The 138,303-nt window shown below is 47.8% G+C and overlaps 4 protein-coding genes across 4 annotated transcripts in view; 1 reads left to right on the forward strand and 3 right to left on the reverse strand.

The window, feature by feature from the left end:
• The window catches only part of DGAT2 (diacylglycerol O-acyltransferase 2), a 19,935-nt gene extending 13,515 nt beyond the window's left edge, over nucleotides 1-6,420 (reverse strand). The window contains exons 1-2 of the mRNA XM_032195262.1: nucleotides 6,272-6,420; nucleotides 446-565 (exon numbers count right to left, since the gene is read on the reverse strand). Coding sequence (XP_032051153.1) covers nucleotides 446-565; nucleotides 6,272-6,311 — 160 coding nt within the window. The 5' untranslated portion in view covers nucleotides 6,312-6,420. The remainder of the gene's footprint in view (nucleotides 1-445; nucleotides 566-6,271) is intronic.
• A 16,827-nt stretch (nucleotides 6,421-23,247) lies between these two features.
• MOGAT2 (monoacylglycerol O-acyltransferase 2) lies at nucleotides 23,248-40,187 on the reverse strand. The gene is made up of 6 exons (XM_032207360.1): nucleotides 40,094-40,187; nucleotides 34,053-34,231; nucleotides 26,086-26,290; nucleotides 25,179-25,353; nucleotides 24,821-25,020; nucleotides 23,248-23,402 (listed from the first exon to the last, which is right to left on the reverse strand). The coding sequence occupies exons 1-6, from the start codon at nucleotides 40,185-40,187 to the stop codon at nucleotides 23,248-23,250; spliced, it is 1,008 nt and encodes a 335-aa protein (XP_032063251.1).
• A 10,673-nt stretch (nucleotides 40,188-50,860) lies between these two features.
• Nucleotides 50,861-86,254, forward strand: MAP6 (microtubule associated protein 6). Its single transcript, XM_032208296.1, has 4 exons — nucleotides 50,861-51,691; nucleotides 71,955-72,168; nucleotides 73,328-73,524; nucleotides 85,971-86,254. The coding sequence occupies exons 1-4, from the start codon at nucleotides 50,937-50,939 to the stop codon at nucleotides 86,038-86,040; spliced, it is 1,236 nt and encodes a 411-aa protein (XP_032064187.1). The 5' UTR covers nucleotides 50,861-50,936; the 3' UTR covers nucleotides 86,041-86,254.
• Nucleotides 86,255-123,714: 37,460 nt separating this feature from the next.
• KLHL35 (kelch like family member 35) lies at nucleotides 123,715-134,051 on the reverse strand. The gene is made up of 7 exons (XM_032207890.1): nucleotides 133,906-134,051; nucleotides 131,527-132,417; nucleotides 129,856-130,040; nucleotides 129,168-129,286; nucleotides 128,518-128,706; nucleotides 127,790-127,978; nucleotides 123,715-126,991 (listed from the first exon to the last, which is right to left on the reverse strand). The coding sequence occupies exons 2-7, from the start codon at nucleotides 132,414-132,416 to the stop codon at nucleotides 126,803-126,805; spliced, it is 1,761 nt and encodes a 586-aa protein (XP_032063781.1). The 5' UTR covers nucleotide 132,417; nucleotides 133,906-134,051; the 3' UTR covers nucleotides 123,715-126,802.
• Between the last annotated feature and the right edge of the window lie 4,252 nt (nucleotides 134,052-138,303).

The following is a 138,303-nucleotide window of genomic DNA, read 5'->3' on the forward strand; positions in this document are numbered from 1 at the left end:
GCAAGAGTAAAAACTCCACCAGCACCAAGATTTCTTCATGGCCATACACCACGGGCGTTTCTTCCTCACCTACACAAACCTGCTGCTTGTTACACCAGCTCTACACCAACCATCCCACCAGGTTCCCAGAGATCCCACCCACAAATATTGGGCTTTTATCACTAAGTGGGGAAGGAACAGCAAGACTTGCTTCATTGACTGCAGTTTTTGCCCTTGAATTCAGTCTTGCTTGTATGGAAGACACCACAGATATCCACAGATTCTGTGATCCTTCCAGGGCCAGGCAAATTCATCCTTGCCAAAATATCAACCCGAGTGTGCTCTGCGATAGCCACGTGCCCCAGGAGCTCTCCTCAGCCACTGAGGCTTATATATAAGTCAACGTTTTCTACATTAAAATTTAAAAGCCAGAAAGCTTTGCTTCAGGCCACGAGGTGCTACTCACCCATGATAAGGAACGTGAGGACCCATTGCAGCACGGAGATGATCTGCAGTTGTTTCTCTACTTTGGATTTGGATAGCCAGAACAAGTCCTGCAGAGCAGACAGAATGCTTGATCCAGTACCTACAGAAAAAATAAAAATAAAAAATGATCAAGTTATGTTTAAAAATCAGACTTTAAAAATCAGCATCCATGCCATTTGCTTTTGGAGCAAGGCTTGTCAAGGACTGACATTTCCCAGGGAGTTTAAGCACCTTGGAAGCTCTGCCATCTGAAAACATTCAGCTGTTTTGGGGATGTTGGCAGGGATTTAATGGGTAACGTCAGTTCCCACCTGAGCAAGCCTCCAAGCACTTTTCAACCATTCAAGCGGGGAGAAGCCTCATCAAAAACTGAAGTGAAAGACCTGATTTCTCTCTGAGGAACCTCCCACTGCGGGGTTTGCAGACAACCTCCAGGAAGAAGCACCTGCAAGTGGGTTTTCCTTCACTTCTCTCCATTACTTTGTTTTACGAGCACCCTAATTACAGGCTAAAATGCAAATCCAGCTGCTGGCCTATGAGCAAGTTGGGATGCGTGTTTACATATTTCCCTTTCTTCCCTGTTATTAGGAGGGCTGCAGTGCTGCTAAGCAGCTATTACCTTAAATGCATTCAAGTTTTGCTCTTGCTGCCACTGCTGGTGTTGGGGACCACAGCAAGTGCTCATGCAGCAAGAATCTGGTTGAGAAGAGCCTCTAGAGCTTTGGTAGCTTCTACAAAGAAAGCTTCACCAAGGCATGCTTTAAATATGCAAAACACCTCTACCATCTTTGCTTGCAGCTCCTTTTGCTGCTCCTCTTCAGTGCCACATGGTCCTGAGGGCTGAGAGCTGCCTTCCCGAGCATTTCTGCTACTAAAGGACACCAACAGGGAGCTGCAGCCTAAATTCAGAGCCAACTCTCCCCTGCTTAGGTGATATTTAATTTAATTTATTTTTATTAACCTGCATTTTCAACTGAACACAGTATCAGGCAAGCTGCATCTCTGCAGTTATACATCCCTATTGCACAGCTGGCAAGAAAGCTTTTTTCTTTTTTTCCTAGCAATAATTAAACCCATTTCCCAGGTGAAGTCAAGGATGCTGTCACCTGTACCTTTCTCTTTACAGCAGTTTCCCAGCTAGAAGGGAATGCCTCTGACGAGGTCTGGCCAGCCTGATTTTAGGAGCAAAGTTTTTAGGGATACGGCCAGTGACACCACTACATCCTCAAAATAAGCCCAGAGTCTTAGAGCTGGTTTGTGACCCATAATAAAAGCCCAGCTCCATGTAATTGATCCTTCCACCACCTGCAGTTACAGCACTGAAACATCTTTGGACTGAGGAACCCAACACTCCAGCCCTGGATTGCCTAAATCCCCTTCCCCGGAGCAAACAACTGTTTAACCCTCCAAATGCATTTGGGCTGCAGCATTTTCTAGATGCTTAACAAATTGTAGGCATCGCTAGCCCCACAAATAGACCAGATTGGGTAGCACAAGCCAACATCTCGGCTCATTTCTCGAACCACATCAAGCTTTTTGCTGCTCCTGCAGAGGGTCGACAGCTCTGAGCAGGCTGCTGAGCACCTGCCTTGGACAAGTGGTGCCCCAGGGGCAGCTGTTTGCTGAAAGCAAAAACATCCTTGGCAGCAGTCGAGCTTCCCAATGCCAGAAGAGCCAGTAGATACCGCGGGCATCCACGTTACATTAGCACTAAATTCCTGGTTAAGGATAAGGAGGCTTCACAGGTGGGGTTTGCAGCCCCCACCGCCCTTCTGCCAGCCTCAGCAGCCAGCAGGTGTGCTGGAGAAGATGCTCCAGACCTGGCGTGAAGCAAAAGAGCTTTGACAAATTATAGACATGGCTTTGGGACTAAACCCAGGGGAAAAATCCCACTCTGGTACCTGGGTACAGCTCTTGAAGAAAACCCTTTCTTTCCCAGGGCTCACCCAGCACTGCTCACAAATTAAAGACCCGAAGGGTAAATGAGTGAAGGAGTTGCAATTTCTCTAATCATCGGGGGGCTCATTAGCTTCATAACCAAGTTTAATGAGGCCTATTAGGCATACCCGTGATGAACCTTGAGGCAGAAGGACACCACACCCCCCAGCCTTTGGCATCCATCCGCATCAGTCCTTTCCCCAGGGAAGATGTTTAATCCTGGGGCGACGCAGCCCCCCCATCTTCCTCTGCTGCCAGCCCCAGCACCTTTACCAGCTGTCCTGGTGGATGGTTGCCCATTCCAGAACGGGACAGCCGCCTGTTTTGGGCTCACACCCCTGGCAACCCGTTCCCATGCAGCGGAGATCCCAACGCCACCATCCCTGGCCTGGGGGGTGATGCTGAGCTCCCTCGGTGGCAGCTCGGGAGGATGCTCCATGGCGAGATGGCCAAAAAAAGTGATTTCTCCAGGGGAGATCTTGCTGCTGGTGAGTGGTAGCAGTGATCTGGAGCCATCCAAGGAAGCTCGGGGCTGTTAGGCAGCCGTGTCCCAGCTGGTGATGGGATGAGTTCATTTATTTAATTCCAGCAGCGCTCAGGAGATGCTACCAAGGGGCTCATGGAGGCAGCGAAGGTTTTGGCCAAGGAGGGACACCCCAGCAAGGACCCAGCCAGAGGCAGCACCTGGAGTGCTTCCACCCCAGCTAATTGCAAATCGAGCACTGCCATTTATCCAGGCACCGAGGCAGACCCAAAGGCTCCAGGAGAGGAAATCAACACGACTCGACGCTTGGGCACCCGAAAACCCAGCCCACAGCACTCGGGCTGAGCTAGATGAGAGGAAGCAGAAATGTCACAGATACGGCCTGGCTTTTAACAAGCTCTCGGGGTATTTTTAACCACGACGTTTACAAGACACTGAGCCCGTTAACTCTCGGCCAGGAGTTACGCTGCATCGCCCGGCTTGTTTGGATGAAAACCGGGGCTGAGGATAAGGTGTGAGTGGACGCTGGGAGCTACAACTTCAGCAACAAAGCTGGCAAAGCTAAGCTAAACAAACCAGTACTAGGACGCTTGAGAGGAGCCAGTCTCCTGTCCAAGAGCAGGATCCTGCATGGCAGGCTGCCACGTCGAATATGATGTCTATAAAAACCCCCTCGAGCAATAAAAGCTGCTCCAGGGCTGGGCTGATTCAGCTGCCTGCTGCAGGACACGAGATTTTTGCTCTTCCAGCCTTGTGGGTTCCCCGGCTACCACCACGAACCTTTGCTACGTGGGGTGCAGTTATCCTGTCCTGCTTTCTATGTGCACCTGAATAATCCTGTATTAGCTGCAGTAAATAACACCTCTGGAGGTCAGCGACAGAGCTAGCGGGGACGTACGACAGCACAATTTGTGTCAGCAACACCTGAAGGGAGCTGGGATCCTGCAGGGGGAATAAAAGAGTTTGCTGTGACACTCATCCAGCAGTGGATCCAGATCTTCTGGTGGCCCTGAGCTTGGCTTTGAGTCTCTTTTGGGGTTGAAGGGAGGAAACGAGGAGAGGAGACACAGAGCAAGGAGCAGTTTGAGGTGGGGGTTAATCCAGCAGGGCTTGGCCAGGACAGAGGATGGGAACACGCTACTACATCACATCAGTGTGCCCAGGAAGGAGGTGAAATGAGATAAGAACAGACACTTAAGGACAACCTCGAGTGCTCTGACCACGCTAGCATCCCTCCTGAGAGCCAGCACCTCCTCACTGCCCTGCCAGGGAAGTAGGGCAGCCTCTGCCCGAAGTGGGTCAGGGCAGGAGAAGGGGACAACCCCCTCCTACCCAAAAGTGCCACCAACCCCCGGGCACTGCTCCTTGCCACCCCCAACCCGGGGCTGGTGCCTGAGTGAGGTCCCCTGCAGGGATGGATGGGCAGGCAGATGCCAGCACCCAGGTTGTTATTACCATTTTTTAAAGGCAGATGCCATCAGCTAAGTTTTTTATTTTAATTTTTTAAGGAAGGGTCACTGATGGTCACACTTTGCCAAACCATCGGGATGAGGACAGATTGGGGACGATGCCCCGTGCTGGGGCACTGGGACAGCGACAGATGCCGGAGCATAAAGGCTGGAGAGCAGAGGGCAGGACTCAGAGGCCAGGGGGCCTTTGAACAGGCAAGGGACTTAGAAAGGACGGCCAGGGAGGTGGTGAGAAGCCTGGTATGTTCCTTCTAACTCCTCAGGGTGGTGGAAGAGGTTAAAACCCACGACCGAGCAGCGCCAGAGGTCCTGAGCACAAACCACAGCACCGCACTGCCTCTGCCCACCTGAGAGCTGCGGGATCCCACAGCACACACAGAAACAAGGCAGAAAGCACAAATATCACCGCAGGACCCCCGCAAGGCACCTCGAAGGAACTGACCCGAGGAGAGCTAAGGCAGCTTTCCACCACTAAGCGGGATTAGCTAGAGATGAGGCCAATCGCTGTCCCTAAACCACGCTCCGTTTTGCATTATGCACGTGTCCCAGATCCATCCTTAACGCATAGCGGGGCGGCCGCTGAGGGCTCAGGTCAGCCCTACATATTTTATAGGTCTCCTGAATGATTTATCCTCTGCGCTTGGCCTGTAGTTAGGTCTCAGTTTAACTGTTGGCTTGCTGTTAATTCGGGCGACCTGCCTCATCCTGCCCATTACACAAACGAGCTAAATTGCTTTAGGAACTGGAAGCGTGTACGGGAAAGGCACACAGATCTTTTCCCAATCAGTCCATGGCTGATCCTACAGCCAGACCTGACAGCACCCCTAACATCCCCAGGTGCCACATCTTTGGCACAGCTTTGCACCCACAGCTCTACACGCAGGGCTGGGGAGCACACGGGGTAAAAACAAGAGCAGAGGGCTTAATTCCCCAAGGTTTGGGTCCTCCCAGCCCTGTGAAGGATTTTGCTCAGTCAACAAGCCTCGCACAGGTCTCTGCAGCCCAGGAGGAATTACCGGTTTGCTCTTTTGCAGCACAAGGGTTGCTCGGGGAGCTCCTGCAAAAACCCTCCTGCAAAAACCTTGCAAGCCCTGATGCTCCTCCGGAAAAGACGAGGCAGGCTACGAGCCCTTGACGAGCAAACCCTATAAAGCCTGGTTGAGTTTCCTCCTGCAAGATCTCTAGGGCTGCCCCGTGCTTTCGTCTCCAGCCGGCAGCAGGAAGCGTTGGGTGTCTGCAGAGTGTCGCCACCGCCACCCAGCTCGACTCAGGAAGTCACCGAGGGTGCAAAAGCAAAAAAAATTAAAAAAAAAAAAAACCTTTCTGCTGCGCTTTGCAACCCAAACCCTCTCTTTCCCACGGAGCGTTGCGCCCCTCGTTGCAAAGCACTAACAAACAGCGACGCTTTTTTTTTTTTTTTTTTTTTTTTAATTATTATTGCTGTTATTTTGATTTAAACCTGTTGATGGGAGCGCCGGCGTTACAAAACCGGGCTGAATTCATTGCTGCACACCCTGCTCTGCCGGCAGCGCTGATAAAGCCGCACTTCCCTTCCCACCACCACCAGCAAAAAAATAAAGAAAGAAAGAAAATAAAAGAGGAAAAGGCCTGTTTTGAAGCAAGTGCCACACGTTTGCAGGGTGCAGCCTCCCTTAAATAAAGCAGCCCCGGTTTTTGCAGCAGTTTCAGGGGAGCAGCCCGGCTCCCTAAGATCCCTTAAAAGCAAAACTGTGTGGGGAGCTGCCGTAGGAAGCCCCCCCCCCGGCCTTGCACAGCGCTTTTTCCCGTCCCCCTTCTTAACAAAGCAACCCTTCAGGAAGGTAAAAGACGGAGCGCGTCCCTAAAATCACCGCCGAGCCCCGCACCCCGCAGCATCCCCCCGGCCCCGACCCCTTTTTTCGCCACCCCCGGGTACCTCGCAGCACCCCCGAGTAGGCGGCGATGATGGTCTTCATCGCGGAGCCGGGCTCAGGTGCTGGCCGAGCCCATGGGATGGAAGCAGAAGGGGCTGGAGGGGATTTTTTGGGGAGCCCGGTACCGCCGGGGCGTAGGGAAGGCGCCGGGAGCGCATCCCTATATAGCCCCGGCAGGAGGAGGAGGAGGAGGAGGAGGAGGAAGAGGGCGGGGAGGGGCGGAGCAGCCCTGGCACCTTTGGGCTATTGGGGGGGAGCACCCTGACCCCAAGGTTTTTCTCCTTTCTGCTTCATTCCCCCAGCCACCAGCCCCATATCGGGGGGGGGAAATCCCCCAAGCCCCCCGTTAGCAGGGTGCACGTTGGGGTTTTGGGGTCCCTTTCTTGTTCCCGTGCTCTCCCCACCCTGCTCTGTGCCTATTTTAGGGTCTCCAGCGGGACTGGGGAGATCTGGGTTCCTGGAAGGTTCAGGAAATTAAGAGAAAATCCTAGAAATGTGCTTATCGGCAGCCCTCGGGTTTCATCACATGGGAGGGAGCTTGCAGGTATGCAGAAGTCACCCAAAAAGCCTTGTTTTGTTCTCCTAACAGGGAATTTTAAGTAATTTTAAGTATCTACTGCTGAACTATAAATCCATAGCCATCCAGGTGTTATTTAGGAATTAAGGTACTAATTTATGTTGCCTGCTGTGCCATTTCTATGTATTTTTACAGATTGGGCCAGGTCAGTCTATCCCAGATCCCACAAAATAAAACCAGATTCCCTATAACGGGGTCATGTCTGGCTCTGTTGTTAAAGGGGTTTTGCTACGCTTCTGGGACAGCCTTATGCCCTTCCTCAACCCCATTTCATCTTTTGTAATGTGGAGGAAATAAAACCAACCTACATCTGAGAAGCGCTTTGGGATCCTACAAGGAAAACCCCATTGAAAGCAATGAGCATTTGTGGGCTCCCTATACGTGGGAGACAGATAATAATCACTTAAACACCCCCAAAAATGCTTCAACTTTTGCCTGCCTTTGTCGGGTTTGTGCCCTGCTGAGGCAGCACTTTGTCCTGTGGCTCCCGGTGTTGCCGCTGCAAAACCACCACTTTTTGGCCCAAAGAGACAAGTCCACCAAGCGTTTCGTAAAAATTCACATTTCCAGCCAACTCTCAGCTGTGGAGAGCTTAAATTGCGGATTCAGAGGTGAAAAAAAGTTTTTTTTGTTTTTCGTTTGTTTGCTTTTCTCAATCCCCTCTTTCGGAGTTGAGCTGGCCCAGGACTTGTTTGCTCCCCATTTGGCCAAGGAACGTCTTCCAAGGGTTGTAATGGCCTGTCGAAATCGGTACAAAAATGGAAAATTACGAGAGCCTGTCTGTAGAAAGGGTCTTGCCCAAGAGCTCTTGGATAAGAGCTCCAAAGGGGAGCCCAGAATAGAAAGAAATCACCGACAAAAATACTGCCGAGTGAAAGGGGAATGATCTCCTGCACGTCTTTGTTGGCTTAGGGTTACCCACGAGCAAAGCAAGGACCATGGTAGCTTTTTTTTTACCATAACCAGGATAAATCCTGCAAAAAATCACGTTGCCAGGTGATGAGAGCATGAGGCAGGTGGACAGGTCAGTGTTAGTTTGCTGTTAGTGGGCTGAGACCTCCGGAGGGTTAAGAGTTGTCCATCGCCCTTCTCTTGATGGATACCCACCTCATTGTACAATCTGGGGGCAAATTTTCTCAATCCTGATCGTTTCCCTGCTCTGTACGCCACAGTAAGGTCCCAGCCTGGGAGAATAGCTCATTACATGGGAGTAAACCTCATAAATACATATTAATAAATAAATAAATAAATACAAATAAAAGCCTCATCGTTTAATGGAGCAGAGGGTTGTGCAAGAGCACCAAGGCTACCATCAGGCTGAGCAGCAGCTCAGACACATGACTTGGAGGCACAAACGATGACACCATATTTCTTGGGAAGAGGGAAAAATCAATCCTAGACCTGTGGAAGCACGGCCGAGCCCTGGGACAGCGTCTGCCTTCACGCGACCGGGCAGGGAACTGGCGGCCACCCAGGCCTTGTCCCTCTCCTTTCACCAGTGTTCCCCTCGTGACATTTTTTCCTCTCCCGTTCAGCTCAGGGAAAATCAGAAAGCGGCCCCGAATGACAGATTAGAGACACCCTGGCTCTGTTCCCCACACAGATATTGTTTCCCACCAGGAAGACATGCACGGCGGTGCTCTTTCTGAAGATGTTTTTGCAAGTGCCCGCGGTTTGTTTTCCTCGGTGCTTACATTCTTCCCTTGGCTCAGCAGCTGTACGACCCTGTCTATTATTAACCCGCATGTGCGGCGAGATTATTCCCCAACAATAACATCCTTTCAAATACCCTGCTATTACTTCACCTGCGCCTGAAAAACACGGGCTGTGCACCGAGTAACACGGGCTGGAGGCAGCCTTCCAGCTCCGGGCACCCAAAACAATTCACAAAAGTTTTAGGCTCCTTTTTTTCTTTCTTTATTTTTTTTTTTTTATTTTTTTTTTAAATTTTTTCTTTCTTTCTTTTTTTTTTTCTTTTTTTTTTCTTTTTTTCCTGGATTTTAGCAGCAGCCGAACCTGGCGGCAAAGCAGCAACACACCCTCATGCAGTCACATTTTTATTTAATGCACGTTTCCTTAGGGCAATGCCTATTAAAGCTTCTGAGAATGTTATATACATATTTTTTTTTCTCTTACTTCTCCCATTCAGGGATTTGAGAATCATAGGTAGGTTGTGGGATGGGACTGCAGGACTCAGAGCCAGCAGCTGGTGCACGGAGCAGTAGCGTGTTCCTATAGGGTTATTTAGCAGCAGAAACTGCCCTATTTTTAAAGCCTGGCAGGGATCAGAGTTCAGTCCTCATCCACGGGCCAGGTGTTTGGGTGGATGCATGACACTGCCTGTGTTTGGCCTGTGCTCAAGCTGAGCTTATCTATGTAATTCTTCTGCCCTGGCTTGAAAACCCAGAGACATTTCCCTGCCTGTGGTTAACCCTCTGGTTATGAGTTTTTAAGCCTTCTGTTTCCAGCCAGTGTTGTTTTGAGTAGATTTTCATTTCCAGGGCAGACACAACCCATGGAGGGTTTGGGCCCTTGATCTGCCTCCACCTCCCCCTAGAAAGCACTTTAAAAGGGTCTTTCCCTCTGTGTCCTTTTCCTTAGACCAGCCTATTTCTTCTGATGCCCACAGCAGGAGGAATTTGGGCTGGAAATAAGGATCCTCCCCAGCTCTCATAGCCAAGAGAGGAGCACCCTATGGGAAGCCTTGCGTTGAGTAGGACCCTGCTGGCACACACCATGGCCAAGCCATGCCCCACCAAGGAGCTCCCTCTGGACCTTCAGGTGATGAGCTATTCTCATCGTGCATCTTTCCCTGAGCCTTACTCATCCCCTTGCCCAGAGGGAGAAAAGTCCTATCACAAGAGATGTAGGTGACAGACGAGGTGATAAGAGCTGGGGTTTCATGAGGAGTTTGAACCCGAGTTGGCCAGGCCGTGAGATTTACTTTGACAACTCGCCAAACTTTCAAAACAGCAAGGAGACCCTTTCCAAATCCTGCTGGGGTTATTTTTCCACCTGCCATGCCCATGCCGTGGGCCGAGCCTACTCTGTGCAGCAGGATGACCCCTCCAAAGCTCTGTGTCCTCTTCCCTCACCAGTAGATGTAGGCATCAGAGGTCAGGAAATTCTCACTTGATCCCAAAATTTAACCTGAGCCCCAGGGTGAGAGGGCTCCTCTTTGCCTCCATCCTTCATCCTTCTTCATCCTCCTCCTGCCTCGATGGCAACAGTTAGCCGTCCAGAGATTACTTATGGAAGTGTGGGGTTGGCTCAGACATCACCCAAGGGATGGACATGAGCTTGGAGCCATAGGAGACACCCAGGTTGGGGAGAAGATGTGCATCCCCACGTCCCTGAATGTCACCTCCAGAGCTCCAGGTGAACCCCAAGGCTTTGCAGGACCTAGGCATGGAGATGTAAACTGAGAAACCATCTGGCTGGGGAACCGAGCTACCAAATCCCCTTGGAGAAGCACTGGGGATTCGTGTGGCTGTAGGAATTTCCTGCTCCACGTCCTTCACCCCTTTCCTTAGTCTTGAATTCTTCAGCTTCAAAGCTTGCCTCGGTCCCTCCAGCTTCCTGGCTGTGACTTTTGGCATGATCCTGTAGATCCTCTTTGTTAGGGTGTGTTGGGGATCATTTTATCACCCTGGGAGCATGGCAGTGCCTGTGTTAGATATGAGTTGGTTGTTATGATTTTAGGAGCCCGGACTGCTCCTTCCCAATCCCAGGGAAACCTTTTCCCCTCAAGCAGAAGCCAGCCATGGTTCAGCCACATTACAGGTGGCAACCAGGGTATTTCGGAGCTCTCCTGGCCCATCCCTCCCTGCACAGCCGATGACCCCGGATCACACACTTCTCAATAGGGCACAACAGGACAAAAACCTCCAGACACTCTGACCAAGGCCATCTGCACGGTCCAGCGATCCCAGCCTGTATTTTGGCAGGGTCTGGCATTGCACTGATTGACCTTTGGAGTGGAATCCACCCAAGTGGCCAAGCCCCCACCCCGAGGCTTCATTTTCGCCTGGAGCTGTGCTTTCCACCCTGCCCCCAGCCCTTCATGTCACACACACCCCACTGGTATTATCTAGCAGGTATTTATCAGCTTTGTCCTTTGGGGAATTTGCTTAGGAAGGGGATGTTTGCTCGGTGGTGCTGCAGAGCCTCTTCCCCGGAGTGATTTCTGCGCCTCAGGCACGCATCAACATATCTCTGGGACGTTTTCATCCCAAGGCAGAGAAAAAGAACAAGCACTGGCAAAGCTTGCATCCATCCACACCACGCTGAAAAGCCAGCGGGATTGTAGGGCAGCCCTTTGGGGCAGAGAAAGGAAGGGGAAGATCTCAGAGCATCCCAAGCGTGCCCACCTGGAGGACACTGGCTCGGATGGCTGAGCACCTTGCAGGGGCAGCGACACCCACCCTACAGCCCCACATCCCACGGGAATACGGCCACAGCCACTATTTCTGGTGCTTGGAGGACAAAGAGCACGTCCTGCGCAACTCTTGGGTTAATGGCATAACCCGAGCACAAAGCGGGATCAGCTCTTTTCGGAGCACCCGTGGTGGTTTTTTTTTTTTTCTTTTTTTTTTTTTTTGTTCACAAAGTTAAAAGTTACTTAACGTTACGGGGGTTTGGAAACTCAACCATTGCTTCTGCTTTGAAGCTGCACGTACACCTCTTTTTTCACAAGCAGAAGCAAAGTTCAGGCCGAAGCTCCGAGAGATACTTCACAGCGAGCTTTCTGCTGGAGGGCATTATAAAAAAAAAAAAAAAAAATCACAAAAAATATATAAAAATAATAATAAAAAAATAGCCGCACCCTCACTTATCCCCCTGAGACAGATAGGAAGATTTATGCAAGTGGCTGAGCAAAGCCAGATTTTGGCTGTTGGCAGCAAGTCAGGGTAGAGCTGCCTAGCTACAGTCTAAAATTAGAGCACCTAAAAATTAACTGTACGGCTAAAGAACTTTGGTCCCCGTGCTGAAAGAGTGCTGGAGGATTAGTAATAGACAGTTAACCAGCTCTGCTTCTAGTGCAGCTGGAAGGCTTTTTCCAGACAAGGCTTGGCTCAAAAAAATAGGTGGTTTTAGTGTTTTTTCTCAGTTATGCTTGTTTATTTCATTAAGAAGGGCGTGAAGGGAGAAGGCATGGCAAACTGGTTAAATATTTTGGGGAAAAAGATAGAGTTTCCCAAAGTGGGTCAACTCCATGTTTGCTTAGGAAGCGTGGTGCTGGACTCTTATTTCTCAAAAAAAGGAGAATTTTCAGCTCTCCCCAGTGATGAAGGCTGTGTTTTCCTACAGACTTCGCTGTGAACTCCTCGCACCTTTGTGTTTGCAACCAGACTGCCCCCGGCCATCGTTCCTGCACAGGATCTGTCAGTCCCAAGTCGATGAGGAAAAATGGATGAAAAAAAAAAAAAAAAAAAAGAGAGAGAGAGAGAGAGAAATTGACCCTACAACACAGCCTGAATTTGTGAGGATGGTGCCAAGAGTTGTCCCATAGGATTTCCCTGTTTCTTTCCATCCTCAAAGCACCTTGCCAGCCATAGCAAGCTTTCCTGAGCTATTTGGGGAGCATCACCCATGTTCTCCCTGCACAGAGAAAATTGGTTTCAGGACAGGATTGGACTTTTTCCCCCCAAAGAAGAGTGTTGTGTGGTTGAAAATGCCTCGCTCTGATGAATGAAGAAGGATATTGAAATAGAAATTCATCTTCGTCCCTTGGGAAGTCCACTGAGCACCCTGCAAGTTGTATGGCAGAAGGGGTTTGGGGACATCCCACAGGACGTTGCCTTTTGGTAGCTCCTGCCAACCTGAGCAATAACCTGAGATTCCCCACAGTGCTAGAACATCTTGCAGGTTATATGCTATGAAAAAATAAAAACAAAAACAAAAACAAACAAACAAACAAACAAACAAAAACACACATAATTTCTGCAGTGTTTTTGACAGTGCTGAACTTTTGGGGCTCTTTGTGGAGGTTGCATGGACCCCAATGGACTCCAGGACTGAATTCTCACCAGAGGAGCCTCAGGCCCCCATGGTGTTAAATGCTGGGGATGTATCACGGCCAAATGTAGAACAAGTCAGAATTAAAACAGCCTGCAGGGAAAAGGTACCAGTCTGCTTTCACAACCCCACGGGTCCCAGTGGGGTGACTCTGTGACTCAGTCCCACATCCCTTCATCATCTGGGGATGATAAAGTCCCACAGACTGCTTCTGGAAATGAGCCCCGTGCACCCCAGGGTTGCATGATCAGGCCAGGAAAGTCAGTGAAGGGTGGTAATCCTGGGCTGAAAACTGGCATCTGCAAGCTGAAGGGCTAGATGTGACCTGCACACCCTCACGTTTCTCCCTGCAGCCTCTAAATGGCTTTTCATCTCATCCCACAATACCAGGGCATCTAAAGCACTTCTGTTAGTAGAATAGAATAGAGAACTGAAGTTGGAAGGGATCTCCATAAATCACTGATTCCAGCTGTCAGACCACCTCAGGGCTGACCCAAGCAGGGGGCTGAGTATAGAAACATGGGGAGAAGGAGAACGAAGAAATCAGCCTAGAAAGAAGCCAAGAAAGTTGAAAATACTGATTATTTTAAAGCAAGCAAGCAGAATTGCTAAATTCTTACTTAAGAAATAGAAATAAATAGCTGATGTCAGGTTTAAACAATATTTACATGGACAGAGCAAGAGCCCTCTCCGCATTAGCCACGTGGCTCAGTGCTCCCCACAGCATCACCTCCTCTTTTGGTGGCCATCTCCGGCAGCCTTTACATCCCCTTTTGCCCCTTTTTAACCTGCCAGGCCAGCTGGCACCATCTCCCCTGTAAAAAAACACTTGCAGCCCTGTTGTATCAGAGCTGGGATGTCCACATCCTCTGGCTAAAGACCGAGACGGGAGGGATTTCACGTCGCGCTCGGAGCATCTGTGCAGCGCAGAGGTCGGTGCTGCCCTGGCACGTGATGTGGATGATGCCAGGACGTGCTGTCGGTTCTCCCTTGCCAAAGGTGAGTCAAAAAATGCTCTCCGTCATGATAACCCGGAAAGGACACCTTCTCCAGCCTGATTCAGGGCTTTCCACTGCTTTCCATTGGCTCCTGGCAGGTGGCTCAACCACTATCCAGCTATAGGATGAACCACTTGGGCCAGTCCCCATTCTCCTGGCATTCCCAAACCTTTCTGGAAGGTCTTCAGAGAATAAAACACATTATAAACTTAAATACAAGGGCAACTAATTGAAAGGTGAAAGCCTGTGAGATATGGAAGATCAGGAAGCCCACAGGTTTCCTAGACACCTTCTTTCCCCTTTGCTCTGCTGTGGGCATTTCAAATTTTTCCTACTTCTCTTCCATTGCTCAATATCAGGGTAGGATCTCAGGCTACCAATTTGAGATTAAGTATATAAAAAGAGGCTGATCACTCTTGCACAAATGACTAGAAACTGAGAATTGAATCTCGTACAGTTCTACTGGGATGGCACCTTCAGTACCCCCATCCTGTGGGATAGTTGTGATGCTAAATCATCTCTATTTGACTTCATCTGCTGCTCCTGTGAATGGGATTAAGCTACTTTTCATAAAACCTACCAAAGCATGGATATTTCTTTGATCACATATTCCTGCCCAAGCAGCCACGTGGTGATGGGATCTGGAAGGAGCTGGTGTGTGTGCTTGGGTGCTTCTGAGGATGCTGGAGCTAAACAAGAGCTTGGTGAGCCTGGTGGTCCTTCAGCATGTCTTGTCTCCATGTATTGCCAACTCTGGGTGCCTCTGGAACACTGCTGCAGTTTTCTCTCCCAGCAGCACAAGGGATTTCAGGTGTTATATTTAGGAATCCTGGTGTATTTGTAATCAATGAGATTTTCTTGTTCTGTTTGAATCTGCATGCTTTTGGGCTCTCCAGCTTTTGGTGACAGTGTGCTCTGAAAAAAGAAAAAAAAAGAAAACAAAGCAAAGCTTCTTTAGGCTTGTCCCAAAACTGCCCAAAGATTTCTGTGGATGCTTTCAATTTCCTGAGCTCTAAGAAACGTGTCCCTCATCACTTTCTCTTCTCCATTGAGAGCTTCACAGCCTGCTGCTGCCATCCCATCTATCATTTCTTCCCCAGGTTGAGGACTCCTTCTGTGTTCTCCCCCTCATGGAGGAGGTTTGTACATCTCATTTTCTTTCTGTCCTCCTCAGATGAGAACTGCACTGTTTGAAAGTTAACTCAGACATCATGAATTTAGTCAGTGGTACATAGATGTGTTCTTTTTCGTTCTTTGTTCCTTTCCTGATAATTCATAGAACCTTATTTGCCTTTGTAATTATTTCATTTATTTATTTATTTATTCATTTTGAACTCTAGTGCTAGGCATTTTCAGAGAAGTATCCACAAGGATTTCAAGATCTCTTTCTCATATTGTGAAACAAAGTAAAGTCCAAGTGTGCGGATTAGTATAACTTGGAAATAATATGAAAATAGATGAAAGGCTTGGAAAAAAAAAAAAAAAAAAAAAAAAAAAAAGATGTTCTAAGGAAACTGGGTAAAAACTTTCATGGGATTTACTGTCCTATGGGTCCCTAAAACAGACTCAAACCAGAGAGAAAGAGCTGGAGGAATGGAGCCAGCAGGAAGTCCTCAAAGCCAGCTGCCTTCACCACCCACACCAAGAGCCTCAATCCATAAATAATCTGTAAATCCTCGCTGAAAGCTTTGTTTTGGTAAGATTTTTGCTGTCATCGCCACCGTTTCTTATGCACTAACCAGAGCAAAGCAGCAAAACCCAGTGATGGGCAGAAACATTGGACACTGGTGTCAGTAAGAAGGAAGAGGTGTTGATCCCTTCCTATCAGGTCATGCTAAACCTGGGACTGTGGACATGAAGAAAAGTTTATTATCTTCTACGTAACTGTCTTCTATTACTACTTCTCTTCTTAATTCACACTTATCCAGACTATATTGCATGAATTTGTTCAGCTGGATCCAGCAAAGCACCCACAATCATCTCTACTAATGCTAGTGTGCCTGTGTACATGCAGGTATGTGCAGGTGTGTCTGTGTTTTGGTTATAACCTCAGCTTCTGGAGCTGGAGAGCATGAGGTTAATGGGGCTGACATGCATCTGAAGGTGCTTCCAATATAAAAGAGCTGCTGGGAGTTGGCCTCTGGTAGGAACATGTCCAACTTTTCACTTACACCCCAAAGCCGTTGGTCTGTTCATTGGCATTCCCAAAAGACTGGTCCGTTTCCTTCCAAGACTTCTCCCATGTGGCCTGAGTCTCATTGGGAAGAGCAAAAACCATAAATTAACTTCCACCCTGGCTGCTTTGGTGTGACTGAGACTCCCATTTAGTCAATAATATGTCATGTGCATCCCCTCTGTTTTCTTGCAGCACGTTCTCTGTCCTTGGAGGGTTTGTGGTGCAATGGCCACTTGCCTCAAGGCCAATGCCAGGAGCATCCTGTGGATTTGACAGTAGATGAAGGCGATGAGCAACCCAAACTTTCCAGGGCTAAAAAGTGCTGGGTGCAGACAACACATTGCCATATTTTCTTGGAAGAGGCTCATTGTGCTCCGAAGATGTGATTTCTTGATGTCTTGGGGCTGGATGATCATTCATCCCCATGCCTGGAGCCCTGTAGCTAAGACCAGAAGCAGGACTCAAGCTGAGATGGGAACACAAACCAGGAGCAAACCAACATCAGTGACAAAAGGAAGCAGAACAAATAAATAAATAAAAATAAAATAATAACAAAAAAAAAGAGCCAGGAGGTGTCTCCAAGCCCTGAAGGACCATCAGAGAGGACATCACTCCCCCCATGCTGCCCACCAGACTGGGGTGAAGCTCCCTGCAGATGCCCTGCCTCTATGGGCATGTCCTCAGGGGGGTCAAATACGGCTTGGCCAGAACAGCCGTCCCCACGTGAGGAGCAAGGATGTCCTCTGGGGACACCGCTGTTCCTATGGGAGAAGGGAATTTGCTGAGACTGCTCCAGCCAGCTTTACACCTGGGGACGTGCCTTTTTTATAGGACTTACATAAACACCTCGAGGATACTTTGCTCCATAGGATTATTTGGTAAGCAAACATCTCTCTGCACAGAATGAGCAAACAAAGCCCAGTTTCAAGATACTGCCTGGATCTCTTTTCCATCTTTAACCCCGCTTTGTGTCCTGTAGAGCCACAGAATGTCTCAGAGTGACTTAAGAAGACCTCAGTCTTTTGCTGGTTTCACATAAAAAATATTCTGGGTTCGTTCTGGGTTTGTCTTGCTGATATGGTGGTGATGCAGATTGCCTTCTTCAAACCTAAAGGCAAATGCAGGTGCTGGGTTGGCTCCTCTGATTCAAACAGCTCCCATTATCATCAGGGGTTACTCATTGCTTCTCATCAATAGACAAATCCATGGGATATTCCTGGCATTGCCACAGGTGATTAATAGCTGTGAGGATCTGGTGGTCCCAGCGTGGCTGGTGCTGGGACACATCATCATTTATTTGCATGCTCAGAAGAGAAAACATCTCTGTTTTCCCTTCCCTTCCCTTCCCTTCCCTTCCCTTCCCTTCCCTTCCCTTCCCTTCCCTTCCCTTCCCTTCCCTTCCCTTGAAGGAGGAAGGATCCAGAGCCCCAGAGGACTTAGAAAATGTTCGTTCCACCTCTCTGTTTTTTATTTTATTTTTATTTTATTTTATTTTTATTTTTTTATTTTATTTTTTATTTTTATTTTATTTTTTATTTGCAGTTTAGTGACCCCAGAACCTCGCACATCCTTTGGCACTGAAGGGAGCCAAGCTGCCTGGCCAGGATGAGACCCTAAAGCAGCGGTCAGACACGGGGTGTCTCCTGCAGGAGCATCATAGGGTGGGAAACGTTTCAAAAGATGCATTTGGCAGCCAAAGTGGGCTAGGCAGCTGCCCCCAATCTTAGGGGCTTAGCCATAAGGAGGGCAGTGCTGCGGTTAAGACCCCAGGACACAGGATGGGGGATTCAGGTCTCGGCTTTGCCACAGACTTCCTGTGACCTACAGGGGGTCAGCTGGGTGGAGATGCCAGGGATTTGGGCCACGGGGGCCTGCTTATTGCTCTCCGGTGCTGGGATGCTCCTGGGCTCAGCTTCACAGCAGCCTGGCACCAGCAGAAGGGTTTCAGGACCTCCTGCTCCCCCCTCTGAGGATTAGGGCCCCTATTTACGTGTAAAGTCCTCGTCTGTTCCTGGAAACAAGGAGCTCGGTGGGATTTGGAGGTGATATCACTGGCCTGATAGAAAATACCAGCATGGAAAAAGCCTTAACCCAGCTCATTATTTCACCTCAGGGGCACGGAGTGACTCGAGAGCACGTGAGAGAGACACCGGGGGAAGATTTGGGGTTGCTGTCGAGTAAAACGAGGGGCTCGGTGTCGCCAGGAGATCCCGCTTAAAGGATCTCCGCTCCAGGAGGCAGAGGCTAAGCGCCTTGTAAACACTTCTGAGAATCCCGACCTCGCAGTGTCTCCTCCGTGGAAGGATCCTATAGCTGTGTTTACGTGCTCTTGGCAGAGCTCAAAGTACTCCGTGATGTGGAGGTGAATTCCTCCGGCACCCACATGCACCCTTGGCCATGAACCGTTTGTTTGCCGTCAGCTGCCACGCTCTGTTCTCGCAAATACCTCGACGGTGGTGAAGATAAAAGCCCTGCTTGCTTGCATGTGTTCTTCTTGAACTGTAGGTGATCAAAACAGTAACCCAGAACACTCTGTTCCCCAAAAATCAGGCATGATTTTTTTCTGTGCATGCATTTTTGTTTCTGTGCACGATTTTATTTCTGTGCATGTATTTTGTTTCTGTGCATGATTTTGTTTCTGTACATGCATTTGCTTCTGTGCATTTTATTTTTTGTGCATGTATTTTGTTTCTGTGCATGATTTTGTTTCTGTGCATGCATTTTTTTTTTCTGTGCATGCATTTATTTCTGTGCAAGCGTTGTTTTTTTTCCTGCCCAAGCACACTTTTCTGCAGATGCATCGCCTGCAACCATTTCATAAATCCAAGTAATTTCAAATAATTTCCCCTGTGCTTTCCCAATGTAACTCGAGCTCACACAGAACTTGAGCTGCTCATCAAAAATACGTTCAGGCTGCTTTTTGTCAGCTGTACCAGCCTCACCCAGGCTAACAAACCATGAATCCAATTAGCTCACAGGCATTACTTTGTGCCCCACGCCCAAAGAACTGGCCAGTGGCAACCTGATTTTACAGACTTTTTCCCCTGCTGGCAAACACACACTTCCTTTTGAAGGTCTCGCGCTGTCCAAAGCACGTGAGACCCCCCTGTGCCCCAGAGATGTGGTGGTTTAGCAGGTTGCTAGCACAGACTTAGGTGGCTTAGTGCCTCCAAGCCATTCCGTGCCAGCTGGAGATGTGGGCAGCAGTAGGCACGGACTTGAAAAATGAATCAGATGTATTCACGTTGGTCACCGCAGGTTATTTCTGTGCTCGTGATTTTTTTATAACCTGAACGGGGTGGTCTGCCAAAGTCCTGTACCAAAAGGCTGGGTCAGGAGGTGGGTTCAGGGGATGGGAGAGGTGGAAAAGCAGCTGCCTGGGTTCAAATCAGAAAGAACGAATAGATTAAAAGGGGGAAAAAAAAAAAAGAAAAGAAAAAAAAAAAAAGAAGAAAAAAAAGAAAGGAAAAAAAAGGTCAAAGTGTCCAAAATCCTTAGGGAGAACTGTATTTCTGGTTGCCTTTTTTTTTTTTTTTAATTTTTTTTCTTTTCGAAATGCTTTAATTGATTTTGAAACCAAAGTGATGGGTTTCAAATGCTTTTGCAATTTGATTTCTCGTCTTAGCGCAGGCCAAGCAGTGGGAGGGAAGGATGTTTAACATACCACACTCGGGGACTTTATTGAATTAAAAGCAGGAAATCCTTCAGCAAGCAGAAAACCAAAAGTTGCTCTTGTTTGCTGCAACACCAGGCAACCTTTTAACCCCACTCCCAGGGCAGCAGAGCAGTTTGCGGGTCGAGCAGAAGAGCTGCAGAAGGGCAAAGCGTGTTTTGCTTGGCTTTCCTCCTCCCAGGGAATTAGCCCATGTTTTGTATTCATCGGTTGTCAGAGGTTTTCTTCTGAGCCTCATGATCTGAACCCGCTAAGTAAGGCAAAGCCAGATTAGAGCCTCTGGGAACCGAAATCCCGAGGAGATGATAAGGGAATTGGGTGGAGGAAGAGACAGGCAGGTGAGGAATACCTGATTGGTATTATTTTTACTCTTATTTTTTAGCTTATTTTCCCATTTGGAGTTTCTGTTGAACCCCAAAAGGCTGAAATTTGTTAGACCAACCTTATCCATCCTGGACGAGGGGCACTGAATTTATCATTTCTCTTTGGGCTCATGTCTCAGACCAAAACCAAGAGCAGGAATAGTGCATGGAAATGCTGGAAGGAAACATGCTGCGTGGTTTTAGCTTTAAATAATTCTTATTTGGGGGTGAGAGCTTGGATGATCAGTGGCTTGTTCCTCAAACTGAGCACATCCTGAGCTGCAGAGTCCGAACCCAAACACAGAAACAGCCTGGGAGGGGTCTGGCTGACCCAGACCCTTCCCTTTACTTGATGTTTGTCTTCTCTTGGGTTGCATCGGAGGGGTTTTAACCCTCCAAGCAGCTCTGTGTGGTGCCAAAAAGGCCAAAGACTTCTCATCTTACGGCGTTTCACTCACAGGCAGCTCTGGTCCTTTGAGAAGACGAGAGTTTGCATTGCTCTGAGCTCCCCCTGGAGCAGCTATGAATTATTATCCCTAATGTTATATTTAACATGAGCCCAGGCACTGACCTCTTCTGGGTTATATAGGTCCCTGAGGAATCAAGGACACGTTCCAGCCTGCGAGATAAAACTGACCTCAGACGAAGCCAACTATATATATATAGCCAATGCCCTTCTCTCACCCTGCTCCTCCAGCACCGTGGTCCTCTCCGTGGGGTCTCGCATGTCCCCAGCTGCCCCACCAGCCTGCAGACAGTTCCCATGTCCTGCTCCCTATTACTCCTTGGGATTTTTATCCTGATCACCTGTTTTCTGTCTTTTCTATCTCCCAGGATAGCATCCCAGGCCAGGAGCATCCCAGGCCAGGACCACCCCACGTAGGTGCCTCTCCAGCATCACCCCGTTGGCTCCACAAAGGGAATCCCAAGATCTCCACTGGGGATCGCATCCTTTTTGTCTCTTCCCCATCAGGCTGGGGCAGGGTCACATCAACCCTGCAGATCCAATCCTTCGTGTTTGTACCAGTGCCTTGCCCATGCCAGGGACCGGACCTCACGCCCTGCTTCCTCCCCTGTCCCTCCATCTCCTCAATATCACCACATCCAACCCAAATCCTTTCCCCCAGGTACAGGTGATTTCCACCCCAGCAGCAGCACTTTGCTTCTTTTCCCATCTCATCAAGGTTTCAGCTCCTTGTCCTCACCCCTGGGGACCTCTCACATCCCCACACACCCCACGGTGTCCTTGGGGACATCCCCATCACTCCCCACCAGCACTGATCCCCATGAGGGATCCCTTGGGAAGCCCAGAAGGTCACAGCAGTGTTGCTGGGATCTGCTGGGATCCTGGCATGACCAGGAGCAAGGAAAGCAGAGGAAAACATAGGGAAAAAAAAATAAAAAAAAAATAATCTGGAGTTAGCATAAATCTTGGGTGGTGATGAGCAGCAGAAGAAAAGGGTGGGAGATAATTGCTTCTCTTTTCCAGGTGCATAAATCTGTTTTGGCACCCCTGCCTTTCATTAAGGACAAAAAAAAGTCTTTTAATAGCAAACAAGCAAGAAATCGTAGCAGGTGACCTGCTTTAGTTGACAGGATTATAATGGGATTAAAGGAGTGGTTTGAGATGTCAGTAAGGGCTCCATCCAATTTTTCCCTGTTACTGCTTGTTTTCTGGGAATAGGGCGGATTTGCAACCAGACATTCAGACAAAGAATCCCGTGGAGTGACTTTATCAGTGCTGAGCCGGGAGGAAAGGGAAAAGAATAAACCCCACACAGAGAGATATGGCCTTAGACATAATAACATCACCAGTTTAGGGGTGTCTTTTCCTTGTTATGTGCAATTTTTGCAGCTGCAGTACCAAAAGCCCTGGGTGCAGTGCATGTGTGTGTGCTTTGCAGGATGCTCCTCGTGGATGGGGAGGAGAGAGGGAGGTGAGGGGAGAAGGGGAACAAGGCAATGGTGGAAGCTATAGGACGATGTCAAGCTGATCCGAGCAGATGGCTTCCTGTCACCTCGAACTTCCACGCTGCAAAATCCCATTAAGTGCAGAGTTTAAGGAAGTTCTGGATATCAAGAAGCAGTGGCTATTTAAAGCCCTGATCACCTGCCAAACGGGGCTTTATGAGCCATGTTTCCTGTCCCAAATCACTTCTCCCATCTCCTGCCGGTGCTCTCTCCTTAGGAAATGGCCCAGTTTGTGCCACGACAAGCTCGGTGATGGGACAACATGCTCCCACGGTGTCTGAGGCATTCCCATCGCGAGGTATCTGGGATTAAATTAATTACATTATAGCAGGATTCCTGGAGCCAGGACCCACAACTGGAAGCAGGGCAACCCCCCTGGAAAAGATTTGCCCTTTATAAAGGTTTTATTTCTTTCATGTCATAGGGGACAGGCTCATTTTGTTACAGAGAGTGCCTAGCACGGTGCTGGGAGCATGAGCTTTTTGTGAACTGTGGTGCAGGAGGTGAATAAAGAGCCCAGAGCAGCTGGACACAAGAGCACCAGGCAGAGAGCAATCATTTGTTCATCAAAACAAACAATATTAAAAAATAAATTAAAAAATAAGCTAAGCAGAAATTACGACTCATCTTCCCATTTTTGCAGCCTCTCCCTGACCAAGGCATTAAGAGAGATTCCCATCTGTTATTTGAAGCAATGCTGAAAATTTTCCCTGAAGCCAGAAAACTGAAAAAAAAAAAAAAGTTTTGTTTTATAATAAAGCTCTTTATATCCTTTTAAATATCCTTGAGGAACAGACTTTTTCCAGCATGATGTTTTTCTTAGCTAGGCTGTGAATATGAAACTTGAACTAAACACAAAGGAAACAATAATTTATTTCTGCCGGGAAATATCTTCAAAAACTGGCCTGCAAAACAGGCTGGAAGTGTGACTTTTCTGCTGGGGGGTTTCAGTAGTGCTGGTTTCAATAGTGCTGGTTCAATAGTGATGGGATTTTGTTCTCTTGTTATCTTGTGTGTGTCCTTCAGGGAGAAGAAATGAAAACTCTGCTTCTGACCCACACAAATGCTGGGAAAACCAAGTCCTTCTCCCCACGCTGCATGGCCCATGTGTTACCTGTGACTAAAGGGAGGATGTGAGGTAGTCCCAGAGACAGGGGAAAACTTGGAGCCTGGCCTCCACGACTCCACCTCCAGTGAGGAGCTCTATATAAATTCGAGGTGACTGTCTTCTGGGACGTTGTATTTAGCTTTATGCTCCTCAAAGAGCTTGCACAGCTCTTCCAGGTATTTCTGGTGGACTCGATCAACTTCTTCCTCGGACGGCTTGTACTTCTTCTGCACTGGGATTGGTTTCCCAACTGGAAAGGGAGCACAAAGATTCGGTCAGGTCCCTCTGGATGCTTAGCATGCCTTATCCCAGAGGTGGGTGCCACTTTTCCAAGGACACGGTGGGCAGATCGATAGGACTGGTCGTGTCTCCTCTGGGAGACAGCACAGCCAAGGGGGTGGGAGGTGGAGGTTCAGCTCCTGCCTCTCCTGGGTCTCATCTCTCTTTGCCTCAGTTTCCCCACCTGCAGAGTTGGTTGATACCCTCTGCAAAGCTCTTTGAAGTGAAAAAAGATGCATCCCCATGCACTCCCTACAGCTACTCCTAACATCTCAATTACTTTTTTTCCAGGGCTAAACTAAATAATTTGATCGCCAGCACTGGAAAAAACCCTTCCCATCTCCCACAGTCACCAGCAGCAGGGGACAGGGAAGGCCCTGAGCTACCTCTCTTGCTCTGTGCTCTTCCCCTAATTGTGTTTGCCAAGCGGCAGAGGGCTCCGTCATCGGGTAAGAGTGCTCCTCATCAGCCTAATGAAGATCCTTTGTGATACTGCTGTAAAACCATTGAGACAATCCAACCGGGTTGTAAAACAATTAGGAGTAATTGCTGGCTGTCAAACCTGATCAGTGGGGTGAGCTCTGGCCTCTTCAAACAGCCTCTGTAATTAGGCTGATTCGCAGACCATCAACAGCGTTGAGGATCCAAGCTTGGAGTTGTTGAAAGCGGATGGAATTTCACCAAAACCAACGATTTTCTTGAGGCTTGGTATGGTCTCTGGTCAAACCAGCCCTGCTTGTTCATGGGGTTTGTTATTGGGGGTAGGTTGGGGTTTGTGGCTGCACCTGCACTCGGTGCTGAGCAAACCTGCAAACCACGTTGGTGTTGTCCTACTTGTGCTTCTGGAATCGGCTTGGAGGAAGTTCAACCCAAATCTACCACAGGGGTTCGCACCCAGGAGGTGTGCTGGGGCTGGGGTTGGCAAAATGTTTGCTCTGAGACTTTCTCATTGCAGTTCAGATGGGCTGGGTTGTGCGGCAAGACCAAGCCTGGGTCCCAGAGCAGTGTATGTAGGGACCCACGTGTTATTCTTTCTCTGGGCTATCTCATTTGCTCTGAAGATGCTCCAACACCACGTTCAGCTGAACTCATCATGTCACAGCCTCCAGAGCTGCCCACAGGCTCAGGCACTCTCCCCCAATTACATTTTTAAGATTTTCTTTGCATCTTTTGCTGGGGAATTTTGCTATCTTAGGGAAACCTTGTCCCAAAACCAGGAGCTTTTTATAAAAAGCTATGTCAAGTCTGGAAAGCCAAGATGGGTGAGCAGTTGGAGATGCTCAACAGTTTGCTAGCCCATGGCATCTTGTGCTCTCTGGCATGGTGTCCCAGCCCAAAATAAATCCCTGATCCCCTCTTTGGCCAACCTTGTGCTGGGGAGGGACTTACCAACGGTGTAGATGGGCCGGCGGTAGGGGATCAGCCCAAAGCTGTACTGGAAGATGCCTCTTGCATGGAAGAGGGGAAGGGAGACGCCCATCACCTGCTGGAGCCGGTGCTGGAGCCGCCGCAGCCAGGAGCCCTTGGGGTTTCTCACTTGCTCAAAGAGGTCGTTCTCCCCGAATGAAAAAGTGGGGACCAGCGGGGTGCTGTGGGGAGACAAACCCAACATGTGGCCATGAAGATTAACAAAACCCATCCCCAGACTCCTTCACCACCCGCTCAACTCACCAGGAACATCCCAGTGACCACCCACAGCCCAGAGCATCCCTCCTCAAGCACCCCCTGACCCCATCCCTTGCATCACCCTTGCTCGATGGCCACACGGACAAATCCCTTCCTATTCTTCAGCAGCAAGGTGTAGGATCCCGGGCGGGCATCCAGAGCCTCCTGAGCCCCACCAACGATGATGGTCAGCAGGTTCCCCCCACCTGGCCTCTGAAGCACGTGGGATGCACTCTCCTTGTCAGAGGACACAAGGCCTGGGAGGTAGAAAGGAAGAAAAAAATAACAACCTGGCTAACTGTGTTTTCCTCCCATTTTTCCCCATTATCCAGCTCTGGAGAGGTGCTCAGTGTTTATTTGCACAGTTTTCCTACGCTCTGGTAAATCTCAGCCCAGCTCTCCAGAGCGCTGCTGGATTCATGCATGGCTCTGCCCTGTTAATACATTTTTTATTTGATTTTTTTTGCTGTCTGGCCTACAAGCGAGAAACAGGGAAAAAAACATAGGAAAAAAAGTAAACTGAAAACTAGCTGCAGGGAAAATCTGTTTCAGCTTGTTGTCAGATTAAACCATGTCCCACCCTGAATCCTTCCAGAGTCAGTGAAATGTTGGCTTAAAACACAGGAATTTCAGTGCCTGTTGTTATTTAAAAGTGACATTTGGTGCAGTTTTGCCCCCCCTGATGTTATGTGCTTACAAAAATTAGAAATCTGTAATTCAGAACCAGCAAAACAATGTTGTTTTGGTTAAACAGAAAACTTAAAAAACATAAAACATACTTTTCTGTTTGGTAAACAGAAAACTAGCTATTTAACTTCAGAGAGACTTTGGGTGCCACCTCCAGTGCCCAAGTCCATGGATGGGATCAGGTTGGCCACAGATGGAGACAAACGCTCCCCTTGATCATCTCAAGCCTCCCTGGTGCTTTCACCCTTCTTTCCCTCAAAATCACCCAATTCACCCACTTTTCCCTCTGCTGTTGTGCTTACCTCCAGCCATCAGGTAGTCCCTGAGGAAGGGGACACGAAACCACATGGAGAGCATCATCAGGTGCGGGGTGATGCCCGGGAAGAGCGTGGAAAACCCTGAGGCCTCCGTGCAGAAATTGAGAAAGGCTCCCACGGCCAGCACCCCGTGGGGGTGGAATCCCATCAGGTAGTTCTGCCTGGGGTCCAGCTCCGCCGTCTTCACCAGCTGGGCACAGGGATGGGCCATGAGTTAGTGCCATCACCTTGGGGATGGAGCATTGGCTATGGCAGCGGGGCTCTCGGGGTGGGGGCCCTGGCACCCCCCATGCCTTCTGCTGGGAAAGGTCAACTGAAAAACTCCGATTTTTTTTCCCTACGATGTATTTTGTTGCCTGTTATTGTATTGTCCCCCATCCTGTGGCCCAAAATGACTGTTCCAGTGGCACAGTTCTTTAATCGTAGACTCATAAATTGGGGTTGGAAGGGGCCTTCAATGATCACCTAGCCCAACTTGATGATCTACACCTCCTACCTGATCTGGGTGCCCAAAGCCCATGCTGCTTTCATCTGGCCTCAATGCTGTTGGGAACCTCTTTTCTTTAAAACCTCCTCCTGTCCATTTTCCAATAAGGAAAAGAAATGTGCTCGGTGTGCTTCTCCCCGCCAACCCTTCAAGTGCCCCACTCCTGTCCGTAGGCAGGTTGCAGCTAATGGTGCGTGCACTTTCGTGGAAGAGAATGGGTGAGAGTCACGAGGGTCTGTTTTTAACCTTGTCACATCACGGCCAATTTCCCACCTGTCCTACAGCACTGTTGACTGTCCGTCTGTGCCTGCTGCTAATGAGGGGAGCGAGCAAACAACGGTGCCTGGGTGTAGAGGTGGGCAGAGGGGGGCTGTGGTGATGAGCCCCTGCCATGATGTGCTCATTTTTTGAGTGATTTCAGCTCGTTTCCCTCATTGTTGGCCTCCTGCCTTTTGTCCCTGAGTGAGAGAAGAGAAGAGAAGAGAAGAGAAGAGAAGAGAAGAGAAGAGAAGAGAAGAGAAGAGAAGAGAAGAGAAGAGAAGAGAAGAGAAGAGAAGAGAAGAGAAGAGAAGAGAAGAGAAGAGAAGAGAAGAGAAGAGAAGAGAAGAGAAGAGAAGAGAAGAGAAGAGAAGAGAAGAGAAGAGAAGAGAAGAGAAGAGGGAGGCTCTGTCCTAGGATTGCAGCCATGCTCCAATTTATGGGGGTGACAGCACTGTAGCTTTCAAAACCATTTTTCAAACCAGCAGCCAAGTGAGGCTTACAGGAGGAATTGCTTTGGCTACACGTAACCAAGCAATTCCTTCCCAGCTCTGTTTCTGAGTGCTCATGTTTCCTCTTGATGCTTTCCACTGAGATCACCCTGTGATGTATTTTACCTGTGGTAGTGCATACCTATTTTCAGCTGCCAGATTTTTCATATTTCTCTGCATTACCACATTATTATTATTTTTTATTTTTTATTTTTTTTAGGCTATTTATGGCCACAAACAAAGCTAAAAGCAATGCCAGTTGTTTTAGCAATGCTCCTGGATAACAGATCTGCTTCTGATACGTGAATCTTTGCATCCCTAGTGGCCTCAATGACACTAAATCTGTATCCCCACCAACCATAGCTTTGGGCCTTTAGAATCACCTATGATTTATGGGGCTTGAACCTAATCCACGTATCCAGCTCCTGGCTCTAAGCCATGAGCAATAAGAGGGTAGGAGCCTGGTTGCTCAAGGGTTGATGGATCTAGTCGATGTATCTGCAGCAGCACTGCCCACACCTGAGTGGCTTTGGTGATTTAATTGCCTCTTCCAGCTTTGTAATCCAGAGGGGAGGGAAGGTCCCCGTCCTTGTCACAGTGTCTGCTCCTGGTTTGGGCCAGAGCTTACTGAGAAACGAAGGAGCTTGAACAAGGTCAGAAAGGAAACCTGTCGCAGACAAGAGACCTGGGCAACGTCTCTTAAGCCATAGGTCGGTCCCCTGAACGCCAAACCACCCTTCTGGAAACTCTTTAATGCAGTAATTCAATCCTCCCACTTGTTTTATCCCTCTGTTTGTTCACTCCTTCCTCCTCCTGCCAGAGGTCACACACAATGGGCTGCTCCCTGTCCTCCAGGAAAGTTAATACCTGATGCCACACAGCCCACATTTTGTCTGTTCTGGCCCCAAAATGCTTAACCGGTCTGCCTGGGGGCTGCGGGGCTGGGGTTGAGGTGCAGAGGGGTGGCACTCTCCTCCTCCTCCTGGCTCCTGCCACTTCTGCACCTGCCGGATAGTGCCTGCTGCCCCGGGCTTTCTGGGTGAGTTGAGCTTTTAATCATTGCCAAAGGACTCGAGGGTGCAGCCAAGCTGGTTTGTGTGCAAACATCTAAGGGAGACAAGATCTTGGCACGGAGATTTCTTAGTAGGGCGAGACCAGTTCCTGATCCCGGTGCTGTCTGCTGGGTGCCAAGCTAATGCCTATGACCCGTGGCCCCAAGGCAAAGAGCTGCTGTTGGCTTTTAGTGGTGGGTTTGGGAGGCTTGGGTGCAGGGCAGAAAGCCTTCTCCATCCCAGATCTGCGGTTATCACGGCCCTCCCTACTCAAACTTTAATTTGGATTTGAAGGATGGGGTCTGCTTTACCCTTCCCCATGGATAAATGCTTTGATAGCTGCAATTGTTCAGTGACTTCTCGGTAGCAAACCCTCCCCTTACCCTGTCTACACAAACATGGGTCCAAGAGGTGGGTGAAACCCTGCCCCAGATCCCCCGGCTCCTACCGAGGACTGCTGAGATTTGCCCCACGTGCCATCCTCAGCCACGTTAGGGGACTGCACGCGCAGAACTGCAGCTCTGATAAGAGACCACGTAGCGGTGAGGATCTCAGGCATACTTAATTTTAAACTGGATTAGTTAAACCGTATTAACATCCCCAGTAGATGCTCTTAGCTGGAATTAAAGTGGCCTTCGTTTGGTATTTGTTTTGGATTTTTAATTCATTTTGGAGGGGAATTAAGCTAATTGGAATTAGGGCTTCTGAGTGACTGTATCAGCACAGGAGTTCAGCGCTGGTCTAACGAGGAGGTTTTAATTCACCCCTCGAGACGTGGCTGGGGGTTTTTGGGTGTCACCTGGACTGTTTTACTCCAAATGCAACAAAGTAGGAAGCTGGTGTGAAAATAAATCCCTCTCTGAGCCCAGAGGTTTACACCAGCGTGTCCTGGGGACAGAGCGATTCCCAGCCCCAAAGCCAGCCTTGTCTGTAGGGCTGGAGGGAGCCAGAAGTGGTTAAGCGGGGAATTAGAAGGAGCCAGGCTGTGATGAGCATGGGTGCTTGCAGATATTGCAGCGCTGCTATTGTATTTCTATCCCACCCTGACCCCAAACTCCACTTTCAATGATGCTATACCCATTCATCTGCTTTTAAGCAGGGTAAACTTCTGTTCAATTTTACTCTAAGCAAAGACCCAGGTGCCTTGCTGTCCACCAGGCACCTCCAAAGAGCATCTCCCATGGGAGGAGGCATGCAGCCAGTGTCTCTGCAGGATGAAACCACTGGAGGAACAAAGAAGGAGGAATTTAACCAAGAAGGGAGGTGGGCAGGTCACTTGGCTGTGCGCTGTGTTTGCCTTCTTCTCTCCTCAACCAACAGAAGGAAGCCAAATGAATAGCCAAGAGTACTCGAAATCAGAAATTATATTTAACGTCATGGGCCACGACACAAGATCCCCAGTTACACATAGTACCCTGCTCCCAGGAAAAGACAGAGAACGTTCCTGGCAAGCCCTGGTTCACGAGGGCTTGGACCTCTCCCACCCTGCAACGCCTCCTACGTACCCCAACACACAATAACCCCAGTCATGGTTTATGCAATTGTGAGAATGAATGAGCTAAGGGATGGAACCATCCCAAAGCAGAGCTCCTAGGGGTCCGCAATGTCTCCAGTGATGCGTTTTATTTCTGCAAACAGCAACGAAAAGAAAGCCAACGAGTGGCCAAGCACAACAGCAGAAGTGGAGGCTCTGCCAGGTGCTGTGGATAACCAGGTCCAGCTGGCACTTAGATAACCCCACAGCCGGTCAGAAATCTCCTGTGGCTCCTCAAGAGGGGGAAACAGCACCATGAAGACCACAGGGACCTTCTCCACACAGTAGGAACCTCTCAGGTTGCCCCAAATAAAGCCGCTGGGAGCCTGCTGGGGTTGCTGTGAATGATGACAGAACATGAAGACAAGATTTGTCTCTCTAAGTCCTCCCCTTTTTCACATTCCTGGTGCTTCTCAGAGGTTAACAATGACCTGGAGGCAGGCTGGTGACAGCAGCCTTATGCTGGCTGGAGGGGTTGGGGCTGGGGAGAAGAAGCAGTGAAGGTGTGCGATTTCTTGGCCACATGATGAAGGAATTTGTTCTTATTTTAGCACTGGGTGTATTCTTCATGATAAAGGGGTCACAATGATAACAGATGATCCTTCTGGTGGAGAAGGAGAGGTGTGAATGGAGATGAGGGTTTGGGCAGAGACCTGGCAGTGGCAGGCACATTACTGCCTGTTTATTGAGCACAGCATAGGTAGGGCCAGCCACGGTATCCAAAATCTCTATGGAGGAACCATCAACCCCCAGCAGGCATCACCGATACCTGCTCAACCACGGACTGCCCGGAGAGATTCATTTTGGGATATTTCCCCCCCTTCTAAGACTCAGCTGAGCCCAACATGTACTGCAGTCATATCGTGTGGTTATGGAAAGGAAAGGGAAGGGAAGGGAAGGGAAGGGAAAAGGGAAGGGAAGAGAAGGGAAGGGAAGAGAAGAGAAGAGAAGAGAAGAGAAGTTGAAATACAGGGGGATGAAGCAGAAATAATCTTTCTGGGCAAGGTCTTGGGCACTCCCCTGGATTTTCCACGCTTTATTTCTCACCTGCCTTTTAAAATCACCCCAAATCATTCGGATCCTGCCTGACCCTATTATCGCCAATCCCCTAACTAAAATAGGCTGAGCTCCAAGGAGCAAAACCGAGCAGCAAAGCGTTTTTGTTTTTTGTTTTGTGTTTTTTTTTTTTTTTTTTTCTTCTGCACGGGTAGGATCGGCAGAGGGTGCTCCTCGCCCGCGCTCGCAGCCTGCAGGCTCCTGCGTGGCAGACGCTTGCTGCAGCAAAGTGCGACTTCTCTCTGCCTTAATCCCCAGAAAACAGATGCTCGTCCCAACCTCTCTTCCCTTCCGCAGCCGTCAACATGCCCCGAGATCCTGTAAAAGCAGCGTTTAAATCCCCTCCTTGAAATACCAGAGGGCAGAGCGGCGCAGGCAGCTCTTGCTGCCTCCCCACCTCCAAACCCTGACACTTGACCAGGGATTGGGGAGGATTAGGAGCCACGTTTAATCTTCCCAGAATACCTAATCCTCATGGGGCTGAACGAACTCAATCTACGCACAAACACAGCCCACGGTGCTGGGTGCCCCCCAAATCCCGCTCCCAATTTATTCCCATTCTTGCTGTTTTTTTTTGGGCAGGGTGGAGCGTGAGGCTGGGTGTGCTCAAACTAAACTCAGGTCCTTGTGAAAGTGGTGTATGGGATGGGAAAAAAAAAAAAAAAAATCTTTACAGTGCTTAATTTCCACGCTGCTAGGAGCAAATCAGCCCATGCTTGGAGGTATGAAATGAAATGTCAGTCACACAAGGAAAAAAGCAAATTTGGGGAAAAAAAAAAAAGCTAGGAGGTGGGGTATGAAACAAGGCAAGTTTTCCACCGTGCTTTTTTGGACCCTCTGTGACTTCTATACCAGCAAGGACAAAGGCTCCTCCAACCATCCCTGGGGGTGTTCAAGGAGAGGTTGGACGTGGTGCTTGGGGACAGGGTTTGGTGGTGACATTGGTGGTAGGGGGGTGGTTGGACCAGATGATCTTGGAGGGCTTTTCCAACCCTAATGATTCCGTGATCCTATGAAACCCTGCCTGACTGCACCCAGAACCAGAGAGCTGCAGCCAAAACCAGTAGCCATGCTCCCTCTGCTGGTCTTTCCTCCTGGCTGTGCCACCCAGGGAGGGAAGGACAGACGGACAGCCCCAGGAGGGGCTGTACACGGCCAGAAGAGGTGTCTCTGGGCTCAGGTAGCAGCTATGTGTTGGCAGAGAGGTTGGTCTGACACTGCTCAAACTGAGGCTTAATGGCCAGAAACAAACGACAGAATATATATTAAATATAGCCATGTGGATAGCTCACAGCAATTCTAACCTTAAAATAATTACTCAGGAACCCATTTGGGGTTTCCTATTAAATGCTGCAATGCACTATGTGTCCCTTATGGTAAAACCCATCAGGAGCTCTCCTAGCTTGGGTTCCCATCCCTCCCCAGGAGACTCTGATGTACTTTTGGGGGGCTGGCCTTGCGGCTTAACCAAAAACCCTTAAATCACTGCAAAAGCTCCCAATAAGGGCCCTGGAAAAGGGCCTGGACAAGCCTGGCTAGCATTTGCCAGCTTCCAGCACAAAATTAAATCATCTCCAGCAGTGAGGACAGAGGTGATGGTCCAGTTAAGCCCAGCACATCTATTTCTACCAGTTGTACCCCGATCTGGTGAGAGGCGATCCCTGTTTGCACACTTCCACTAACTGGACACAGTCACAGCCTTTTGCTTCTTCACCTGCACCACCCCAAGAGTCATACCAGGATGGGATGAAAATTAAAATGAGGGGTGGTGGAACAAAGGAGAAATCAAAAAGCTCTGCTTTTCCTGGCGCAACATTTGATTTTGGAGTATTCTGGAGGTGCTTCCTCCAGAACAGAGTGGTGTTTCCACTCTGATGACAAGGAGCAATGTTTGCTGGGACACGCCGTCTGTGTAACAGGGTGACAAAGCCCACATTTTGCCTGCAGCACTGGGATCAGTATGCTACTGAACTGTGACTGGCAAAAAGGGGTGACATGACATCAAAAGACACACCTTAGGCACCATCATTTTGGTGGCAGATATGCCCAAGTGAGTTGCTATAATACAAGCATGCATTGGATCCATTCAGAAATGGTAAGAGAGATCCAGACAGACCCCATCTATTTGTTGTTGTTGTTGTTGTTGTTGTTGTTGTTGTTGTTGTTGTTCAGCCCTTATTTCTGCCCTGAATTAACCTCCTTACTTTCAGGGCTTGCTTTATCATGTGTCTTTCAAGAAAGGGCAGTGGCAGCAGCAGTCCAGTCCAAGCATTATAGAGGATGTGCACTAAAAGATGCCTTCCAGAGAAAAAATCCCTGTATGGCAAGTCACAAGCTGCAAGGGAGATGTGGACATTGGACAGTGCTGACTTTGGCACTCGGCTGCAATGTTTCCTCTAGGGAATTATCTTTTAAATTCCCAGAGTAAAGCGTGGCTTGATTTACCCTGAAAACACTCTCCCTTGCATAGCCCATGCTGGTGCCTTGCTCAGCTACGCACAGACCTGTGATGGCTCAGAGGAAGGACTTCATCATGGTCCATGCATTTGTGTCATGCCAGGGGGAAACTAAATAAAGACTGAGGGTAAAAGCCTGCCACATGCACTAAAGTAAGTCAGGAAATATGAAAATCCCTTTCAGAGAAATGGCATCTCTGTGATACTGCCCAGGACAACTCTGCTTTGACCATCCAGCCTCTTCTCCAGTAGAGAAGGCTGATCTTGCAGGCTTTGGTCAAAATATGTCTCTACGTCCACTGGGTAAGTGCTGGGCACAGAAGAGCAGATGAATTGCAATATATCATGGGAAATGGGCCGGGGGAGATGTCCCCATCTGCTGGAACGCAGCAAGGTTAAATGGGTGCGTAAAAGGTGATTAAAGGATGTGATTGGGATGATATTGGGTCATGAAGTCATTCGGAGAGCTGGGAGGACAATTTTGGCCTCCTGCCTTCATCGCTGACCTCCAAACACCTCCTCCCCATGCCACCTCCAAGCACAAAGGAGGTCCTGAGGCTGGCCCTTAGAGGTTGGTCCCCAAAATCGCTAAAAGCCAAAGGGATCGGCAGCACTCACCGTGACGGGGAAATAGTCCCTCATGTATCTCCAGACGATGCTGTTCCGTAAGAGCTGGCTCCGTCTCCCTCCTCTGCTGGGTGCTTCCCTGTCCGTGAGCCACCACGCGGCGTAGAGGGCACTGAGCAGCCAAAAACGTGTGAACAGGAGGCCGATGAAGAGAGCTACGCAGCACTGTGCTGGGAGGAGAGAGGGAAAAGCAGCGGTGAGTTGGGGGGATGAGTTAGGTGGGAACGGTTAGGAATGGTTCTCCTGAAGGGACTCAGTCTGTTTGGCCCTCACATGGAGCCCAAGCTTGAGCTGAGCTCAGTTCTGGATTATTTTATCATTGTAAGGCACCTTTGATACAAAGAGATGTTGTTTTATTTTTCCTATCTGCCCCAGGAACTGCAGAGCAGCTTAACCCCAGTCCTCGCAGAGCCATCTATTTCTCCAAATTTCTCCATCTCTTTCCCCCTCTTCCCTCCAGACTGATGGACTTCTGTCTGCAGAAGGTCTTGCAGACCCCATCTCCATTCCTTTGCTCCAACCTCTGCCGTATTAATGTCTGTGTTTTATCCCAATGCTCCTGTTAACATCCCCAGATGGTACCTGGCATTTTGGGATGGCAGCAAACCAGGGCACCGTGTTCTGTCTGCACAACCCTGACCACTTTGTCCTGAGCCACAGTTTCCTCATTTTGAATTACTGTCCACGATTATTTCATTTTTATCTTCCCATGTATGAGAGTTTACTTTTTATTGATTTTTTCTTTCTTATTGATTCTGGACCTTTTCCTCCACTTCTTGGGCTCACTTTAAGCCCCAATCTTGGCCTGCAGAGGATTTTCAGTCCTTTCAGCTTGGTGTCATCACAGATTTTATAAGCATGCTCTACTTCATTCCCCAACTCATTAATGACTTGGGACTTTCCCAAGTCATTAAAGACCTTCCTGCGTTGCTTCCAGTCAGTGCTCAGCGTTGTCCTCTACCTCCTGCCTCCCTCTCACCCTGCGTTTTGGCAGGAAAACAAGAGAAGAAAAGTCTGTGTGCCAACAAGCATCGTTTGGCATATCAAATCCCACCCGAGCCCAGCACTGGGTGTCTGCACAGAAACTGGGAAGCACTGGTGACCACTGGGTAAAGCAGATACCCTGCAAAGTGCCTGGGAAATAGCAGAGCTGTGTCCTCTCCACGTGTCCCCCTGGAAGCCTTGGTGGCCCTGTCCATTAGGGTGCTGTCTGAGAAGGGAAAGACTGAGCAAAAATAATGTATTTGCCTTCCCCAGCTCATGGATTACACCATGGGTGGTGTGTTCTGTGTTTTGTTCTACCAGAAAATAGGTATATGACGCTATATATTGAGGTCTCCTTTTAATTCCTTGTTGCTTTTACTATGAAGGGACCAAGGGACGAGCCTCAATGCAGTTTTCTCTAAAAAAAAAATGTGTTTTTCTATGATGCTGTCCCTGATGCCTGACCTCTTTCAGGTTTTGGGAGCATTTCACGTGTTCTCGGTGGAAGAGAATATCTTGATAAGGATAAGTAGATTTGGTCTGCAGTCTATTTTTGTCGTAAGTCGCCCTGATCCCAGAGCTTTGTGTGTTCGAACAAATAAACGCCACTTTTTTTAAAGTGCTGGCATGATGGTACTGATAATTCCTACTGGGAAAAAAAATAATAATAATAAAAAAAAAGGAATAATCTAACAGGATCCTAAACCTTCTTAAAGCTGAAATGGGATTTCATGTCCTCATGCAGGCAGGAGCACTGCAGGGAGCAGTGTTTGAATGGGAAGGCAAAAGCAAGCACCTGGGTGCAGAGCACGGGGAAGCACTGCAGAGCTCTGCACAGTTCCTCAAAGCTCCAGGTCGGGACAAACTGCTGCTGCTGGTGCCACTCCTTTGAAAAGTCACAACCACAATCTTGATAACTCTCAAGGAAAACAGCATCCAACATAAAAGGAAGCTCCAAGGTCCAGACGACGCACAAGCGCTGCTCGGGGAGGTCGCAGGCTGTGCTGCACCTACCAGCCAGGTCATCACATCTGCTGCAAAGCTGTGCAATGCCTGATTCTCCTTTTATCACGCCGTGCAAAGCTCAAGGTATGCCCTGCACGGTGGAGGAGTGGCTGCGGTCCAGCTCCAGGCACTTATCGTCCAAGTTCAGCTTTATCTTGCAGCATATAGTAATTAATTTCTCCCTCGGTTCATCTGTGATGCAACGTTTTTTGGCAGGGCGGGATTTGCACGCGGTGACCTTCACTCAATATTAAGTGCTTGTAAAATCTGATGGCGTTCTGCTTGCTGCAAGAGAAGCACCCATTCCTGCGCCAGCACGGACCCGACTTGCTAACAGACACTCGTGTGTCCTCTCCTCAAACTCTTCAACAGGAGCAGAGCATCCCCGATCCACAAGGCACTGAAAAATAACATCCCATGGGAGAAAGGGCCAAATCCTGCAACCATTTGAGTTAAGGGCTAGAGATAAGGATCGTGCTGCAGGACCGAGATTTGTTTAGGTTTCTACAGATCCCCAGGCTTTCCTGACTCAAGGAAGATGAGGAAATCCACGGGTTTCTTGCCTGCCCTTCCCTCAACCAGCAGCCACTTCAGAGCTGCGCAGATGACAGCCGTATTTTCCTTGGCATCTGCTTTCCTACAAACAACTGTCATTTTCTGGGCTCCCTGCCAGGCGTACACTTTAAAGGATATAACGAACATGGCATTAGGCCCTCGGCCAGGGAATCTCAGCAGATATCTCCCTTCTGGGGCCAAACTGCAGCCGACATACCACCCGCCGTGCCCACGCAGCAGTCCAAAAAGGGCCATCAGGTCTCAGGAAAGCTTCTGGAAGCGATGGCAGCCTGCATGGTGATGGGGATGGGGAGAAACCTGCAAGTCCCCAGTTCACTGGAAACCAGTCTTTGAGCCCCAACAGGTGCCAGGGATCCCAAGGATGGGGACTGCAGGTGCATGAGGCACACACGTGGCACTGGGATGTGGTTATAACATTGCCTTTATATTATTTTTTAAGGGAAAGGGAGGGGAATATTATTTCCAGTATTCGGCCATAGCATCCCTACAATACCCACCTCTCTGCCCCATAGTCCCCTTGTTTCCCAGCCCCAAGCTCCAACCTTTCAGGCCGCCTGGCTTATGTCTTTATGAGACTTTCGAGGAAGGCATCGTCACGGGTCTGAGGGCACCGTGTCCTTGCAATCACATCAGTTTGGTTATCTGGAAATGGCCAGATAATCCTAGGCTGGGCCGAGACTGTCTACAGCCCTATCTGCACTGCCATGGAAAGCGAGGAGACACCCCTTCAACCTAAAACCAAAGGGCCCTTGGCAAGGAGAGCGCCATACAGACCCTAAACCTCACATTTTCTGTTCAGGCCAGGCGCCAGGAGGTTTCTCTGCCCTTGTCCATGGTGAGGTGTGTGGATATTTTGTTCTCCAGGACCTGGCACCTCACATCTCCATGGCCAGAGGGGAGGCAGCAAAGAGAAGGCACATCCACATGGACCTGATGGCCTTCTTGGCTCCCCTTGCAGGCCGGGCACTTTACTGAGAAGGTTTCCCTCAAAGAAAGGGGCCTCCTGAAGGAAAAATTAAGTTTTTGGTGGTGGGCATCCTGGGTTAAGTAGATTTAATGTGAGCTGCAAGTCCCTCTCCAAAGGGAACCAAAAACCAGAGGAGGATGCTCTGCAGGGTTTATCTGCTGAGCAGAGGGGTGCAGAGGTTTCAGGATGCATCTCCAAAGGGAGATGAGATGCTACAGAGGTGGAAAAGAACTGGATGGAAAAGGTCTGGGCATGCACTGCTGCTGGCTTGGCAGAGAGGTGAACCCTGCTGCACCAAAACCATGGGTATGCCACATATAACACACATATGTGCCATGGGCTCCACGTGAGCCCTGAGCTATAAGCACATGGAAGACTTTTTTGGCCAAGTCGACACAGGAACCACCTCCCATTAAAGAGCTGTTGGGCCCGACACTGCTGCTCACCCAGAATTTGCTCATTCAGCCTCAAATAAGGGGAACAGCTGCCTTCAGAAAGAGATTTTGGGCATCGCAGCAGCCCCAGAGCAGGTCAGACTCATGCTGCAGCTGCCAGGAGGATTTGCAAGATGCTCGTTGTGGTCCTCAGTGCCAGCCCAGAGCTCTCAGCACAGACGAGCCGAGGCTGTGGGCTACTCTCAGCCACCAAGGGGCTGACACACGCTGGCACTGCATGCCCTTTGAGCCAGCTTCACCGACTGGAAGGGTTCAAAGGCTGGCTGTGCTGTGCTGGCTCTGGAAAGACAGCGGGCACAGGACTCCTGCCCCTGCCAGGGGCTGGTTAGAGTGATGGCGTTAGCTGGATAGCGTGATGGGTTAGCGTTACCCATCCTTGCACCATGAAATCCCCTTCCAGCAACCATCAGCATCCAAAATAGACGCGGAGAAGGAGAAACGAGCCCCTCGTGGGGATGCATTTGCACAGCCATGGCAACTGCAGCCCACGGCGGTGCAGCCGAAGGGTGATCTCCAGCCAAAGGGCTGCAGAAATGTCTGGCAGCAGGCGGCTGTGTGTTTTCGAGAGCCCTTTTCTGGCTGCAGAAGGAAGCATGGCTCTGTCTCAGTGAGGGAGGAGCAGATGGTGGTCCTGCCCTGCTCAAGGAGGAGCTGATCTCTGTGCCTGGGGGTTAAAAAACCTCCAAGATCATCAGGTCCAACCATCCCCCTACCAAAGTCACCCGCTAAACCATGCCCTAAGCACCACATCTTCACCTGGAGCAAGCCATGTTTTCCTGCAGGAGGTAGAATCTGTTTCGAGCAGATCCATGCTACCCTCTGACCACAAAGGGTTTCTCCTTTCTGCCCATCTTTTGGCTTTCAGCTGGCTCCAGCAGTCATCTCCATCACTGAAAAGCCAAGTGCCAGCCTGCTCCTGGTACCAAGGAGGGGCAAACCTACCGTGCAAGTTGTTTTGCTGGAAAATAATCATTAATACTCCTTAAGCCCTGGCTGCATCCATGCTGGAACAAAGGGACATGTTTCTGCATCCCTTAACATCACGGCCACATCTCCACTGCCTCCTATCCCTGCCAGGCACCATGGAAGGAAACCTGGGGACAGGGGTAGGGAAAGAGCCAAAATGCACCCCAAAATGTCCCCAGTCTGGTTGATCACATCCAGGGCTTCATGTTCCTTTCCAGATCTTTCCCAACATCCACATCTCCTTCTGCAGAGTGGTTTCCAGTGTAGAATCTCGTAGAGTGTTGCTCAGCAGGGGCCAAGCCTTTGCCACAAAGCAGGCAAGCAGCCACACCACCTGGACCAGTATGGTCGGACCAGGAGGTCTTGGAGGTCTTTTCCAACCTTACTGATTCTCTGATTGCCTGGTCCATCCTATCCATAACTGCACATCTCTCATTTCCAACAGCAACCGATGCCCTCCACAAAGCAGCGAGTTTGTCAGGGGCCCATGTTGCTGCTGTGTTTCCTCTCCAATCTGCCTGGATTTTCCCCCAAACCTGCCCTTTTGGGGTAGGCAGCAGGGTCTGCACAAAGTGGGGTTTCAGTTCCCAGGGTTGCAAAGTGGAGTCCCCGTGTTCTTCCCATCACACCACCCCTCGGGCAGAGGAATGTCATTTCTCATGACTAATGTCATTTCTCATGACTAATGCTGAGTGGGGAAGCACTTTAGACCAGGAAAACATGAAACCCAAGGAGCAGGAGAAGCTGAAACCCCCACAAGGCTGCATAAGACCTGAAGATATACCCAAGCACAGACACACAGCCTGGGGCCACCCTGCTGTGATCGGTGGTGGGGAGAGACAAAAATGGTGAGGAGAAAGGAGAAGCTTTGGTGAGACGGAGCCACCCATGCTGAAAGACAGAAGCATGTGTGTAGCATCTCCTGCTAGCCACTGGCCCTAACATGGCTTGCGAATCACTGCAGGCTCCCTAAATGCCCCTCTAATGCCTCTCTCCTTCAATCCCAGACCCTCAGTCTTCTTGGGTTGGGGAAAAACCTGCTCTGGTTCCTCAGAGAGGGAAAAGTAGCTGCCTCTTACCTAGACCCAGGAAGCTGAAGACCCACTGGACCACCGACGCGGTCTGAAGCCTTCTCTGCAGCGGCAGAGAGAGCGGAGCGAACTCGATCTTCATCTTGGCTCTGCGTGTGCACCTCAGAAGGAGAAGGAAGCTCGGCAAGTGGCGAATGCAAAGTGCAAAGTCACCCGTCAATATTTACCCAGTCTTACAGTATAGGGGGTTGTGCAACGTGCAATGGCACGGGGAGGAGAGGGACGGTGCTGGGAGGTGTCACCAGCTTTGTGCCAATGTGAAAGTCACCACGTGGTTAGACGGTGAGGGTTTCAAGCTTTCCCCACCCCAATCTAGGAGTTAAACTCCTGTCAGGACCAAATTCTGCCTTCATGTGGCTGTCACCTTCAAATTTCACCATATTTAGGTGCTTCCAGGGATCATCGGACACTTGTGCATGTGAGCCAGGCACGACCACAAGTGCTTTATTGCCCCCTTGCCTATAAGCCCCCCGTGCATGGCAGGTGGGGACAAGAAGAAGGGCCAAGCAAGGGCAGGACACTTGTATTTGCTGATGATACGGAGCTGAAGGGACCATGTGCAAGTCTCCTCCAGCACTACAGCTTTGGAAAAGGAAAATCCAACCACCCTTCTTGCTGAAGCAACTGCAAGAGAGAGCAAGAGAGAGATGTAAGGAAGGAGGCTACAGGAGCAGTATTGACTGAGGAGGGAGGAAAAATGCTTTTCTGAGGAGTGGCTTTATGATTCAAAATGTGTAGTGTGTAGATAAAGCTCAAGGCTGTGCCTGCTGGGCGTGCAAAGGGCTGGGTGGGTTTCAGTGTGAGCCATGGAGGCATGCAAACAGTGCACGGGTGTTTCACTGGGGTGCACGAGCAGGCTCACACCTCTGCCAGAGGATGGATGGAGGATGGGGATGGATGGAAGGGGGGATGGATGGATGGATGGAAGGGGGGATGGATGGATGGATGGATGGATGGATGGATGGATGGATGGATGGATGGATGGATGGATGGATGGACGGACGGACGGATGGACGGACAGATGAAGGGGTGAAGGGATGGATGGAGGGATGGAGGGATGGATGGAGTGGAGGGTGGGATGATAAAGGGGTGGGTGGATGAATGAGTGGGTGATTGGGTGGGTGAAAGGGTGGATGGATGTGTGGGTAGGTGGATGGATGAGGCAGACAAGTGTCCATATGCATCCTTGCATAGCCTTACATGGCTGTATGAGAAAGGAAACACAGCCTCCTTTTTGCATTTCTGCCTCCAAGCAGGTACACACGCTGCACCTTTGACAAGACATGTGCATCAAACTCCGCCCTACAATTTTTTGCGTGGAAAAAAATCAGAAATTTGGGGAAAAAAAAAAAAAAGAAAAAAAGAGTCCTTATAGAACTGACAAGCTGCTCAGGTAAACAAAGAAATCATCTCATGGGAGGACCAAGAAAACCAAGGGTCTTGTTGTAACCAGGATACAGAGTAATACAGCTAATAGACTGAATTAAACAATAAGCTGATCTGCTACGAAAGCACCGGCGTACATACAAAGGCGTTGCCTGCTTGTCTAAGGGGCACTTCAAATCCCCAAGCTCACCGTGCCCAGGAATTACGGAACAAAAGTAAAAACAACCCTTGGCAAAAGCAAATCAGAGGTGCTAGCTGACAAATAATCCTCCCTTTTGTCAGGCCCTAGGAACACACCAAGCTATATGGAATTTACAGCTTTTAGACTCCATTTTCCCGAGTTGCTACAAACCACACAGCTCTGGTAAAACCCCAAGGGCTCCTTTCCAAAAAACACCGGTTGCTTTCATTGAGCTAAATCTGGCCCAGGTGCCGTTCGCATCCCTCCCCTTCCCCATCCTTTGTCTCCAGGGCCTGTCTGCTTTGGAAAGCAAAGGAGGCTTTTAACCCGTTTGGCTCTGTTGCTTGGAGACGGGATGTTTCCTGGTGAGAAACCACCAGCGATTCCCAAAACGCCCTGCAGAGAGCTGCAGGTCCAGGGCTTTTGGTCCTCCTCCACTGTGTGTGCCCCATCGTGACGGGGGAGGTTCATGGGGGGACCAAGGAGGGGACAATCCTCGCAGTCCTGCTAGTGGGAAGGGTCCCACTCGGGCCCCAAGGGACACCCAAACAGCTGGGAAGGGTTTTCTGCTCCCAGATGTTTCGGGCTAAACCCCAAAGCTGTTGTGTCCCTGATTCCCTAAGCAGCCCTTTGCTTGTGGCTTATTATTACAAGAAAAAAAAAAAAAAAAAAACAAAAACGTTTTGGATTTATTGATGTACAAGGCGGCTCCTTGGAAAAGCTGACCAAAGAGTGAAGCAAGGCTCAGCTGGGTAATAAATATTTATGTCCTGCTCTGCCTTGGGCATGCCATTTGCTTTTGGTATCTCTGTTTCCTTAAATCAGGAGAGAAAAATACTTATGAAGGCCTTCAAAATATTCGGCTTAAATTAGAAAGGGCTCGGAGATTCCCAGACAGCCAGGAGGAGGCAAGAGAGATGCAGCTTTTTGCTGTGCTCAGGCTACATCCAGGCCTATGAAGGGTCTATTTTGGCCCATGTTAGCACCCCAAGCAACATCCAGGCCTATGAAGGGCTTATTTTCTCCCACGTTAGCACCTCAGGCTACATCCAGGCCTATAAAAAGGCTATTTTGGCCCACGTTAGCACCCCAGGCAACATCCAGGCCTATAAAAAGGCTATTTTGGCCCATGTTAGCACCTCAGGCTACACCCAGGCCTATGAAAGGCCTATTTTGGATTGCATTAGCAGCTCAGGCTGCATCTAGCCCTATGAAAAGCCTATTTTGGCCCACATTAGTACCTCAGGCTACAATAAAGCCTGTGAAAGGCCTATTTTGGTCCATGTTAACACTTCAGGCTACATCCAGGCCCAAGACTCTCCTCTCTCTGCAGGGAGACACCTCTGAAATTCTCATCCTGCTTTTTATCAGTCCCCTTGTCCTGCTCTGCCCCTCTCCTCTTGCTCTCCCTTCCTGTTGCTGTATTATTTCTGACAGGAGAATGGAAGATGGGGGCGACAAATGAAAAAGGCACTTCTACCAGCTCTGCACTGCTTTATGGAGAGGTCCTGGTCCCATCGTGGCTCCCCCATCCTGGCTAAAGGGTCTTGCTGCCACTGGAGTCCCCTTCACAACTTAGTAGCCACGGGATCATCTCTGAGGAAAAAAAAAGATATAGCAACAACAACAAAAAAATAAGACTTTGTGATGAAGCTGGGCTGGTGTGAAACCCCTCAGAAAGGAGCCATGCTTAATACAGAGCATGTATTAAGAGCAACCTTACCTCAGGTCTGCCCCTGCAGTGCCACAATCCTCTTGTCCCTGCTCAGTGGGAAGAGACGATAGGGGAGGAGAAGGGTAATCTTTTATTTGGCAATGAGAAGATGCAGATTTACTCCCTGGATTTCTGTGTAACTTCCAGCAACTTTCCCTTCCTACACTTGGGTGATGATTTGCTGTTCAAGAGCAATGATAATGGTGGGAAAACTTCACTGGCCCTCAGACGAATCTCCAGCCTCTCCAGTACCACCCACAAGTAATCCCCACAAGTCCCATGGTAGCATCTCCTGGGGAATTTTGCTGCTGTTTAATTTACACTTATTAGAAGTCCCAGGGCTTTTAAACCTCAATTTTCTCAGTTTTTAAAAGTTTCTCACCACTTCTCCTTATTTCCTGACATACTCAGGTACTTGCACTCGTGCTCTATGATATACCTTCAACCACATTCTCCTTGGCCCTTTCCTGCTCAGGTATTTATAGCCATTTATCCGATCTCCTATGGCTTATGTTTCATCTGAGAACATAGATTCCTTTAATTCCCTCAATAGGTCGTCCTCTGTAATCCCTTTATCAGCGGCCCTTGCGATTTCAGTTGATCAATGTCCACCTCCGAGTACGAGAAGGAACCCGTAAAGCCCTGAGTCACTGCGCTGCGGGCTTTGCAAGTCACCGAGCTTTGCAGATCAGCACAGCAGGGCGTCCCCACGAGATTGCATGGCCAGAAGAGAGCAGGTTCCACGTGGAGACCTGGCTGTGCTCCAGGATCAGGGCTGAGGAGGACTTGCAGGGGTGTGTGCAAGGAGCAGGGCAGTGGCACATATGGGAGGCTCCGCTGTCCTGCTCTGCTCTGCTAATAGGAGCTGGGTACAACCCCTGTTTGAGCCTCTTCTGGAAACTCCAGCACATGTAGGCCCCTCAGTCACACAGGAGGAGCTAGAAGCTCTCTACAGATCACTTTCCTTCTCTTCTAGCCATAGGCAACCCTCTTTTTCTTCTCCGAAGACCCTCAGTCATCCATACAGACTCCTAGGTCCTCCCACCAGCCTAATTTCCCCTCCAGTGGGAGGCCAAGACATCAGGAGGAAGCTGAGGACGACCTTTTAGCAACTATCCAGCGGTTCCTCTGAGTCCCATCCCTTCTTGGCCCATCACTCTACCAGCAGTAAATGCATCTTCCTTGTGAGGCCCTCCTTGCTGGGGAGCCCCCCACTCGCCAAGCTCATGGGACATCATTGCATTGAGCTTGTTCTTTGTCTATCCCCAGCTCTGGGTGGGACAGAACCCCACTTCTCCCTGATGCTATTTATTTAATGCAGATCCTATCAATAAACAGTCTTTCAGACATTACACCCTCCTCTACCTGGTGCAAAATCTCCATCAAAACATCAAAATATGGAATTATTCTCTTTATGCAGCTCTCTGATATGGATTTCCTTCAGCTGCCATCCCCATTCGGCCTTGAAGCACCCTCCCAACATATAGGAATCATAAACAAAGTTGACAAGGAGAACAAGAACTCCCCCGGCAGATCCTCATTCACAGCAGTTGTGTGTGATTAGAAAATGATTTAAGAAGTGAGACGCCACCAAAAAGTCCTCTGTAAGTGGCCACCTGCTGTGCTGTCATATTCCCTTGTCCCTGCTGGCACTTGCTGGGGAGAGGAGCAATTCAGAAGTGTCACTGCTGCAGAGACAGAACCTGCAAAGCTGTTTGGGTGCCTAGGACAGCCCTGCTGTGGCAGGGACACAGAGGCAGCAGAGCCATAGGGCACAAATAGGGGTAAAGGGAGCTTGCTGCATCTCGCTAGGGCAGTGTGGAGCTGAATGCTCTTCTCCGGGGGGGTCGAGGTGTGGTCCAGGTCTAACCTCAGAGCTGGGGTCTCACCAGCTTCAGCCAGCAAAGCTGATGTCTGGGGTCCCTCTGTAAGAGCAAAGAAAGACTCCTAAGGAAGTCTTTTTACAGCCCTGCCTTGTTCTGGTGTTTAATTATTTATTTATTTTCCCATTTTCACTTCATGACACCTCTTATTGTAGATCTCCCGTGAGCAATGGGCTGAGCTGCCATCTCCTTCCTGGAGATGCTGCTGGGGAGGTCGGTGATCCCCAGGTGCCTCCTTTTGAGACGGCTACTGCTGCTTTTTCCTTTTATTTTATTTTATTTTATTTTATTTTATTTTATTTTATTTTATTTTATTTTATTTTATTTTATTTTATTTTATTTTATTTTATTTTATTTTATTTTATTTTATTTTATTTTAAATAAAACTATCTTCCCCTTGTATAAGGTCTTGCACTGAGCTTTGTTGCCCTGCTCCTACAATGCCATATCATTACTTCTTGGAATTATTGGGGGATATGCGTGTGCATGGGGAGGAAACATGCACAGACAGCACGTGATGAGATGTCAGCCAGTGATCTGAGACAAGAAGCCGAGCCCTCTTCACTGCCATCTCCAACAGGGAAAAAATGGAAATCTGGGTGAGTTTTCACAGTGGCAGCAGAAGCAGCTTCAGACCTGCCCCAGGCTGGACACCAGTAGCTGGAATTCGACTGAAAGTCATCCTGGCTTCATCTGAGGAGAGGATTCACCAAGTCCCCCAATAATCAGCTCCCAAACCGTGCCCATCAGCATTACACAGGGGTGTCTGGAGCTGTTCCCTACCTCTGCACCAGGGGATGCCAGCAGCACAGACAGGACCCAGGACCACTGCCTGATTTTGGGTGCTACAAAATTTGGGGTTCTCTCCATTTTGCACCCCTCCATGGTACTCTTAGTGTCATGCACACTTTGCTACAGCCTGATGCAGAGCGATGGCCGTGCCCTTGGCCATCCCCAAGCTCTACGTCCCGCCACGCAGCAGCACATTTGGCTGTGGCTGTTTCCCAGAAGAGGCTGGGGACGGGGAAAGCTGTCCCTGCTCTCTGCCATGGTGGCTGTGATTTAAACGCAGAGACATTTTTATTTATTTTACTTCCATGCTCTCTGAGAGAGGTTTGTAGCCAGCAACTCAATCGGGCTGATTAGAGCTAATGGATTTTACTTGACGTAAGCGATTAAATTATTTCCATGGCTGATTCCTGAAAGTGAATGAGTAGCCATGCTCCGGGATTTATATATAACTGTATAGTTCACTTCAGGAGACACCAAGCATTTTTTTTTTCGTTCTGCAGTTCCTTGCTTCATGCAGGTCTGCCTGGTATCTGCAGAGCCTCCTGACGCTGCAAAACCTCTCAGAGCAGCTCTGCCCATGTCTCAGCTTACGAAAAGAAGGAGATGGGTGGTGCATGACTGAGCATTTTCATGTGAGGCGAGCCCAGAAAGAGGTTCAAAATCACCCCAGATGCTGTGCACATGCAAATCCCCAGGTCCCAAAGGGATGCGAGGCGTTGTGCAGAACCCCAGTGAGCAGGCGTGCTGGATGCAGGGCTGGGAACACTGCAGCTGCAAAACAGGAGTTCGTGTGGGCTTGCAGCCACCAGAAGCACACTAATGCATCACCTTGGGCACGGAGCTGCTGCCACATTGGTGCAACTCCTCGAGCTGAGCCAGGCTGGGTTCAGTGCTGCAAATACAGGCATAGACCTGCCTGAAGGCAGACACTGCCCCCAGAGCTGGCAGGGTGAGACTGGGGTGGGAACGGGTCTTAAAAATATTTCTTCCTGCTCCATGATACACTAAAGGCCATTAAGTACACTGATAACCCGTAGTGCAACAAACCCAGCACAGCAGCGTGGATGGAGTTCAGGATGCTTTCCGCAGAGTGTGTTCGCTGCGGGTATCAGATCTCAGCCCAAGATGCATTTTACACCCTAATAAATCACCACGGCAGGCTTCAGGTAAATGGAATTAAAGAGAACATTTAAAAATAAGCACATCTTTGAGGTTCAGCAGCCGACAAGCTCGATCCCTTTGCAATCTTGACGACCTTGGGTGGGTTTTCCCATCATAGGGCGATGCTTTTCCGCTTTGCCTTGCTGCTGTTCCAATCTATTTCTTTAAAACTACAGTGCATCAGCTGCAAAAAGCCTTTTGGCATCATCCCCTGCAGAAAGCAGTAGGTAAAAAAAGAGAAAAAAGGCAGGACTTGGGCCAGGCAGTCCAATGCCAGCAGTTTCAGGATAAATCTCCCATCACTGCTGCATGGCCTGGACGAGCCGATGGCTTCATCTTGTGCAAAAGGAAAATGCAGCATAGGGAAAGCTCTTGCAAAGGTGTCATGGCTCCCTCCTGGGCTTGCCTTTATCATAGTGGGTTTAAGAGGAAAAATCAGACTAAACTGTGATTAGCATTTCTGTTGTGGGTACAAAGGAGCACATACCACGCTTATTATAAATGCAATACACGGAGCATTAAAAAAAAAAAAAGTGATTCCCACCCGAATGCTGAAGAGCTGCCTAAATCTTTAATGATGATCACCTCTTCTAATTGCACCGGTTGCAAAAGCAAGGACGATATAACCCTGGTGGCTAAAGCAATGCTTGTGCATAGACAACTCTATCTGTAAATAATACTGCATTTTTTTTTCAAGGGCAGCTCCTCCATTCAGCCAGCCCTAACAGCGAGGGTTCCGATGCCATCTGTAAAGCAGGTGATCTCTATTTACCTACAGGCAAGAATGAAATTAAGCAAATCACAGCAAAGATGGGAAAATAATAATAATACTAAAAACAAACCCTCAGGGCCTGAATCAGTAAGGGTTTGCAAAGCGTTGAAGTAAAGAAACAATCCCAGCATGAGTAATCCTGCTTTTCACTGCGCTCCCAGCAGCTGCAGGTGCTGTCTGGTGGGGATCAGCTTTCTGACTGCAATGCACTATTCAGATGTGAGGGTCTCAGAGGGGTACGGGGTGGGATTTGGGGTTTTGAGTCCATGCCAGGAATTTGGAGGAGCCATTGGTTGGCCTTGCAGCAAACGTGGTTTTGGAAGGGGTGTTTTGCTTTGGTTTTGCAGCTGTAACACTGCAATGAAACGTGGAAAAGTTATCAGGCAAAATAAAATAATTGTGTGTGTGTGTGCATCCGTGTGTCTCTGCGTGCATGTGCATGTCTGCATGCATGTGCGTGTGTGTGTGTTCAGCTTTATCCAGAAAAAGCTGACAGGGAAGGGAAATTGGTTCAGCAGCCTAGCAATGTTAAAAAATGTTAAAGATTTGTGCACTTGTGTGCATCTGTATGCACTTGTTTGCACACATGACAGCATGTGTTTTTGAGCACACGTGTATGTGCACATCTGTGTTAAGTACCTCCATGTATGAGTGTGTGTATTTATGTAGGCATGAATGCGCATGTAAGGCGTGTGTGCATGCCTGCACACGTGTGTGCATGCAAGTATCTGTGTGTGTGTGCATGCGTGTGTCCATCTATGTGCAAGTACGTGTGTGCATGTGTCTGTATGTGAGCATGTGTGTATGTCTGAGTCCAAATCTGTGTGCAAGCATGCGTGCATGCATCTGTGCATGCATGCACATGTGTCTCTGTATGTATGTCTGTGTTGCATATGTGTGTATCTGTGCCAGTGTGTATGTGACTATGTGTGAATGTGTGTGCATATGCTCCTGTTTTTCCTGTGTGAGTGCATGAGTGTGCACCTGTGCCTGTATGTGTGCATATATTCACAGAATCACACAGAATCACAGAATTTCTAGGTTGGAAGAGACCTCAAGAACATCGAGTCCAACCTCTGACCTAACGCTAGCAGTCCCCACTAGCCTGACTGTGCCTGACTGTGCATGTCAGTGCATATGTGTGACTGTATGCGTGTGCAAATGTGTTCATGTTTGCATCCCTGTGTATGTGGGTGCACATGATTGTGCACTTGAATGAACGTCTTGCATGTGTATGTGTGCACATATATCCAAATAAAAGTGTGCATGCATGTGCATGTGTGTATGTAGGTTTGTTTGATTGTGTGCACATTTGTTTGTATACATGTGTTTGCACAAGTATACGTGTAAACTTTATCTGTGTACATGTGCATATGCATATGTGTGTGCATGTGTATGCTTCCATATGCAAGTCTGTGTGCATCTGTGTGCACATATGTGCATGCATGTGAGTGCACAGGTGTACGAACACATGTGTAAGTGTGCACAGGTGTGTCTATGCATGTGTGTACAGATATGAGCGCTGCTGTATGTGCATATAGACAGACGTGCAGGTGTGTGTGCATGGGTATATGTGTGCATACGTTTGTAAACACGTGTATGTGAATGTGTGCATGCATCTGTGTACATGCATGTGCTTGCACATGTGCACTTGTGTACATACGCATTTGTTTGCATCCATCTTGCACATGCATGTCTGCATGTGAATATATATGCAAGATTTTGCATATTCCTATCTGTGCATGTGTGTGTGTGACTGCCCATATGTGCAAATATGAGCGTGTGTGTGCATGAACACAAGAGAGTGCGGGTGTGTGCATGTATGTTTGTGCAATAAGCCTGTGTGTGTGGATGTCTTCCACATATGTATGTCTTTCATGTATGTGTGCAAGTGTGTGTGCCTGCATGTGTGTGTATATGCATGTGGGTATGCATTCATGCACGTGCACATATGGTTGTGCAAATGTGCACACAGGTGTAAGAAGCATACGTGTGCACATTGCATTTGTTTGCATTTTTTGTGTGTGCACATGTTTGCACGTGTATGGGTGCAGGTGTGTGTGTGTGCATGTATGTGAGTGTGCATGTGCAAATATACGCATGCACGTCTGTCTGGTCACACATCTTGTTCACGCGTGTGCCTCTTTGTTGCCTATATGTGTGCATGCATGTGCACAGGAATGAATGCTCACTTGTATGTGCACATGAGCATAGCCATGTGCAGGTATCTGTGCATGTGTGAGTGTGCATATGTGTGTAAGGATGTGTATGCACACATGTGTGCATGTGTGTATGTGTCCTCGTGTGTGTATGTGTTCATGTGTGTGAAAGGGTGTGTGAAAGTGTGTGAATGTGTGCGTGTATGTTATGTGTGCACGTGTGTGCATGTGTGTGCACATGTGTGCAAGGGTTCACATGTGTTCATGTGCATGAATGTGTTGCATGTCTTGCTTGTGTGATCGTGTGTGTTCGCGTGTGCATGTGTGCACGTTTGTTTATGTGTGCCCGTGTTTGTGCATGCGTTGCATGTGTGTGCACGTGTTCATGCGTGTGCACGTGTGTTCACGCGTGCACACGCGTGTTCCCGTGCACGCACACGTGCATTTCCATGCACACACACCCGCCCATCTCCCTGCACACCCTTACACCCCTCTCCCCCCCACGCTCTCCATTTCTCCCCCCCTCCTTGCACACCCGGCCGTGCACGCGCCCCCTCCAGGTGCACGCGCGCAGGTACACCCCTCCCCCTCCCCCAAACCCCTCCCCCTCCCCAAACAGACCCCTCCCTCCCCCCCTTTCCCCCCCCCCTCCCCGCGGGCGGGGCGCGTTGCGCTGCGCTGCGCTGCGCGGTGCCTGCGCTGCGCTGCGCCTCCCCGGGCGCGTCCCCCCTTTTCCTCGTCCCCTCTCCCGGTCCCTTGTCCCCGTCCCCTCCTGCGGCCACCATGGCGTGGCCCTGCATCACCCGCGCCTGCTGCATCGCCCGTTTCTGGAACCAGCTGGACAAGGCGGACATCGCCGTGCCCTTGGTCTTCACCAAATACTCGGAGGCCACCGAGCAGCAGCAGCATCCTCAGCATCCCCAGCACTCCCAGCAGCAGCAGCAGCAGCCCCAGCCCGTGGTCCCCGCTCCCCCCCAGCGCCCCTCGGTCCCCATCGCCACCCAACCCGGTGCTGATGCTGCTGCTGCTGCGGGAGGAGGTGGGGAAGCGGCTCCCGGCTCGGCACGGCCCGGCCCGGCCCCGCACGCTTCTCCCCCCGCCGATTCGGTGATGCGGCACGACTACAAACCCTGGAAGGTGCAGCGGCCGGAGCCCAGCTGCAAGCCCAAGAGCGAGTATCAGCCTTCGGATGCTCCCTTCGAGAAGGAGACGCAGTACCAGAAGGATTTCCGCGCTTGGCCCATCCCCAAAAGAGGGGATCACCCCTGGATCCCCAAAGCCGGACCCTCGCCGGTCCTCGGTCCGGAGCGAGCATCCCCGGAGAAACCGGCTCTGGAGAAGAGGAGGAAGAAGGAGGAAGACCCCGAAGCCGAGGAAGAGCATCCCAAAGCCGGGGCCGGGAGGGAGAAGGGCCGGCAGAAGGGCGAGGAGCCCGGGGGGCAGCAGGCGGAGGCGGGCAGGGGCAGGGCGGCTGCCGATGCCCTCAACAGGCAGATCAAGGAGGAGGTGGTGGCGGCGGGGGTCAGCTCGTCCTACAGGTGAGACCCCCCCCCGGCCATCCCTGCCCACCCGGTGGGATGGGGGAATGACGCCACGAAGCTTTGCGGGGCCGGATTTTGAGGGTGCCGATGGGGTACGGGTGGGTGCTGTGCAGGGCGGGGGAATGTGCGGGGTCTTTGGGGAGGGGGGGTTCACAGCTCCGGGTGGGGTTGCAGCCCCAAACTGCCCACCCTGAAATTCTTAATTCCCGAAATTCCCATTCCTGAAATTCCCATCCCAAATTTCCCACTCCTGAAATTCCCACCCCAAAATTCCCACCCCAAAAAATTCCCACCCACAAAATTCCCACCCCCAAACTCGCCCCCTGCCACCAGCTCATCTATCACAGGGATCTTTGGGCCTTTTCACCCCAGCACCCAAATCTCTGCTCGTCCTTCCCCGTGCCCAGAAACCTGCTGTGACCCCACCAGCACCGATCCCACTCCCGATGGGACCGGTGGCATCCCCGAGACAAAGCATCCCGGGGACGCAGCGGGATGCGGGTGACGCGCGTCCTTGGGTGGGGCAGCCTTCGGATGCTGCCATATTTAACGTGCCGTGGGGTGGCACAGCCCCTTATCCCCCCTTTAATCCCCTCCCCGGGTCTGGGTGCCCCGATTTCACCCAAGGAAGGGACCTCCTTTTGGGATCCGCGGTGCCAAACCCCTCGCCGCTTGCGTTTCTGGATGCGTCGGGAATGCAAAACAAAAAGTGGCGGGGCGGCTGCTGCCCTGCCACGGATCTTTGCAAGGGCGTTTTGTGTTTTCCAGAGCTTTCTTTGGCAGAGCCCACCGCCGCCGAGAGTGGGGTGGCGATGGCAGAGAGCGGGGCTGAGGGGGCTGGCTGGGAGCGAAGCCTCACCGCGGTCCTGTCGCTTCTCCCCGCGCCTACGTGCGTGCCGTGGTGGGGATGGTGTTAGGAGAAAGCTCGCTTTTCTTCCCTGGGGAGGGTTAGGGAGCAGGCTGTGCATCAAACAGGTAGTAAATCCATGCGGATTTCAAACTCCCTGTCCAGGAAATGGCTCAAATATTGAGATTTGGATTATTCTGGGGGCTGTAGGCTGGGGCCAGGCCTGGCTCTCCCCAGGGATACGGTGGGCGCAGGTGCATCCAGCTGCTGGCGGTCCTCTGAGACACCAGGGATTTTGGGGTTCTCTGTTTTTGCTAAGGCTAAACCCTTTTGTGGGGAAAAGGGTTTTCCAAGCGCGACACGCAGTCCTTTAACCCTGTGATGTTCAACTTGGGGCGTTTTTGTCTGCTCGTCTTACAGGGTGTAGGTTTTTCGGTTCTGGAAGCTATCCAGGAGCTGGAGAGCTGCTGTACCACTCTCTTCCACTGGTGCAAAGGGTAATTAGGGTTATTTCCCCTAAATCTTTGGATGCTCAGCATCCTTCCCCTCCATGCAGCCACTGTTGCAGCAGGGCAGGCTGGGCTGCATGTACCCTCCCTAAAAAAAAAGGCTCAGGGCACTGCAGGTGTTGGACCCAAGGGAAACCCGAAGGCTTCAGCCTTCCCTTTGTTGCTCCTCAGCTTTCAGGACACCCCCAGGGCTTCTCCTTCCCCCCAGCTTCCCCTTTTTTTTCCTTCCTTGCAGCTCATTGCAGGAGGAGTTGTTTGCTCTGCCACTCAGCTCTGGGCCGTAAGCGCCTCTTCATCAATGCATTAGCGATGTTGTGGCTAATTGGTCTCATTTTCTGCTCAATTTAGGCATCTTTTAAGTGTTGCTTATTGTCTGGGTTCTCCTTAAAAGCCCAATTCCCCAAATCCTTGTTACTATTGAGAGCCTTGCTGCTCCCAGGAGCCCCTATGGGGTGAGCCTTGAACCTCTCCAAGGATGGAGACTCCCCAAACCTATTTGGGCAACCTTTTGGGCCACCTGGCAGCCAAAACCATCCCCTAATGACCAGGAAGCAGCAAGGATGGCTAACATGGGGCTTGTCCTCTGTGCCCTTTGCCGTGCTCGTGCGATCACCAGCACGGGGAGCAGGGGGAGATTTCCTTACAGCCCTTTGCCACCGCTGCAGATCAGCATCACGGGATGCTGAGAAGCAGCTCAGGGGTGGTGAAGCCAAGGAGTGTTTTTCTGATAGTTTTAAAACCACGTCGAAAACACAAATTCCCCATGTTTTTTAGTGTGTGAGCCCAGGTGATTTCAGCAAGGCTGGAGCTGCTGTGGTAGGGCTGCACGCATCTGCAGGAGCCTCCGCGTGCCCCAGGGATCCTACAGAACAGCAAGGGAAATGCTGGGAGGATGGGCTCAATCCTAAAAGTTTCCATGTGTGGAGTGAATCCTGGGGCAACGTATGGGCTGGAGCCCTTGGGATCAAGGTTTGGAGGTGGTCGAGTTGTGCACGATGGCATCTGCTGGCCAGTTGGTGCCTTATGGCTGCTCCTCTTCTGCAGTGCCCCTGTTTGGTGTCCTGTTTTGTTCCTGAGGTGCTGGAAGCCACCGCTGTGGCCAGTTGTGCCTTGGTGTGATGTGGGTTCCAGCACCGAGGTGCTTCTTTCCCCCAGTTTCCGTCCCCAAAACATTGGCCACCCAAGCAATGCTACGGGGACAGTTTGCGTCTCCCTTCACCACCCTCTTCTCTGCTCCTTGTGGTGGCCTGTGGACCTTGAGGGACCACGTAAGGACCAGGGCATCCTTCAGCAGCTGGGACAACTAGGGTTAGGTGGCTGATAGGATTTTTAGGTGGACAGATGGGAGCCAGGACCTGGCCTGAGGACAACTCCTGGAAAGGGGCCCATCCTTGCTGCTGGATCAAGCCCTTTCTTGTTCAGCTGTCTGGTGTCTAGGAGGATCTGGTGGCATAATGATGGGGTTTCATCTGCATTGGGTATAAAGTGGCCCTGGTGACTGCAGTGCTTGAGCTTGGGAGTGGGCTTTGTCCTCTGAGCTCTTCTGGGTGGAGCAAAGCAGGGATGGAGGTGTTGGGGATGGAGACGATGGGGATGGAGACAATGGGGTTGGAGATGATGAGGATGAAGACGATGGGGATGGAGACGATGGGGATGGAGACGATGAGGATGGAGACGATGGGGATGGAGGTGACGGGGAAGAAGACGATGGGAATGAAGACGATTGGGATGGAAATGATGGGGATGGAGATGATGGGGATGAAGATGATGGATATGGAGATGATTGGGATGAAGACGATGGGGATGGAGGTGATGGGGATGAAGACAATGGGAATGAAGACGATTGGGATGGAGACAATTGGGATGGAGATGATTGGGATGGAGACAATGGGGATGGAGACGATGGGGATGGAGGTGATGGGGATGAAGGTGATGGAGATGAATGAACTCCCAGGCTGGAGCTGGCCCTGGGGGTCTGGGAGCGGGGCCAGGAGGTGACCAGATGTGCAGACAGTGGTGTTTGCTGGGGAGAGTGCAACGCTTTGAGGTGTGTTTGGCAAAAAAAAAAAGCACAAAGGAATGAAAAAAAAAAAAGCACAAAGGAATGAAGGCTTCCCATTTTTGTTTGCAAAATGATGGAAAAATGTTAAAGTTAGATGTATTCTGTTTTGTTTTGTTTTCCTCCATCTTGCTTTCTTCTCTTAACTTCTTATTTTCATGAAAAAAAAAAAAAAAAGAAAAGAAAAAGATATAATAGGTAAAGGGAAAATATCACCCCTTTTGCAGAAATGAGAAATATTGCTCCCTTTGTGTTGAAACGAGTAATAAGGCAATGAATTTTCCCCAGAGAAGTGATATTGAGAAACCTCGTTTTCAAGTTCTTCACCAGAAAGATCTCTTTTTTTTTTTTTTTTGACCAAAGCAATTATTATTTTTTTTTTCCTCCAATTTCTTTTCCTATCAGAGGAAATAAAACAAGAGAGGCTTCAACGGCCAAATTGGAACTGCCTCTGGTATTAATGAATTGCCTGTTGCTAATGTGCTGCCATTCATCTCAAGCCCTGGAGGTGCTAAGGATGTGGAGCAAAGGGGAGATTGCAGAAGCTGTGGAGATGAATGACTCAGTCCTGGGCACCTGCTGGGTCTTTTTTTTGAGAAAGAGGAGATAATTTGGGGAGGGATGGCCACACGGGAGGGCTGGAGCAGGCTGTGTGGGGATGGGGAATCCATTAAGGTAGTAGAAATGTGGAAGGACCTCCCAAGACCATGTTGTCCAAATCCCAGTCCTGAGGAAGGAGATGATGTTTCTAGACCACGCCAGGCTGATTTTTATCCCATCTTTTCTTGAAAATCTCCCTTGGAGAACATGCCCTACCATGGTGAGCTGCTCAGCAATGCTGCTCACACAAGTTTGGTTGGAAATTCACCTTTGTCTTCTGAGATTTCTGATCAGATCCATGGGCTATGTCTACATTAATAAATTAAACAGTGCCAAGACATGTTCCTGGACACAGGGACGTGATCACCCTTCTCCCGTGTGTGTTTCCTAGGCTTAGTGTGGGATGGGGTACGAGCCAAAAACTGCTTCCAACACACAGCTTGGGTGCAACCACCTTGTTTTGGGGGGTTAAAAAGTTTAATCATGTAAAGGCTGTCCCAGTTTTTCCCATTTTTCTGAGCAGTATTTCCCCTGTTTCTGCTCTGTTACATCACCTCTGCAGGGACCTCTCGGCACGTAGGACTGGTTGGGATGCTCTGGACCAGTAAATCAAATCATATGCATGATGTTCGGTCTTTTTCAGTAACACAGGGTGCCACTCTCAGAAATTAGGGGTTTTTACTTGCACGACTCCAGCTTGAACATTGTGCCAAGACCTGGTGGTTCGCAGGCATCATCTCATTTCCAGTCTGAGGATGGTGATGGCCATGGTTATGGTTTGTTTTTCTGTTAGCACTGGGTTATTTAGTGCTTTTCTTCTCCCTGGGGGTCCCTGCCCAGTGTCCCTTAGTCCATCAGATTGCTTGGCTCTGCAGCTAGCAAGCCAAAGCTTTTTAGATTCTGCTATATTCCCTGAATCAGCCCTTCCCCTCAAACTCTTTCTGAATTAAACCAGCATTTTTAGGTGCAGATGCAGGGTGTTGTTCATGGGTTTGGAGAGGAGATCCCCATCTCCACCTCACGTTTGTGCTATCAGTCACCACAAGAGAAGCACCTCTTATCACCAGGACATCCACATCGTTCTCTTAGGCAGCCCCAGCCACGGAGCTGCCATCCCATAGCAAGAAATCCTGGTGTTTGGTACTATTACTACCTCTTCACCCCATTTCAAACACGGCAGTCAAGGTCAATCCCTTTCTTCCTCCGTGATATCCCCATCCTCCTCCACGTTGGCACTGCCTACAGCGTTGTGTCATCAGGAGGTCTCATCACTATTGCCCTACTTTTTTTTTTTTTTTTTTTTTTTTTTTTTTTTTTTTTTTTTTTTGTGCTGAAGTCAACCTTAAAAATGTTAAACACTGCTAACCTCCTTCCAGGCTGCAGCTCAGCCTCCCAGCACTTCGCATTTCCCTCTCCCACTTTCCCTTTCTTGCTGATGTTCACGTTCATGGGCTTAATTAAGAATTTCCCACGTGGCCCAGGATCGAAGCCTTCGGATAGATTTCCACATTCCCTTTGTCTGCTAGGTCGGTTCTTGCAGCAGAGGATGTGCCAGGCACCCCTGCTGCCCTCCCAGCCGTGGCTGTGTCTGATCAGACCACCAGCCTCTCCCGCAGATGCTGCAGGGCAGACCCCAATTTCACTCGGCAGCCTCAAGCTGCTGCTGTGAAATAAACAATAAATAAAGCTAAGAGGAGAGGGATCATCTAATTCAGACAGCAGGACTATCCCCGTCCTTCGTTTGCCAGATAAATCACAGAGAGCTGCTGTAAATTTGTCTTCTCTCACATTTAGAGCACGACCTCTGCTTTTCCTGTCTCCTAAAACCTTCGCTTTCTGAGTGCTCCTGCACTCCATCCTACATCAATCTTGCTTTTCTTTGCCCTTAGCTGAATGCATTCGTGGCTCTCCCTGGTGCTGATAGCTCCAGGTGAGCCTTGTGCGGTGCTGGGCTGAGTTCGGATGGGTTCGGGAAACCCTCAGAGGCTGGAAGTTGGATTTCTGTTGATTTATAACTCAGCGTCCTGAATATCCTTCAGATGTCCTCTCTCTCTGGATGTATTTATACACACACACGTGTACAGGAGTGTTCAGCAAGGTGCTGCTTTCACCTCTACCTGCTCTCCCCTCCCCGCGTCCAACACTGCAGGTGCTGGGTAGCAAACACGTTTTGCTTTTAATGAATAGCTCCTTTTTTTAATTAATAGCATCCTTTTGGATGCAGCCCACCTCCTGCACAGCACCATCCCTCCCCGTGTCCATCAGCACTCGCAGATTTTTCCCCCCCGGCCCCACCAGGTGATATTTGGGGAGCAGACGGAGGTTTCAGGCTGAGATGCTCCCCGAGGTCACTGGCACCACGCTGAAGTTGGGCTGCTTTGCTTTTCTGGCTCTTTAATAGGGCTGTACAGGTGCTTTTCTGCTTATCTTGCTCAAAAGGTTAAAGAAATGAAGGTGTTTAAGGAAGACAGTGGCATTTTGGTGAAGAGCTATATATTAATTGCAAACAGCAGGGCTTCTGCTCCTAGAAATCAATAGGGCTCTTCCCCTGACCACCAGGGTTGCTGCTGGGTCTTAGCTCAGCCCAAAGCCCGGATCAGGCCCCCTTGCTCTCCCCAGAGCCCTGCAGGACCAGCGTGTCCTCTTGCAGATCCCCTCTGCCTGCAGGTTTGGCAGGGAATTCAATCCTCGTGCCCTTGAATTGATGGCTCAGATTTCCTTCTCCACCCTCATCCCAGCCCTGCTGCATTTACAAATGATATTCTTCTTGTGGGGGTGCTTTGTGCAAAGGGCTAGCTGTCGATTAAATGATGTTCATATGCAATTAGTCATTAGATAGGCTTTTTCTTCCACTTTGTCTTTTTTCTCCTAATTCCTTCTCATTAATCCAGCTAGGGGGGTACTGTAGCTGCACAAATGGAGGGGAAGATGGGCTGAGAGCTCATTTCCCAAATAAAGGGATCGAGCATATTTCTCCTAAGATGAGCAGACACCTTAAGAAGCATGCATTTATGGGAGACAGAACAGTTTGGGTTTAGGCAGAAATCCAGTTAAACCATCTAAAACTTGGCCTTGAAAAGATTGGAGCTGGCCAGGCCAGGATGTTGCAGTGAAAAAATGTCAAATTTAGGGTTATTCCGATATGGGGTGAGGAAGCCCTTTAGGACCAGCCCTGATTGATGAACCTCAGGCTTTTCTTTTGCCTTTTATCATGAAAGTGGCCATGTTTCTGCTCTGGGACAAGCAGCTGTGCCTAAAAAAAATCTGTGCATCATGTTCAGGTGGGCTGGAAACACAGGCAGGGCCCCAAATCCCGACTTGTCCCATTCCCAGATTTGGGAAGCGGTGGGACCCAAGGTTGGTTCATTGCAGAGGCGTTGAAGGAGAAGCTGCAGGTGCCAATTCCCAGCAAAGCGGGGGTCCTTTCCCCAGCCCACGTCCCCTGGTGGGCTGTGGAGCTCCAGCAAGCCAGAGCCTTGGGTGGGAGGTTGCAAAGATGCTCAGTGCCTTGCAGGCTTTTTTTTGCAGCTTGAGCAATGCTTTGCTGCCAGTGCAACAGAGCAAGCTCTGTATTGGTGGAGTTATTTCATCTAAGGGGGTGATTAGATGCAAAAGTCTGATTTTTTATTTATTTTTTTTCCCATTTCTTGCTGTGTTTGTGGATTTTTGAGCTCTTCCCCAGACCTGTTTGCCGTGATTCTCCTTCATGTTTGTCCTGGGTTTGCTAACTAACCTGCTGATGCTTGTCAATGGAGGAAAAACAGATTTCTCATCTCTGGCCAGCTGTGATTTGCCTCTCCCTGATCACTGCAAGGGCTGGAAACCCACAGAAACCACAGGCACCTCTGGTCTTCCAGTGTCTTTTCAGACACACCTAGCAGCCTTTCAGGGGTGCCATACACATCACCGTCTTGTTCACAGCCTGCTGGGGATGTTGTTCCCATGCAGGATCTGGAAATCAGGCTTTTGGCTATGTCACACTGATGTTTGAAGGTTGGGAAGTCAAACGGGATGATCAGTGAAACCCTAAGGGAGTGATGATGTGGTGCTTCTGCACAGTGCTTCTGGCATGATGCAAAATAGGAGAAAACATCTGGTTTATATTGTTTTTATGCCATGGAAAGGGCTAGCATGTCTAGAAGTGGTCTGCTTCTGCACAGGTTGCTTTCATATCCTCTTTGCTTCAGGCACTGAAATGCATAGAGGATGCATTTTATTTTAAGTGCTCAGCGTGCAGGCAAACAGTTCTGGTTGTTTTAACTTGATCCTGGATTTGGATTTCAGCAGAAGGTGAAACGAGGGGAATCACTCTGGCCTTGGTTGTTATGTTCTTCCTCCCTATGGTGTGTTTGGAGACATGGAGACACCCCTCGGGAGGGTGGAGAGGTGCTGCAGGTGTGCCCAGAGCTCATGCAGGAGCAAATGAGCACCCTATGTGGCAAAATCATGCTCAGAAAATGTGAAAGAATGGGAAAATAGTGCATAATTCTCAGCGTAAGACCACATGGAAAGGGAAGATATTTATTTACATCACTGATGTGCAGCACATAGGGTAAGGGACACCCGCCACTGAGTCCTTATTTCGCCTCTTGTTTTCCCCTGGCTGGCAACAGCAAACTCATTTTTGGACAGATCTTTGATATTGTTTAGATGATAACAGTTGCTGTGTGTGGGCCTTTGCTATAGTCTGTCGTTCCCAGTGGGCTAACAGAAAAAAGGCTGGCATATGTAATGTGCTGCAACCCTGATGCTCTCCTCCTGCTGCAGGAGCGCAGACCTTCTGGGTCGGCTCGCGGCATGGTGAAGGGAAGGGGCTGCTTCATCCCTTCTGAATGGGGTGTAACCAGCCTTAAATAACCCCCAAGCAGCTTAAATTTGCAGTACTGCCTCCCTCCTGCCTTTGTAACTGATTCCTTCTTGCAATCAGGAGATTCATCCATGTGCTCTTGAGCTGAGGCCATCGCTTGTGCTTGGTGACATCATTTTGTGTGCTGGAATCTGATTTCAAAGAGGTCTTGGTGTACTGGAGACAGAGCCTGAAATCAATAGGAGAGGAGAGGGTATGACATAAAGGCAGAAACCAGCAGTAATACTGGTACAGGTGGGAGGAGCTGGTGCCGGAGCAATCCTGCAGGGAATCACAAATTAGATGTCAGTAATGTTATCGCATTGAAAAATAGCACACGTAGAAAAATAGTAGTAATGATAAAAAAGACTCTTCTTGCAAATAATGTACTGGGCTGTGGGTAGAGGAACGTGACGTGTAAGATATAATATCTCCATGTGGGGAAAGTCTTACACAGATTTCAGCTCTGTATTTTGGCAGAGGACACCCATCATATTGGTCAGGAGGGCAGAAAGCATGGAGACTGCAGAAAGCAGGAAAGTCCTGAATTATTTTGGGTAGAAAGCAGAGCACCAGAGCAGCAGGTTACTGCCTTTGAGTATACAAAATACAGCCATCTGTTGGGGTGCTTGGACCTGCTGTAATCAGCATCCAGAGGAGCAGGGCTTAAATGCTGAATGCTAAAAACATACTAAGAGATTTGCTGGAGCAAGCCCAAGGTCTGAGAGGTGTTGCACATCTCTGGAGAAGCCAGCAGGACATCTCCACAGTCCATCTCTTGACTCCAGGAAAAAAAAAAAAAAGTCATTACCATTCATTCGCTGCATTGATTTTCTGTCTGCAGTGACCTTGGTGCTGCTTGCTTTTTTTTTATGCTCCCCAGGGCACGGGTTGGATCGAGCAATTATAGTTTTAATAAAAGGTGCCTGGGTGTACACATGATGATATTTGATTCGTATTATCTTGAGGGCTTCTGCTGCTCCTCCACCACTTCCCCACTACCCTCTGTCCTCCCTTGCTCCTTTACCCCAGGCTGGGGTACAGCTCTTGGAGTCTTGTCCCATGCTGGACCTTGTGTTTCCACAACTAAATAGCCAATAACCCATTAGTGGGCTTGAAGCGTGTTGGGTTACATAGCTGGGGATCTGAAGTGAAAAACATTATTGTTCAATGGCAGGGGTTAATACGGGACCATTGTCTCTGGCTGAAAACCGCTGCATGGGGAGAGCCTGCATGGAAAACCACACAATTTCTGCACATGAGAGCATGCCCATGCTAAGCTCCTGGAAATCAATGGAAAAAGCCTTGTTGTTGGGGCAGGATCAGGGTTTGGTCCAACAGAGCAGAAGGAGAATCAATTGTAGGCAGGAATTGGCCTTTTTAACCCAACGTGACAGCTTCAGGGCAGTCATTTTTCCCCACCCTCCTTCAGGCTGATTTTTCTCCTGGCTGGAACGTAAGTTATATGCAATATTTAATTATTAGTTAATATAAACATTTTATGAACTGTTACAAACGGTGAATTATTTATGGGAGGGGAAGGAGTGCTTTTCCCGAGCCTTTCTGCTCTGTCGGATGCAATAAATATCAATCTAGGAGTGTGTTTAAAACGTGCATGCCCTGCCTGCGAGACAAGAGCGGTGCCTTTGTCTCATCTCTCAATTAAGTACCTGCTTAATACGCTTGTCCCTAGCATGTTTTATTTCTCGATTAAGCTTGGAACATCTCCAAAAGAAGAAGTATTTGCAGATCATCTCATTTCCAAACGGGTGTTATTTACCCAATGGATACAAATGGCTCCGAGAGGCTGTAAACATTTGCTGTGTGCACCAGAGTGCTTAGTAATAACCAGTCCCCCTTCCAGTTCTTTGCAGATGAGCTGTAAAACTTGGGCTTTTAATTTATGTTATTCCCCAAATTTACTGCCTGGGAGGGTTTTATTTTTGTATTTGCTTTAGGAGGGGAATTACAGTGCCCGCATCCATGTGCTAGCAGCCAGGTGTCTGGCAGGTAGGGCTGGGATTGCTGATGCTTGCAGAGAGCATCTCGTGGGCATGCATGTTTATTCAGTTCCACATTCACAACATCCTTTTTGGCAAGCAGATTTACAGAGGTATTTTTAAGGCTATTCTAGTGGAGCAGGCATAAGGCTGAGCTGCTCTGGGAGCTCTGGACACACAAGCATCAGCCCAGCACCGTGTCAAAGCCCCATTTGCAACCTCCACCAAATGCTCCAGGGAGGTACCAAGAGACCCCAAGACATCAGCACCTTGGGTGATAACATCCCATGGTCTTCCAAAACCATGTCAACACAAAATGCTCATGAAATTGAGAACAGAATCTAAGTCTTCCATTTTTTGGGGGCGTTTCTTTCCAGCCTGTGCATCTCATGGGGCTTTGTTTTCAGTGCACAGCAATCCTAAATGCCCTCCTCTGGCACACGCAGCCGTGTCGTGTTTCATGGTGGAGACGCACACGCCCTGGGATTTTCTTTCATCTCTTCTTGGTTTTAGCTCCCTGCTGTGTGTTGCATCTGGAGATTGAAATTCACGTTTGTGCTTGGCTTTCTCCTCCAAAGGGAGTAAATCCCACACCTCGCCTGCTGCTCCTTGCTGCATGCCGTGCCTCCAGCATGCAGACACTCTGATTTTGTTGGTCTGTGATGGCAGAGGTGCATTTCCACCACAATTTTAGCATTTACAACCCCAAGGGCAGTGCTGGCAGTGATGCTTTTCATCAGTCACTGCATGCAAGTGCCTTCGAAGGGAAGACACGACCCATTTTTGTCTATGCTTTGTCTTCACATCTTTCCACTCCTTGTGCTGCAAGCACTGGAGAAAGCCTTGAAAGCAAGCAATTAATTATAAAATAACCTTTTTCCAGAGCCTGCTTCCTCATCTGAAGCTTTCCCAGCCCTCCTTACACTCTTTTATTTCATGACAGCTTTTGCCGTACCAGCAGTGACCAGTAATTACTTCGTGCACTTACATCGGTCCGTGTTTTAGTTAATTAGGAGGAGATTTTGCAAGGCAGCCATCTGCTCCTCTGCCCTGTGCTGTCTCTTTTCCAGACTCCCCCGAGATGGCTGTGATGGTCCCAGCACTTATGGGTTTGGTGCCACGGGACTCGTGCAGTTGTTTGGGCGCCCGAGCCGTCCCTGCTCCATCATTAGTGACGCCCAAGTGATGCTGATGGTTTCCCAGGCTTGCGGAGGGTTGGTGGGGAAGCAGAGAGCATTTTCTATGCTCATTTTCTACAATTCACCTACTTTTGTGCCACCTGCAAGCAGGGCTAGCTTCTAAGGAAAGATGGGTTGACTTTAAGCAGAGTGGACTGAGTACTGCAAAGTTAAATGTGATGTGCTTTAATGGTACGATATCTCCAGAAGTAGGCACCTAATTCTGGTCTCCGTTACACCTGTGCAGCCCCAGGGACTTGTGATGCTGGTTTTGTCATTTTCTACATGGGAATATTGAGCCTTGTCCTCTTCTACTCTTTCCAAAGAAACCCACAGCGTCCTAAACCCAGACTAGTCTTTCCATGGTGCTCTTAAAGTCTCTTTTAATTCCCTCATGTACAATCTGGAGTGGGAGCTCTGTACCTTACCATCCAGAGCGTGAAGCACATATACATCAACATTTTGCAGCCCCTGAAGTGAGACTGTATTAAGGGTCAAGATGGAGGGAAATCTGACTCAGCCCTTAACTGTCTTTTTTTTAATCAGCTTAATAATGTTAAAGTCAAGATCCTTTATCAAGACTCAGCTCTCTTCTTTCATCCGTGCCCTTTGCACTCATCTCTATTATGCTTCTGCCAAAATAATAGATTTAATTTTAACTAAAGTAGCACTCAAAGCGTGCATTGCACGGGAAGGCATAAAATAGAAAGCAGAATTCAGCCCTCTCTGTCAAAGCCAGCAACTCTCAGGTCACTATGCATGCCAAAAAAAAAAAAAAAATCTTGTAAAGAAATATCACAAACTCAAATACGTGAACATTTTCACAGCAAAAATGAGTGATCGGACCCAATGTAGGTTAATCTTGCATTCGTCTGCTCCATGTGTTGCATTGGTGGTAGCTGTGTAGTTGTCACCCAGCACATCACATACAACGTGCTCCCCATGCCTGGCTTTGCCTGCTGGTGTTGTGTGCTTGGGACATGGTGGAAATGCAGCTTATTGAGCTGCAGAATCATTGAGCCTGACACAAACATCATGTTGTACCTCTTTGAGTACAAACATGCCTGCTGGATGGAGGAGGTATGGTGTGTCATGGGTTTGAATTCCCTTTCATGTTCTGAGAATATGGTATCATGCATCAAAGCCTATAAACGTATTTGGTTTATTTATTATTTCTTGTATTTTACTTTCTAGACTAAATTAGGATAAAATCAGTTGATTTTGGAGCCCAAGCATGCGTGTGTGCTTTACTCTTGCAGATGATATTTTGGCTTGGAGGATCTGAGCTGTGGCAGTAGATCACTTAGGAGGTACCTGGTTGTTCCTACACCCAGGTTTCAGTGCTCTAACAAAAAACAAGAGGCCGTTCACATTGTAGCTTGGCCTCTAAGTTGGGCTGCAGACTCCTCTGTCTGTTCAGCATCGAGGAGACAGATCCGTCGGTGTGAGTGGCAATTTGGGCTGTGACTTTCCATCAGGATCTCCATCTGCTCTGCTGGAGTATCAGAGGTAGAGGGGATGCTGCCAGGAGATGCTGGGGTTAGCCTGTGCCCTCAGCTGCCATGGGCAGCAAGGAAGAAACGCATAATATTCAAGATTTTAGAGTTTCTTTGCTTTGGACTTTTGGCAGCATGCTACTGCTCTAGCACAGTGCAAGGAAAAACTTCGATGCTGCTTGTTCTTGGCTCGAAATTTGCCATGGAGTTCGGTTCATGGCTCTTCTACTTCTCTAGGGATGTTCAAGGAGACCCTGACCTGAGCTCCTCTTTCCTGGCATGGCCACCCCACAGCTGATTTTGCCCCGTTGCCTCTTAAACATTTTGAAACCAGATGGCTATGTCTTATATGAAAGCCTACACCAGCACTTATAATAACTGACTAACTAGTTCCATAATTTTTCATGTTTTTTTCATCAAGTCCTAGAACACCTGGTGCCCAAACGGCATGTGAAGGGTGTGCAGATAGAGCCGTGTAGTGGCTGCTGCAGCGAGGAGCGCAGAGCAATGCCCCAGCTCAGCAGTGCCGTGGCCAAACAATAGCTGCTATTAAAGCTTCCCCCTGTTCCTCCTTTACCCCCTTCGCCACTGGATTTATTCCTGCTCCCATGTCAGGATGAGCAATTACCCTGTCACGCAGGCTAGAAACGAAATCAGAAAGCAACGCTAATTTAGAGCTGCATTAGAAACGCAGAAAGAAGGGAAGTAATGATTCCCTAAAGGGAGGAGAAGCACAGCCAGATGAATAACATCACCGCAGCAGAAAGCTGGTGCTTCTATTTCATGTCAAACAGCCATTTCCTGACCTTCCTTTGGAGAAACCCATCCTTCCGCATCTGTGGTTCGGATGATAATTTGATAAAAAATCAGACAAAACCTTACCTGTCATCCCCGGCACCACCCGTCTCCATCTTTTGCCTCAAGGGCAAGCCCTGCAGTTCCAATGCAGCTGAACTGCAGCATCGCTAACGCATCCCCAGGCTGGAGAAGGGCCAGGATCTCGGGAATGGGAGCTGGCAAGGAGCTCAAGTAGCTTCACACCAGAGTTTCCAGGAAAAGTCAGGACAAGGGGGCATTTTCCCCATCAGTTGGGGGACCACACGTGGAAAAGGTCTTTGTGAAAACACCCTCAGAGAACGGGGCTGCTTCAGCAACGTGTATAGAGCACCTGGGAGCAGAGCTGGTGTCAGCAATGTTGATGGGTGATCTCCCCTTTGCCTTGTTCCTATAAGTCCCCGGCCCCTCGGTGATGCCTTTGTATTCCTGCTGCTGGGTTGGGCTGGTTGTGCTACGAGTCTGTGAAATACAATTGCTTCACTTGACCTAAAAAGCTTGGTTTTCCTCAACCTTAGCACATCTTGCTGTGCCAGATTCCCCTCTTAAAAATCATGTCGTTGATTCACTTACAGCTTTTGCAATGTGGTCTGCCAGGCTCTGATTCAGGAAGTCATTTATGCCCGTATTTGCGTGTAAGGAGCAGCTAAGAGCCATTGTGCATATATTGGAGGGTTTTGCTGAACTGAACCATTTTTAATTCATCCAATTTGTCTTCAGACACTTGAAGTAAGGTGCTGAAAACATCTCTGCACAAGGAGTCTCATTGATACACGTGTCCATGCCTTGGTGGTAGCTGGGACCTTGTGCACATTGTCTTGCGAGGGAGGCACTGCTCTGTTTCTTGCAGCCCCTTCACATCTCCCTGTGGCAGCACTTTTCCCAAACCCCATCTTGCTACAGTCTTGTGTCAAAGCATCCCTGCCACGAGCCGGTTGGTTTGTTTGACCTTGTGGCAAGTTGTACAGTCAGCTGCCCATGTGGAGGGATGAGACACTGCACGAAGGAAGACAACAAAGCCGTATTTTAGACCCTTGGCAAAGTCACTTGTAGCCAGGTGAATGCTGGAGTTATGCTGAGTTTGGTTACAAACCAGCTTATTAGAAACCCGGTATCATTTTCATATTTTCCTCCTTTTTTTTTTTCCATCCTCAGCAGGGTGCATGAACTTGTATAACATCAAGAGAAATTTAGAGAGGCACAAACTGGCAAATCCCCCTAGGGATGCGATTCGCACCAGGAGGGTTCAGGTCTCACTGCTGCTGGGTTTTGCCTCTCTCCAGACCTCTAGGTGGACCTTTCCCTGTTTTTCTTGGCATTTCAGCAGTGGGATGGCCCGTTGTTACCTTCCCTGGAGTCTCCACTCTTTGTTTTGGTGAGCATTTACCCACCAGGAGGTAGAGCTGTAGCTGATGCTGATGGATGTCCTCTAGCTGGCTCGGACTCTGCATTTTCCATGGCTGCCTTACAACATGGATTTGGGGGAATGCTGCATGCCTACAACTGGAGTGAAAGTGGGAGTTCACCCATTTTTAGCATACCCAGACCTCTCCACACTGCTCTGTGTCCCAGGTGCTGACCGTTCTTCTCATATCTCTATCCCAAGGCACGAGAATCCTCTGGGCTGTTAGCACTGGGGCTGGTCTTCAAAATATCTGCTGTTCTCTGAGCTCCTTGGCTCTCTGCAATGTTCGCTGTCACCTTCAGCCATATATCTATGAGGTTTCAAACATGAGCAATAATCCTGCATCCTTGGAAGGCCGAGCTGCGTGGCCCTTGGGCAATGCAATACCCATGATTTGTAGGCTGCTGATTCAAGCAGCTTTCATAAATGGATTGCAGCACGCTTCTGTTCTGCCAAAAGACTTGACTTCATCCCTTTCGGTACATTAATCATCTCTTGCTTGTAGCCTGCTTCAGTCCGTGCTGAAGTTGCCCTGTTGAAGGCTCAGCACTTTCCTCCTACACCAGGCCTAAACAGGGATGTCCACGGACAACGGTCCCTCCCCAGCCTGCTCACACTCACTCCATTGTGCATTGTCAAAGCTTCAAATTCGTATGTTAATATATTGCATTGTTTTAGCCTTTGTGCACAGCTCATTAGCTACTGGTTTGTCCAGACTGGTTTGCTCTGTGTGTGTATATGAGCGTGTGCGTGCATGCATGCATTAGAGGTTGATTATTATTGTTTGAGGAAAAAATAATCTCGGGCACCAGGAGTTTCGTTACACCATTCACAGTCTCAGCGCAGCCTTACAGTAAATTATTGTGTACAAAATAATAGCACGGGCATTAGAGGATAAAGCTGTCTTTAAGAATCCACAGAAGAGTTGAAGACAGGGCACTCCATGCAGCATGCAAGGAGCGGGTGTTTCTTGCACTTGCGATGGCAAATTTTGTACGTCGGCAAGAGCATTGGGATAGGAGTTGGCTGGAACTGGCCTCATCACCAAAGGTGGGTGGGATGGGAGGTGGGGTGAAGTGGCCGAGGTCAGTGTCTTGGGGTGCAGGGGACACGCAACATGTCAGAAAGTCAGGAGCAGCAAGAAGTCATCCAGGTCCAGGAATTCGGATTTATTTCTCTAGGAGGCATGAACGTGTTGTGCAGTTTGCTATTGCACCCAGGATCTCAGCACAGAGCAGTAGTCCTTTATTCCTGAAAATGTCTTAGGAGTTGGTCATGTTTTGGCTCTTGCAACCACTGAACAGACTTATCAGTAAATTGTGGTCGTAGGAGGATACTCAGCCTGGTTATATTGAGTCTGAATGGAATTTTTCCATTCACGTTAAAAAAGTGAACAGCTTTAGGGTCAAAACATGCATGTACTCTTCATACGAGCAATTCTTTGTGAGCAGAATAGGGAAGTCCAATATTTTCTGGCTGATCATGGCCAGAACCAAACAACTGGAGGGAGGCAGGATGTTCCTGCAGTGTGGAATACCTCCTACCTTAGCCCATGGGTTGTAGAAACAGCTAAGTGCTGAAGAGTGGTGGTAGCTATTATCTCAAAAATGTGTTGCTGAAATTTCCATTGGTAAGACTAAATATTCTCATTGTCCATCTAAACAGACACAACTTAATTAAATCTCATTATATGCTGCACTCCAGTGGCTGGCAGTGAGTTGCAGACCCTGACCAGGCATTCCCATTGATTTTAGGTTTCCCATTCTTTCATTCCACTTAATATCTCTTTCTCTATGTTAGGAGAAAGAATGGAGATGGAAAATATTTAGGAGTGAATAACACATTATCAAAAACTGCAGTTCCAGAAAGGCAAATTTATTTGAAAATCCCAGAAAAATTCACTACTTAGTTTGGCCAAAATGCATATCTATATTTCCATTTAGTGGAATATTAATGAGGAATGTGATTTTCTGAAATATTCCTTCTGAAGCAGTTTCAGTTTGCCATTTTGCTTCATAATGGTAGTCAGAGTCATTTCATGTTGTCCTGGACAGAATACGAAAAAAAAAAAAAATTAATCAAAAGTTAACTTTTGATTTTGGAATGAATGAAACACTGAGACCAATCATAGTGTAAAGGATTTTTTTTTTTTTCCAGTGAAAAATCTGTGGCTATTTTTTTGGTTTATTTTTTCTGGGGGGTGTTAAACCACAGTTTTCCAGATGAAACTACAAATGTCCCCTCTGCAGAGAATTCCGTCATGAAGTTCCCAGCCTCCCTTTTCTGTGCCCTTCATTATTTCACACATGCACATCAGGGTGAGGGAATCAGGCTGGGTCCGGTACCGGTAAAACTGCTCTCAGCAGAACCCATTTAGCATCCTGTGCTGGTTCTGAACAAACATAACAAACTCCCCTAGGAGTCCTTTAAAAAGCTTTGATATGGTTAAACCTGGCCCCATCTCCTCCTCCATCCTCCCTTTGGCTCTGCTCTGGCTGCAGGAGATGCATGCAATGAGTTCCTACATGGCTTTTGGTGAGCATCTCCAGAGAGCTTGGAGCTCACATCAACCTCATGGTTTGCTGCCTATTAATTTGCAAGACTTCCCATCCCATGCATCTTCTGGTCATGTCTGTGGGGTTAAACTCCCATTATCTTCCCTGGGAGTTTTTCCTGCTGAGCTGGGCTTGGAAAGGTCATCTAATGTCTCACAAAGTCTTTTTTGTTGTTGTTGAGTTTCATTTCGATTTCCATTTGAGGTCAACACTGAGTTCCCGATTGATTCTGGTTATAATTTTTAAGGCTGGGACCAGAGCTGGGCAGAAAATCAGGAGACTTGTAGTCTCTGTTTCAGCTCAGCCCCTCCATGTCATGCCCAGAGAGCAGGTCTTAAAATCTTCCTCAGTGAAATGAAGAGCCCTGAAAATCTTAAGCGTGGTCACAGCTGGTCCAGGATGGCTCTGGTGGGACTCTACAGGAACATGGCCCAAGGGATCTGAGTGACAGATAGACGTGGACAAAGAGAATTATTGTACAATGTTGTACCCTTTAGAAAGCAGTTGAAAATGTACTTATGGGACAATAGTGGATCCTAGGAAGAAGCTTCCTATCTTCTGTGGAGTTTGGGATGGAAATTATCAGTGAGGTTTTCACATCTTTAATCCAGTTCTGTAAAGATGTTTCCTTTTGTCAAGCCTTCCTATGGGAAAGGTATTCCAACAGTGGGCTGCAGAGGGCTGTCTGTGGAGGAATGGGTGACGTGGTGAACAGCAGCCAAGGGAATATTTGTGTATTTCCTTCAGTGCACTGCAGTTTTGTAAAGAACAGCATCCTTCAGACAGGCAGTATCCGTGCAAGTATCCAACAAGAGCTTTATTCCCCAAGGAAAAATCACCCCTTTGCAGAGGGCTCCTGTCACCACTTTTAGGATACCTCCTGGAGCTTGTCTTGGAGTCTTAAGGATCTGAACACACTGCCTGGGACCATGTCTGAGCACAAAGTTAGCAACACATGGGGGGTTTTCCATCTCCATTCTTGGATGAATGGCAGTTTTTAGAAAGAAAATGAAATGGGTTGCTTAAAAATCAGAGACGTGTTGGTGCTGTGTTGGGACAACTAAGAAACATGTTGATGCTATGTTGGGAAGAATTAAAAATGCAAGAGAAGGATGGGAACCAGAGTGTGATCCCAGCAGATGCTAAAAATCTTTGAAACATGTTGTTGTTGTTGTTTCAAGCAGTTGCAGCTCTGTCCAAAATAAATGAAGGACTTACTTTTTTTAGTAACTCTGGAATTTGTCTTCATCTCATACAGAAGAAACCACAGCCCACAACATCTGATAACCAGTCCATTTCCTCATTTGCTAGGATTTGCATCTGAGACAGCTTTATTTTTTATTGCTCTTTTATAGAATTAACAAAAGCTGTTGAGCATAATTTTGGTGAAATGTAGATGAAATGGTGTAAATGTGAAGCAATTCAGTACTTACACTCATGAGGGGTGGCTGTAGGAAGTTTTGTCTCCCTACACTTGTACCTTGCCTAGGGGGAAGCTTGGTGAGAAGTGTGTCCAGGGTTGAGTTACCAACATGCAGCAGAATATGAATTTTGAGGTTGTTTTCTCAATATTTACTTCCACCCTAATGACAAGAATAAGGAACTGTTTACAGGTAGCTTCAGGGCAGAGGTGATGCCAGAAAAGAATCGATGGTTTCACCCACAGAAGTAGCTATGGGTTGTCCAGTGCCTGCGACTGGCTGACTTTAACAGATCAGATAGATCAAATTTAATTTGAAGTTTTCCTGATGTATTAATGTGTATAGGATGAGGTTGAAAATGAGCTGTGAGATCCTTTTTTTTTTTTTTTTGTAAACCTGACTGGATGAGGGCAGAAGCCCTCCCAGTTAGAGCAGTGGGGAGGTTGTTCTCACATCACCACTATTTTACTTGTTTTAATTCCTGAACCTTTTTCTTTTTTTAATCTTCAGAAATGAGTTCAGACCATGGATAGACGTCAAGCCTGTGAAAGCTATAAAAGCTAAGGCCCAGTACAAGCCGCCGGAGGAGAAAATGACCCACGAAACCAGTTACAGCGCTCAATTCAAGGGGGAAACCAGTAAGCCTGCTCCAGCCGATAACAAATTCCTGGAGCGCAGAAGGATACGCACTCTCTACAGCGAACCTTACAAAGAACCTCCAAAGGTGAGAAACACAGTGGAAGGGTCCCAGGACCATCAATGCTCCTGGTGGGACATGGTCAACGCAGTAAGGCTTGGGCTGAACCTGCCTGTGCTCATTCCCCTTGCGTGGCATCTTCATTTCAGACGAGCGGGTACATTTAGGGTTCCACCTCGCAGTTGGGGTTTAGTGGAAGTTGATGCACTTTGGAGTCAAAATTTCCCTGTGTCAAGCTCTAAAGATGTGAGAGTAGGGCCCAAATGAAGTAGTTTTGCTTTGTCATTTCCCAGGTCTTTAATCTGGTTGGCTTTCTCTTTTCCCCTCTAAAGCTATAGACACACCACATTACAGGAACAACCTGGTAAGATCCAGATCTAGATCTGCAATTAATTCAGAGAGCTCCTCAGGTTTTGACAGCCAGCACTGTTGGCTTTGGTTAGATGGAGGATGTGTCAAGAAGGGCTTGGGCTGAAGTCTCGTCCAGCCTTTGTGTTCTAGCAGCAACTGAGGATTTGCATATAAATGGAGTCAGTCCATGCAGTATTAAACCTAGGACCATTTGTCATTTTCAGAGCTTGTAACTGCTTAGATTTGTGAGGTGTCAGAGGAATAGCATGGAGGAGCTGAAGGCTTCTGTTCCTCCTTAATTTTGAAGCTGTTCTCCTTACTTTTGGGGCTGTAGAAACGGAGGGGTGCAAGACACTGGTGTAGGGTTTGCTCAGATGCCACTAAGTGCCCTGCACTGAGATGGAGGAATGAAAGAAAGAAAGGCAAAGATTTGTACCTCTCTTCATTCTGAGCATCTTTTCTTGCCTTTGAATCCAGAGAGATAATCCCTCCTAGGCTTGCAAAGCCCCTCCTGAACTCAGAGACAGATGGAGAAATTGCTAAAATGTCTGGTAGCATTCACCCCACTCTTTACCCTACTATGCCCCAATTCGGATGCAATGGGCACGGTTCTGCTGGCTTCAGGGACACTGTGACTTGGGGACATCAACACCACGAAAGGAGCTGGCCATTTGCAACTCAGCATGCGCCCAGCTCCTTCGTGGCAGGGCATAGCTGAGTAGATAAGTGATGTTCGTAATATTTCTCATCTAAACTTTGTTTTCCACCTGTCCTTGTGTCTCTCTCCCTCTCTCTCTATGTCTCTGTGTTGTTTTGCGTGTCACCCTCCGTGCAGGTGGAAAAGCCTAGCGTAAAGCCTTCCAAACCAAAAAAGACCACAACAAGCCATAAACCCCTGAAAAAGGCCAAAGACAAGCAGATTGCATCGGGCCGGGCCGCCAAGAAAAAGAGCGCCGAGACCTCCAACACAGCAAAGCCAGAGGACAAGGAGAAAAGTAAAGAGATGAACAATAAACTGGCTGAGGCAAAAGAGTAAATGTCACTGCACTTTCCTTTCTTTCTCTTTTTTCTTTTCCTCCTTTCTTTCCTTTTTTTTTCTTTTTTTTTCTTTCCTTTGATTAAATAAAGGCCACAAAATTAATTAGAGGCTTCTAATCTGCTTTTTGTTCTGATTGTATTAGAAGCTTTTCTGTTTTATTTCCGAGGAGGATTAGCGAATCCTTGTTTCTGAGGTCAGGTTGTTCTGCTTTGCCTGCACAACACGGCTCTGCACAGAGTGAGGGCGAGCGCAGGAGGGATGTGGGAATGCACAAGCGGGGTCGTAGGAGATGAAGGGTATGGATCAACTGTGAGTACGTCCAGCAGCCTGTCCCTTTCCTTGGGCTTGGTCCTTCAGTGCTTTGACAGCATGGAAGTGCCCGTCGAGGGGCTGTGCTTGCATCCCACGAGGTCCTTTTTGGGGTAGGTCGTTGTTCAGTCACCTCCCACTGGTGTCAGCAGGCAAAAGCCCTTGGAGAGGATCAGAGGTTCATTTGTGGTGCCGTGGATTTGCCATAAATCTGCTAGAATTGGTGGTGTGGCTGAGAGCCATTTCTCCTGGTGAAACCGGTGGGAGTTTTGCTCCAGAAAGCAACGGGGAAGGAGATCCCATTGCAAATAAAGGGCCCAATCCTCCCCCAGCCTAGCTGTGGTTGCACCAGGGCAGCTTCGCCCCTCAATGCCACTTGAAGGCCTTGATGCAAATTAAGAGGGAGAGAAGGTGCAGAGAGCAGCGAAGACTTCCCAAGAGCGTGGCAGGCCAGACTAGGTTATCAGCAGGTTGTTCTTCCCCGTTGTTTCCCCTAGGATATGCATCTTTTTAATTGTTCCTGGTTTGTTTTGTATCTTGGTCCATTTTCTTCACTTCTGGGGTGCCAGTAGACAGCGCTAGATTCCGGAAAAAGGTTTAGTTTGCAGGTGTGGCCTTCCAAGGAGTAGAAAGAAATGAGTCACCAAGGTTGTTTTTGTCAAGGTTGGAGGCTGTTAGCCTCTGTTGTTTTGACTCTACTAGTTGTTGGAGCTCACATTGGCTTGTAAGCATCCTAAGAGGGCCATAACCCAGTTGCTGGGATCCCCAGACTCCCTTCAAGCAAGATCTCGGGTTTTTAATCTTACTGTGCCCAGCAAGACCCATTTGGAAGCTGCAAGAAGAGGGGGACCATTTGTCAGCAAGCATGGACTAGCCCAGCAACTTCACGTTGACGGGACTGGGTGGATTTCCACAAGCTGGAGGGCCAGACTGGCACTAAATACCCCAAAATTAAGGTCATTGAGTCAGAGGGAGCTAGGAGAGGTATGGCCCCAACCCAAATTTACGTGCCTAATTCCTGGGTTGGGTCCTAAATACATCAGGATTAACCCTGATCTGACCAAACAAAGCTGTTAAACTCTGCTGTCACAGTTGTGCAGAATAGATGGAAGTGAAGATGCAGGGTCCTTCTTTGTTTTTGCAGCTCAATATTTCCATCCTAACACACAGTCCACCTTGAAACTTCGAGAGAGCAGACAATTGGGAAGAACGAAGAGAGAGAAGTAGGGCAGGGAGGCGGTGTAAGAGAAGGGTTTCAGAACTGTGTTGCTGTGAAGATGTTTGAGTGAGGAAAGTCTCGCTGTTGGGATATTTGAGAGAAGTGAAACTACCTAATAGGAAAAGGGATGGGCTGGGAAGGTGCAGAGTCCCGTTTTTGGAAGCTCACCCCGTTAGGATGGGATCTCTTGGAAACAGGCGTGAGTGGTGGGCTACAAGGCTGAGAGACAGTTTCCAAAGAGGAGGGAAGCTCTGTGGTATACAGATAGTGACATTTGCTGGCCTTAGTGATGAATAAATGCCAAGTTCAGTGTATTGTGTGATGTGTCCTGTTTGCCTTGCGCTAACAGCCTAAAGCTTTGAGTATAAGTAAGTGTAGTGTTCTGAATTCAGTGGTGTATTTCCAAGCTTAGCTGTGTTAGAACTGTGTGCTATGAGCTAGTCAGGTTGTGTATGTGGAAAATATATATTCATATATAGAAATATATATATTTAAACCTCCGATGTTTAGGAGGAAACCAGGGAAATCCTCCAGGAAGTAAAACTGTGGAAATCTTTGCGAATGTAACGCATTTTCGATGTGCATGCTCCATGGAGACGCTGACCTGTCCATAGTGACCATTGCTTTTTCTGAGTGCTCAGAAGCCCCTGCAGCACTGCTCGAGTGCAAAGCTCAGCTCTGTCTCCAGAGCAGCTCGGCGAAAGGCTTGCGCTGAACTCGCGGAGGGGAACGCAGCTCCCAGCTCTTCCCACCCCATCGCACAGGGGGCAGCTGGCCAGAGGAGCCCCAGCTTCCGAGACTCTCTGTGGTTTCTTGGCATTTAGGTGCTTCATCCATCTTCACACTCTTCAATAACGTCCCTTCTTATCTCAGGATATAGCAACAGCCGTGAAGATGACGTGTGGCAGCAGGCAGAAAATGTCAGGAAGGCACGTAGACAGTTGCCAACAGCCCAGCACGCTGAGCTCACTGCACACATAGAAAGACCATGCAAAGCCACGCTCCCAGTTATTTTTTGCCCTAAGTTTCACATTCCAAGTGACAGCACAGTTGCCACCATTTCACCTTGAATTCGGTGGTAATTTAGTCCTTGAATTCAATGGGAACCAAATTTTGGCCAAGGGATGTCAGTAAGAGCCATGCTCCGACCACCTAACCCAAGCGTATCCACAGCCACTCAACATCCCAGTCCTCAGGGTTGCTTCTTCTCCATGAAGAGCACCCATCATGGTGTATAAATTAAATATGAACAGTGAGTGGTCAGACTATGACCTTATATTTCCTTAATACACAAAGATTTTAGAGGTTTCTGACTGCAAAGCTAGACATGAAGGGCTTGCTGGTGGTCAAAGAGCCTTCTTTAGTGGAGTCGCCTTCCAAGGGCCATTTATCTGCCTGGTTTGGACGCCTCTCTTTGGGAGGGATGAAGGATCCTTGGAAGGTTTCAATTTTTTCAGAAAGAGCCTGGGAAACCATCAGGGCCTCCACCTTAGAGAGCCACCGAGTAGGGGTGTGAATCCTTCCTTTGCTCCATTGCAGCAGGTCCTCAGCATACATCCGAGCACGTGGTTTAGCATCACATTTAGTGCCGGGAACCGCAGTAGAGTCAGGACTCAGGGTGAAATCCTGCATTGCTCAACCTCCCACAGACTTTCCGCCCATCCGGCCCACTCAGGTTTATCAGAAAGGAGACAAAATCTCTGCCGTTTCAAGTTCACTTTGGACTCTGAGCTTGTCAATCCCACTGGGAAAGAGTGCTCTGCTGTTCTGTGTTTCCAGCTACCACAATGCTGACTCTGTTTCACCGCTAACATGTACTATGTTTTTGCTTTCCTTGTAAAAAGAAAAAAAAAAAGAAAAAAGTAATGTTTTGCTTTCTGCCCTGTGAAAGTTCCTATGCTGTCAGTTGCTTGCTTTCTCATTTTCACTGTATTGTACTGTTTCTCCTTTCTGCAAAAATGGTGCTAATTGCTTCCCGAGCTCCTGTTTTCTGACTGCTTTGCACACCGATCACCTGCTTCTTCATTTGCAACGCGTCTGGTGTAAAAACACGGCTCCCATGAATTCCACAAACTCTTGCCTCTTGGAGGCAGATAGGAAGTGTCTAATTAATATTTTGTGGCCTGGGTTTGGTTGCATATCACAAATTGTCTCTTGTAATGTGTTAAGCACACCTCCTCGTGGTGCTTTTTCATTCTTGCTGTTCGTATGAGAATGACACAGACACACACACAGACACACAGACACACACACACAAATTAATGTATAGCCAATTGATTGTGACGTGCTTGTGATCTTTGCTTGCTCAAAGGGTTTTTTCTTTTTCTTTTTCTTTTTTTTTTTTTTCCAATGATAAATAAATGCTAAAGACAAATACCACCTCCTTGATCTTGTTTTCTCGATAAGAAGCACAGCTAAGTGAAATACCCTCCCAACCGTAATCAGGTTTGGATGCCCGCCCTCCATGCCTGCCATAGGGACACAACTGAGCTGTTGCAGTCTGACTCCCTTTAGGTGCCTGCTGCCCTCAGACTAGCCTGACGCGAGAGCTAAGCGTTTGCAAAAGGTGAAGATGGACAGTGAAGTCATGTGGACGGAGCAGGTAGTTGGCTTTTATTTTATATACGCATACCACGTGTTGAGCAGAGCGTCCCTGCGGTGAGTGCCCGGCACGCCGGCTGCTGCTGCACCTCGCTCGCGTGCACGCTGCAGCGGAGCAGGGAGCAGACACCGGGCTCCTCCGGGAGCTGGAGGGAGGGGAGATGCTGTGACCCCAAGCGATTTATTTACACGCCCTTTCCCAACTGCCTACAGCTCTTGCTTGTGCCCCAAATCTCCTGAAGGACCCACGAGGGGTCCGAGGGCTATAAATCCGTGCTGAAAGGAGGTGGCAGATGCTTGGGTTGAGCACTTCCAATGCACAGCAAGCCTGGCCAGCTATGGACAGGCACTTGGCGCTGTGGAAGTGCAAAGCACTGACTCGTGTATTGGTGGGAGTGCTGGCTGTCTGGGAAAATAGTGGTTCAGAACAAAGCAGGGCTGAGGGCACAGCTTGGTTTCAAAACGGTGAACCCTACTCTTAGTTTCATCTCTTTTTTTTTTTTTTCTTTTACCTGGCCTGTAAGCTCCTACCTGCAATTTTTTTTATTTTTAACCATGTTTTCTCTTTTAACGGATATTCCAATAACATCCCCACCTACCTGGGAAAAATTGCCCGCTTTGGGGCTGTATCCTGAAATCCCTCCTCCAGCATTGTGCTGCTGCCCTCCATGGAGCACTGACCCTTCTCTGCATTGCCTTTGCTGGGTGCTATTTTTCATCCCTGCCTCGTTTACAGCTCACTTTCTGAACTTATTCCATCTGTGACTACATGCTAACAGCAACGCTGCTTTCTGATGTCCTGCCATATCACTCTGCCTTCCCTCTCCCTTCCCCACCGGCCTCATCCATTCATCCATCACACATAACTACAGGAGTTCTGAAGTGTTTCGGCTGGGCTGTAGCTCCTGGGATTTATCATTTCACCCCTCCACAGCTCATCCTGGAGAAAATGTTCACTCTTAAGAGGCTGGTCATTGATGGGGCTTATCTGTGACAGTCCATGTTGGCTCTCAAAATGTCTCAGAGTGTCCTTCCCCTGCTGCAGCATGGATGTGTGGTCTGGTCCCACCCAGGCAACCACACACAGTGCTGGAAAAAAATCCCCTTGCTGCCCTATTGCTCTCTGAACTTGCTCAACATTGCAAAGCCTGCACACTTGGAGGGGCTTTGATGGTTTTCTAGGAGAAAGTACCTCCTAGATGCTTTTCTAGGAGACAGCAGGGCCAACTGGGCTGAGACCAAGCATTTGGGACCTGGGCTCCCTTTTCTTCAGCCATCACTGTCTGAATCCACTGCTACTGACTAACTCATTAATCTTTGCCAGGTCATTAGTAACAGGCACTGCCCACCCATTCCCAAGGGCCGTTGTGAGAAAGATGTCTCCACAAAGCGCTGGAGCTGAGTTATTAAAAATTAAATGTTTTGTCTTAGTAGGACATTTAGCATAGCTGTGCTGGCTGGGTGTAATCCGGTGCTTTCAGATGCATCGTGTGCTCACACACATGGAAGACTTGTGCAGGGGAGGATGAAGAGGTTGGGGATGAAGAGGTTGGTGCCTGATGCTCTCCATCCCTCCCTTTGTGGGACACTGTCATTCCCAGCATCATATGGGAGCTTGTGTGGCTTGGGCACAGGATTGAGGTTTAATTCTTGTTGTTCCCAAATCTCTGAGCTTCCTTTGAAAACACTGACCATTACCTTACACCCCTGACTGGTAAACCAAGGTCCAAGGATGAGCAGGGGTATTACATCAGCTGACATATCAGCCCTTGTACAAATGCTTCTTGCTTCTCAGGATCCTTTGGACCTGGGGTTTGTTTAGAGGTGTGCCAGCGCAGGAGAGAAAGGGACTCTTTAGGAAGATGTCCTTGCAATAGCTGGCACCTCCTGGCATGCAGGGAATAACCATCATTCCCAACAGCAACGCCAATGTGAGCTGAAGAAGAGCTGTGCAGGAAGAAGTGTGAAGACATGACCATGTTCAGCACCACAAACAGAATCTTGTGTGCTGTTGCAAAATATCGTGATGTGCAGACACCGACTTCATCTCTCCCCATTTCCAGCAGTGTCTCGGTAAGTTTGATCCAGTTGGGGATTTCACAGCCTGCCTCCATTTGCCCTTATCCCCACGAGGTTTCTGGGCTGGGAGTGATTCCAGTAACGCAGCTGAGCCTATTCACAACTCAGATGTCTGCAGTGAGGGATGGCATGGCTCTGAGTACTTCAGGACTGGCTGTTTATTGTGACCTGTGGAGATTGCTTGTAACCAGATTTATTTTCTGTTTCAGGGCGCCTTGGAAACAGCTGCCTGGTGCGGACTGTCATGAGGAGGAGATGTGAGCCCGAGGATGAAAGAAAAGCCTGCTAAAGGATGCAAGGCACCTTTGTGCTGTCTGAAACGCCAGCTTTCCCTGCAGGGAGCCTGCTCCACAGAAATCAGTCGCCAGAAAATGATGGATGAGGAGTAGTGACAGATCCCAGGGATGTGTGAGGGCACTGGGGCATCATAACCATAACCCCCTCCTTCGCTGTCAGCAATTCACTGGTGCGAGAGATGGAAAGGGGGGAAAGCTTCTGAACCTCTCCTTGTTGTCATCTCCCCACCTCCCACCCCACCCTAGCCAGAGCCATGCTGCAATCCCCAGCCCTTGAAAAAAAAAAGAGCCGATTCTTTCCATATATCTGTGAGGAGCATCCTGGTTTGTGTCAGGAGCAGTGGGGCCAGCAGGGCCAGGGAGGTGCTCGTCCCCCTGGGCTCTGCTCTGCTGAGGCCACCCCTCGAGTGCTGGGTTCAGCTTTGGGCCCCTCACTCCCAGAAGGACATCGAGGCCCTGGAGCCTCTGCTCACAGGGAACCAGGGCCAGGAGCAGAGGGAACGGCCTCGAGTTGTGCCAGGGGAGGCTCAGGTTGGCAATGAGGAGTCATTTCTGCTCAGCAAGAGCGGTCAGGCCTTGGGACGGGTTGCCCAGGGAGGTGGGGGAGTCCCCGTCCCTGGGGGTGTTCAAGGAGAGGTTGGACGTGGTGCTTGGGGACAGGGCTTGGGGGTGACATTGGTGGTAGGGGGTGGTTGGAGCACGTGATTCTGGAGGGCTTTTCCCCAGCTCCTTCCCATGCAGTTTCAATGCCCTCAGCACCCCACCAGACCCTGTCCACCCTCCACAACATCTTCCTTCTTACCTTCAAACCCATTTTCCCTCCATCCTCCCTGCCAGCTTCTGTCCCACAGCTGCTTCCCCAAACTTTCCAGCACCCCTCAGGCATCCCAAATACCCAGTTCTACCAGGGATCTTCCCCTTCCCCTCCCTGAGTTACTGTCTGGTGTCTGGTCTCGTCTCTTGGACTGTAAGCCTTTTTTCTTTGCCTGTACTGTGTGGTAGCATTCGCTGCTTGGAATAAACAATACCTCACCCTCCGACGGCCCTTTTCTCTCTCTCATTTCTTGGTGTGGCTTCAGTGGCTGTGTCTGCAAGTGCCCGGTGTGTCTGTCCTCGTGGCCAGTCCTGCAGTCGGTCCTGCTACCACGGCTCTGTCTGTAGTTTTTTGGGATGGCTCTGCTCGTCTTTCTGTTCCGTTGTGCCTCTCTTTCTTTTTTTTTACAGCCACAGGGATGAGCTTTGTTGTCTAAGTGGGAGCCTGGAGTTTTCAGAGCTGCGTGGCCGTCTGTCCTTTGCAATTTTGATGTATCTGAGAAGAGCTTGGCCTTTCTCCAGAAATGTCCTGAGATGACAGGTGGTTCAACAAATACATCAACCGAGGAGAACAAGGGAGAAGTCTTGTAGCCCAGGGCAGAAGAAGCTGATGTTAAAAGAAATATATTTCCTACATGTCAGAAGAAGCCAACGTGGAAGAAATTACGTTTCTCGGCGCAATACAGAAAGCAGTGGGCCGAAGTGCATCGCTGGAAAGCCAAGCAGATGCACCTCTCAGGGAGAGACTCAGAAGCTGGCTTAGCAGCAGGGCATGTTTCAGAGATGGATACACAGGAGGCTTCTGGAGGTTCAGAAGATGTCCTGAACATCTTCTTCTTCCATTCCAGGCTTGGACTAAACCTGCCCATGGTCCCTTCTCCCTGTGAGTACAGCAGGGACCCAACTGTGACAAAGTCCCTGGTGGCCCCTTGCTCCCTCCTAGCTCACTGCCAGCCTTCCTTGTCCTAATTTATTGCCTGACAGTGCTGTTTGGTCCATGCTGGCTGGAGGTTTCAGTGCATGTCACCTTGCCAGAAAGCAAAGGAGACTCTTTCCAAGCTGAGCAGACAGCCAGGCTCACAGTGTGGCCATCAGTCTTTGTTTCATGGGCCAAGACCTAAGTCAAGGCCAAATTGAAGCTGGTTGGGCATGGATGGGAGAAGGATCAAGCAGTGCTTGGTCCCCTGGGCTTCCTTCTGTGATGTTCTGCCTGACCTTGGCTGTGCAAGAGCACACAGAAGAGACAAAATGTATGTGGAGGACCAGTCCTCTCTTTGAGAAGCCTGGAGATGCCATCAAGGACAAGTAAGACCTGCATCTGGGTTGTGCTTGACTTCTCCAGGCTCTAGGGATTTCGGTGGAGATCCTGGGGAGATGCAGTGGGAAAAGGGGATCACTTGGTGTGGGCAATACCTCCCATGTCTGTTCCCTCCTGTTGTGCTTTCATTATGCCTCCTCTTCCTCCAAACTCATACTCTAGGCTCCAAAAGTGAAGTTCTAGAAGAATGTAAAATAGCAGCCAAAATCTCATCTGTCCAATGTTAAGGAGTGAATGTATTTAAGACCAGATGCATGAGTGACACTAGGTCTAAATTAGATCTAGACCCAGGCTGAAGCAGTTCATTTTCCTGCTGTACCTTGCAGGTTTAGCTCCCACTGCTTGGTGCTGCTGCTTTTTCCAAGGGAAGTGACGGAGACCAGATGCTGAGTACAGCACTAAGGCTTTTTGCCAGGACAAAGAAGACTTGTATTTCGGTCACTGCTATACTGAAAGCAAACTTGGTGCACAAAGTACAATAAAGCATTCAGGAGAAGTGACTGGCCACGTTTTCTAACCTCATTGTTAAAGTGTGTGCCCAGGAATTGATGAGTTTATGTCTTCCAAGAAACATGAACCTGTCACTGCTCTCCTGGGCAAGCCCCAAAACCAAGAGGTTAGTTCCTCCCCAGAGGACAGCCGTCTCCTCACCTGAGTTATCTGGGAAAGAAGAGACAGATTTCTCATGATTCTTTGCAAAAAATATCCCTTTGGTGTCAGACTTCACAGATACATGTGCCTGGAGCTATGTTGCTGTTCCTGAGCCACCACGAGAGGATTCCTTCTACTTCTAGTTGCTCTTGAAAGCATCGTCTAATTTTCCACATGCCTGGAGTTGACTCTGCTTTATGACTCCCAAATAGTTAAACTGCTTTGGATGAAGATAATTTTGCAGAAGAGGATGAACATCACCAGCTCTCTTTTGAAGTGAGGCCACCAAAACTCTCGGAGAAACAGGGGTGAGCCATGGGCTGGTCCCCCACATCTGTGAAAAATGGGAGGTCTCTACCAGGACCCATCATCGATGGAAGCAAGTCTGGACCCCAAGGCACAAGAGCACAGTCCTTGCACGGGATGTTGCCCATCAGAAGTATCTGGAGGTCCTGGTGTGCTCCCTGCTTTTACACCAGGGCCAGAGAAGAGGAGACCATGCAATATTTGTCTGCGGTGGTCATCCACTGGCTCTTTCCAGACACCAGGTGCTGCCTCTGGGAAATGAACCCCTGCTGAATTTTCTGCATTTCTGTCTCTTGGCCGTAACCTGAGTAATGATCTGTCACCTCCAATCCATCCGTTCTCCATTTCTCACCTTGTCACACCACGTAATTAACCTCTCCGACACAAATGGGTTGCGCCAGGCAATGGCTGGCTGCCGACAGCCCTCATGCGTGCAAAGATCTCCAGCCTATTTCCTCGCTTGGTTGAGACAAAGACCATTTCTAAATGTTGCTGCTTGTGTGTTAGGACTTGTTATGGTTCAGGATCTGGCTTTTTTTCCAACCCTCTGATTTTCACATTCTTCCCAAGGCCGGTACCCAGGGCTGGACCCCATTGTGCAGCCCCACAGAGAGCAGCTGGGGCTTGTGAGAGGCTGTGCAATGCTGCATTGTCCCTGGGTGCCAATGCCTGGGGAAAATAATGCAGTTACCTCCCCCTCTATACTCCTCCCAGCTTAAAACAGGTTCTGAATGAGCTTTACTGGGAAGGACAATCACACGATTATATGAATTCGATGCAAACAAAGAGGAAGCCAGGGGATGGGGATGGGACATAGCCTCTTCCTCCTGCAGGAGGTTGGCTCTGAGCCAGCCTGTGCTACAGAATCACAGAATCACATCTACATGGCTGAAGGAAGCACACACTCATGAGGAAAGGGCCAAGGAATTAAAACAGAGCAGTAGCCACCCTGCAGACATGCACGCTATGCACCAGCCAGCCAGGATGCCTCAACAGAGGCACCCCAGTGAGGCTGCTGGAAAGGGTGAGTTCCCCTGAAAACTCCAGCAGAGTTGGACACCAAACCCAGGGAAGAGCTGGGATTAGCTTGGCATTGCCCTGCTACAACCTGGAGCATCACACGGCACAGAAGACCTGAGCTCGGGCCCCATAGGTGCTGCATCACCCCATAGCAGACCACGTGCAGATACCTGGTCATTTCCTTGGCACCTGGAGTATCCGAAGGCAGCTTTCCACCTTCCCAGTGGTGTGTAGGTGTCCTCAGACTTGCTGCCTGCTGGCAAGGATGTGCTGACCTCTCCAGCCTTCTCCAGAGACCAGCAAACAGGTCCTGCCCCAGCAGATGTCTGTGCATCAGCATCACGGGGCTGGTTGGACCTGACATGGACAGCTTCCCAAAGAGCTGCCCTGAATTACCCCTCATCCTTTTATTTAGGGTGCTGGGCTCACCCCATTCCCAGTTAGGCAACCAGTAGGTTGGGAGGACTCCTGCACAAGCTGTCCCCAACCAGTGAGCACTGGGGACACTGGGGAAAGGCTTTGCCAGCCTCTGCCAACAGCTTCTGGTAATAAATGTAAGCACGAAGGGCAGGATGAGGGTGAGTATTTAAGCAAGAGCTGTCCTCCCGTGGCTCTAAGCATGGTGTTGCCCCACAAACCTCTTGCACAGGGCAGGTTTGTCTCAAGTGTCTTGTTTTCTTCTGGTGTCATTGGCCAAGGAAATGGTTATAGCATCTCTTCTCCTGGCCCCGGTGCCAGCCTCGCCTTCCCCTCACGAAGATCCAGGCTGGGGTTTTTCCCTACACAAAGCCAAGGGCAGGCTGGAGGGGACACGGGGGGTCTCCTTAACACGACCACCACACAAAGATCCATTTTAAAGCTGAACACGTTTCTCCTGCTTCTCCATTTTCTTTCTGCAGCCTCACAGATCCCTCTCCATCCATCACACGTCTCGCCTCAGCCCTGGAGATCCTCCTTCTCCTTCCTAATGAAGATGAATTCCCCCGTTTCCTACACTTTCCTTCCCTCTGCACCCCCTCCACTCTCTTCCTCCAACAAGCCCTATCCTTCCCTTGAACATCCATCCAGAGACTGTCCCCACAGCATCTACCCTACCTCCAGAGCCTTGTTCCCACCTGCTCCATCCAAGACCACCCCAAACCTACCCTACAGGAGTTGTAGTTTCCCCACGGCATGTGCTGCATAATGCAAACCTGGTGCTCACGTTGATGCTTCTCTGCTGTTTTAGCCCAGGGACAGAGCTGGCCCTAGGGATCCTATAACAGATCCTACAATAGATCCTACACCTTGGTGTCACCAGCACCTCCTGGTGTCTCCAGGGGTCACAGAGGTGCTCTTGGATGGGGTTTAGCACATGTTAGCTGGGCTTTCTTTCCTTTTTATTTTATTTATTTATATATTTTTTTTTTTAATGGGCACTGGGCACTTTCTCAGCAGCTCAAGAGCTCCCCTGCGCTATAGGGCTTTCCCCACCTGCCTTGAGGGAAACAAACTGCTTCTTTGTGAGACAATTTTACAGCGAGGTGCTCTTTCGATGCAGGTTATAATCAATTGGCAAGCATTTTTCATAGCTGACCCATGGTCCTGGTCCCAGCTAAGTCAAGGGCTCCAGCCCTACTGATTTTATGGGCATCCATGGGTTTTGGAGCAGCTCCTTGCAGGGACCAGGACCAGGCTCACCAACCATCCCCAGAACATACCAAACACGTGCGGGCTGCATGGGGAGCGCTCTGCAGAGCCAATTCCAGCTCGGGGAGGACATTTCGTCGTGGTGCACCACCCTGTTGCTCTGCCAGCATTGCAATGATGCTCTTTCTCTGCTTGCAGGACCCCTGAAAAAAATCCTGGTGCTACAGACCAAGAACCAAGTACCTTAGTGCAGGACCAATGCACATGAAGCTGAGCACTTTCTTCTGAGCAACGGTTGGAGCAAACGTATAGTCTGCATGAAATGTGTATCGTCTGGCTGGCATATAATAAAGCTGATGATCAGAGTTGAATGATAATTTCTCTTGTCTCCCAAGTACTGAGAAGTTACCAGGATCTGTATAATGCAGTTAGCATGACTGTGCCTTGATTTATTTTCAGTAAAGTCGGAAAAAGAAAATGGGTCCCGTTCTCCCTTTATTCAGTGCTGTGGAATGGCGCTGGTTTCATCGGTCTCTCTCCTTTACACAGGCAACAGGGAATTCAGATTCATGGATGGAAGAACCATACCGGGTTTCAGAGATTATCCTGGAAGCCTAGTTGGCAGGCTCAGCAGGTCTTTTCAAAATCCTTGGAAGCTTTTTAATGCACTGTAAATTCTCAGCCACAGTCAGGAACCCACATTTGGATGCTGCCAGGTCAAAAATGTCTTGTGTAGCATCTGGAAGAGCATCTGATCTCCCTACTATTGCATTGTAGCCAAGAACATCTCAGGCCTTTTTTTTTTTTTTTTTTCTGAGGCTTTTAACATCCAATTTGTTCAATTTGCCATTTATGGCAGATCCTGTACAAGACACCTTGATGGAATTAGAAATCAGAGTTTTTGCTGAAAAACTGTAAAGTACAAACTAGAAATGTAGGATGAATGTTCCTGTTTCATGGGATTAGTAGGTGTGTTGTGCTATAGCTCCTTCTTTTCTGGGTGAGGCTGCCTATGTCCGTATGATTTATGCAGCACATAATGAGAGATGTAGTCCAGCCCAACAGCCCTGCAGATGGCCAAGAGTACGAATCATCCAAACTTTAATAATTACCTCTAGGTTTAGCCTGAGGTGTTGTGACACTCGGAGCAGGGATTTGTTTCACCTTGCCCAAGCACTAGCTTTAAGCAGAAGGATGTTTTCCCTCCCTGAATTGATTACTCAAGGCAGCAGAGGAGGGGAGAGATGGGCAGCTTTCATGGAGCATGGCAGCTCCAAAACCAGAGTTGGGTTTGTGGGGTCCAGTTCAGAAGAAAACTGACTTGGGCTTGGAAAAGTTGTCCAAGTGTTTCAAAATGTAAACACAAGCACCTGGACTTGATACATCTTCTTCTCTTATAGATGTGCTCCTCATATACAGACTCCTGCTGTGCAGGAGTAAATCAAGAGTAATCCCAGCCATGGCTGGATCAGCTGTAGAAGGAGGTATGACTTGTAAATCCAATCAATCTTCTCCACCTGCAGAGCTCCTTGGTTCCTACTGCTGGTCCTTATTCATATTGTGCCACTGCTGGGATACCCCATGATGGCCAAAATCCCAAGGGTGCCAAAAGCTGCACAGGCATGGGACAAAAATGCTGGGAGCCACCCAAAAGACCTCAAAAAGTAGTAATAAAAATGCCTCTAGCTCCTGATTGTTATGTTGTGAGTTCTCTTTGGCAACAGGAGGCTGGAAAGATTCCCCTCTTCTCGCTAAAGGGATAAAATACAGAGAAGTATTTGTAGCAACAGGGCTTGTACAAGCCAGGAAGAAACCAGAGTAAATCCAATCACTGAACCATTGCAAAGCACCTCTGAGAAGATGTGAATAGCAACTAATGAAATATTCAGCACAAAGGGAAGTAGATTACATGCCTGTGAATAATTGCACTGAGCGTGTGCCTCGCTTACTAGCTGAAGGGGCCTTGTAACACATGATTAAGTAATTAACTTTTTTTTGTGTGTGTGTGTGTATAATTACCATGATTGCACAATTATTAGAGAGGAGCCTGGTCCAAAGCTGCAGCGCCAGACGTCGGTGGCCTGCAGGAAGTTTTGCTCCAGATTACTGCTGCTGGTGTCCCGGGACAGTGGGACCTCATGGGCATCTGGCTGCTCCTCTCTGATGTCCGAACACTTATTTCTGATTCAGATTCTGAGAAAAAAAAAAAAAAAAATGTCAGCTGAGGATCTTATCTATATGCCATCATTCGCAGTAATCCAGATATCCATGGTGGAAATCAGAATAAGCTTTTTCCCCCGAAGGTATCTGATCATCAGGGAGCAGAGAATTGCAGGGGAAGGAAACCCAACCCCAGCATTCACCAAAATGCCCCTTTTTTCTGCCTCTTCAGCTCCCTGAAGTGGCTTAGCACATAGTGAGGGCAGGAACACGCAGGCACCAAATTTCATTTCTCAAGTGAATGCTGTGAGGAAATGTTTCTGAAGGGGGAAGGTGAGATTTCATGGAAATAGGTTTTGAAATGGCAGCGTTGATTTAAACACTGACCCAAATCAAGGCAGATGTCCACTTTAAAAACATTTATGTAACTCATAAATAACCTTGTTTGTGTGTGTGTGTGTGTGTTTCCCAACAAAACTAGGCACAATATTTCAGGCCAACCAAATAAAAAGATTTAGGTTTCATCTCATATACAAATGCAATGCACTGATTTAACTCGACTGTCCCCCCTCGCATCCCAAATTTTTCATTTTGCCACAAGCTGGAATATTAAGAAATGCTAACAATTCCTATATTCTGACAGATTCTGTTTTCCATCGCTAATATTTCCCTCCTCTTCCTCTGGGTGACAACTGCTACCCTCAGAATCTTGCTTCCTTTTGCCTCTCTTTCCAACTCACTTTGCATCCCGCACATTTCTCCCACTCCACTTCCTCTCCCACTCCACTTCCTCTCCCACTCAAAAATAATCATCATATTGCCCACTTGGTTTATTGTACACCATTTCTTATTGTGCTCCTCTTTTTAGATTGCGAAGTGTTCAGTGCTGGGAGTTTTCCTCATTTTGGGCTATTCACTACTCTACTCATCTTTCACTTATCTTGAGGTGTTACAGTAATAGACGTGATTAATAGGAATTATCCTCCCACCAGCAAGACTAATTTTGCATGACTGCTTTCATCCCTGGTGTGCTCGGTACATCCATACAGCCTTGGCTGTGCTTTGTATCAGCAGTGCTGCAGATGTGTAAGGCTGGTGGAGGGGAGGGAAGCCCCCAGGCGAGCAAATCCAAGGCTAACATAAGAGCAATGTAGAAGACCAGAAATGAAAGCAAGGAAAGGAAAGGAGTACTTCCAGATCAGAAATGAAACACAGTGGAGGGAGATAGAGGCATGAGGCAAAGCTTTTTGCCCCCCAGAAGCTGGGTAATAAAACTGAACCATAAAGGACATCACACCAAGAGAGAAAAATAAGATAAAAGTGCTCACAAGCGTGCTCCAAACTTGATTTCACCCTTTGCAGGTCTCAGGACGCACAGCTTGGAGGACTTGCACAACATTTCAGAGAAAAGCACGCCCAGGGCTGAGGAGACATACAGAGTTCACAGAAGGCACTGAGGGCATTAACGTGGATTAATGATGCAAAACTCCTAATCTGAAGGGTTATTTCCATGTAATGAAGCGTGGCTGAAGGAGCTGGGAGGTTGGGGGGAGCTGTCAGGCAGATCCATCAAGTACCAGGGCAGAAGCAAGCAGGGATTCAATTGGGATTTTGGGCCAACAGCATCTGTGGTGCAGAATCTGAAACTATTGGAGCTGCACCTCCCGGATTTGCCCTTCTGATTTATGGGCCGATTCCTCAGGAGGGTGTAAATATCCTCAAATTGACTGTCTGTTTGCTGATTTACACCAGTCAGGGTCTGGCTGAAAGGATGAATCCAACAGCTCTTTCTAAAGCTGCAAATAGCATCTTTTACTATAATATTTTGCAACGATTCATAGGTGACACGCTCCCTTGTTTCTTCAAGGCTCTTAAAAATCCTGACCTGAATTATTTAACCTCCATTCACTCTCCCTTTCCTCCATTGTCTTCTGTCTTTTGTTTCCTTTGCCTTGATGTGTTTATCTCCCACTCTGTCATTCCAGTCACTTCATTTCTTCTCCCACCCTCATACATCTTTCATAATTTCCCCCTTTTTGCTCCAGCAAGGGGCAGGTTTTCCTATGTGGTGGCAATCAGCTTTTGTGACATATCTAGGTTACTGTCAGGCCTCCTTCTCTGTGTAAAATGCCTTTCATTTTTTATGAATCTGCTTTAATAATTTATCCCCTATCAATGATGTATAATGAAATCACCATCCTGAAATGGCTTTTCTGTGTTGGGGTAATGGAAGAGGGAGGGGTGGGAGGTGCAATCCCCGGATGGTACTTTGGTGCAAGATAAGCCACAAGTTTCAGGGGAAGAAGAAAGATGAATTAGCTGAGAAAACCCAATAGTTTGGGGTCTTATCACCCTCACCACAGCACAAATTGATGTTGGTGCTACAGATAACTGTGAAGCAAGGCTGGCAGGAGGTGTGTTATTTTTATTAGAAGAGCGAAGTGGATTTCATGTTGAATGTCAAGGCTGGTGGCTCCTTCAAACCGAATAATACTGTGGTGTCAGACAAAACTGGAGATGTCTGAATCCAGATAAATGAACCACTGCCCTTTAAAAAGGACAAGGACACGTGTCTGTGATCACAACATGGATTATCCCAGGAGGTGTGTATGAGTTGGAATTGTCTTTTCTGGGCCAAAGTACTATGAACAAAGCTAAAAATCTCTTTTGGTCTTCAAAGTACAGATCCCACTACTTTTGGAGGAGTGTAACTTTAAAGTAAGTTTTAAAATGGTCCTTTTTGAGTGCTTATATGGTGGTTTCCCATTTACAGGGTTTAACTACCTTCACAAGCTGCCCAGTACAACAATAACATGTGTGCAAAGCTCATCCCAGTATTAGACATGAGACATCTTATCCCAAGAAAAGCCTTTGGTAATGCTACCTGCAGAAATGCACAGTTGTCCTCCCTCCTGAAAGCAACCCAGCAGTTCAGAAAGGGGTGACTAATGGATTTGCTGCTTCTGTTTATATACACACGTATTATTCATAATTACCTCAGTGACATCTTCATTTGTCTTAATTTGCGTGGAATTATGGAAATGATGTGCTGGATTTCCTAGTGAAAAGTGTGAGGAAAAGTTTAAACTGAAGCTGTGCCTCAAAGCATCACCACAAGATTTGGGAAAACCTTGGTGTTCCTTATGCAGCCCCACTCTCCATGTTGCCCATCACTTTTCCCAAGCAGGGTTTGGGTTCAAAGCACTAGAAAGCTTCACAAATGTATAGATATGAAAATATATGCTCTAACTTCAATTAGGATAGCCTTTCGGTTTTGAAGATTGGGTTCAAAGGTTTTGGGGATGGAAGATGGAAAGCCACTTCCCTTCGTGATAGGATATTTGTTATATGTTTCTTCGTTCACCCAATTTTCTCTGAAATGGCAGACATCTATCACTAAGGGAGCTATAATGGTGTCGTGGTTTAACCCGGCTGGCAGCTAAACACCACGCAGCTGTTCGCTCACCCTCCCCCCTCCCTCTCTGGGACGGGGGAGAGAAATGGAAAGTGAAGCCCGTGAGTTGAGATAAAGACAGTTTAATAAGACAGGAAAATAATAATAATAATAATAATAATGATGATACAATGGTGATAATACGAAAGTAATAATAGTATGTACAAACAAGTGATGCACAATGCAATTGCTCACCACCCGCTGACCGATGCCCAGCCTAACCCCGAGCAGTCCGGCCCCCTCCCCCCGGCTAGCCACCCCTATATATTGTTTAGCATGACGTCAGATGGTATGGAATACCCCTTTGGCTAGTTTGGGTCACCTGTCCTGGGTCTGTCCCCTCCCAGCTCTTACTGCACCCCCCAGCCTGCCCGTTGGCAGGACAGAGCAAAGGCTGAGATGTCCTTGGCTTAGTATAAGCACTGCTCTGCAACAATTAAAGCATCGGGGTGTTATCAGCACTCTTCTCATTCTAAGCCAAAACACAGCATTCCACCAGCTACTAGGAAGAAAATTAATTCTGTGCTAACTGAAACCAGGACAAATGGACAAGAAGGGCGATGCATCTCTTCCAGCCTATATAATCCAGTTGTTCGATGCTGGATTTCTAGATGCCTGAAATATATCATACCCTTTACTGAAAAACAAAAGAAAAAAAAAAAATATATATATATATATATAAATTATATATATATCTAAATATGCAATGCTAGCTTTCCAGTGTGGGGAGGGAAAGAAATTTAAAAATCCACCTTTTGTTTATATGCATATGAATTCCCTTACATTCAGTGCATCTAGCTGAATTTTTGATCGAAAGGGTGAGTGATGATGGTCCTCATCCACACTCCCCTGAGTGCAGAGCATTTCTCATCTACAACATCCGAGCATCCCACTTTGCATGCTTCAGATGTTGAAGTCACTTCATATTATACATGGTAGAAGTCCCCCCAGCTTTCTCCTGCAGCAAGATAATTTCAGATATATACGTGAAGCAAAAAACATTGTTGGAGAAAAATCTGTTTCCAAACTTGCCAGATTGGGAAAATTTGTCACAAAGCACCTTTTGATACATTAAGCTGAAAAATGAGGTATATTATAGCCTGTCTCCAGCAGGACCCATGGTTCTGTTGCTTTCTGATCAGATTCCTGCTGCAGGACATGCTGGTTGGAAGAGCAGGGAAGCGCCAATTTATTATGGACAAACACCCTATCTTAAGGACAGACTGAGCCTGGCCTTAGGACGACACAAAATGAAGCAGGGTTTGATATATTTATCCTCTGAAAGAGATTCCAGACCTTGCACTAGTCCATATTGTCCTGGTTATTCCATTGTCAGGTTATTTTTCAAGTGTTTTTGCTACCTGTCCTCTGATCCAGCTAGAGCTGGCCCTAATAACTCCAGTATACTGGAGAGATGACCAGTTGAATCCAATAGAGAAACTCCATGACTGCCACTGTCCCTAAGGGGACATTGAGGTGGTGTTGCTCCATACTCAAGCTGGTAACCCAGCTTAATTCAAGAGCAATGGTCACAACAGCAAAGCTGTGCTATAGTTTGTCTCCATGAGGGGATTTCCCCTCCAAACAACCTTGGAGCATTTTTTTGTCATTCTGGTCATCCAGAAGACCCCAGTCCTGCAGGTCCTGATGCCCAGCTGGGATCTGCATGGCCCATATGCCTATGTAAATGAATCATAGAATCATTAAGGTTGGAAAAGAGTTCAAAGATCGTCTGGTCCAACCATCCCCCTACCACCAATGTCCCCACCAAGCCCTGTCCCCAAGCACCACGTCCAACCTCTCCTTGAACACCCCCAGGGACGGGGACTCCCCCACCTCCCTGGGCAACCCGTCCCAAGGCCTGACCGCTCTTGCTGAGCAGAAATGTCTCCTCATTTCCCACCTGAACCTCCCCTGGCACAACTCGAGGCCGTTCCCTCTAGTCCTATTACTAGTTGGATGCCACCACCCAGCCTTTGTGTGATTGTTGTGTCCCAGACCAACCATTAAACACAGCAAAAAAAATAGATCTTTGTTTCTTCAAGTTGAATTAATGCCAGTTTAATTCCCCAGCTCACCTGTCTGGACTAGCAGCAGTAAAGGTTCTCCACGCTGCCTGTTCTGTAGTACAAGGCCCATCTGGCAGAAGACGAGGCTGCCTTTGCTTTGTGCAACCAGGCTCAGATTTTGGAACAGTTGCATAAGGAGGAAATGCGACGTGTGGGCGAGAGCATTCGTGGTTTGGCTTTCCAGTCATGCCCAAGTAAAAATAGGTTAGTGGGTCTGCAGGAGCAGGGAGCTTGGCCACACTTCTCCTGATGATCCCTTTCTGGGCAGGTTCAGAGGCCAAGGTGTTTCAACCCTTCCCACTTATGCCTGAAGAGAGCTCAGCATTAATTAATCTGTCTCATCCTGGAGGGTGTCTCATCTTTATTTGATGTACCAGGAGTTGGACAAGTTATCACATACCTCACGAAGCTCTTCTCCATGATGCTTAAAAATGCATTGCTTTATGTGTCTGCTAATAAATAGCCCCAGTGAATATCTAGGTGCTCCTCTTGATGGCAGTGCTTTCCCCTTTCAAAGGATAACACCAGCCCTTTTTCCCCAGAAGATCACAAAACTTGACTGCCCCTGGTGACCTCAAAACCTATTCAGATCCCCTCTTCCCAGGAAATCTCAGGCCACGACCTCCTGCATTTTCCCAGCTTCTGACGTAGCTCCTGGCTTTATTAACACATTTTGGCTGCACGGCCCCAGGCGAGCCAGACTGCTCTGTGTGACTCATCATATTTTTTTGCAGGCTGTCTTTGTGTTGTCTGCGAGTGATTTGATATTTATTTGCAGATCATGGAGGAAAATGTTGAACAGTGTCAAGCCTTGTTGCAGGCGCTGTGGGTCTCTGCAGCCACCAATTTCCAGCCAGGCAGGTCACCCAGTTGGTACCTCCTGGCTGAACTATTGCTACTCAAATTATTGACTATTAATTAACCTCCTTTTGTTGTTGATTACCCAGAGCTATTTGGTCACTGTCACGTCGTGGAAATACAGCATCCAACATATATTCTAAGAGTCTTGATATCTTTATTCAGTGATGGCTCTAACCCCTTGCTAGCATTCCTTCATTCCCATTGAAGCTCCCCTGTGCTATCCCTTCCAGTCATTACATATTTTTCCATGAATCCTTCAGCTTCTATTTTTCATTCTCTGCCCTTCTTTGCCATAGTAGAAGGTGCCCACCATCCTTTTTGGCATTGTTTTTTTTGCATTTCTAATTAGGACCACTGAACAGAGAAGGTTTTGACTCTGGGCACTTCTCTTCCATGTTACAAACCAAAACATTTTAGACATCTTACTAGCTCTGGATGGAAAGGTCCTAAATACCAGCCATATTTCCCCAGGCAGAATTTTTCCTCTCTGTTCATCTCATTTACCCTAATTCTCTGTGCAGAGAAAGGCAACATTTCAAACAATTTATTACTAAGCCAAGGCAAATTTTTAGAAATCAGCAGGATAAATGTGGTGTACTTAATGTGCTTAAAAACACAAGTCACAATCTATAACTCTATAATCTACAGGATCACCCAACAGGGTGTGGTTTGGATTTTGTTTAGTGCTGATGTTAAGCAAGCCAAGGGGATGTTTGTACAGACAGGACTTCATTTTCGGAGGAGCTGATGGCCTCCTGAGATGTTTTCAGCCGACAGCTCTGAGGACCTCATGGGGACATGGGCACATCTGAAACATCAGGCAGCTGAATGAAGGCTGAGCACTTCGGAAAAAATCACCCTGCCACATTTAATCATGAAAAACAAACACAGGACCAGGGGGTACCAGCTGGTGCCGTCTCCAGTGCTTTCAAGGAGCTCTGTAAAAAGTGCTCTTGGAAATGTACCTTTGCCTTGGGCAGTATATTAAATAGGCAACAGCCCCACTTATGCACAGAGGCTTCCATTTGGAAGTGTGGGACCTAATAATGATGTAAACCACAAGAAATGATGTGTGGTCTCTCTGCCTCTTCCTTCTCTGTGGTTTAGATGATGAGCAGAGATGGGGGCAAGGCTGGTGAAGGAAGAAAGGGAAAAGAGGCTTTTACTGGTGGTCATGGTTTTGGTGGAGGGAAAGGAATATGGTGGCATTGGAACTGATGCCAAGGAGTGGCACTGACACCCTTGTCCCCTCCAATTCAGGAAACTTGGGCATTTAAACAAATACCTTGTGTGACAAGAAATGCCAGTGAAGTCTTCCTCCCTCTGTTCACTACCTCGTTATCGACCAGGCACTCATTTTTGTCCTTTCTAAAATTGTATCAATTAAGGAACAGGAAATGTGGCTTTGACATTTTGTCTTAAAATGTCAGCTGTCTCTTTTGATAATAATTTGGCTTCTTTTCCAAAATCTTCTCTGATCTCAGCCTCTGAGGGTGGCAGCTGATTCCTGAAAGTGCTGGCACAGGCTGAGCCCACCTGGGATGTTTTCAGCACTCCCAGCCTTGAGTCAAGCCAGAAATGCAGAAAATGGTCCCTTCCTCTGGTTTCTCTGCATTTACCACTTCCTTTCCAGCACAGTATTTATTTTTGCAGTTCTGTTCTTCCCATTTTAATATATATTTTTTTAAACCCTGAAGAAACACCAATGTCATAAATATGATGCAAAGTATGACCTGGGAGCCAAAACCACCATTACTCTGTTCCTCAGTCTGCCATTCATTTCATACCTGGTCTCAGCCATATTATTTGATGTTTTCATTTGTTTCAGTAGTGATATGAGTAGCGATAAATACAGAGCAGACCTAATTCCTTTTTTTTTTTTCTCTCTCTATTGTGCGATGTTGTTATGAGGATTTGTCAATGTTTAAGACTGATAATTATTATGAGTTATTCATGAGAAAACCACAGCATCAGGCTGCCTGAAATCTGTGACAAGATTTCATTTAACATTACAAAAATCAACAACAACAACAACAAAAAAATGGATGCAGCTGCAGCAATTAGCAAGTAGCATCAGCTCCCATCAGACTGCTGACAAACAGCCCTGTTCCATGGGCTTTACCCTTCATGGATGAATCCTACACCCTCTCCCAAAATATATGGGTTATCACAGGAGAGACCAAGCTGGAACTGATTTTTAAGACTTGGTCCTAGAACACAAAGTCCTTGGAGGCAATTCTGTCCCTGTTCTTTGACTCCTCTGGTTCACAGTCCAGCCTGTGTCAGGTTTAACAAAGGGGTGGACCTCTGAGCCAAGAGGTGAAAGAAGGAAGCCCTCAAACCAATATTGGCCAAATACCTGGTCCATATAAATGCACAGCCCTGGGAGATTCAAGTTGACCCTTGGAGCAGCCCATATTTCTCCACAGAGCCTACAAAATGTAGGCTGTTGCATGCCTGAGATACCCAAAATCCAGGAGGACCATTCCCAGTTCAGGATACAAGGCCTAGGTTTTAGGCACCAGCCTGTAGACGGGTCATTATTCATAGAATCACCAAATCACAGAGGAGAGCCAGGACCTCCGGAGATCTAGTCCAAGCTCCCTGCTCCAAGCAGAGACACCTGAGCTCTTCAGATGAGAGATTTCCCAGTCCCTGGGGCATCTTTGTGGCCCTTAGCTGGCTCAGTCCAGTATCTCCACATCCTTTTTTGTCTCTGGTGCCCCAGACTGGACCCAGCGCTCCAGGGGTGCCCCTCCAGTGATAAGCAGAGGGGAAGGATCCCCTCCCTCAGCCCGCTGGCAGAGCTCTGCCTGATGTCCACAAGGTTCCTCTGCCCACCTCTCCAGCTTGGCCAGACCCCCATGGATGGCAGCACGTCTGTCAGCTCTATCACCCACTCCTCCCAGGTTTGCACCACCTGCAGGCTTGCTCTTCCCACCACCCAGGTAATTAGGGCAAAAATTAGGCAACACTGGTCCCAGTATCGACCCCCAGGGTCAGCTCTAGTGACCGGTTTGGGGCTGGGCATTTTGTTGCTGATACAACCCTTTTTCCCTTTATCCAGTCTGCACTTCACCAGTTTGCCTATAATATTGGAGATTATGGGAAACTGCATCAAAAGCCTTGTTGAAATTGAGATTACCAACATTCACTGCCCTCTGCTCCTTCAAGTCAGTCATCTCATCAAAGAAGGCTATCAGTTGGCTAAGCAAGACTTGTAATTCCATGTTAATTACTCTCCATCACCTTCTTGTACTTTATATGCTTTGGAAAGGTTTAGGATTATTTAATCCACCAAGCTGTGCTCCAGAAAGACCAGCCAGCCTGTAGTTCCTCCTTCCTGCCCTTCCTGAAGACTGGAGTGACATTTGCTTTCTTCCAAACCTCAGGAACTTTCCACAGTCACCATGACCTTCAAAGTCAGTCAAGAGTAGCCTTGCTATGATATCAGTCATGCATCCTTTCTTTAGATAACCCTTTGCAAATGAAGTCGCTTGCATCTGCCCCTCTCTGCTCCTTTTCCTCCAGTGGGTTCTCCCACTGTGCTCTCACACTGCTCAGCTGGATGGCAAAATGCTTTGCAGCAGCAGAAGTAGGCGAGTTCTTGGTATTAATACTTCAGATGTTTGGTCAGGCCAAAGTAAGGAAAATTGCTGTTATTTCTTTAGCATGCTTGGGCTGATCCCAAGCCACGTTACTCATTCTAAACATCATAGCAACTTTTTCTGCATACTTTATTCTTTTCTGACCACGGTGTGTACACATAGATGTGTAGAAGGCAGAAGTAATTTTCATTTTAGAAATTAAGCTTTACAAAATATGATTGAGAGATGTCATATTGATTTTTTTTCTATGCAGTTAGAGTGTTTCACTTTGAAAACATCAAAACAATGATTTTCCCCTTCTAAAAACCCAGCAAATGAAAGGACACACCTTTTGCTTGGCAAAAAGGTGAAAAGTCTCCTTTTTGAGAAAGTATCCTGCAGTTTTTAATCTGGCTCTGAGAAATCTTGAAAATTGCTGTTTTGTAAGTAAATTTTCTGGCTGAAAAAGTATCACTCAGTGCTCCATGTGATTCAGATATATTAACATCAGGACATCAGGGTGAAATGTTTTTTTTACTGCTAAGATCGACAAAAAAACACAGCAGGTATTCAGTCACGCATAAGCAGCATGATGGTAAGCTAAACCAGACCTTCCTCACATATTTGAAGTCTTTTTTTTTTTTTTTTTTTTTTTCTAAATTGATCTTACACCTTGTCCACCAACAGAAGAAGTGTTAGGAAGGTGTCTAATAGGGCCCAGTTAGTAGTTAGCTGGGATGATGGAGTCGAACCTTTTTTAGTACAGGTCAAAGGAGCCACAGACAGAAATGGCAATTTTGGAGGCTGAGGTGGGATATTTGTAATCAGTTTACACCAAGGACGTGGTGCAGCTCTGGAAAAGGTCATAAAGGAAGATGATGTCCACCCAGCAATTCCTGGGATTCGGATAGACAGAGACACATCCACCCTGGCCCAGTGTTGGACATGATCCTGCTCCAGGCAGGTGCTGGGCTGGACATGGTCAGAGGTCCCTTGGCCCAGCATCCCCAGTAGCCCTTCATGAGGCTTGGCCCTGCTTTAGGAAACTAGGTCTCCAAATGTCACCTCTGTAAAAGATGAGACAGAGACGGCCTGTGCAAATATTGATCAAAATTAAAGCGTGGCGAGAACACTAGAGACAGCCCAGCTCGTCTGTGAAGCGGAACGGGCTGCTCAGCCTTCATCTGTGGCAGATGAGAGCTTCTCTGGCTGCCAGGAGTGAGAGGCAGGATCTGCTGATGCACAGCAGGCTGCTGATTTACTGCAGAAAGTGCCCAGTCCTTAACTCTTCCCTGCCCTCCACGTCCTGTTTTGGGAGCATGGGGCAGCCCAGGGAGCTTGACACAAGGGGCTGCAGGGCTGGACCATGGCTAGTTGACCTGGGCAAGATGGGTGGGTGGGCAGAGGCCAGTGGGATGAGGTACAACATGACCAAATGCTGGGGCCTGCATTGCTGATTGATGATCTCCTGAACATGAGCCAGCAGGTGGCCAAGAAGGCCAACAGCATCCTGGCTTGTGGCAGGAGCAGTGGGGCCAGCAGGGCCAAGGAGGTGCTCGTCCCCCTGGGCTCTGCTCTGCTGAGGCCGCCCCTCGAGTGCTGGGTTCAGCTTTGGGCCCCTCACTCCCAGAAGGACATCGAGGCCCTGGAGCGTGGCCAGAGAAGGGCTCCGAAGCTGGGGAAGGGCCTGGAGTGATGGGCTAGGACCAGGTAGGTTGAAAACTGCACCACTGCAGCATTTCTGGCTTTGGGGTCACACAGACTCCTACCATTCAGGAGCAGGATCCACCCCAGCATCTAATTTCTCAACTTTTCTACCCAAAACAGGCTCCAGAGGAAGGCTCCCACCCCTAAAGCCAAAGCACTTTTGCAGAGCCCAGCAGCACGTCCAGGGCCACACAGCTTTGCAGCCTCAGACCCGTGCAGATGGGTAGGATTCATTCCTGGGGCAGGTAGCTGAAACCAGCAGAAAGCTGAACCAAGCATTTTGGGTATGTTCCCTGTCTAGGCAAAACACAGGAAGAGCTGATCTTCTCTTTCTCTTTTTTTTCCCCTCATTGAAAAATTTCAGTGTGTTTCATTTCTGTTTTGCAGAAGAATTTTCTTTCCATTTGGAGAGCTGGTGTTTATTATTCAAAGCCATCAAATATCCTCTAAAATCACAGCACTCACAAAATGAAAAAGGAGCTATGAGATCATCCAGTCTATTCATTTATGAGATTTATTAACCTCTGGTAGAGACATCTATCACTCATCCCTTTAGGACAAATCTTGAGTTTGTCTTCCCAAATGGATGTTTTCATCTCTCTGGCCTTAATTTGCATCAGCCTTTGGTGCTGACACATTTGCAAACCTGCTACGTGCTCCAGACATGGATGTTTGCACAGAAGGCTGCTCATGTTTTGCTGTTTGTGGTTCCTGCTGAAAGCTGGGGGATGCTGAGGGGCTGGAATAGACACGTCCATGCAATATCTGAGGGATGTCTACATCTGAAAAGCCCCTCTACCCCCTCGTCTCTCCCAGCCACTCAGGGGACCCTAAACTCCCTAAATGAGACCTTCACGTGCACAGCCCCATGCTTTCCTCCTTCCAGGTCACTGCACCATGGTGGTTTAATTGCAGCTGAGCTGCTCTTGTTTTTCTGAGCTCAGTGCAATAACTGTGGGCACTTTGGATGAGGGACAGAAGCCTGCTAGCAGATACCTTAACTCAGCTCCTCTAGGGCACAGCGTGCATGCTTTCATCCACACCAAGGGCATCAGGATGGGTGGGAAGAGCACAAAAGCCACCTATTCAGCAGGGGCATGCACAGAGTTACTATTGCAACTGCAGTAGGCACCCTGGCTGCAAAATAATGAAGCAGATCCTCAGGACAGCACACTTATCCTTACTCCATTGGATAATATATTAGACCAACGTCTCCCCGTTATGGCTGGATGCCATTGAGAGTATTTCTACAGCATTTATGTGCTGACACAGGAGGCTGACATAATGAAGAAAGAAAGAAAGAAAGAAAGAAAGAAAGAAAGAAAGAAAGAAAGAAAGAAAGAAAGAAAGAAAGAAAGAAAGAAAGAAAGAAAGAAAGAAAGAAAGAAAGAAAGAAAGGAAGAAAGAAAGAAAAAGGAAGGAAGGAAGGAAGGAAGGAAGAAAAAGGAAGGAAGGAAGGAAGGAAGGAAGGAAGGAAGGAAGGAAGGAAGGAAGGAAGGAAGGAAGGAAGGAAGGAAGGAAGGAAGGAATAATGATATTCTCAACCTTTCTGTGGTTCTGTGGACATCTCTCACCTGTGACACGCTGAGATGGTGTTAGGGCACCTTGTGCTTTCTGGCTTTTGGAGGAGAATCTTTGGACACCTCCTAACATGGGCTACCCATCAGCATGCACTCAGCTGTGTGCCCTTGCTGTGCAGTTTGTCTTGCGTTTCCACATCAGTGAAGACCTTGAGTTAAATTCAATCACAAGGAAGGCACAGATACAAGAAGCTAAAAAAAATGAGCTAATTCAGATTTCTTTTGAAAATTGAATTTCAAAATTTCATGAGATTTCTTTCGCAGAATGGTGGCAGAAAGTTGGTCTTACAGCTGGAGCAAAGAGCAGAGCATTACTGGGGCTTTGCCGAGATTTTTTTATGGCCACAAGGTCACTTATTCTTTCTATGCCTGAACTTGTCCATTTAAGCAGGGCATGCCTCGGGCTGTTCCTGTATCTAAAAATGCAGCAGGACTCATTAATCCTATGTCATGTTCCTAAAAAACACCTTATAAGGATGTGAAAGGGTCTGTAGTTGTTAAATTTGGACCAACACTTGGCTCCAGTGACCACTTTCAGCAATGAGTTCCCTGATGGATTATATCTTCGTTAAAATGCTTCTCTTTGATGCATTTAATGCAGATATCCCAACCCTTCTGTGAAGAGAGGCGGAAGCCACTTTGTCAGGAGCTCAGGTTCCTTGAACTTGATTTCTGGTTATTCATTCTCCCTATTGGATTCTACAGGGCAAAATCAGCCCCCCTTGTCTGACCACTTCTGATTCCAGCATCCAGCCTCTGGAAATTTATTTCTCTCTTTTTTTTTTTTTTTTTTTTTTTTTTTCCCTGAAAAGCTGATTTCTGCAGCCAGAAATTCCAGCCGATGCCTTTAGCCCGGTCCCTTCCTGAAAATCTCCCAAACCTGCTGCTTCTCTGCTCAACCAGCCAGCCTGGAGGTTCACTGCGCATGCTGGCTAATTACCTCCCTTCCTGGCTCCCGCGATTGTTTTTCCATGCTAATTAGCCTTCATAAAAGCCATTTCCAGAGCAGTGCACGAAGGCGGTCAGGGAGACCGCATTCGTGGAGTGCAGTTTCCATGGGACCGGCCTGGGGCTGCAGCAGAGGGACTGGACTGGGGTATTTATAATCCCAGCAGTAAACTTTCCCCTACACACTGGGGAATGTGACAGGCATCCCATTCTCTGTCTCAATCACCACCCAGCACAAGGAAAGGCTCAGAAAAAATCATCTTTAACCTTATTGGGGTGAGCAGCCTGTGCCTCTCAAAGTGATGCACCTTCCCCCTGGATGTTAATGGGGTGAGGAGGGGAGATTTTAAGCCAAGCCCAGTTCTTGGGGCATCACAGCTCTGTGGAGATGCTCAGAACAGCCTTTATTTAGGATTTTTCTGCAGGAGAGAAGAGAAGCAGTGCAGGAGGAGCTATCCTGAAGGGCACACCATGGTCAGCAAGTGAGGAGGATGGATGGCTTCATCACACTGAATTCCCCCACCCTCTGGGGAGGTGATGGAGGAAGGAAACCCCACTGTGCCCTGCAGACCTACAGCCCCCACCTTTGGGCACAGCATCAGCTTGATGCTAAATAGGGATGCTGAAAAATGGGGGGGAGTCTTGATTAGGAACCAGAAAGGAAGTAGGGGTGCAAGGACACTTGGCCAGCTGAGCAGGGACTGCAGGAGTCCCAAGCCAAAATCTGCCCCAGCAGCCCACAGAACCTATATTTAAAGTCTAAGAAATTGCTTAGAGGCTAATAAAATTATTACACGTGTGCTTAGGACCAGCCTTAAGAGAAGGAGGCAAAAACACGCGTTGTATGGCCATGAGCTGGCTCCTTTGCATTTCTGAAACCATTCACAACAACAAGCTCAATGATAGTCTTATTTGTCCCATTGATTAAAACAGACACTTCGGGGAAAAAAAATAAAAAAAGAAAAAAAAAGAAAAAAAGACAAAATTTATAAGCCCAGGATTTGGTCCTTGAGCATTCTGATTAAAACATGTTCTGGGTAGACTACTTCTTAGGGCATTAGGGTTGTGACTCATTTCCTTATTATTGCTCTGATTCACTAATGAATATTTGCGTTCTAATATCTGCCCGGGTTTGTGCTCAGGTTTCCTCTTTGTTTCTCTGCATTGCTGTTTTCAATCTGACTCCAGCTCAGCAGAAAAATCAAATCTGAAATGCTAGCAAACGTCCTCAACTCAATTAAAACTTTGATTTATACGGTGCTTCTGCTTCTTCAAGAAAGGCCATATATTTTCCTGATATTAGGGGGAAATTACTTTGAGCCTATGAGAAAGCCAAGTTCAAGTTATGGTTATTGCATATTTCCATTAGCAAGGCTCACTGCTGCCATGAGATTTTTATTCTCCTGCTCTGCTTGAAGGAAATGTTGAATGAAACCCTGGGATGTTTGGAGACCAAGATGTGCAAAGTTTCGTCCTACCTGACCCCACTATGCTTTTGTGCCTTGGCGCAGCAAGAAACATACATTGTTCCCCTTCAAGGACTTTGTGTATTGCATTTAAACTCTTAGCTGAGATTTCCAGGCCTTCAATCTTTTTTTATTTTTCTGTGAGAGTTTCAGCTTGAGCGGTTCACACATTTCTGAGGATGGGGGCAAGGAGAAGGACGTCATCTTACAACACCAACCTCCCTCTCCTGAGCTGCTCCCCTCTCCTTTCCTCCCATGCCAAGCTTTGAAGGTGCAGCTAAAATCTTGGTGCCATTCTCTGCTCATCTCAGGGAAAACAAACAAACAAACAAACAAACAAAAAGAAAAAAACTGTCTAAATTTACATGCTTGGGTCAAAACCACAAGTCTTAGTTCAGACTTTTTGCTCAGTGGGAAAATGTAGCTGCTGCTTTCTCCCAAGGTGCCATTTGTGAAGGACATGTCCTGCTGACCCCCTGCACAACTCATTCACCTCTGGCCATCACAACCACATCCCTTGGGTATTTCACAGCTCCGATCACTTCCCAGCCACTTTCCAACCCAAAAATTGTCTGAGCAATTAGGAAATGCACTACACTTTGTATAAAGTTATGGAGGGGAAATAACCAGAATATTCTCCTTTACCAGGAAGCTTATTGCTCTAGAAAAGCACAGCTTTATGGTGATGACTACAAACCAAACAAAACCAAGAAATCAAATTAAGCATAAAGATAATTAAAACAATTCCATGTCAGCTTGCAGGTACTGCTGGCAGCCAGGGCCAGCCCTTGATGATGTCTCTAGACTTGAAAATGGAGCTGTATTTGTGCATGTGCCCTGGGTTTCTGCTCCATGAAACACATTTTCATGGCTTTAAAGCTCATTAGTGGTCCATGAACTCTGGGTCAACATTGGATCAGCACAGCAGAGCCCGTGCTTTACCACCTGAGCCACTTCTGGTCAGATCTGCTCATTTCTGAGGCTAATTTCTTTGCTGATGCCTCAGAACAGAGCCATAAATCACATCCAAAAGCTGTTAAACACAGCTGACGCCTTCACCAGGCCTTCTGCTGACCACAGGCAGCTCTAATGGCCAGGCTGGGGAAGGTTTTTACAGCCAGGATTCTTCCCCCAATTGAAGGACAGACACATTCGAGCTGTGAGCTGCTTCTGGCATGGCAGCAGAAGGAATATAGGAAACCTCCACCCAGCAGAGACTTGGGAGAAAACAAAACCCAGTGCCCAAACCTTTTCAGAGGAAGCATGTTTCTTACAAAGCAAATAACTGCAGGGTTTGCCCACAACAGCACAGCAGGGATAGCCCGAAGCGAGCTCGATCCTCTGGGAAACTCCAGGTTGGTGGGAGCTGATGGTGTCCTGAGCGTACAGAAAATGAAAAGAGAATGCCAATGTATGCCCTGCAAATAGCCAGCAGTTAGAAAAGTGGGATAAATCTGTCTGAGCAGCTCCCGAGAGGGCCTGTATTTGCAAGGTTTTTCTCTTTACAGGCGCAGCCATGAGAATCCCTGCCCATTCAGGGTGGAAATTCACATAACGAGTCCGCTGTTTTGATTGCGGACCATATGGACCTTTGCAGCTCCATTCCCTAATACAAGTCTGTTCGGATTGTCTCAGCTGCTCAAGTATTTGGTCATTTGTGCTGGCACAACTGCCTAATTGTCCTTCTTTGTCACGGCTCTTCTGGATGGGATTGGGTCTTGCCAGCAGCAGCGAACGAATTTATAAATCAGAGCATCTGCCAGAGGCACGGCCAGATGTTTTCTCATCCCTAACCCCACGGCTGGCTGCGAAATTAAGTCGCAATTCATTCCCATTACAGCATCCCAGCTCCATCTGAGCAGAAGTATGGGGATTTGAATCGAAAGCCCTGGCCCCTAATAAATCCTGCCATGGGTTGTCAGTCACTTTGCCTCGATGGCTTCGGCAATTAAACACGCAGATATTGTAGAGCTGTTGGACAGGTATTGGAGAGCTATTGGAGGGCTATTGGAGAGCTATTGGAGAGCATCTGCAGGCTGTCAAAAGTGAGGAGGGCATGGGGCATGTCCTGGGAGAGGCATCCAGCCCCAGCACCTCTAGTTTGGGCTGCAGGTAAACCACATGTCTGTTATGGAATAGGGCAAGGGCTTAGGTGTGAGTCCTCTTCTTCTTCTTTCTTTATCTTTTCATTGACCTTTTGATTTCTTGGTATTCACACTAAAGCCTTTTGCTTCCTTCAATAATTTTCTATAGTACAAGATACAACTTCTGTCAGCTCCTCTTCATCCTCGTTTATGGCTATTTTATACCAGCTTTTCCTTTTCCTTTTCCTTTTCCTTTTCCTTTTCCTTTTCCTTTTCCTTTTCCTTTTCCTTTTCCTTTTCCTTTTCCTTTTCCTTTTCCTTTTCCTTTTCATTTTCCTTTTCCTTTTCCTTTTCCTTTTCCTTTTTTCTTTTCCTTTTCTTTGTTCTTTTTCTTTTTCCTTTTCTCTTTCTTCTTTTTCTTCATCTTTTTCTTCATATTTTCTTCATCTTTTTCTTCATCTTTTTCCTTTTCTTTTTTTTTTCCTTATTCTTCATCTTTTCCTTTTTCTTCTTTATCTTTGTATTCATCCTTTTCTTCATCCTTTTTTCTTCACCATTTCCTTTTTATTTTTGTTCCTTTTCTTTTTCTCATATAGTTTTCATCTTTCCTTTTTCAAATGAGGAGAGGTTTTAACCAAGAATTATTTCTTATTTCTTGAATAAGAAAAGCTTTTATCATCTTCACAAATTTACTCAAAGAGACAGCTGTTTCCTACAATATTCCACACACTTAACTGAAACAATAATATTTCTCTGAAAATCAGCCCTGCATAAACAGTGGCTGCAGATAGAGGCACACAAAGGTGAAGCCCCCATGCAGTCTGATGCCAGCTGTGACTTCCCTCAATTTACCCAAATTAAATGTAAGCAAGTTAACATCCCTTGTCCCTGGACTGTCATCAGCTTCCAATCAGTAATTCATCTTCCCCCTCTGTTCCTGCAGCCGAGAGCACAAAGCCTTTTGTGTAAAAAAAGAGCATTGACTCTGATTTCATGAGCTCTACCGATGGCTTCTTACCAGCTCTGTGAGCTAGCCAGGGTATGTCTTCCATACTGAAGTCTCTTCTAATATATATATTTTTCTACATACATCATAGAGAAGAGCCTTAAAAAAACTTATTCTGAGCCGCACCTTGATCCAGCAGCCAGCACAGCTTGTAATCCTGATGCTGAGCTTTCTGTACCTCTGAAAAAATCATTATAATTATATGTAATGCACATAATTATTTATATCAGAACTATATATAATTAACTAAGTATATCTCTAATGCTGAATGCCACCACACCACTTCCCTTTGCTCACTGCCACCATCCTGGGAAGGGGATTTGTGTCCTGCTTGTGTCAGTCAGCTCAGCAGGATTCAGGAGGGTGATCAGATCCAAATTAACAGCTGGACCTGATGATCTTAGAGGTCTTTTCCTACCTAAATTATTGAATAATCTGTGATTCTATGAAATTTTCGTCAATTCCTCCAGCTTGCTACCTTGTTTTCTTCTTTCACACATAGGATTGAGAGGATTTAAGAGCTCACTTGGACACAGTGACTGTAAACTCCCTTGCAGGAGGTATCATTGCCAGGTGAGAGCTCTTCATTTTTATGTAGTGTAGTTTTGCTCCAAAAGTAATTCCCCAACATCCCAGCCTTGTCTTCTGTGTTGACCTCCTTGCCCAGCCTTGTCAGTATGATTATTCACCTCTGTAGGATGGTGAATCTCTGTTCTTCCTTGGCTTTGCACTACCAAGACATCCCCCAGACACGATTTTTGGCACAGCAATTTTTAACGCGTGTCAGCAACTTTTAATGAATGGCGTTTTAATGTACGGTGTTTTAATGCATTTTTAAATGCTGGTGTGCAATGGGGAAAAGAGCAGCAATCACAGAAATCAAGCTTGGAAGATGCACCACCTGGCCAAGCACATGGAGGTAACCAAATTGGAGAATTCTTCTCCTTCCACTCCAGCCTGCTGGCAGAGAATGAACCCACGTCTGCAGAGGTCCTCTCCTTCTCCAGAATGAACCCACTAGCAACAGAAAGGTAAAGCAGACGAAGTAAAAGCAAACAGCTTTGAAAGCATGCTGTCAGCAGTCTGTGTTCCCATCTGTCAATCCATCTGCCCTTCCTCAGCAGCACCCTGGCACCAAACAGCTGCTCCGCCAACATCTCTTCCTCAGCAGGGTGCTCTAGGATTCCCGGGTGGATCTGAAACTGCACTGGCCCAGATGTTTTTCTGGGATAAAGCTGAGGCTGGATGCTCTGCCCAGGTGTATTTTATTTTAGTGACCTGCAGATCATTAAAATTGAGAGCAATTTGTACCTGGGGTGTGGCTTAAATATTTAGGAACTTGTGGGTAAATCAGTGGTTGGGGGCCGTGGTCTGTTCCCTGTTTTCTCCTTAAGCTTTTTGTGCCCTGGTGGAATTCAGATACCTTATGCAAGCTCCAAAATATGTCACAAAATCACAATGAAGGGATCTGGCAATTAAAAAACCTCTGGAGGTCTCTGCGTGGAGATGGTCCCAAAATCACCCACATGCCCATCGTGCAAGGAGGAGGCAGTATGTTCTCATCCTGCCCATTCCCAAAACATGCCTCCAATTTATCTAGGCCATGTGGATATTCTCAGCCATAGCCAGGGTGTGTATGGTCCATCATCTAACCACCAGGCCGTGCTATAATCTTCTTCTCTCTCAGCCCATATTTAACACACCACAAAAATCCATACACAGGAAAAGGTAAGAGGCTTGGGGGAAATAGAGAGGAGAACCCAAGAAATGAGAGGACAAAAATTAATAAATCACCGCACCATGAAGGAGGTGGTGATCTGGGCAGCAGAAGAGGCAATGCCTTAGGAAGAGACTGATTAAAGGAATACAAACGAAAACAAAGAAAAGCCAGCCAAGGTTGGGAGAAGGACTGCAGAGAGGCATCTGAGCTGGCTTACATGTGAGAATAAGTTACTGCAGAGCTTTCACGTGAGGTTTCCCTCAGCTGTGCAGGGCAGGATGGTGTGGGGGGCACGGCAGCATCCCAGGGGAATGAGAAAAGTACAGAAGTAAGTATCCCTATTTACAAGCTAACAGGCATTTTCTGCTGGGGAGAAAGATTCAGAAAGAGTGAAAAGATTTGGTTGCCTAAGAAATAGAATTGCTTTCATTTTTAGTTTTATTTTTAGTTTTATTTTTTCTGAAAAGAGAAAACAAGGAGGGGTAGGTGGGGAGAAGAAAATAATTACTGGATTGTAGGTTTCTTCTCTTTGAAGTAACTGCCAATGCTTTCAGGGAATTTCTTCTTCAGCTCCAGAGAAGAAATCCCTTGGAACAAGGGGAGCAGATGCACAACCTCTGCACACACCGTGCAAAATCCCTCTGTGTACTCCATCCTCTCTTACTGCTCCCCCATGCTGCAGTCCCACTTTACTCCACCTCTTCAGCCAGCACAGGTGCAAACACTAATTTGTGTCCTTTATTTCCTCCAGGGATCACCTTTTGGGTACAAGGATCCACTGCAAACACACCCTTTCCTAAAATCTCAAAAGTCAGAGAGGTGAGACAACAAAAACCCAAACCACCTTCTGCCTGGATCCCTCTGTAGCATCCTCAGTTGGCACAAATGGGTGTTTGCGGAGGAGGTATCCTCCCACTCCCCACCTCCACGGATTTTTTGCAGCCCCCTGCTTTTCAGGGCTAGGAAATCAGCACGCACAGGGCTAATTAGAAAGCAGAGCTGTTATTATGCAGTGTGCTCAGCACGGCGAGCCGTGCTGATGGAGATGGATGGGTGCCGGTGGCTGGGAGGAGAGCCGAGAGCCCTTTGTCAGGAGCAGATGGCAAGGGGAGGGGAGGACGGGGGAGAGGGGTCTCTCGGGGGAGTAAATCCAGCTCAGGAAAATGTTCATTTTACATGCTGGCCCTCTGTGCAATCGGCCTCTCGCCCCTTAATGACGTGCTTTTGAAAGAGAAGAGTCAATCAGTTGAGGCGTAATAGAGGGATGACTGATGGAAAAAGCTAATGCGGGCGCATTTGTAGCATCCCGGAGAAATAATTTGAGGCTGGAGCAACTCATTTCCTTCCTGGTCACTTGCAGAGGACACCAGAACCCACCCAGTGACACCAGTGAGGGCAACAGCCCCAGGGACAGGGAGGATCCAGGCCAGGCTCCCAAAGGACCGGCACTTGCTTTCCTTTCCAGCCTCACCACAACCCATCAGGGCACCTAAGTGAGCAGAGGGGGACTTGGCTGCTGCCCTATAATTGTGGTTTGGGGGCTGCTGAGCTTTTTTGTAGATGTGGAGGTGAATTGATGCTCAAAATTTGTAGATATGGGTCTTTTGGGGCCAGATAGCTGGCATTTATTTGATCCCGGTGCTGCTCAGATGTGGTCCTCTGAGCAGGAACCAACACAGGAGGATAAAAGCATTGCAAAGCTTCCTCCCCCATCCAAAAGGAATCCCAATTGTGTTTTTCCCCATGCAATAACACGGTCCTGCTCTTCCCCCAACACAGCAACATGGTTTAGTGCCCAGCCACAGCTCCATCATCACCGTGGATGGAACAGAGGACCAGGGAAAATGTGTCCCCTTGTGACAACAGGCACAGGGACAAAGGCTCAGCACCAGCATCCCCATAAATCATCGTTAGAAAATCCCAGAGGTCAGAGCTGACAATTGATCTTACAGAATGAGACGGGGGGAGGGAGGAAAAAAAATAGCAAGTCAGGGAGATTCATGGGTTTAAGGCTCCTGGACATGGCTGGGCTGGCGTTCTGCTGGAGTGCCGTGATGGGATGTGTGAAGAGCCCCATCAATTTGCTGGTGGATGAGGGCCAGCTCGTAGGTGGTGGTCAGGAGGAAGCAATAAAAGCTAATAGGGAAGTGAGAGAGTTTCTTTCAGTAGTATTCGAAGGCATGAAGGAGAACCAGGTCCCCTTTCATGCTGGGGGCAGCAGGGAGAGTTAGTGCAGTCTAGGGCACCAGGGGGACACCCTCCTTTAAGGGGTCACAGCCAAGCCATGGTGGCAAAGACATGTTCAAAGCAAAGCCCTTAGCACAGTGGTGATTTTGGATTGCTTGAGGTACAGGAATGTGCTGGGAGGGCTTTGCAGAGTGCTCATGGTCTATTGGGGCTGGCCTTGCCAGCAATGGGTGGTTGGGATCAATGATGCCATATTCAGCACCCTGATCCCAGCCCTTTTCTTCCAGGAAAAAGGAGAGAGGGAGGAGCTGCAGATGTGTTTGGAGCTTTCACATCATCTCTTCCTTACAAACAGCAACCCAGCAGACACACATGGTGCTGCCCAGCAAAATTTGGCCATGTTTTATTTCCAAACCTACCCACCAAGGGCTGTGCATGAACACTGCGGTGCAACACACTGCTTAACCCCCTGCTGATGGCTCTGGCTCAGCTGTTTCCATGGCAAGAGACAGTAGGATGCTATTAGGGTCTTTTCCTTCCTAAGCTGATGGGATGCTGATGAAAATAAAGTGGGAAGCAGTGGCAAGGTCCTGAGACAGCTCCCTGCATCAGCCCATCCCACCTCAATTATTAGGGGATTTATTTTACTGTTTGGTTGAGTAATGGGTAGTTGTTTCTTTTCTAGGTGCTGGAAGCTGCTGTGGCAGTCCCCATTTTGCATTTCGGGACCTGTCTACAGTGAGGCTGAGGGATTTGGCCAGGATAAGGCAGATGGTTTCTTGTGGAGCTGGATGCTGAGGCTCAGAATGGAAAACCCACGAAGGAGGATGTGCAGAGCCATTTCCACCACCTGGTAATCTGGCTTAAAACAGCCTCCAGTGTTTTGGTCCTTGCACAGGCTCTGCTCCAGATCAAGGTTTGCCTAAAAACCCCACCTCTGCTGAAATAAAAAAGCCCCAAACACACTATTTTCCCCAGCACCCCATCCCAGTCTTCTGTTGTCGATACTGTGGGTTTCCAAGAGAAGAGTGGTAAAGCCAGAACAGTTGCAAATATAAGGATGGATGTGGCAGCAGGGAGAAGGGGACAACACCCTTGCCAGGCAGAGAAAACCCTCCTGGAAAGCCCAGCAGGTGAAGAATTCCCTGACTGGAGCTCCCCAACCCAGGGAATGGTGGTTTTCAGGTGACACCCACTGGTGAGGAGCAGGACTAGCAAGTAGGCTGAGGTTTCTTGGCCATGCTGCATGGAAACACCCCTGGAGGTTTCCATTTCAGCAAAATATCCTCAGGAGAGAGCAGATTTAACCAATACATCAAGAGGAATATGCCAAGGAGTGGTTGCACATTTAACTGCAGCCTATGGCTGATCTGGGACCCCCTGTCCCTGCTTTAGAGATGCCCGTGGAGGTTTCACAGTGATTATTTTTTTGTATCAGCAGAGCATTTAAAAGACCTGGTGGTGGACAAGGGTCCTGGCACTGTCCAGGTGTGGAAGGTGGTCATATAACACCTCCATATGCAGGGCATAAATCTGGGAAGCCTGCCCCAGAAAGCTTATAAGCAAACAAAATTTAGAAAGAAAAAGAAAGGAGTGAAAAATGATGTGAAAAAGCATCAGTGGGACGTCTCCAGCAGGAGCAGCTGCAGTATGTGAGCACGGGGAAGATTTTATGTGCACTGGAGCCTTGACTTTCAAAGGTGGTTCTCAGATCAGCTGTAAAGCTGGAGGCAGCTCAGGAACTTTGTATGGCAGGTTTATAGGGGCTGGCACGATCCTTGGAGAAGGATTGTGCCAGCCAAGAGAGGAGAAACTTGCAGAAGTTTCTCCTCTCTTGGCTGGCTGGCCAAGGACCAAGGCTTGGGGAGAAGCTTTCTGCATTACCAAGTCCCCATTTCTTCCAGGAGACAGGAAACACCTTCTCCTTCCCCATCTTTTTTCCCAAATCAGATATTGTTTGAGAAAATCTTCGAGTTTTGGGGTGGAGAAGAGCTGATCTTGCAGCAGATGGCGCTTCTGCCTAAGAGATGGAGCCAGGAATAAAGTACTTGGTCCTCGGAAAGAGGCGGTGGCTCCCAAGCTTTCATCATGTTCATCACCATCAGAGAGGGCAGGTGTGGCCTGAAAACACCCCAAATTCAGCCTTGCTGCCCTAACTTCTCTGTGTATTTGAGAAGGACTTCATGGTCCTCTTTTACCACCTCTTGATGCATTGGAAATACATCTCTCACCCCAAGGAAGAATATTTGCACAAGCAAACCAACCCCTGCTTTGAGATGCTCTTTATGTATATTTATGATGGCTTTTAGGGAAAATAATTAAAATAAATAATGAAATATAAAATAAAATAAAATAAAATAAAATAAAATAAAATAAAATAAAATAAAATAAAATAAAATAAAATAAAATAAAATAAAATAAAATAAAATAAAATAAATAAAATAAAATAAAATAAAATAAAATAAACACACAAAAGGAACCAAATATCTTCAAACACTTTCTTCATAATGAAATTTTGTGTGGAGAGGAGAGGAGAGGAGAGGAGAGGAGAGGAGAGGAGAGGAGAGGAGAGGAGAGGAGAGGAGAGGAGAGGAGAGGAGAGGAGAGGAGAGGAGAGGAGAGGAGAGGAGAGGAGAGGAGAGGAGAGGAGAGGAGAGGAGAGGAGAGGAGAGGAGAGGAGAGGAGAAGGAAAAAAAAAAAAAAAAAACACAGAAGGAAAGCTTTCAATGAAATCAGATATCACATTTGGCTATCTACAGCTGGAAGCAGTGTTTTCAGTATTTTAGCCAAATTACTTTATATTGATCCTGTTGTTCTTGATTGTTGTGCGAACAATACAGGAAAATATTTCTGTCAGTCTAAAAATATAAATGGTCTTTCATAGAAAGGTTATGCTTTTATTGGTCTTTTTATTGATCCAATAAAATGGAGGACAAACCTTTCAATTCAAAAGTTCAGCTCTGTTTGCAATTTTTATTTTCATAGAATCATTTAGGTTGGAAAAGACCTTCAAGATCATCTGGTCCAACTGTCCCTCAACCACCAGTATTACCCACTAAATTTTATATCAACTCAGCCCAGAAACATCAAACAACCCAAAAATTTACTCATATTTATACACATACATGCACCTGCTCTCCATCCACGCTAGCTAAGATTTGGAACCTTGCAAGTTTTATCCAACTTCTTGACCTTTTCTTTTTCTTTTTCTTTTTCTTTTTCTTTTTTTTTCCAAAACCACCATTTTAAGGAGCTGAATGATGCATCAGATAATAGGGATTCGAAGCTGAGATAAAATTAATAAATCAGTTCCATTCCAGCTGTGAGCCTAAGCGCACAGTGAAATAATGAACTGAGAACCTGTCAGATGGCAAGCTCGTTACTTGAGTTATCCGAGTGATCATAATTGCTTGGAGAGAGGGAAAAATAAGGTTTGGGTTTTTTTTGAAGGAGAAGAAGGAAAGGTCAGTCATAAGGTGGAGTTTGCCCCCAACCACATGCACATCTGCTTGCACAGCAGGCACTGAAACCAAGCCAAAACCCAGCCCCAGTGGCAAATCAGGCTGGGTGTGAATGGCCATGCCCATGCTAATAACCTGCTCCTGTCCACTGCTCCTGCCCCACTGGTGACACATGAAAAATGCAATTTTTGACACCTTTTTGCTCTTCCTTGAACACATCTGTATTATAATTGCTTTTTTTCCCCTCCTGTAATTGCTGTTCTTTAAAGGTGCGGGCTTGAGAGAGGCAAGATTTATATTAACAGCAAGGTTTTTCTCTTTTCCTGCTTGAACACAGGTTTCTGAATTACTCTGCGTGCCTTTGATCAAAAACACAATCAAATATTTATACAGGGGGAGATCCATCTGTTCAGATGAATTCCCAGCAGGGTAGCTCCATTCCTGCCTTATTACTCACTTCATTTTCCTCACTCGCTCCATTTTTCCTGGAATAAATTGGTTAAAGACTGAGACAGCTGAGGGAGTAAATATTTCTTATTCCTTCTCATGTGCACGCATAGGAGATGAGGTGTTCTCGTTTCATTTGCATATGAATTTATTTAGCAGTGGGTCTGGGGACCGGTCTGAGCACAAAGAGGGGTCCCCAGGCTGGTTTGGCTGTCCCCTCTGGCCGGGCAATGCTCAGCCCCATCAACCCCTTTTTCTGACACTTTCCATGTGTGTGAGCTGGAGGAGAAATAAATGTCACGCTGAGATTTCCGCATTTCCATTTTGACCCTACTGACCTTAATGGGAGCAACATTTCTTTCTAATATCTGTGCAATTATGGGGGGGGGGGGGGGGGTAGATATGGGATTGGTACCAAGCCTGCATGCTCCTGGGGGTGGAGAGGATTAACCAACCCCTTGAAGAAAGCCTTTTCAAAGGAGAAAAAACTGAAGCTCCATTGGCGCGGAACGTGTTTAGCCAGTGTGACTAATAAGATTGAAACAAAGGCTGTAAAATGAGGACGGGGCTTCGTATGCATTTGAGAGCTTTTCAGTCCTATGCTACACCTGCAGGTCAGTGCTTTGTCCCCAGCACCCTGATGGGCTCTGCTGGGTGCTCCAGGATGGAGCTTGCACATCCTCTTTGGGCTATCCCTTCCATCAATTCTCTCCCAAATCCTTCTCCTCTGAGGCAAAAGCATCCTCTGGCCCCTGTCGGTGTCTCCACAGACAGGCTGAGGTCTCTTGAAAGAGCTGCTTGTCACCAAATAGACCTTTCCTTAAGGTGCTGTGCTGGTCATACAACTGCTAATAACATAACCAGGTTTAGGCAAATCCATCTGAACACGCTTAAAGCAAAAACAAGCCAAGACCCGTGGTAGAGCCTTCCCCAGGAGGTTTCCCCCACCATGGTCTGGTGGAGGGGACAGTCCTGGTGGGACCAGAAATATTGCTGGTGTCAGAGATGAAATAGGGGATGAGGAAGAAGAGCAGGAAAAGAGCCTTCACAATCAATCTTATCTACTGTTAGAGGGACTGACTTTGCAGCCAAAGCCAGCAGCTTTTGGTTGGAAAGCAAATGGTCACCAGCCAAGCAAAGGACAAACTCTTGCCATTTCAGAGCTGGAAAAGCTTCTGACCTGCTCTCAAAAGCTCATCTGCAGCCAAAACAAACCCAGCCCTGTCCTCTGCCCCAGCAAGCCCCGTCGCCTGGATTTATAGGCATAGCTGCCACGACACTAATGAGCTCTGGAGAGCGTCTGCTGCCAGCTTCATTACAGATGGGTGGAAAAAAAGTCATTCTGGGGAATCCCCCAGCTGGACATAAATATTTAGCATGCGATCAGCTGCTCATTATTCCCCTGACCTGAATAAATCCGTGTTGTTTCCACTGCATCCAAATAAAAGGCCCATCATCAGGATCATTCCTCCCTCTTAATCTTTTTTTCAGGGGCTGCTTTATACCCATCTTTGCAGCAGCCACATCCCTCAGTCTCTGGCTGTTTAAGGCCAAACCATCTCTCCAAGGTGAATTCAGCTCAGCCCAACAGGATTTTACAATAATTCATATTGCATGCAACGTAAAGGCTGGGGATGCTCAGCAGCTCACAAGGAGCCTGCTCCTGGGTTTGCGGCAGGGGTTACATGTGCCCTTGGTAATCTCAACCTTTAAGACCCCACAAACAGATGTTTTGGTTCAGGATAAACATTTTCCTAATCCAGGGTTTCAAGAGCAGTCGGGCATCCAAGCAGATACTGATGCTTTCAGTGTATATTCCCCCAGTATTTTGTAGCTTGTGGTTTTCTTGAGCTAGAAATGGTATTGGCATGTTAATTCACCCTATTGTATTTATTTTCCACAAACTTTGTCTATTTGCTCTCCTGAGCACGTGCAAATTTTTGGCATCAAAAGCTTCTTGTGGCAATGGGTTCCACCAGATGACAATGTACAAACATCATCTTCAGCGTGGTGTTAGCTTCCCATCACTAAACACCCTCTAGTTTGTACACTATGAGCATGACCAACTATTCCTTATTTTCTGCCTTTTAACCACTTGTGGCATCTGTTATATTCCTCTTTTCAGGGTTAAAATGTCTTTGCTCATGTAGTGGTGCCTTTCCAGGCTCCCCCAGCCAGCCCGTGGTTTTGCATTGGAGTCATGCAAAACCTGCTTCAATTCTTTTTGGCCAAGGCATTGCAGACAATGTGAGGGATTGTAACCAGGCAAGCTCGTGTTTGCATGCCAGCAGCAGACTGCAGGAGCTGAAAGACTTGAGGCTGCAAAAGCCCTGGCACAGGCTATGGGAGATGTACATTGAAATCCATGTTCTGCCACTGACTTGCTGGGCAAACAGTGCAGAACAACAGCTCCTGTGATGGAGCCATTAATGGATGATGGATGAGGTGCAGAGGGGCAAAAGCATCCTCAGGGGCTCACCACACTGCCCTCATCATCCTCACTGGACTTCATATGCATCTTTGCAGCACATAAGACCTGCTGCATGTGTATAAAAACAGCTTGTCCCTTCCCTTCCCTTCCCTTCCCTTCCCTTCCCTTCCCTTCCCTTCCCTTCCCTTCCCTTCCCTTCCCTTCCCTTCCCTTCCCTTCCCTTCCCTTCCCTTCCCTTCCCTTCCCTTCCCTTCCCTTCCCTTCCCTTCCCTTCCCTTCCCTTCCCTTCCCTTCCCTTCCCTTCCCTTCCCTTCCCTTCCCTTCCCTTCCCGTCCCTTTTTCCTTCCCTTTTTCCTTCCCTTCTCCTTTTTCCTTCCCTTTTTCCTTCCCTTCTCCTTTCCCTTTCCCTGACTCATTATGAAAATAACATTGATTCAGAGCCATTCTGCAATTTTAGATGCAGGTTTTGATGACACCATATGCATCTTGTTCACAGGAGGGGTTGAAAGAGAGCCTGGCCATGAGGCTGCTGTAGTCAGTAAATCATTACCTCTCCCCAGCATGCTGAATCAGGCCCTAAGAGGAAAAAATTGGAAAGGGGTGAGTCAGTATGGAGAGCTTTGGTGCTGTCACTAACACCTCCTGTAATAACTCCTGGAATGTCTTAATTAAAGGAAAAGAGAGAGGGTGCTGTCTCTCAAAAGCACAAATTTTCTCCACTGGTTGTAATCTCTTCTTGAAATGAGAGCTCTAGGAGTATACAGCTTGGGTGAAGGGGGCAAAAATTCTGCTTTTGAGAAAATAGGCTTTGTTGTGCTTATTGTTTCGTTGTCTTAACAGGAGCTTGGTTCAACCTGGGTTGCTTGGTTAAAATGCTCTTAGTCATTGGCTTCTTAAAAGGGAGGAAAGGGAGTGAGACTAGGGAAGAGGTGGGCTTGCTTTCTCTCTATTTATGTTTTAAACCGTGTTTGAATGTGATTGCAGCCTGGTTTGCTTCAACACATGCCATAAGCTTTAGATGAGACCCAGATCTCTTACTGCAAAGTGATGTTCTTCCAGGGCCAGAGGGATGGTCCCAAAGTGTATGGCCTCCCACTTCAGAACATCTCTAGCCAACATGAGTACTTGTGCTAAAAGTGGTCCTGCTGCTGAAGAGAAGCAGTCATTAGGACCAGGATGCATGGCCAAATGCAGTAATGCTAAGCATCAGATTTGGAATAATTAATTCAATATTCGACTTTTCTTTTTCTTCCTCTAACAGGTTTCCAAAGCTTCACCCCAATAAAGCCCACTCCACCATGAGCACAGACCTCCCCAGCAAACATCATTTCAAGATCTGACCTCTTCCAGCAAAATGTTGCAAAAATCAAATAGGGGATCTCAGAGATCTGGTTGCCAATCTCAGCACCAGAAACTATGAGCTGAAAGAACAAATCAAAGACCTGCAAATCCCGAACAGCTGTTTCAAGACATTGGTGGAAGAGTTTCAGAAGGGAATGAAGAACATACAAGACACATTGCAACAAAGGGGAGGGAGGCTCAAACTACTAGAACATACAAACAAAACCCCAAAGAATGCCAATAAACGTCTCACCCTGCAAATCAATGATACAGCCAACTCACTGGCTGTATATGAAGGCTATCAAGCTGTAACAGAGATGCTAAGAAAGAGAAGTGAAGCTCAAAAAATCAAAAATTGTGCTCAGTACCTCAAAGACATATTGGAAAGTGTCCAGCAGCAATATAAGAAAGAGAAGCACCAGACCTCCCAGCTACAGGAGGCACTGGGAGAGCTCTCCAAGATATGGGAGAGCCAGAGAAATGATGGAAAGCGGCTGAAAGGGGAGCTGGAGACAGCAGAGAAGTGCACTTTTCTCTGGAGAAATGACCACACATGCTGGCTCCCTGTGGGCTTACAGTGGCAGGATAGAGATGGGAACAAGATGATGGGAAGTTCCTTGGAGCCAGCTGGGAAGAGATTATGGCATCAGTTCAAGGGCCTCACAAATGTTTTATCTCCTATCCCCTAAATGTTTTCCCTATCCACTAAATGTATTCCCTATCATGGAATTGGCTGCCCAGGGAAGTGGTTGAGTCACCATCCCTGGAGGTCTTCAAGAAATGTGTAGATGTAGAACTTAGAGACATGGTTTAGTGGTGGACTTTAGTACTAGGTTAAAGGTTGGACTAGATGATCTTAGAGATCTTTCCCAACCTGAATGATTCTATGGCTTGGGTTGCACAATTTTGTCAAAGATTGTTCCACTGCCGATAGTTTTCTGCTCATTCTAAGTGACCGCAACATCTGTGTGATTACCTGGAAAAGGTAGTGGTCTCTTGCCAAACTAAATTTGCTGTAGTCCCCTTATTGAGGGGCTAATCCTACCGAGCTTTGTAGTGTAAGCGTTCATCTTAGTTCTACATCTTGCATTTCCTATATTTATTTAAATTTAAAATACAAATAGTTTTAACAAAGCAATCACAATAGACTGCCGAGTAGTTGTCCTTTCAGTTATTTGTTAATGAAAATGCTTGACGAATTTTTGTAGACATCGGAGGGATGATTCTTATATTTAAAACCATGTTTGATTTTATTTTTGCACATCACCCACCTATTCCAGGAGAAGGTTGTCATTCAGTGCTTCTCCAGACCTCTTCCAGCACTGTGAAGAATTCAGTTTGATCCAACTGCAGCTTTTTCTTCAGGAAGAAACAAGTTTGATGTGACAGATTTCAGCAGTGTGACTTCAGAGATGGCTAAAGGTGCATCAAGAGAATGGATATTAAAATGCTGTACTGGGGTTCAAGACTAAAAGCAGTCACACACTTGCACCAGCCTGTGGCCAGGCTCAGATGACTCTCCCCTGGCTTTAGATAGTCAGTGGAGGAATCTAAAAGCATCACCCGACCCAATATTGACTCCCCTTATATTGAGTTCACCCATGCCTTAAACAGGTGAGGGACTTGAGGGGTGACATTGGTGGTAGGGTGATGGTTGGACCAAGTGATCTTGAAGGTCACTTCCAACCTTGATGATTCTAGGATTTTGGGGCACCTGGTGGCTGTGCAGTGCTGGGTCTTCACGTCTCCTCTACCTCCACTACTCAGCCATCACATTTCCCCACCTCACAAGAGTACTAAAAGCTGAAAATCACTCTGGTATTTCAACACCAGGAGCTACATGTGGTGAGCCTGATGGACCTACTTAATTCCCGAAGCAACCCCAGCTTGGCTTTTACATACTTTTATCGTACTTTAATAGTCACCTTCATTTCACCTTACATCCTTTGCCCTCCTCATCAGCTTTTGCACCCAGCAGAGCCACCCAAGGAGCTCACATGGGCAGAACAGGGGCCAGCAGCAGCCTGTGGGTCCTGTTGCCGATGGGGCTCGCTGCACAGAGGCTCTCAGTCTCCCTTTCGGTGTCTCGGGGGTTCATTGAAAACAGGCTGCGGCCCCAAAGCAGTGATCACAAAGGCAGCTGGCCCCAGCCCAGGCACGCTCTGAATCCCTTTTCTGCAGAGATTAATGGGAACTAACACCGGAGACCCAGCACAGATTGTCAACGGCCAGCGCTTTGCCAAGCCCGGGCTGGATGGGGGCCCAGGTAACCTTCCAATGCAGAGCACTGGGGTACCCTGGGCAAGCTCCAGGGGACCAGTACCACCTCCCTCAGAGATTTACGTGCAGTAATTCCTGACAATGGGTGTCCCTGGGGACAGCCCCAACTCTATTCAGCCCTTCTGTGGTGTTTTGGGGCATGATGCTCATGCCAAGATCTCTAAGATGCACATTCCCATCTCTCTCTCTGTAAATGAGCGGTGGGACAATGCTTGCTCCAACCCTGGAATTTGGCTGATGAAGGTTTCCTTCATGTCATCTGCTCTCATTTGTGCTCCAGATCTTGTGGATGCATTTTTGGGTGCCCTTCTTCCAGCAATACTTTGCTTCATGAATTAGCTGATTGCTTTGTGGAAAAACACCAAGTCCCTCACCCTCCTTCCAGGGGAAGTTGCCCTCTTTTTTGTTTCATTTATTCGGGTATAGTCTTAAGATTTTAATCAATTCTTAAACGTCCACAATTGCTAAATCAGTATTTTTCATTTTTCTCATTAATCCAATACACACACACAATGCCAGGGTGTGTAAAACCACCACACAGGGAGGAAATACTTGGAGACCACAAAACTTAGAGAGGATTTAGGTTCTCAGTGCAACACTGTCCTTCTCACAAATAAATATTCAGTTCAGTTTGAAATGTTTAAAACTTTTATGTCATCCAGTTTTGTCTGGCGTTTGCTTGCCTAGGAATATATTTCTTTCCTCTGCTTTGCAATGGTTCTCAGCCTATCTTCTAGTGAAACACAGGGTAAAAAACAACTTACAACCCATAAAATGTCTGCTGCTGCTCAGTACTGAATGGAAGGGTGAGGAAATCCTCTGTCTGCATTCAGACACAAGCTCCCAGGTAAGCCTTTACACCACACATGTGATGCAGAAGCAGGTAGGAACTAACACATCAAGTCCACAGCTGGACAAGCCCTGCTGTGCCTACGTGCAAAACCCAGCGATGGCACCCATGAATAGTTGTGGTGTGAGTATGAGTCCTAAAAGTAGGATTCAATTCTTGCCACTGCAATCTGATAAATATCTTATTCCACATGATTTGGGACTCAAAGCCAGGCGCTGGGTCTGAATGATCCTGCTGATGCTACTACCATTATTCACATTTAATAGGAAACAGATCTGGTTACATCAATAATCTTGTGATAAATGGGATACAGTTCCCCTCCTCCCCTTCTGCCTTGTAGGAATATTTAAAGCTAGAGACACAGCCCCTGAAACTGCTATTATCTCTGCCCACCATGCCCAGCTGCCTATTGTGGCCCTTAATCTGAGTTAATCAGCACTAGCTCATCCTTTCAGATGGGGCTTGCACCCCTGAGCACTGCTCTCCTGCCCGCAGTGCTATCACCTCCTGCCAGCTGGGCAGCAAAATGCAAAAAAAGGCAGCTTCAGCAGCTCCAGGGGCTGGACCGTGGTGATGTCCTGCCACCTTCGTGCTGGGGAGGTGTTTTTGCAGCCCTGTGCATTCACAACAACAATTAGCATACGTGCAAATAAACTAGATTCATTAAGGAGAGCACAAGAATAAAGCCTGAAGGAGACAAAGAGGAATGGGAGTGAGCAAAACAGCCCAGGCCAGGGGGATGTCATGGGGTGAGGGATACACCTCTGAAAGCCCAGCCTGTGCAAGACAAGACAAGACTAGGGAAGGAAAGTTTGGGTTAGAGAAAGGTGAAAGGAGGGAGAGAGGAGGACTTCACTCCATGGGACAGCAAGCTCAAACTGTCTTTGAGACAAGTGCTATAGTTACTTATATCTGTATAAGTATCTGTATAGTTACTTATACCTGTTCCTCCTTTCTGCTAAATATCCCACACTAAGCCCTCTGTGACCCTCATCCCATTCCTGAATAATTTGGATGGCTCTTCTGCTCCTCGGGATTGTCATGGGCTCCACCAAGTGCAAACTCTGGTTCTTCTCCCACCATCCTTTCTCCATCACAGTGATGCCCTCCGTGTCATCCTTCTGCTCACAGAAGATGTCATCCTTCTGCTCACATTGCAGTACCACGTCTCTGCTCATGGTATCACACTGGAAATTATTTCAGCTGCTTGTCCACCCTGCTCACCAAATCCCTCTCTGAAGGCTGCTCCCCAGGATCCTTCTCTAGGTCTGAGTGGTATTTCTGTCTTGCCCAGTTGCATCACGTCTCATTTGCTTTCATGAAGAAAGTATTTTTGGTCTGTGTAACCAAGGCTACCAAGCAGTTCAGCCTCTGTCTTCCAGGTTATTTGTTATTCTTCTGTCCATGTGTGTCACAGACAAATGTTATCAAGCCCCGCAGATCTTGCTGTCTACATCCTCCATGTGATTTGTTCACAAAAGCTTTTTCTTCCCTCTGGATCCCCTCCAAAATGCAAACATACCCAAAATAACACAACTGCTGAGACAAGCAGCAGGAAAATCAAAAGGATGGGATGAGGTTCCAAGTACTACTTAAAATGATTGAGAGTTGCTGGTTTGGAGTGCAAAAAGTCTTTCTTCATTATCTAAAAGCTTAATTACAGAAAGCTTACAATACTGCATATGCTCTGCAGATGATCGTCTTCTACTTCTTTCCTTTAGAAAGCTCCAACAGTCAGTCTGTGTCTTATTGTAAACACAAGCAAGGCAGTGATTTACACGTGGGTTGGAAAAAGTCTTTTCAGAAGCCGGAGCAGATTGTAGTGGCAGCCAGCTCCATATTTCACACTCTTCTGCCACAGCAAGGAAGAACAAAAATTGGGCAAGACAGCCCATTTTCCAAATTCTCTGAGAATACACTTTCTGTTATGCCAAAATATCAGAGCTTCCCCATCCTTCAGCTGATTTTGAATGATCCTGGCACCTTCTCTACACTGCCTTGGCCATGACCTTAGAGTAATACTTGACCTAGTACTTAGATATTATCCCCTGCAGACCAATATATTGTAATACGTTGAAATTCCTCCCTGCATAGTGAGAATCCAGGCAGAGGCTGGGACACCTCAAGGATAGTGCTCCCAAAGCTCCTCTGATGCTCCATCAACAACGTATTTTTGGAAAACCATGATAAAATACGCACAAATGAAATTCCTGCAGCAAAAGCATTTTGGCATCAAGGAAAACATTTATTTCTAAGAATAACAAGTTAAATTCCTCCCCCTCCCCTCCCCTGCACACCCACAGCCCTTACAAAATACAAACACGTTTCAGTGGTACAATGAATATCAGGATCAAGAACAAGGCGAATGTTTTAGTACCTATGCCACAACTTCCACCGCCATGTTACACCTATTGCAACGTATCACACACGTCAAAAGCACATGGGAAAGGTGACCAGAACATCTACTCTTTGGAGTTGCTTATGTCTACGGGACTAAAAGTGTGAAGTATAGCAAGAGACTCCTGGAGGAATTAGGAAAATCAGGAAAGATAGTGGAAAGAGGAGTTGTAAGGAGAGCAACAATTCCATGGTGCAGCAATGTTGGAGCTTTCCTCACTCATCTTTATTTGCCATTGGAATGAAACCACAAGTTTCTGAACATTGCCCCTCCACTCCCACCCCCACCCCAAAAAAGAAACCCAAACCACACCATCCAGCATGCCAAATCTTCTTCAGTGCAGCTCTCTTGCCAGATGGTTAAAGAAAAAGCCCAATCTTAAGACAAGGAAAACCCAATTCCATAAGTTTAAGACCCAATATTAGGTCCCCCAAAACAGGGTTACAAAACACAAGCATCAACACGCCTCAGCAAGGCTTTCTCAGGGGTGTTTCAGCCAGGTGTAAAAGTAGGGATGTTTACCCAAAAACTATAACTGGAAAACTCACTTTCCCATCAAGGCTATTGCTATGTCCAAATACATTACTGTGCTCCTTCCAAGAATGAGCACAAAGATCTGCCAGCAGCCAAACAACCTATTTAGGTTGTGTTTACAACCCTATAAAATAAATACATTGGGCAAGGTATATATTTGTCCCTGGGATCAACCCTTCAATAAGGCTGATTCCTTGCACTGCTCAGCATCCTCAGCCTTTGCTCAATAGTGCCTGGGGTGCAATCCTTTTCTTGAAACACCAGCAGTGGTTTCCAAAGTGCAACTCAAGAGGTGGCCAGTCTGTGGAGAACTATGAATGTCCTTGGCCAGATGAGTGAGGTGGAGACAGAGGGTCCCAATCCACACACTTTGAAGGGCCCCTATACCAAAGCAGTGAATTGCTCAAGGCACAGGGAGCAGTAAGAGAGGCAGAATTGCTGTGGGGAGATGCTCCTGAGGAAATCAGGCTATAGGAAGATAAAGGTCTCCCCATGGGTTGATATGCTTGTGCTTTCTTCTGTGCTAATTTAACTAAATCAATGAAAGGTGCCAGTTCCCAGTGAAATAACAATTCCTATTAAAGGCCCATCTGGGATTTGATTACAAATAAAATTGCCTTTTACCAGCGTGCTTTTCCTTTTCTCTTCTCAGAGGAATAATCTATAACAGCATTGAATCACCTTTATGTTGCTTGAAGGACATATCCTATATATAAAACATCTAACCTATGTGCACAGGCCTTGAGGAGAGTTTGAGGCTGAGAACAGGTAAATAGTGTACCTTGATGAACAAAAAAGCTACCATAGCCCTGAGACTTTTCAGAGGTGACTATGAGGAGGGTAAGGTACATTTTGTGCAATGAAACACCCTGCTCTTCATTTGGACAATGGAAAAAAATACATTTCCTAATGAAAAGAGGAAATAAGCATGCTCAGGTTCTAGCCAATTTGGGTTCTTCAGCAGAAACTTTTTTGCCATGTTTTACAGGTGATCCTGATATCATCATGAAGAAGAGGTGAACCTTCTCAGAACTCAGAGAAGACAGAAGTACTAAAGAGCACCAGAAAGAAAAAAAATAAAAATAAAAAAAATATCCAGACTTAAAGGGGAACAAAGCAATTACAGGAAGTTTAAGATCATTAGAAGGCCCTGAAAAGAGGAGTATCTGGGCCAACAGCCATGGCAGTCTCCTCTGCTTCAGGAAGAAGTCATCAGTGGGGTAAGGAAAACAAGGTGCAGAGAGAACAGCAGCCAGCCAGCAGCCTGCTGTAGAGGGGTGCACCCTACAACATACAAGTCACGGGAGTTTTTAAGAGATCCCACTCTACATTTGGCAGCACCTACATCCCTATTGGAACAACATGGACACCTACGTGGACCCATCAGAAATTACGAGGTCCAGTTATGGACTAAAGACACCAAAAGTTACGGCTATTCTAACAAATTGAACGTGCTCAAGATCATTTTTAGACCTGAGGCCTACTGGCCTGGTGCTGAACAGTTTGTGCTGTTGAATGCTTGTCCCCCAAGCAGGCTGCACATTTGGGTTCCTAGGGGCCCTGTGTCCAACCTGTTAAATATTAAGTTTATTTTCCTACTTACCAGCGTATTTCAGAGCCAAAAGGAGACAGATACAACTCTGTGGCTACCGTGCTTCAGAACTTCTTGCCTAATTCCTACACATTAGCCTACCTCTGCTCTCTGAAGAAGAAACTCTTGGCTACACAATTCACTGGACAGTACAACTATGCAACATGTACGAAGAGATACAGCACTCTGTGCTTTCAGGGGATGGACCCTCATACACCATGTGCAGGTTGGAGTCAGAGCTCACCCTATTTAACCAGGCATTTAGGGATTTAGCAGAGAGATTATCTTGGGGTATCAGCTATGAGGTCTCAGCTCTCCGCTGTAGTACGGCTGTTCGTGGATGTCAGCGGCCATTTAGGCCAGCACCATGGTTTGACATTGGGCTCTAGAGAGCTAAATACACAAATACCTTATAGCTTTAGCTAAAGAATTAGATCCTGTAACTATAATTGTGACTGCAACAGCCTCGGGCATCAGAGAGCAGCAACAATACATGTCCTTGCAGGACAGAGAGCCTCTGTTGGCAACATTACAGAAAACCATAATCTACATCCAAGGAAACCTAAAAAGAGACAAATCCAGTAGCTCCAGGGGCTGTAACAATACTTGAATCCTCCTGTGCAAGGTCTGCAATGCAGCTTTCACACAGCCCATCACCCTTTCATCCTCTCACCTAGATCAGCAACAAAATCACTGGCATCACCAGGCCTGGAAAAACAAAACAGTGCTCAGGGCCTGGGTGGAGCACATCTTCAGCAGCTTGTATTGCCCTTCCCCGCAGAGAGCTGGGCTGTCTGTCCACACACTGGTGGCCACTGTCTCAAGGGGAGGCTCTGGGTGGGAGAAGGATGCTGCCAAAGCCCCATGGTCATCTGTTCATGCGCTGCAGGATGGTCACGCAGCCGTGATAACTGGTGCAACGCTGCAGTGGTGGCTGCTGCTCCACGCTGCCCGTTGCAGGGTCGAAAGTGAATGCTTTGTCTGTGCCTTCCCCATTCTCATCTCGACCACCCAGGATGTAAATCTTCCCTCCACACACTGTCAGGCCACAGCTCTCCTGGAAAGCAGAAGGAAAGACTAAGAGTTGAGAAACAGCCCTCCAGCTTTGTGCACCATTTCAATGGGCTCAGCTGCTACCTGCTCTGAAGAAAGGATTGTAAGTCTGTAGGACAAGTGGGGTCTGGCTCCTGCGGTCTTAGGGTTTTAGGCATTTGAAATAACTTGAGCTGGTGACGGGAGCTTTGCTGTTCCTGGCAGCTCCCCAGACTCACAAGGATGATGAAAGTCCAGAGTCACCCACCACGTCTGTGCCAGAGCCACTTGTACAGACACGCCAACAGTGGCATTTTAACTCATATTGAGGTGAGCTGTCCCTCATCATTCCTCTCCACTCGCTGTGTCACGGCTCACATTGCAGTGTGGCCTTGGAGCACAAAAACACTAAACCAGGTGTGATGACATTAAACCAAGATGCACACCCGCAGCTGGTGCGTGTTCAGTCCACACAACAGGTTAGAGCCAGCATAACCCTTCACCCTGTAGCATGCAGTGTGGAGAAAAGATCCTCAACACCCACCTTTTCATCCCATAAATCCTCCCACAGAGCTTTAACAGCTAGTATGGACCCAGCCTCAGCAAAAAAATTTGGGATTTATCTTGGAAACACATCTTCCAAGCAGTCATTGATGGTAAGTACATAATTTGACTTGAAATACAGAGGTCAGTGGGTATGTTCTCATGCTCAGTGCCAACCCCCCATTGTATTTTACCTTCAGTCTCAGCAAAGCACAGATGAGTACTTTTGTTCTAGAGAGAAGAAAAGGCTCAGGGTTTCTTTCCTAAATCTTTTCCTTACCAGAGGCCCAGGGAGTGTGGCCACTTCTTGCCAGCTGTCTTCCCTTGGATCATAGCTGAAGATTTTACTGAGGAGTCCACCTACGACATAAATGATGTTGTCCAAGCAGACAGCACTGATGCACCTCTGGTAAAAAGGAGTGGGAGACAAAAGCGTCCATTTGTTCTCCTCTGGATCATAACACTGGACCTGGGAGGAAAAACACAGTTGTGGGAACACGAATTTACCCCATCTCCCTGCTTGGATAAATCTGATACCCACTAGAAATAAAAGAAAATAGACCCAGAAACACAGAAGTGAGCTTCAACACCCAAAGACCTGTGCAATGATCAAAGGGATGAGGGTTTCTAGTATTCCTTTTTCAACTGGCTGGGACCTCAGGCAGTGTCTCTGTGGGCCTATGTGTTCAACTCTCCCAGACAAATTACAAGCCCCCAGGGTGGATGCTCCTAACCCAAACATTATTAAACATTCAGGGATTGAGCTGAGTGCCATTAAAACTCTCAGCACAGCTCAGTTGCCAACATTCCCTCATGAACCATGTTTTTTAGGTCTCTGGCCATCCTTGATGCTCCTTGCAGGCTTTTTTTTCAATCCTCTCTCTCAAAGCACCATGCCTGAAACCAGACAGAAGCTGACCTGAAACCTCCCATGCTTTAGCTTTCCAAAGGTTTATTTTGCACCTCGCAGCCCTGCTTCTACTTCACAGTCATCCTCACCAGCGATACCTTGTCGGTGTTAGCAGTGTCGTCCACAGCGCCGCCCAGCACGTAGAGCTTATTCAGGCAGGAGACCACAGCCGCCGAGCTCACAGCCTGAGGCAGCGGGGCCAAGGTTGACCAGCTGTTGGAGAAGGTGTCATAGCACTCCACACTGGAGAGGCGGTAAAAACCATCAAAGCCTCCCACAGCGTAGATCTGCCACAAAAGGAGCAAAGCGAGCTGATTAGAAACTCCTGGAGTCACCTAATGGGCTGCGCTGTCATGGTGTGCACGAGGCAAGGCTAACGCTAGGCCAGAAGGGCAGAGATCTGGTCCTGGCAAAACCTTCTCCTTGAATCCAGTGTCATCACACAGATTGACCAGTTTGAAATACCCAACCCTGCATGTTTTTCACCCCAAAACTCAACACAACCATCTTCAGAAGTCTTCCACCATGCCGTGGTAGATCTTATTGCTGTGGCCTCATTGCTGGCTACCTCAGGTGGCAACACAGCCAAAGACTAATGATACCTTAGTTATGTCCTAGGTTTCTCTCATCAAAATCAGCTCCAAATGAGCCAGAAGACAACCAAATACTGACAGTTTCTCATTATACTTGACACTGGGAGAAGCGGGGGACTGCAATCTGTAAGGGTTGTTCCCAAATTCAGGCCTACCTTGCCCTGAAGCGTTGCCATTTTGTGCCTCCATCGGCCTTTCTGCAGACAAGCGACCTTGATCCAGACGTTCAGCTGGGAGCTCAGCACCCAAACATCATTGCTGCTGATGTGTCCCCCTGAAAAACAGGGGTGGAGAGCTGTTGTAATCCCAAAGACAATCCCATCATTTTGTTAAACCACTGTACTATATAGCTCCTCCATGCAATGGAACAATCAAGGCCAAAATATGGCTGTTGGGATATACCCATGTAAACTCAGCATCCCAAGGAAGATACCCTATGAAGGTTAAGACACTTATTACACTACTCCATCCCTTCTACAGAACTCTTCTGATAGGCATTTTATTTTAAATGAAGGACAGGCAGGAGACCCTGATGTTATAGGTAATCCTGACAGTACGCACCAAAAGCAGCTCATTCCATAGCTGGACACTTTGGACAGATGCCCCAGTAAACAGGAAGAAAAGTTTTTTAATAGTGCCATCCTCCCCCAAAGCTGAAATTGGCTCCCTGGGACACCAAAATGCAAACCACACAAGAGTAAACTTCACTCAGAAGAAATGACTTTGCTCTGGAGTCAAAACGTGAATGAGTCCCACCGAACAGACCTGGGGAGTGGCTGTCCAAGCAGAGGTCCCACTGCTTAATTCAAGCAGGAAGGGAACAGCCACCCCAGGGCATCTCACCTGATATGTACACATCGTTCTTCAGTGTGCAGGCAGCAAATTCTGACTTGGTGTAACCGGGCACGCTGGAGAGGGCTGTCCACTGCCTGCTCTTCGGGTGATAGAGGTCTGTGAAGGGCAGCTTCAGAAGACCTTTCTTGTCGCAGCCCCCAATGATGACAATGACTTCTGCCAGCTCCATGAACCTAGAACATGAAAGACAAGGGTAAGTCCCCTAACCCATTTAGGCTATTTCCTTCATCAGCTACTGATTTTTCTAGGCAAATCATTCTCCTCCCTGCACCTTCCCTCTTACAGGCATGCACAAATTAAAGACATCTCTCAGCTTGGATCCAAAGGGTCCAAATCGTGGCATTGCCCCCTGCCCCTCACCCTCTCCCTTCATTACTTCCAAGCTTAATCCTCAACGCACGGCCACAGACGTGCAAAGCTGTTCCTGGCAGCCGGCCCGCCACACGCTCTCTGCCTGGAGAGAGAAGTGTTTCCAGGAAATCTCACTCTCTCCAGCCCCAATAGCAGTGAGCAGACGTGAGAGACAGCAGGGGAAGGAAAATCCTGCCAGCTGGTAGGTGGCAAGAGAGGGACAGCTCTGCAGGAGGGGAAGGAGAGGAGGGAGGAGGGTGGAAGGGGATTTGAAGGACTTGGTCCAATCCCCAGCCCTGCCATGGTTTGCACAGCCTGAGACAACTCACTTAAGGCCAAAGCTGTAGAAGGAGGTGAATTAAAATGTAGATGCTGGGGGTGGGATTTATTCCCAGTGAATTTTAATGGTCTGCGTCCTTGAGGAGGTCAGCACAGACTCTGCTATTGAGCAGTCCTTTAGATAACAACCTGTTGTGTCATTCAGCACAAAGAGCCAGCTTCAAGTCTCACACCAGTTTGAAAGGGTTCAAACTAGCTCTTCCACCTGACAGAAACCCTAAATTCCAGGCTGGACCTTCTGAAAGGCATTGGTTCAAATTGCATCCTTTTGCTCAGGCTTCTCCACTGAGCAGCAAAAAAACCAGCTGGGCTCCTTGAACCAAAGGGCAGGAGAGCTCAAGAACTTGGTCTCTTCTAGAGAAGAATGGGGAGCCTTGCAAACCACCTGGTTTGATATGGCTACCCACCCCAGAGCAGAGGTCTCCATCGGTGCTCTTACCAAGCACAAGCAGAGGGACCTCTGTGACCACGAAAAAACAGCAGAGGCCTCCAAAATATCTGACCAAATCTAGCAAATCCAAATGCCAAAGTGACAGAAAGGTGCAGATTTCCACACACATCCATCCCAAGGAACTGTTTTTCCTTTTCATCCTCCACTTTACACTGTCAGTTGCCTAGGCCAGGAGTTCTTTATCTTCTTGTTGATCAAAAAATCAAAGGCACGAAAGACAGAATCTGAGGGTACGTAGGTAGCTACCTGGACAGTATATTTTTTAATTTATTTTTTTATATTGTTTTTGGTTCTGTTTTTGTTTGTTTGTTTGTTTTCCAATGGACATTAACTACTGACCTAGCAGCAATGCCTTTGAGCTAGGAGCCATGATGATGCCCAAGAGGCTAGAAGTAATTGGAGGGAAAAAATTAAAATAATAGAAAATAAATCAAAAAATCAGAGAATCCCACCCCACCAGCTTTAAGATCCATGAACTTAGGCCACTCAGGTCTAGGAAACACAACTCTGGGTTTTACCTTCTGGGCCTTGATCTCAAGGAGCTGACCTCATTCCCAAGGATGTAGTACTTGCGGGCTTCGTGCAGTAGAGGAATGCACTCCTTTGAGTCCTGGATGAGTCCGTCCATTTCCACCTTCTCCAGGAAATATGTGGGATCAAGCAGTGGCAGTCGCACATGCTCTAGGAGGTCCTTCAAGGCTCCCTTCCTGGCAGGGACATCATGCCGTACCCAGCGCATGACTGCTTCAAAGACCACTTCCTCCTTGGGGACCACCAGCTGCTCATCAGACAAGTACTCAACGAGCTCCTTCACACCCATCTCTAGGAACTCTTCATGACACGACACCTCCACAAAACACTCCAGCATGAACCTCTTGCTCTTTTCGGTCAGGGAAGCAATGGAGAATGAGTCGGCAAACTTCATGATGCCCAAACAATTGCACGGGTGGAGCTGGCCTTCAAGGAAGGTGATACAAGCATCTCTGAGCTTGGAGATCTGCAGCAAGTCAGACAGTTCCAAGATGCCTTCAACATTGTCTTCCTGAATGACGATGTTCCCCCCATACATGTAGTCAAGAAGGAGAGACATGGTAGAGGCAGAAATCTTCTGGATGTTGATGATATTCTGGTGGCCTTCCTTGAGATTGCCACCAAACATAGCCCGAAAATACGTGCTGTTGGCTGACAACGTAGCACGGTGACAGGGGAATTCTTGCCCATCGATTAATAGCACCACGTCTGTGAAGATGCCACTCTGCCGGTAGGAGTTTAGTGTCTGGAGGATTTGTTCAGCGTGGCAGGACCCACTGCAGAGCTTCATGTGCAGCTTTTCTTTGCTCGGGTCACGCGTTGCATTCTCCAGGCTGCTCGTCCTGTAACTGGACTCTTCCTTCATCATTCGATGCATCCTGATTGGGAAGCAGTGAAGGAAGCAAGAGAATAGCGTGTTCATTAAAACATCTTCCCATGACGTCCAACACCATTGTGGTTTCTGCAGCTTTCTCAGCATCATGGGGAAGTGTAGATTCCATCCAAAAATCTAGAGGGACTACACCCCTTTACCCACATCCATAGCTCATCCTCAGTAACCATTTCCTCCAAAGCACAACACAGAAGTGGGCACTAGGCTATTTCCAACCCAACACCATCCCAGTAGAACAAACTTTCTGTTTTTAGGAGATTTTTGTTTTTTTTTTTTTTCTAAGGCAGTTACTAACAGCTCGGAAAGGGGAGGCTCAGGCTGGGTGTTAGGAACCCAAAAGGAGGTCAGGCTCTGGGACAGGCTGCCCAGGGACATGGTCACAGCACTGAGCTGCAAGAGCTCAAGGAGCCAACATTCTCAGATATAGGGTCTGTTTTTTGGGTGGTCTTGTGTGGAGCCAGGAGTTGGACTCGATGGTCTTTGTGGGTCTCCTCCAACTTAGGATATTTTGTGATTCTATGATTCACCTCTTGAGCTGGGTGCCAGCGAGGGCAGCCAGCTCAGCACTCTATCATGGTTTCTATCATGGCCATGCAGGTTTTCGATTGGTTTTCTGAGGCTCTGTAACAGAAAAAAGAAAATTTGGGGGGCTCAGGCTCTGCTTGTAAGTGTCTGGCTCCTTGAACCAGACTCTGGAGCATCTCACCAAGTGCCTCTGGCAGAAGCACAGGTCCCCAGACGGGGTCACAAACTGGCAGACATCAGCTGCTCTGTGGCATCCACCCAGTCCTCAGCAGGACATCTGCACCTCACCTGCACTGAGTGGCCACGTGTAGGACAACCCATCCTTATCCTGAGGATTCCTGCCCCACTACCTTGGTAAAATGTCAACATATCCTCCATGCTTGCGAAAACACACACAAAAACATCTCTACTCCCACCATGGGGTGTTGCAGAGCCCCAAAGAGCAGTGAAGCAGCGTGACGAGCCCTATGTAAATATCTAAGAAACCCTGGGGGAGACAGTGAAGGCTCCAAACATCCCAAATGGCACCGATGGGTGCTCAGGGCTACGCACAGAAGGGAAATGCTGTTAGTTAGTTCAAAGTGATTTAGAGAAGTTACAACAAAGGCAGCTTTCTGGACAGCACAGCGAGCTCCGTGTTCTGCCGGCACTCCAGCCAAGAAGGATAAATAGATTTATCTCCCTGCCTCCCTCCCTAATTCCAAGTTTCCAAGCCCTTGGGATCGCTCACAGCTTACAAAGAGACGTGTCCCCACCCCGGATTAATCCAAATTCCTTTCCCCAGCTCACAGCCCTCCTGTCTACCCAAGATACAAATCCAGCTCCAAGGAGGGACTGGGTTCCCCCGCTGCCCACGCGCACTCCTCTCCGCATCGCTCTCCATCCGAGCACAGCCCAGCAGCAAGCACTGGGTATTTTGGGGCAAGCTCCCCAGGAAGCCCAACGTTACCTGGCCCACAGGTTGTGTCCTCCAGGTGGGACCTCGTGAAGCCTCAGCGTTCCTCTCGGAGAGCTCCCATCCACTCCGTGGCTTGGCGTGGAGACGGATCCCCTCCGCAAAGCGTGCTCAGCCCTTCTCCAGCAATGCTGGGGGAAGCACAAAAGCCCTGCTTTTATCCTCGCTGCTAAAGAGGAGGGGGATAAATCTGCTTTTGTTTCTCCCGAATGACACGCCGGAGAGCTACAGGGCATTAGCCGTGCAGCTGTCAATAACAGGCAGCCAGGGAGGAGCCAAAACCCAGGGAAAGCCCATGGAGGCTCGGGGAAAATATATCACACCAGGGCTGCTTCGGAGGGCCCAGCCATCTGGAGAGCAAATTGGGGTCCAGGTGGAACGATTCATTTGGAGGAGACTCCATCCTGCTGGAAGCCACAATAAAGCTGATAAATAAAATACGGCTCTGTGAGCAAAAAAAGGCACCCGTAGCAGGAACGGACTGGGGGAGTTAGGAGCGGCAGTGCCCCTCGTTAATGTGGGATAATTAGGTCCATAAGGACGATGAGGACAGAAGGGGAGGCTTGTCCCAAGTGGCTTTCAGCACGCTCCCCCTCCACCTTAATCCTAGTTGTTGGCTGAATTTGTAAATACGCACAGCAGGGTGCAAAGCAGCCCTGGGGAGGCCAATATTTGCACCATGAAGTAACCAGCAGCCTGCAGGCTGCCTTCCCTCCCGTGCCCAGCATCACTTTGAACAACTTGCATTATTTCATAGTAAACAGAAAGGAAATATTAATAACCTCCACCCCTGCACGTTGTTATCCTAGTAAAATCACCTTTCCCTGGAGCACCACCACCACGTGTGCTGGATGGATCCTTTCTGCTCCTCTCCCTTTGCTGGGATGCAAGCTGGCATCCTGCTCACTCCCAGCATTTGCATATAAATTAGCAGCAACCTGAAAAGGATTGTGGTTTCCCAGCCTGTGCTGTGGGATAGGAAGGTTGGGGAATTTTTGCTCATGGGACCTTCCACCATGATCGAGTTGGTTGTGCTGGGCCACATCCAGGCATGGATGAAGCTAAAGATAGTTGGGATCTGGGTCATCAGGATGCACAGGCTCTGACCCTGCCCTGTGGGGCACCAAAAACAGATCTCTTGGGGTTTGGATACCCTTCAGTGAGGTTATAAAGCTGCCAGTGTTGTGCAGCATGGGGCTAGGACCCTGTAGCCTGAAAGTGCAGGGGCTGTGAGCTGAGTCCTGCTCCACCGTAAAGCCACTTCTTCACATTAAAAACACTCAACCCATGGCATGTGGCCCACAGAAGCCATTAGGCACAAAGCTGTGAGCATTAAAAATAAAATAAGTGTTTGTAGGATCAGGAATTTCGCAAAAAGCTCCGTGTGAATGCGGAGTGAAAGCTTCCTGCAGGAGCAGCAGAGCGACTGTGTCAGGAGAAGAAAGAAATAGGAAGGAGGAGGGATGCAGCTAAGCTAAGAAGAAAACGAGTAGAAAAAGTGGGAAAGGCAAGTGGAAAAGTAGGAGACAATTTTGGATAAATCAAGTGAGATGTCTTGATGGAGACAGTCACTTAGGACCTGGTCACACCATGGTCTGTACCTTCCCATTGCACGCCCCAGGGATGAAATGAATCCTACCCAGGACAGCTGTCTGTGTGCTCCAGCTTGCCATGGAGAGAGTCAGAACCCTCCCTTCCTGCTCACAGCCAGTTAGCAGAGGTGAAGGGCAGTCACCAGCATCCAGGAGAAGAGAAAAAGCAGGAGGGAGCCATGCAGGTGAGGGGGGTAGAGCAGTAAGTGAAGAGGAAAGAGGGCTCAGGAGGAAGAGAGGGAGAAAAAAAAAAAAGTAACTTAAGGGAAGAAAAAAAGAAAGGGAAAGGGAAAGGGAAAGGGAAAGGGAAAGGGAAAGGGAAAGGGAAAGGGAAAGGGAAAGGGAAAGGGAAAGGGAAAGGGAGAAAGAAGAAGAAAGAAGAAGAAAAAAGAAGGAAGAAGAAGAAAGAAGAAAAGGGGAAGAAAAAAAAAAGAAAGAATAAAAAGGGAAGAAAAGAAAAGGGGAAGGAAGAGGAAAGAAGAAAAGAAAAGGGGAAGAAAAGAAGAAAGAAGAAAGAAGAAAGAAGAAAGAAGAAAGAAGAAAGAAGAAAGAAGAAAGAAGAAAGAAGAAAGAAGAAAGAAGAAAGAAGAAAGAAGAAAGAAGAAAAGGGGAAGAAAAAAGAAAGAAGAAAAGGGAAGAAAAGAAAAGGGGAAGGAAGAGGAAAGAAAAGAAAAGGGGAAGAAAAGAAGAAAGAAGAAAGAAGAAAGAAGAAAGAAGAAAGAAGAAAGAAGAAAGAAGAAGAAGAAGAAGAAAGAAGAAAGAAGAAAACGGGAAGAAAAAAGAAAGAAGAAAAAGGGAAGAAAAGAAAAGGGGAAGAAAGAGGAAAGAAGAAAAGAAAAAGGGAAGAAAAGAAAGAAGAAAGAAGAAAGAAGAAAGAAGAAGAAAGAAGAAAGAAGAAAGAAGAAAGAAGAAAGAAGAAAGAAGAAAGAAGAAAGAAGAAAGAAGAAAGAAGAAAGAAGAAAGAAGAAAGAAGAAAGAAAGAAGAAAGAAGAAAGAAGACCCTGTGCCACTGCAGCTGCTCACATCACAGCTGGGCTTTTTGTACCCAGTTTGAACCTCACAAACTCTGAGCCACTGCATCCCATGAAGGCTTTAACAGAGATAGAAGAGGTCCTTCTGATGGCAGATACCCGTGCAGACCTAGGGCATGGTCACAAGGGTATCGCCTCCCAGACCCCAGGGCTGCAGCTCTACCAGCAAATGTGAAGTGCTGGAATGGTTCCCAGATGCTCTGAGAACTATCCCAGCTGTACCCCTAAGCTCTTACAAACGAGGGCAGTTTTAGGAAGAAAGAGTTAAATAGCACAATGTTGGCTGTCCCAAGCCATTCAGGCTTAGAGCCAGCGCCCAATCCTCAGCTCTTTTGTTTGAATAACAGAGTCCACGACTTGCATTTTTCTTCCTCCAACGTTTCAGTATCTCTCCGCAGGGTATAGCAGCGACAGCCCCCCATTTTGGATTATTCCATAATGTGGATATCAGTTGTCCACCTGATATATATACCCTGGATACGCCCTGTCCCCTGGGGCTAGATCATTTTTAACACTCAAATGGTATTCCCCGAACCAGTCAAATCCTCGACACAGTACTGCCTACCCATCACCAACCAATGAGATAGTGCTGTATTTACTTTAATCCCTTTCATCTATCCCTTAAATGCAGCTATTCATGGCCTGGAGAAAACAGCTGCTTAACAAAGAACAATCCCAGGCTGGCCCAGACGAGATCCCCTCCTAACCCAAAGCACCCTCCGCCGTTTGCAGCTGGGAGCAGATCCGGGGGTTAGGAATAAGAAGGAGAGCAAGCACAAAGCAAGCCTTTCCCTTAACATACGCATTTAGCAAACGACTGCTCAGGGTCTTCTCAAGCTGGATCTTGCATCCGGAATGCTGTGTTTAATAAGTGCTAATGGATGTACGAGCCATTTACTCCTCTTTGAACGTGCTCTTGGTTTTTGGCCTCCACAGCACCCTGGGGCGATGACTTGCATAAAGTTTGTTAGAAATAAATTGCTTCCCGTTCGTTTGGCTGACAACTGCGGCCAGATCTCTTATATGGGCGCATCATTGTCCCCACACAGCCACAAGCACCAGGCAATTATTCCAGTTATCATTCAAGATTCAGGCCTGCAGAGTCACTTCTTCTCCACTTGCCTGCTTATCAGCTGCTGTCTCATAAAATCTGGATGGGAGAGAGGATGCAGCACAGCTGATCTCAAGAAGGATGGGTGTCCAACCCTCCCCCTACTCAGACCACAAGGTTCCCCCCAACAATGCATAAAAATGCCAAACCACGGAGATCAACGCAAGAAGAGCAAGGCACCACCATTTTGCAGAACACACGACAGCACCACAGACTGGCAGGGGAATACTGACAGTTTATTTCACAGAGGATCGCAGAGTTCATTTTGGTCTAGCTCTATTTTCATCAAAAAAGTATCATCCTTTAAAAAAAAAAAAAAAAGTAGCAAATCTTCAGGACGATAACGGTAACAGTCAGTGCATCACGCATAAAGTTCAGGTCTCATCATTAAAAAAATGAATTGTGGAAACAACAACTCTTTGCTGGATTGCTTTTTAACACTTCCAAGCTTTTTAAGCACTTCACCTTTCAATAAAGTCATCTCCAAGGATAAAAACAGAACATGCAGGTGATTATCAACAGGTGCCGAGATTTAACATCTCTCACTTGGCAATGACAATCCACCGGGAATGTTTCAATACAACAACCGCATTAAAGGGAGAAGCAACGTTGTTCTCAAAAGCCTTCAAATCCACCAAAATTTGCAATTCTGGAGGAA

The sequence above is a fragment of the Aythya fuligula genome, chromosome 1, assembly GCF_009819795.1.
Source record: "Aythya fuligula isolate bAytFul2 chromosome 1, bAytFul2.pri, whole genome shotgun sequence".
Lineage (NCBI taxonomy): Eukaryota > Metazoa > Chordata > Aves > Anseriformes > Anatidae > Aythya > Aythya fuligula.

Coding starts and splice junctions, on each gene's coding strand:
- MAP6 (XM_032208296.1), top strand. CDS start 50,937: ATGGCGTGGCCCTGCATCACCCGCGCCTGCTGCATCGCCCGTTTCTGG. Junction 72,169..73,327: donor CTTACAAAGAACCTCCAAAG/GTGAGAAACACA, acceptor CCCTCCGTGCAG/GTGGAAAAGCCTAGCGTAAA. Junction 73,525..85,970: donor AAACTGGCTGAGGCAAAAGA/GTAAATGTCACT, acceptor CTCTGCTTGCAG/GACCCCTGAAAAAAATCCTG.
- MOGAT2 (XM_032207360.1), bottom strand. CDS start 40,187: ATGAAGATCGAGTTCGCTCCGCTCTCTCTGCCGCTGCAGAGAAGGCTT. Junction 34,232..40,093: donor CTTCAGCTTCCTGGGTCTAG/GTAAGAGGCAGC, acceptor CTCTCCTCCCAG/CACAGTGCTGCGTAGCTCTC. Junction 26,291..34,052: donor GGGACTATTTCCCCGTCACG/GTGAGTGCTGCC, acceptor CCCTGTGCCCAG/CTGGTGAAGACGGCGGAGCT.
- KLHL35 (XM_032207890.1), bottom strand. CDS start 132,416: ATGCATCGAATGATGAAGGAAGAGTCCAGTTACAGGACGAGCAGCCTG. Junction 130,041..131,526: donor TTGAGATCAAGGCCCAGAAG/GTAAAACCCAGA, acceptor TTCATGTTCTAG/GTTCATGGAGCTGGCAGAAG. Junction 126,992..127,789: donor CCACACTCCCTGGGCCTCTG/GTAAGGAAAAGA, acceptor TCTGCTTTCCAG/GAGAGCTGTGGCCTGACAGT.